This window comes from Nerophis ophidion, linkage group LG10 (assembly GCF_033978795.1).
Source record: "Nerophis ophidion isolate RoL-2023_Sa linkage group LG10, RoL_Noph_v1.0, whole genome shotgun sequence".
Lineage (NCBI taxonomy): Eukaryota > Metazoa > Chordata > Actinopteri > Syngnathiformes > Syngnathidae > Nerophis > Nerophis ophidion.
The window spans coordinates 13765465-13909643 of record NC_084620.1 but is presented as its reverse complement, the minus strand read 5'-3'; the positions used below and the strand labels follow the sequence as shown (position 1 = coordinate 13909643).

The 144179-nt window shown below is 41.5% G+C and overlaps 8 protein-coding genes and 1 non-coding gene across 26 annotated transcripts in view; 3 read left to right on the top strand and 6 right to left on the bottom strand.

Moving 5' to 3' along the window:
- Positions 1–27704, bottom strand: part of dennd4c (DENN/MADD domain containing 4C) — a 71727-nt gene extending 44023 nt beyond the window's left edge. For all 3 annotated transcript variants that reach the window (XM_061912541.1, XM_061912542.1, XM_061912543.1), the window contains exon 1: positions 27422–27704. The gene's annotated coding sequence lies outside the window, so the exon portion shown is untranslated. The remainder of the gene's footprint in view (positions 1–27421) is intronic.
- A 2980-nt stretch (positions 27705–30684) lies between these two features.
- On the bottom strand, positions 30685–47613 carry haus6 (HAUS augmin-like complex, subunit 6). Its single transcript, XM_061912540.1, has 16 exons — positions 47210–47613; positions 46978–47073; positions 46833–46911; positions 42730–42862; positions 42511–42655; positions 40482–40544; positions 40349–40406; positions 40106–40279; positions 35960–36153; positions 35563–35692; positions 35392–35494; positions 35263–35317; positions 34874–35009; positions 31757–31855; positions 31535–31670; positions 30685–31465 (listed from the first exon to the last, which is right to left on the bottom strand). The coding sequence occupies exons 1-16, from the start codon at positions 47344–47346 to the stop codon at positions 30864–30866; spliced, it is 2340 nt and encodes a 779-aa protein (XP_061768524.1). The 5' UTR covers positions 47347–47613; the 3' UTR covers positions 30685–30863.
- LOC133561326 (small Cajal body-specific RNA 8) lies at positions 35092–35222 on the bottom strand. The gene has a single exon (XR_009808634.1). It is a non-coding gene; the product is annotated as a small Cajal body-specific RNA 8 (non-coding RNA).
- A 10333-nt stretch (positions 47614–57946) lies between the features above and the next one.
- Positions 57947–65239, top strand: cct7 (chaperonin containing TCP1, subunit 7 (eta)). Its single transcript, XM_061912536.1, has 12 exons — positions 57947–58021; positions 58578–58661; positions 58725–58794; positions 58857–58963; positions 59044–59222; positions 62034–62205; positions 62283–62447; positions 62522–62710; positions 64003–64100; positions 64218–64350; positions 64426–64632; positions 64712–65239. The coding sequence occupies exons 1-12, from the start codon at positions 58016–58018 to the stop codon at positions 64940–64942; spliced, it is 1641 nt and encodes a 546-aa protein (XP_061768520.1). The 5' UTR covers positions 57947–58015; the 3' UTR covers positions 64943–65239.
- Positions 65073–104089, bottom strand: hspa12b (heat shock protein 12B). Of its 4 annotated transcripts, none has more exons than XM_061912532.1 (18): positions 103904–104089; positions 96050–96159; positions 90860–91244; positions 90432–90590; positions 90185–90356; positions 88908–88962; positions 88566–88648; positions 86227–86351; positions 85965–86151; positions 82595–82699; positions 82397–82513; positions 79107–79284; positions 74700–74786; positions 72824–72928; positions 71410–71668; positions 69933–70036; positions 66798–66988; positions 65073–66688 (listed from the first exon to the last, which is right to left on the bottom strand). In XM_061912532.1, the coding sequence occupies exons 5-18, from the start codon at positions 90323–90325 to the stop codon at positions 66221–66223; spliced, it is 2205 nt and encodes a 734-aa protein (XP_061768516.1). In that variant the 5' UTR covers positions 90326–90356; positions 90432–90590; positions 90860–91244; positions 96050–96159; positions 103904–104089; the 3' UTR covers positions 65073–66220. The 4 variants fall into 4 exon arrangements, with proteins under 4 accessions (XP_061768516.1, XP_061768518.1, XP_061768517.1 ...); XM_061912534.1 differs by having other exon boundaries at positions 90482–90590; XM_061912533.1 differs by lacking the exon at positions 96050–96159.
- Positions 94824–106078, top strand: paip2b (poly(A) binding protein interacting protein 2B). 2 transcript variants are annotated; one of them, XM_061912539.1, is made up of 4 exons: positions 94824–94988; positions 103936–104102; positions 104186–104368; positions 104468–106078. In XM_061912539.1, exons 2-4 carry the CDS (start codon positions 103947–103949, stop codon positions 104522–104524), a joined length of 396 nt encoding a protein of 131 aa, XP_061768523.1. In that variant the 5' UTR covers positions 94824–94988; positions 103936–103946; the 3' UTR covers positions 104525–106078. The 2 variants fall into 2 exon arrangements, with proteins under 2 accessions (XP_061768523.1, XP_061768522.1); XM_061912538.1 differs by lacking the exon at positions 94824–94988 and adding an exon at positions 99340–99568.
- Positions 106076–116001, bottom strand: nagk (N-acetylglucosamine kinase). The gene is made up of 10 exons (XM_061912537.1): positions 115935–116001; positions 112933–113017; positions 112760–112858; positions 112545–112686; positions 112262–112372; positions 108615–108727; positions 107428–107515; positions 107255–107352; positions 107105–107183; positions 106076–107029 (listed from the first exon to the last, which is right to left on the bottom strand). Exons 1-10 carry the CDS (start codon positions 115961–115963, stop codon positions 106827–106829), a joined length of 1047 nt encoding a protein of 348 aa, XP_061768521.1. The 5' UTR covers positions 115964–116001; the 3' UTR covers positions 106076–106826.
- A 4170-nt stretch (positions 116002–120171) lies between these two features.
- On the top strand, positions 120172–137103 carry dok1b (docking protein 1b). Its single transcript, XM_061912519.1, has 5 exons — positions 120172–120544; positions 132270–132587; positions 132691–132787; positions 133372–133544; positions 133787–137103. The coding sequence occupies exons 1-5, from the start codon at positions 120488–120490 to the stop codon at positions 135143–135145; spliced, it is 2004 nt and encodes a 667-aa protein (XP_061768503.1). The 5' UTR covers positions 120172–120487; the 3' UTR covers positions 135146–137103.
- Positions 137104–139019: 1916 nt separating this feature from the next.
- The window catches only part of m1ap (meiosis 1 associated protein), a 92399-nt gene continuing 87239 nt past the window's right edge, over positions 139020–144179 (bottom strand). For 11 of the 12 annotated variants that reach the window (XM_061912525.1, XM_061912523.1, XM_061912528.1 and 8 more), the window contains 5 exons: positions 143332–143395; positions 142885–143027; positions 142673–142788; positions 142515–142593; positions 139020–140952 (listed from right to left, as the gene is read on the bottom strand). In XM_061912525.1, the coding sequence (XP_061768509.1) occupies positions 140737–140952; positions 142515–142593; positions 142673–142788; positions 142885–143027; positions 143332–143395 (618 nt within the window). In that variant the 3' untranslated portion in view covers positions 139020–140736. The remainder of the gene's footprint in view (positions 140953–142514; positions 142594–142672; positions 142789–142884; positions 143028–143331; positions 143396–144179) is intronic. The other variant, XM_061912526.1, reaches the window with a different exon arrangement.

The window sequence follows — 144179 nt, the reverse complement described above, 5'->3', positions numbered from 1 at the left end:
GCCGGATGATCGAGTGTCACGTTCTTTGTCTGGTGGGTCAGCCTGAACCATTAACTGTGTAGTAGGCTCGAAAAACAAATAGGTGTTTCAAGTGAGTTTTTAATGGTGAATATAACAAAATATTACTATGTTTTGTAGTTGTACTTTTTTTTTTTTGTTTAATTCTTCTACTTACATAGGATACACTCTTTTACTTTAAAAAATTGCCTGAATTTGTATTTTGCTTCTGAGATTAGCAGTCACAGTCAGTGGACAAGAACTCTTGGCTATTAACTTGCTTTTCTTCAGATGTACAGTAGTTTACCCCGACATAAAAATGAATACATTTTAGCTCTGTCTCCGGTTCAATTAAACTGCACAATATTGCATGACAAAATGAGACATAAGTGTGAAAAGCATGATTATTATTTCGAAAAATACATTAAACAGTAAGAGGTGCTGGTGAACTACCAGATGAGCTAATTTATAAGCCTCAAACTTGGCTTTGCTACTATCTTAAAATAAACTGTCTTTCAAATATGCATCAATAAATGGGTCACAGTATGATTTTTTTCTACGTTTAAAACTTGTGGTCTACATAACATTTAATGGTGCATAGATTATGATTTACAGATTGTTTTTCAGACGCTTTCAGACCATCTTTTCAGGATGCGGCATTTTGAGGACGGTCTTGTTTACGTGGCTCCATTTCGACAGCGTCTTCTACCCGCCATTTATCTTGTCCATTTTAGCACTTCCATAGCGAGATTACTGACGGATTAAGTTAGAACTATACTCTACTTTGTATTACAAGTGGCAACAGTGGAGGATACATGTTAGGGCTGGGTGATACAACAAAAAAATGTATCAATATTTTTTTTCATTTTCGATCATTATCTTTTTTATCAAAGTTGGACAGTCCCGTGCAGGATTATACAGAGTACTTTTGCAGCCCTACTGTGTATCTTGCAACAGACACTTCCGCCATGTTTGATCAACTTTATGCACGCGAACAACAGATGTGCAAAAGTAGATGTAACCCACACTACGGCCCGTACCTCAGTTTTAAAGCCACAGATTTGCTTCTTTTACAGTACATTGTGGAGAGGTGTTAAAGAAAACAACTTTTTTTCCCCTCAGTTATTTTGCTTGTCATCACAAACTTCATTCTGCAGTAAACAAAGTGCCATTGGTCTACTGAATACTAAAATACTTTTATTACAAGGTAAAATTTACTTGACAAATTAATAAGTGTGTTTAATTTCTCAGTCAGGACCAATACAGTAGTTCAGTCACAAAGACATTCTGTGCCTGCCTGCAAGTCCGCATTCAGGTCAGGATTACCGCGCACCACAACGTGAAATCAAGTAGTCAGTGAGACTACAGTCTGTCACTTAAGTTGTTGCAACTTCTAAATGTTGTGGTTCAACTTCTATGCGAGTGTTGGGCAAGGGGAGAGGCACAACTGATAGGACATTACATACGTAGTGATGAGCCAGACTTTCGCGATGGCGGACAGGAATGGTCACAGAGACAAACATAGTCACACAAACACGCACACTTACACAAACACATTCAAATACACACAGGATCACGGTCAATAGAGGGTGTACGGTCCCGTGCAGGATGATACCATGCACCATTGCTTCTCTACTGTGGTATCTTCTAAAAAGACATTTCTGCCATGATTTATCGAGGAAATATGCTAATAGCTGATCACCGTGCTCGAACTAAATCGCAATTACTGATCACGATCATATAATCACCCAGCATTAATGAATGTGTATGTACAAGCCAGTCTGCCCCACAACAAGAGAATAGTGAAAAAGAAGGAACTTATTGACTCCAGCATTGGACTGAAATGGCGGACCCGCGCTAAGCACTTTGGGTATATTTATACCATATATGTATAAGCCGGTGATGTCATTGGTGCAAAAAACCTCACAGATGTGCAAATTCCAGACGGCTTATTCAGCGGAAGTATGAAGGAAGGCAAGATTGTTTTATAAATATCTCTGCAATGACTGCACAGCTTGATTTAATTTTTTCAGGACTTGTGCAGACCCCAAATACACAACAGTAGGTGCCAGCCAATAGGTAGGAAACGTTGGTTTTGCACAATAGGACCCATTTAAATTCCAGACATGGGAGCTGTATGTTTGATAATTTTCCATCCATCTATCCATGCATTTTCTACTGCTTGTCCCTTTGTGGGGTCACTGGGGATGCTGGAGCCTATCTCAGCTGCACATGGGCGGAATTCAGGGTACATCCTTGACCAGTCGCCACCTCATCGCAGGGCCAACACAGATAGACAACATAAAGTTGCTCTGAAGGAAAATAGCATCCGCTCACAGGTCTAAAGTCTTCATCTTGCATCACTCCATTGTGCTGCATTTGCATGGCATCAAAACACACCTTGCCTAAATGTACACCCATCTAACACACTAATTGATTGTATTGATTTCTATCATATATTCAATATGAAATATAATGTACACAGTGATGCATTTGATTGGTCCTTACACGTCATCACAGGGCCAACAAAGATAGACAAACAACATTCACGCACTAGGGCCAATTTAGTGTTGCCAATCAACTTATCTCCAGGTGCATTTAGGACTACTCAGGACCTTTGTATTGAGGCACATGCATTAACCCCAGCAACACCGTGCTGCCTTCTGATCGTTTCTTTTTCCTAAAAAAATAAGCTAAGCTGGCATTATCTTGTTGTTAAAATATGTTAGCTCTACAGCTCAGAAATCTATGCTCGGCAAAAAAAACTATTGAATTACAAACGGAGTTCATCTTAAAAAAGGGAAAACAATTCAGGTTTTTCCTCAATGCAATTGTTCATGGCGCGGTACCATGGCCAAATTAAGGCTGTCACACCTTAAAAATGATGATCTTTTTTGTGAAACCATCCATCCATCCATCCATCATCTTCCGCTTATCCGAGGTCGGGTCGCGGGGGCAGCAGCCTAAGCAGGGAAGCCCAGACTTCCCTCTCTCCAGCCACTTTTGGTTTTGTGAAACCAATTTAAATTAATACATTGTATAAAAGGATATAGATTATATAATCTAATATCCAAGCACTATCGATTAGTGACGCACAGACAATTCCTGCCACCGAATAACTTTGATCACGGACACAGGATGCTGTGATGGCGTAACCGACGCACGTCATTGTCTAAAGCGGAGGCAGCATGTTTTCTTTGTTTACCTACTTTAGTATATCCAAGATATACCCGCGGTAAGACCGAGGTCCCACCCGCACCTTCGCTCCAGGGGCTGCTGCCGGCGGCTACTGCTCCAGCCCGACCAACCCAGCCCTTGAAGCCAATCATTGTCCCGAAGTTACAGATCATCTGACTTGCCAACTTCCCTTACCCGCCTTGTTCTAAGAAGCTGTTCACTTTGGAGACTTGCAACTGACAGTGGTGATTGCTCTAAGACTGCAAGGGAAGCTTGGCTTCCCCTAAATTAATTCCCCTAAAAAACTAATTGTCAAATATGTACTTTGTGTTTACAATACATTGACTAAATATGCGCTAGAACGCGTTCAACTTTTGTTCAGAATCAGCTACTTTCTCAACAGCTGACGGGACTTTTTTCCACATTCATTCTTGTAGCGTCACAGTGTATTAAACAGTGTTGAAGCAGATCATCCTTTGACTTCAATGGGGGAGCATAGAGTGGGTTGTTACATCGCAGCTTCACAAGACAGTCATTGGATAAATTTTCGGCTCTGTCCCGCCATCGGACACTGAGTGTGCTGGATGTGAATGAGAAGTGGGCTTGGCCTCGGCTGGCCTGGAGGCCGGGCTTCCTTCCCTTGATGATTGGATGATTTGTCAGAGGCTGAATCCCTTTTTGATTGACAGCAAAATGAGCGAAACAGCAATCTTGAAATATAAATCACTGCCACAGCATTTTTCAACTCTCATTCAGTGTTATGGAGAACTTTACAATCTTGCAAGTGACGTTTATACTATCAGCATAATACAGTCATCACACAAGTTAATCATCACAATACATATATACACTAAATTATTTACAATACCAGGGGTGGGATGAGGAGCTTTGGTTGATATCAGTACTTCAGTCATCAACAATTGCATCAACAGAGAAATGGACATTGCAACAGTGTAGGTCTTACTTAGTAAGATATGTACAGCGAGCAGAGAACATAGTGAGTTCAGATAGCATAAAAACAAGAATATACATTAGAAATACATTTGATTATTTACATTAGGTTATTTACAATCCCGGGAGATGGGATGTGAATGGAGGAGAGTATTAGTAAAGGGTTGAAGATGCCTGGAGGTTTTGCCTGGAAGTGTTGTGGTGCATGTACAGTAGATGGCGGTATTGTCCTGTTTAAAGGTGTCACAACATTGCTGTTTACGGCACACAAACTGCTTTACACATGACTGCTGTTGTTGTGTGTGGTTACCGCGCTGGAAGGACGTTAATGAAACTGCCTAACAATAAACCCACATAAGAAAACAAGAACTACGCCTCGATCATTCTACAGTTATAATATCATTGGGCAGACACGCTGTGTATATTGTGAGAAAGCGGATGTGAAAACAGGCTGTCCTCACTCAGGTCCGCGTGGAGTTGGAGGGGGCGTGGCCTTCAGCTCCGAATGAATTTCGGGAGATTTTCAGGAGAAAATTTGTCCCGTGAGGTTTTCGGGAGAGGCGGTAAATTTCGGGAGTCTCCTGGAAAATCCGGGAGGGTTGGCAAGTATGCAAAACTTGGTCATCCGGCGCTCATTCGCCGTGAACCCTGACAACAGTGAGGACTCGACAAAGAAAGTAAGAATGTTACATTTTTTGTAGAGGCCTGAAATGGGCAGTGTTCAAAACACATTTCACTGTTTAATTAATGTTAGCCACTAATTTTTTTGTGCCGCAATATCTGTGATAATACCATGTTAAAACTGCTATTATCAGTCAGTCACATTTACCTTCACGATTCAACACGGTAATTACACAGAGGTGGCGGAGCATGACGGGCTCATCAAGGAGCTACACGGAGGCACTGCGGTTGCTGCGGAGTACAGGGTGGAGGACTTTGTCATCTTTCTGTTAGATCCGTGTTACTACCGCAGCAATCTGCGTTGGTGTTGTTCAAAACATGTTGAAAAAGGCTTTCCGGAATCGTTGGGTTTAGGACTGCAGTTATCAGTTATTTTAGTAATCAATTTAATTTTAAATTTTTCTGATAAATCGAGTAATAAATACATTTTAAAAAAGCAAGTAAAAAAATTGTGTAGCTAGATAAACATGAACCAGGTAACAGAATCAAACAAAAATATATACTCTGATAAAGTATAAGTGACTAAGTACTTAACAACTGAACACATACACATTTGAATAGGTCATGTTCGTTCGTCCTTCGTTTTCGAAAATGATCAGGTGACTTCACGTTGATTTGTGTGAGCGAAGATGGCTGATGAGGCCAATCCTTGCACGGAATGACCAGCTGCAGTGAGGGCTGGGGTTATGGCTGGGGGGTGGCTGGCTGAGAGGGAGGAACAGTCTCTGGGGGAACTGCACTTTTTGGGGAATTTTGTCTATCATTCACAATCCTTACATAAGACAAGTAGACATGTTTTTATTTTTTCAATGAATTCTAAATATTAAATAAATAATATCAAAAGTTTGCTTGCAATGGAGCATATGGGAGCAACTTCCAAGGAGCAAGTAATAATAAACACACATGCTTGTGATCACGGCGCCACTAGTTTGTCTGAGTTCAAGTTATAATAACAATATCGCTAATATTCAAGTCACAAAATGTAATTTAAGTATTGTTGGCGTTTTTTCAAGGGCGTGGGGGGATTTTATGGACAGGATAGAGGCTCTTCCATTGGTTCCGCTTTTATTCACGTTTATTTGCCGGATAGAATTTAAAAAAAAAAAAAATTAAACATCGTTCTTTCATAATGATTGTAAACCGATGGGCAAAATTCCAAAAAAGTGCAGTTCCCATGTAAGATACAAACTGTAGATGCTACATGTCCTTACATGCCCCACATGTATTTGAATAGCTCGGTGCACCATATCTAGTCTGACTGCACTGACAAAATAAAGATTTCAAAAAAGAACGTCACACAGGCATAATGTACTTAAGGCACTCATTTATTTATTCATACAATTATTATGCTTTGACGTAAAACACTGGTCAAAATTGTCCAAAGATATAATGTATCAATACACTTGAATATTTTTAGATTTAATTTAACACTTTAATGAATTTTGTCAAAACAAAAGCCCACAATAAGGTGGTAAAATAAATGTAAAACCTAAGAAACGGAATTAAAAACAATAAAAACGTTCAAAATAATTTTTGGGGTTTTAAATTGCTATTGTTATTGACCCTTTGTGGATCATTAAAGGGGAACATTAGCACCAGACCCATGTATGCGTCGATATACACCTTGATGTTGCAGAAAAAAGACCATATGTTTTTAACAGATTTCTGAACTCTAAAAGGGTGAATTTGGCGATTGAAACGCCTTTCAATTGTTCGCTGTCGGAGCAATGACCTTTCACCCCTGACGTCACAACAGGAAGCATTCCGCCATTTTCTCAAACACATTACACACACCAAGTCAAATCAGCTCTGTTATTTTCCGTTTTTTCGATAGCTTTCCGTACCTTGGAGACATCATGCCTCGTCGGTGTGTTGTCAGAGGGTGTAAAAACCCAAACAGAGACGGATTCAAGTTGACTTACGTGGAGTGTGCTAATCAGACATATCAATGGTCACGGCATGCTAATCGATGCTAACATGCTATTTAGAATAGCTGTATGTACATATTGCATCATTATGCCTCATTTGTAGCTATATTTGTATCCAGCCTTTCCCCTCCACCCACATTTAAATGCCAAACAAACACATACCAATCGATGGATTCAAGTTGCACCAGTGGTCAAAAGATGCGAAAGTGTCTCGTTTGTTCTGCACACTTTACCGACGATAGCGATGCTACGACAGAGATGGCACAGAGATGTGTGGATATCCTGCGACACTCAAAGCAGATGCATTTCCAACGATAAAGTCAACGAAATCACAAAGGTGAGTTTTGTTGATGTTATGGACTTATGTGCTAATCAGACATATTTGGTCACGGCATGACTGCAAGCTAATCGATGCTAAAATGCTATTCAGGCTAGCTGTATGTACATATTGCACCATTATGCCTTATTTGTAGCTATATTTGCATTCAGCCTTTCCCTCCACCCACATTTAATGCCAAACAAACACATACCAATCGATGGATTCAAGTTGCACCAGTGGTCAAAAGATGCTATCGTTGGTTAGAAGGCGATCGCCGAATTCGTCCTCGTTGCCGCTGTCTGTCGTGATATGGCTCAATAGCTTCAGTTTCTTCTTCAATTTCGTTTTCGCTATCTGCCTCCACACTCTAACCATCCGTTTCAATACATGCGTAATCTGTTGAATCGCTTAAGCAGCTGAAATCCGAGTCTGAATCCGAGCTAATGTCGGTGTATCTTTCTGTTCTATCCACCATGTTTGTTTGTATTGGCATCACGCAGTGACATCACAGGAAAATGGACGGGTGGATATAGCGATGGTGAAAATCAGGCACTTTGAAGACGTTTTTCGGGATATTGCATGATGGGTAAAATTTAAAAAAAACTTTGAAAAATAAAATAAGCCATTGGAACTGATTTTTATTGGTTTTAACCCTTCTAGAATTGTGATAATGTTCCCTTTTAAAGTTTGTCTAAGTCTAAGTCTAAATGTATTGTTATTACGATTATTATTTTACCTCTTGTGGTATATTCATTATGTGCGTTTTTTTTTTTTACTATATTTAAAGTTAAATTTTGGTGGTAAAATAAACACTCGTGTTGTAAAATTCATGAATAATTGTGTTATTAAACATGATTACAAAATCAATCAAAACAGTTTTGATTATTATTGTGGAGAGGGTCATGGTCCACGCGTTCCCTGCGGGCGGGGTGTGTGCCATGAACCGGCAGACAGGTGAGTAGATATCTCAGCTGGAACGAGTTATCTAATCACCTGTTCCCTTCATCAGCATCGGAAACCATGAGGGGGGGGCTGGCTGGAGGACGAGAGTGAGCCTGCCAGAGAGAGAGCTGAAAAGCCACGAGATTTTGCATGAAGAGAGTGATGAGCTGAAAAGCCAATAGACTTTGCACATTCATTGTTACATTAAAACAAATTGTAAACGGCTGCGCAAGGGTGTGGTGCGTTCCTTGGGTCACTACGAGGACCCGAACCAGAGACGTTCCACAGTGGCGCCCAACAAAAAGGTAATAAAAAGAAGTAAAAAAACACAGAAAGATGTCAGCACCAACCCCTCTGGAGGCACCGGGGCTGGTGCTGGCCGAAGTGTCAGCAGCAAGCCAGCAGCAAGCCAGCAACAGTCCCAACTACTGAAGACACTGATGGACAGAGCAGAGGCAGCGGGAGGGGTGTCCACCATGAAGCGCATGGTGGAGGGGGAGGATCCCCAGACATTCCTTGACGTCTTTGAGGCGACAGCGACATCGGGCAGATGGCCGGAGGAGGAATGGGGCGCAAAACTGCTGCCGCTCCTGGTGGGGAAGGCGCAGCGGGCGGCAAAGAATCTCCCGGCGACCGCCCGCATGCAGTATGTCAACCTACGCCACGCCATACTAGACCTGGTGGGCAGCATCCCCGAGGACGACCGCCGGAGGTTCCGAGCAATGAAGCTGGAACCAGAAGGCCGGCCTTTTGTCTTCGCATAGCAGTTGAGGGACGCAGCGACCCGGTGGCTCCAGCCCAACGGGCAGGATCCGAAGACGCTGGAAGCCATCATATTGGAGCAGTTTGTCGACGCCATCCCGACCAGGACCTCCGCATGGGTGCGATATAACAGCCCTCGAACGTCGAAACAGCAGTGAGACTGGCGGAGGAACACCTGGCTGTCCAGCGAGAGGCAACGCCAAAGACGGCTGTGGGACCCACCTCAGCACCCCGCCGTCGACTCGCCCCGCGATGGGGGATATGGTGGAAAGGACCAAGTCACCCGGACGCAACAAACAGGTTCCCCATGCGGGCACACAAGAAAATACACAAACACACCACAAAGGGGGGGACACAGGGTTATAACCACCATGTGCATTGTACTTTGCAGGGTGCCGACGCTGCGGAGAGGGGGCTTCCCTCGCAGATGGCACCTCAACTACCAGGGCCAGTGTGATGGATGTGCGGACAGCCCGGACCCGTGCGCCGGGAGTGCTCCATGATGGAGGTGGGGAAGGTGATGAGGGTTTTTGGACCTCCAGCACCCGCCCCCGATCTGGGGGGGGGCGGGTGCCTGGTAAAGGTCCAAGGGGGTACATACCGGGCGATGGTGGATTTGGGCTGCAAACAGTCCATGATCCACCAAAACCTGGTTCGACCCGGGGTTTTGAGGCAGGCAGGTGAAAATTAGGTGTATTCATGGGGATGTGCAGGAATACCCTATTGTGCCAGTGGAAATTGCATATGACAAACAAAAGCATAGGGTTAAAGTTGCCGTAAGCGCGCAACTTACGCACCCTGTAATTCTAGGGACGAATTGGCCGGGATTCAATCATTTGTTGACACAATGTATGGGGGTGCGTTCACGGACAGTAGGCGAGGGGAGTATCCGCGCTGTCCTCAGCAGCGACGCGGCTTCATCCGGGACTGGCAAGCAGGAACCGGTGGGGGCTTCGCGGGAGGCCCCCACCGGCCCCTCAGTGCCCCCCTACAGAGGACTTTTCCCTTGAGCAGTCCCGTAATGAAACCTTGTGCGAGGCCTGGGACCAGGTGGATTATATTGACGGTCAGCCGGTGCGCCCGGGGAAGGCACAGGTATTCCACCATTTTTCAATTATTAGGGATAGATTATATCGAGTGGGGCGTGACACGCAAACCAGGGAGGAACACACCCAGTTGTTGGTGCCAAAACGCCACCGGGAAATGGTTTTCCAGGCGGCGCATGTTAATCCAATGTGTGAACATTTAGGGTATGATAAGACACTTAATCAGGTCATGGTTCGATTCTATTGGCCAGGCCTCAGGGCGGACATAAGCCGTTGGTGCGCTGTCTGCCCGGAATGCCAGCTGGAGGTCCCGTTCGAGAAAATTGGGATGGACCTCATCAAACCATTTCACCCGAGCACACGGGGATACCGCTTTGTGTTAGTCCTGGTGGATTACGCGACGCGGTATCCCGAAGAAGTGCCCTTGCGCTCTATCTCTGCCAAGGGTGTTGCGCAAGCGCTATTTCAGGTCATCTCCCGAGTTGGAATCCCGAAAGATATTCTGACTAACCAGGGCACGTCCTTTATGTCGCGCACCATAAAAGAACTGTACGGGTTATTGGGAATCAAAGCAATCCCGGGAATCAGAGGTCCCGCGCTCTGGCCCACCCCCTCAGTTTTCCTGTGACGACCAGCTCACATTGGCACAGCGAGCGGAGGTAGCTGAATTACAGCGGCGCTACTATGATGTGTTTTCTCCTGGCGACCCGGCCGCACGAATCTCATCCGACATCATATTGAGACTAGCCCGGGGGTTAAGGTGCAGTCTCGGCCATATTGGCTTCCAGAACACAAGCGCAAAGTAGTGCGGGAGGAATTAAAAGCCATGCTGGAGATGGGGGTGATAGAAGAATCTCACAGCGCAAAGTAGTGCGGGAGGAATTAAAACCCATGCTTGAGATGGGGGTGATAGAAAAATCTCACAGCGCGTGGTGCAGTCCCATTGTTCTGGTGGGGAAGAAGGATGGAAGTGTGCGGTTCTGTGTGGATTACCGCAGGATGAATGAACATTCACGTTTTGACGCATACCCAATGCCCCGGGTTGACGAGCTCCTGGATCGGCTGGGCACTGCTAATTTTTTCACGACACTGGATTTAACCAAAGGCTACTGGCAGATTCCCTTGTCACCGGAGTCCTGAGAAAAAAAACGGCATTCTCCACTCCGGTTGGTTTGTACCAATTTGTGACACTTCCGTTCGGCTTGTTCGGTACGCCCGCCACGTTCCAGCGTCTCATGGACCGCGTACTGCGGCCCCATGCTGTATACATGGCTGCCTACCTGGATGATGTCATCATCCAGAGTAGCAACTGGAAACAACACATGCGGCGGGTGGGGTCGGTGCTCGAGTCCCTGAGGCGGGCACGGCTCACTGCCAACCCGGCAAACTGCGCGGTTGGCCGGAGGGAGGTACAGTGTCTGGGGTACCACTTGGGAGGGGGACAGGTACGGCCACAGGTAGACAAAACAGCGGCAATCGCGGCCTGTCCACCCCCCATGACAAAAAAAGAGGTGAGGCAGTTTTTGGGACTGGCGGGATATTACAGCCGGTTCATTCCTCGGTTTGCGGACTTGACCGGCCCATTGACTGACCTCAACCGAAAGGGTGCTCCAGAACTGGTCCAGTGGACGGAGCAGTGCCAGCGGGGATTTGAGAAGGTAAAAACAGCACTCTGCGAGGTTAGTGCACATGCCTGATTTTGACATCGCTTTTTGTCTGCAGGTGGACGCGTCAGGCCAGGCACTGGGGACGGTGCTGTCCCAGCGGGTGGAGGGCGCCGACCGTCCCGTGCTGTATCTCAGCTGGAAACTCTCGGACCGGGAGGCGAGATACAGCACGGTGGAGAGGGAGTGCCTTGCCATCCGGTGGGTGGTCGGGGCGCTTCGCTACTACCTGTTGGGGTGCACATTCAGTCTCTACTCGGACCACAAACCGCTCCAGTGGCTGCACCGCATGAGGGACACCAACGCACGGATCACCCAGTGCTACCTTGCATTGCAACCCTACAACTTCCGGGTGGTCCACCGGCCGGGTACGCAGATGGCCGTAGCAGACTTTCTCTCTCGCCCTCTGGGCGGTGGAGGCATGTGGAGAGGGGCGTCCTCAACGCGCTCCCTGCGGGCGGGGTGTGTGCAGGGGCCGGCAATGAAGCAGCAGAAAGGTGAGTAGATATCTCAGCTGGAACGAGTTATCTAATCACCTGTTCCCTTTATCAGCAGCGTCGGAAACCATGAGAGGGGGGCTGGCTGGAGGACGAGTGTGAGCCTGCCAGAGAGAGAGCTGAAAAGCCACGAGACTTTGCATGAGGAGAGTGATGAGCTGAAAAGCCAAGAGACTTTGCACATTCATTGTTACATTAAAACAAATTGTAAACGGCTGCGCAAGGGTGTGGTGCTTTCCTGGGGTCACAACGAGGAACCGAACCAGAGACGTTCCACAATTATTTAGCTCTACTAAATAGACTTTTACCACGTTGAAGCTGGTTTGCTGCTCTTATTATGAAGGATGCTTTCTGGTAATGTGTAGTGTCACTGTAAAATGGCAGCTCTGTTTGATAGTGCAAACATTTCCAGGGTTGCTGCAGGTTTCAACATGTCCAATTTAAGACTTTTTAAGACCATCTTGAAAATAATATAAGACCATTTCACATCCAAACAGACTAAAAACACAACCCCGAAGTAAAATCAGAGGTCCAGAATGAATTTAAAGTATATATATTCATAAACTGGTCTTTTACATTGGAAAACAAAATAAGTTAAACTAAGTAAATACACCAGGAGCTTTTCTAGTGTAAACTAAAAAATATTAGCAAACATCGTAACAGACAATTTTCAGTTTTGCCATAGAAGTGTTTTATGTCAAAAGATGCAGTGTGCTTCATATAAAGTGTTTTCATGCAACATCAACATCAGCAATAGTAGAGGAAAGCACAATAATATATTATCTGTGAAAGGGACAGTTAGCATCTCCACTAAAGCTAAATGGTTAACTTTGGGGGGGGGTCTTATTCAGATAAAACAAACCGAACAAAAACAAAACAGAAGTAATCGTCATGAGCCCACTAGCTGCAGAAGCTAGCTCTCCAGGCAGCTAAAGAGATTCAATAAGTCCACGGTGACGTCTTGGTGAAATTACTGAGGAATTTGTGAAACTGACACAATACAAAAAGAATGCCGTTGTAGGTTAATAATACTAACACAGCGCGTTAACATGAAACAATACAAAAAGAATGCCGTTGTAGGATAAAAATACTAACACAGCGTGTTAACATATCAGCTAATGCTAATGACGCTGGAGTCATTACATTCCGATGGCATGTACAAATTGGCATGAAAACACCCCTACAGACATCACACATGGTCGGTTTACTAAGTGTAAACGGTTTAAGTTATATTGTTGAGTCTACAAACGTTACTTGGAGTAATGAACAAAGATTCCATACGAGTAGTTATGCTATGGACAGCTAAAAGACTGAACGGAAAACAGGTTGAAAAAAAATGCACTGCCAGGAAATGGAAGGGCACTGCATCACCTGCAGTGAGCAAAATCGTCCAAAAGGTAGCACCACAGCACAAACAATGAAACACGCTCTGTGTTTTTGCTTGGGGTTTTTTTTTTTTTATAAAATGTTTTTATCATGGTCACTAGCGAACAAAAATTCATAAATTAGCCGCGTAGTCTGATAAACCACAGGGTTCCAAGTGTAGGAAAAAAGTACCGGTTTATAATTACAAAATTTACGGTAAATGATTGCATAATCTAATTTGTGGCACCCTCAGACAAGAATATGTTGATTGATAGTCTAAAAGTAACATTCCTCATTTTCCAAGTTGTATGCATTTTTTTTGTATACAATATAAAAATTGCAAATTGGATTGCAATTTCTAAGAAAAAAATTGCAATTACAGAACGTTTTTTCTCAAAATTGTGCAGCCCGAGTTGGGACAAACAGGCAATATGTGAACGACCCTAAAGATAGTCCATGACGAGTCAACTATCGAAATAGAGGATAGTTGCACTCCAAACTGGATGTGAATTCTCCCTGCCCACTGGGTGTGAGTTTTCCTTGCCCTTTTGTGGGTTCTTCCGAGGATGTTGTAGTCGTAATGATTTGTGCAGTCCTTTGAGACATTTGTGATTTGGGGCTATATAAATAAACATTGATTGATTGATTGATTGAAAGTGAATGAAGTGCGCAATAGCACTTATTAGGGCCATAAGCAGTTAAGCTACAGACACACAAAACGTATGTTTCCACTAGGGATGTAATGATAAACCGTATAATGATAAAACACTGTAAAAACTCCCCACGGTTACAGATTTAAATTAAAATGATCGCAAAACCGTGATTGAAAACAGTTTGATAAACTCACAAACAGGTGACACTGGTCATTTACTGGAGAAGCAAACAAGCTCACGCTATCTAGCTTAAAAGCTAACATGAATACAAGAGACATTAACCCAATCTAAACATGTATAATTACTCTCTGAACTACCAAGAGATTTAATTTTGTGCTTACAGGGTGATCGAGCTATACTAGAAAGAATATCCATCAAGCGTCCATCTTCTACCCTGTATGAGTTGTGGAATATGAGTAAGTGAATTTGTGTGACGTACATAAACCAGACGTGACGCGTCCAAAATCAGTTTTTTCTTTATTATGAAAGAAAACACTAAAACTTACACAAATTTAAACAGAAGAAGATAAATATTTAAACACTCAAATAAAAATAATATCACTTTTAAGTATCCAGAACACTCCATAGTTCCCAGGAGGGCTTACTAAAAGCCCCTTTAAACTGTCTAAATTCTAAAATCAAAACACGATTTTGGACAATATACTTTTGCACTATTGTGGGAACTTGGCGATTTAAACTTACTTTAAAAAGAGTATAATATTATTGAACCTTTAATATATTTTACATATGTGCTATCAATATTTGAGTGGATTCACCACTGAGTGATTGAGGTTTGAACCTGCAAACATAACAGACAACCATTCCTGTAAGCGCAGCCTCAGACGTTCCAGACGTCACCGAAAATTACTGCCAGGAAGAAGCCGGTCTTAACTTGCTTTGTGGCACAGAAGGAAACTTTGCTGTTGGCTGCTGTATTTAAAGCATGGTTTGGTACATTTACCTAAATTTGGCAACATGTCCAAGTCCACCCAGACAGAGATAAACAATAGGTACCGGTAATTGAATGTGTCCCTAACACACACAAACACATTAACTATGATGTAATTCCTTTAAGACAAAAGCAGCCAGTGTGTATATGTGTAAACCTCTCACAACAGCTGAGCGTGACATTCACCACTGTCATCCACTGATCCTAACAGGGAACACATCACATAGATGGAGCACATCACTAAGCACTAAGTGCCCCCTATTATTGAAGGTTTTTTTGTAAATCATTAAAAAAAAGAATAAAAAAAGATTGTTGTAAAAAAAAAAAAAAAAAATGCATTCTGCTGTATTTTGACCTAAAGAGGTTAAAAAGTTACAATGAGTCATACTCATAGTTGGACCACACAACATAGTGGGGCAGCATTGCTGCCTGTCATTGACATGGAGCTATGGGCTGGACAACAGGGTGCCAATGAGGTGGGGAAATCTTTATTTCTTTTACCTTCTTTTCCCGACTGTTAATGATTGGTGGGGTTTTTGTGAAAGTCAAAATCAAATTAAAGCCAGTCACTTTGACCTGAAGCTAAGCGGCGACGGCCACACGTGTTTGCCATAAAGTTGAATGCAGCACAGGTGTTGGTTGTTCACGGCCGATTGGTGCTAAGCCAGTGGTGTTATTGTGGCAGCAGCAACTGTGTTTGCCTGAGCATGCCATGTCATTTGCTTGTATTCTGTGTTAAGACACAAAATAAACTAAGAGTTAACAAGTTAAATTAAAAAAAGTTATGCAAATTATTTTACAGTTCCTTCATAGCTGAGCGAGCTTCAAACAGGACTTTCGATACAGCTGATGGCCACATGGAGGGTTGAAGTAAACAGAATGGGCAGAAATGCTACAAGACAAGACCAAGCCGTGCAAGGCATTCCTTCCACTGTGCAGAGGAGAAAGTAAACACATTGCCTTGCTAACTAGCTTTAGCCTTGCCCTGGGCCAATCCTAGCTAAGACACAGACGCTCAAGTCCAAGGGTTAAAAGTAAGAACATGAAAAGATGCAGATAGAACTCCTGATCTTCCACTGTGGTTTTACTGTATTTAATGTAAAAGAAAATAGTACAACATGAATTTTAAGCATTAGGGCATTTTAAACAGCCCAGGGGGAAAAACAAAATTAGGATAATTAGGACTTTTTTTTCTAATTTTACGACTGTCAAAAAGTTAAGATATTTTCTTTCAAAATAGCACAACTTTAGTTTCACAAAATGATTACTTTTTTTCATATAATATTTTACCTATGTTTTGGAAATTTCTGACTTTTTCAAAATATTAATTGAGACTTTTTCAAAAGATTAAAATTTTCAGCCTCAAAGAATTATGACTTTTTCCTCAGAAAAAAAAAACTACTTTTTTCATCATATTACTATTTTCATTCAATTATTGTCATAAAACCGACACTTAATTACAATATTGCATGAATAGAATAGAATAGAATAGAATAGAAAGTACTTTATTTATCCCTGGGGGGAATTCAGCACCACACTTGGCTCACAATAGACAATAAAGACTTTAAATAAATAAATAAATGGGTTGTACTTGTATAGCGCTTTTCTACCTTCAAGGTACTCAAAGCGCTTTGACACTTCTTCCACATTTACCCATTCACACACACATTCACACACTGATGGAGGGAGCTGCCATGCAAGGCGCCAACCAGCACCCATCAGGAGCAAGGGTGAAGTGTCTTGCTCAGGACACAACGGACGTGACGAGGTTGGTACTAGGTGGGATTTGAACCAGCGACCCTCGGGTTGCGCACGGCCACTCTTCCACTGCGCCACGCCGTCTATACAGCATTATTCATATGTGAATAATATAAATATATTATACTGTACATGTATTATACAATTAAGTGCATTAAAGAAGGAACATATGCATTATACAGTTACCATGAATTGACTAACGTGGACCCCGACTTACACAAGTTGAAAAACTTATTCGGGTGTTACCACTTAGTGGTCAATTGTACGGAATATGTACTGAACTTTGCAATCTACTAATAAAAGTATCAATCAATCAATCAATCAATCAATCAGTCTGGTGGCTGTCGGTATAAAGGACCTCCTGTGTCGTACCGTGTTGCATTTTGGGATGCTGAGCCTTCCACTGAACTTGCTCATTCTCTCCGCCAGGTCCGAGTGTAGTGGGTGGGAGGTGGTGTCCATAATGGCTAGGAGCTTTGCTAGACTTCTCCTCTCTGACATCACCGCCAGAGAGTCTAGCTCCACTCCCACCACGTTACTGGCCTTCTTTACCAGCTTGTCCAGCCTGTTTGCGTCCCTCGCTCTCAGTCCGCTGCCCCAGCAGGCCACGGCGTACAAGAAGGCACCCGCCACCACCGACTCAAAGAACATCTTCATCATCTTTGTACAGACGTTGAAGGATCCCAGCCTCCTGAGGAAGTAGAGGCGGCTCTGTCCCTTCTTGTAGAGGGCCTCAGCGTGTTGTACTCCAAGGTATTTATAATCCTCAACCATGTCCACATTGACCTCTCTGATGGAAACAGGGGTCACCGGAGTACTCCTCCTCCTCCTCCTCCTCCTCTTCCTCCCCAGGTTCACAACCAGCTCCTTGGTCTTCGTCACATTGAGCTGGAGGTTGTTCTTTCCACACCATGTGACAAAGTCCTTCACCAGTGCCCTGTATTCCTCATCACCATCCTCAAGACACCCCACTATCACAGAGTCATCAGAAAACATCTGAAGGTGGCATCATGTAACTGTACTAAATTGTATTAATTAAATTTCTAACTCTAAAATTACTTCTAAAAAATCTTCATGGAGCCGGTTATCTAAAACAGCTGTTTTACAGCAGATCTGTCATGTTCAACTCGTTAAAGTAAAAAATAACCTTCTGGTGTCAATTTATCTCTATTAGCCATGTGACATTAAACATGACAAAAATGGTGATTTCATTTAAAATTGTGATACATATAGACAACTGAAATTTAAAAAAAAATAACTATTGTGATTGGATTATTTTCCCCATATTGCCCAGCTAACTGCTTCTACTGTAATGCCCTCAAATATGTTAATATTTAAAAAAATACTATATTGAACCAGCTGAGTGCACTGATATGTGAAAAGTGGTTCATAAGTCAGCTGACTCTGTGGTCCATATACAAAATCTTTGGCAGGTGCAGCATTGGTCATCTTTTTCCCTACTTCTATTTCTTCTAGGTCACCTGACAATTGAGGTTTTTTGGAGATGATAAACCATGACCACAAAGACATGCTTTTGCTTGCACATGAGTGCTGATGCAACCCTACAGCAGTTACGGGAGATCCACTCTCTGCCCCATTTCTGCTGCCATTCCAGATCGTGACACACCTCATGCACAAGAGGAAGTGACACCGGGTAAACGAGCCGCTACTTTGATTGAGTGTTTGACTATATTGGTTTGTTTATGAAGTCAATAAACCCAGGCTAGATGTCTACACAACCCAAAGAGTTCCAGCAAAAAAACTATTTGAGGAATACAGTTCAAACCACAAGCACTTACATGGGTATATGTATACAAACTTGGCGAATCTTGTAAGCTAGCATTTAGTCGCTCTGAACAGTGCAAGTATTAGTAAAACTCACTTGACAGGAACAAAAAGCTGACAGGTAAAAGTAACTTCGCAATTTTTTTGTTCATAACGTTGGTTTGTAGCTCGGTTGTTTAACAGATCGTCTTTACTTTAGGTTTACTATGGAATGATTAATACGAGAAAAAAAACACATTTTGGCTATATATTACCCGTATAAGGTGTACATGTATTGTGCATTATTTTCTGTGAAAACATCTGTACATAAAGTCTATTGGAAATGGCATTCCACTACTTGCAACATGTATTACAGAGGTGACAATTATTAAATATTGTGTTATCATTTATTGGGCTTTTAGGCAGCAATGGTACATTTACAAAGAGAATATTAAATATAAATTCAGTTATTGTTTCCTATGACACGAAAATTTAATCCAGAGTTCTATCTTTAAGGACAGACACACTAGCAGTACGGTCCGCATCACCAATAGGTGCACCACTGTCATGTGCGCTCTATTGGAGCAGTCTTGCGGAAACAATGTTCACGCATTTTACTTGAATCATTGAAGCGACGAAATACAAATCAAAGCTTTTTTTTAATCACATTAAATTGTTGCAGCTCTACTAATTAGTGTGACCATTTTTGGATGATTGTGACTCTTTGGCACACATTTCAATGTAGGTGTGATTTTATGATAGAAAGATTGCGCAGCATGTTTTTGTTGATGTGATTTTAATTTTTCTTGCAGATTTGGGTTTGTGCTTACGCAATTTTTCGCTGGAATCCATGCACAGGTTTATAAATAAGGCCGCAAGAATCTCGGGCTTAGACAGGTTGGCTACCAGTGCTGTAACGTATACAGTAGGGATGTAATAATGTAGAAATTTAATACCACTGTTATTGTGACCAAAATTATCATGGTTGTCATTATTATCGCCGTATTGTTGAATGTGCTCAGAAACTACTTATACACACTAAAATCTTTTTATTTTAATTTAATTTAAACTAAAAATAATAGCCACACAAAATACTTTCTTTGTAGAGGAAACATGAAATATTATTCAGGCTTTAAAAGAGCCATATCATTTTTATTTGTGTGTTTAAATATGTTTATTTTATTTCGTTTTGATTTGTAAAAGGTATTCAATGTTTTTTTAAAGGCTCACTGAAATGAGATTTTCTGATTTAAACGGGGATAGCAGGTCCATTCTATGTTTAATACTTGATCATTTTGCGATATTGTCATATTTTTGCTGAAAGGATTTAGTAGAGAACATCGACGATAAAGTTCGCAACATTTGGTCGCTAATAAAAAGCCTTGCCTGTACCGGAAGTAGCAGACGATGTGCACATGACGTCACGGGTTGTGGAGCTCCTCACATCCTCACATTGTTTACAATCATGGCCACCAGCAGCGAGAGCGATTCGGACCGAGAAAGCGACAATTTCCCCATTAATTTGAGCGAGGATGAATGATTCGTGGAAGAGGAGAGTGATACTGAAGGACTAGAAAAAAAAAGAAAGACTAGAGGGCAGTGGGAGCGATTTAGATGTTATTAGACACATTTACTAGGATATTCTGGAAAATCCCTTATCTGCTTATTGTGTTAGCAGTGTTTTAGTGAGATTATATAGTCGTACCTGAAAGTCGGAGGGGTGTGGCGACCGCCAGTGTCTCTGAGGGAAGCCACGTTTCTCGACGAGGCGAAGTGAAGGCAGCCAGTCGGGCCAGGCTGAGCTTTTTTTTCCCCTCCTCCACGGTGGAAGCATCCCACATTCGGGGGCGGCCGGTCGGAGGAGGCAAGAGAGTCCGAAGCTGCCTCTTTGAGAGGTGCACGAGGAACGACGCAAGCTCCGCTCATGTCTACGGTAAGAGCCGACTTATTACCACAATTTTCTCACTGAAACCGGCCGGTTGACATGTGGTAGATACCAAGTTCGCTTGACCGCTCTGTTCCATAGTAAAGCTTCACCTTCGGGAATGTAAACAAGGAAACACCGGCTGTGTTTGTGTTGCTATAGGCAGGCGCAATACACCGCTTCCCACCTACATCTTTCTTCTTTGACATCTCCATTATTAATTGAACAAATTGCAAAAGATTCAGCAACACAGATGTCCAGAATACTGTGTAATTATGCGATTAAAGCAGACGACTTATAGCTGGGATCGGGTTGGAACAAAGTGTCCGCTACAATCCGTGACGTCACGCGCACGCGTCATCATACGCGCCATCATACCGTGACGTTTTCAACAGGATACTTCGCGCGAAATTTAAAATTGTAATTTAGAAAGGCCGTATTGGCATGTGTTGCAATGTTAAGATTTCATCAGTGATATATAAACTATCAGACTGCGTGGACGGTAGTAGTGAGTTTCAGTAGGCCTTTAATAAATGCAAACTGGATTCGATCGATGGATCAAAGTGAAGATCGAGGATGACTTTGTGGCTTGTGCAGCCCTTTGAGACACTTGTGATTTAGGGCTATATAAGTAACCATTGATTGATTGACTTCGCTTCACTCCCGGTTTATGTGACATCACGTGAGTTCACTTCCTGTTAAAGACACCTCTGTCTGTTTTAACTTGACACTGTCGAGTATAGGTTGATCACTTTGTGCTAAAACAGCACAACCTTTATATTCAATGTGAATATCTTAGTTGTTTAGGCAGTAATTTGTTCCTGCAAGTTTATATTTAGATACGTTTCTTAATGGGGAAAAGCTGTTAATGTTAATTGTTTTCATGTTAGCAATTTAGCTAGCAAGCAGAGGTGGGTAGTAATGCAAAACATTTACTCTGTTACGCTCATTTACTTAAGTAACTTTTGGGATAAATTGTACTAGTCAGTGCAGTTTTAATTCAACAAACTTCACTTTTACTTAAGTGTTTTTGTGAAGAGGAAATGCTACTTTTAGGCAGGTATATTGAGTTTTGTTCAGGTTGGTAGTTAGCAATGTTATTTATAGCATAGTTATAATCTATTGATTACCACTTGCAAAGACGTATTAAGTTGGGTTGTCAGCGGGCACTGTCACATGACTCTGTTTTACCAATCCAGCAAAAGCAGTAGTAGGGATTGACGCAATTACAACAATCAAACAAAGCCTTCATGGCAAAGAAGAACAAGCCGCTAATGGGAGGGACCTATACTGTTTATCCAAACAACCACAAAATACATATATATAGTTGAAATAAATAGGTCAATATGTATTAAGTATATTGGCAAGAAAAACACTTGTTTAAATAGAGTCTGAATGTTCTCAAACACACTTTAACTTACAAGACATGACGCCAGCACAACACGACAAGTGGACAGAAACCTAACAGACGTAACAAACTTTATATACACCGTTGAATTAATGCAGCGTAAAAATAATGTGTTAGTAGACAACAACAATAAATAATAGATCACAAGACTTAAAGATCGCATTGATCTTATTCATTCAAATCATCCACATCGTTATTCATACTTTACTTAGTTATGTAGGAATTAAACGTCCAAGTACAACAATTTATAGGTTATTGACATGCAAACCAAAAATTTTAAATAATCACCACACTGTTTGTATTCACATTAGAGAGTCAAACAATTCACCAAAATAGCAATATTTTAGTATGTCTCTGATTATCATAACCACAACTTAAGTAAGACCTCAACCGACTGTCATGGAATAGATATGGTAACGATAAAAAAGGTTATAGAAGACATTTCAGAACCTCTTACATATAAACCATAACGTATCATCTCTAACCGGCAAATTCCCTGACAAAATGAAAATGGCAAAAGTTGTACCAATTCATAAGAATAGAAACATACCCCAGTTCACTAACTACAGACCAGTTTCATTACTTCCACAATTCTCCAAAATCATGGAAAAACTATTCAATAGCCGATTAGGTAAATTTATCGACAAAAGTGGGACGTTCGTGGAGAACCAATTTGGATTCAGAGCAAATATCTCAACATCAATAGCATTAATCAAAATAACAGAGAAAATTACCAATGCAATGAAAGGTAAAGAATGTGCGGCCGCAGTATTCATGGCTTTAACAAAAGCATTTGACACAATTAATCATGATATTTTAATACAAAAACTAGAACTATATGGCAACAGAGGTTTGGTATTGAACTAGGTAAGAAGCTATTTAACCAACAGGAAGCAATATGTGAAGATGGGTAAAAATATGTCAACACAGTTGGATATATCTTGTGGTGTACCCCAGGGATCAATACTGGGACTAAGACCGTTTAATCTATATAAAAACGACATTTGTAATGTTACAAAGGACTTGAAGTTAGTTTTATTTGCAGACAACACCACTGCTTTCTATTCAGGAGAGACCACACAGAAGATAATACAAACAATAACGGAAGAAATTAACAAATTCAAAAAATGGTTTGATAAAAACAGACTATCTTTGAATCTCAGTAAAATTTAAATATTGCTATTTGGTATCAGTAAACAAAGAGCATCATACACAAATACAAATAGACGGAGTAGATATTGAAAGGGTAAAAGAAACCAGATTTTTGGGAGTATTAATAGATGATAAAATGAACTGGAAATTTCACATACAAAACATATAACAAGGTGGCAAAAAACATTTCAATAATTAATAAAGCAAAATAGGTCCTGGGCCAAAAATCACTTTATATTCTCTACTGCTCGCTAGTGTTACCATATCTGAGTTATTGTGCAGAAATATGAGGAAACTACAAATGTGCGCTACATTCGTTAACTGTGTTAAAAAAAAGATCAATTAGAATAATACATAATGTTGGATGTAGAGAACATACAAACCCCTTATTTATTGAGTCAAAAATATTAAAGTTCGATGATTTGGTAAAATTGCAAACAGCTAAAATAATGTACAAAGCAAATTATAACCTGCTACCAAAGAATGTACAACAATTCTTCTCAACTAAAGAGGAGAAATATAACCTTAAGAGGAAAATTTAATTTAAAACATTTGTATGCACGTACAACACTTAAAACCTTTAGCATATCAGTATGTGGAATTAAATTATGGAATGGGTTGAATAAAGAAGTTAATCATTGTACTGCTATGATCCAGTTTAAGAGGGTGTTCAAATTACTAGTGCTTACAATGTACAAAGAAGAATCATGAGAAACTCTTTCAACCTTATTGAAAATAAGATATTCTTCATCTCAGTATGTTAATAATGACTGAATTAATTAATTAAATATTACAAAACTGTTGTATTACTCACTTCTCTGTGAGCGCTTTGAGTATAAAACAATAGAAAAGCGCGATATAAATCTAACCCATTATTATTATTATTATTATTATTATAGATCCGAGGCTTAACAGTTACTAGCGCTACCTTATGAGCATGTAGCATTCTGTTCTTCTACTGTATTTACTTTCCCAAATAGCTAAACAACCATAAATGACCACAATTGCCTTTTGGTGTATACAAGCACACATGGCCAGCAGCCACATTAGAGATAGACCATTGAAACTAGAACCTTTACATGTAATAGTGAAAATAGAAAAAACTGAATTATTGGACAAATGGATGGAAACTTACTAACTTTAAAAATTAAAATTATGTCAGACAAGGCAGCACAACTGTTCAATGTTTACTTACAAACTATGAACAATTTTATTCATAACATGCGCTGTCATTTGTGTCAGTAGAAATGTTCACATTTCGGCCAACAGGAATTCTACTACCAACTACAGAAAACACAGATAATGTTTATGTTTTATACGCACACGTACACACACACACAATTGTAGTAGTATAAAAGCCATTAAAAAAACTACTAAATAAATCAGATTACTTAAAAGTTACTCAATACTTGAGTAGTTTTTTCAAAGAATACTTACTTACTACTCTTAGTCAAGTGATTATTCAGACGACGACGCTTTACTTTTACTTGAGTCATACTACTCTAAAGTAATGGTACTCTTACTTGAGTAAAATTGTTGGCTACTCTACCCACCTGACTAACACATGCAGATATATTCATATATCAGCTACTCCTTTTCAGACATATGAAAATGTGATGTGATGTACCATATTTTAACTGTTCGAAATGAACGAATGCCACAACCTTATAGGAAGCAATTTTCGTATTAAAATCGACATCTTTGATCTCAAATTTTATGTCAACAAAAACAGTGGACCATGTTTTCCAAATTGACTTAAGCAGGAACTTTTTAATAATATTAGCATCATCCACTGTGAATCGAAACACAAATTGATCACCATAGACAAATTATAGACCACAGGTGTCCTGACCTTTAGAGGGCCGTGTGTAATAGTGAATATATATGAATAAAAATGTATAATAGACTCGTTACACAATTTGCATAGGAAACTCCTTCATTAGTGTTTTTTTATTTTTTATTTCTACGAACAGATTGATGGACAACTTGCTTTGCTTGTTGCAGGATCCGATAATAAAAACATGAACAACGTATCGATTGGATGCAGAACATTTTTCTGTCAAAATGTAAAAAAAATAATACATGCATTGTGTCAGTGCTTTATCACATTGCAGCAGTGGTGTGCTGTCAGGGCCAGCAAGGCCTTCTCTGCTGGCCTAACATAACAAGAAATCCTGATCATAGTTAAAGATAAAAGTATTTTTTTATTTTTCGTTCCCTAAATATCTAAAAGTATTCATATTCTCTTCATGTCATATTATGCTCCTTCCAACACTGTTGTTTTTAGGTTATAGAGTTTTTATCCAATCAGAATTAAGCTAGCGTATTTTGCCATGCAGTACGAAATCTGCCGGAATCCTTCAGAATCAACGAAGCGGGCGTCGTATCAAACATCTGACAAACAGTTGCAATAGCCAATCAGATCACGAGTTGTTGGCCTTCCAGATGGCCTAAGGCAGATATATATTGTGATGTTATGAGCTAGGTGACATTAGAACTCCATTACCCAGGAAGCCACATTAGTTAAGAGCATGCGCAGTAGCCCCGTTTAGGTTGTTGAACGTAGACATGCCGGCAACCGGATGTTTTTGATGAGCGCGCTGTGGAGTAAACTTTAGGAACACGGTCAATACGCCTCATCTGCATCTTTTATCATTCGACAAGACAACACATATATTTGCAAGACCATTTTCAAGACGGTTATTTAAATAGAAACTACATCTTGAGAGACCATGTGGGCCAACCCCCGAAGCCAGCTCAGCTGTCCCGGCGATTAAATGTGAGTTCAGATATTTTATTTATTTTTTTTTTCAAATATAAAATGTTCCTTGCAATCTTTATTTTGACAGGACCACATAAGATATGATTTAATTGCTGATGCGAGTTTATTGATTTTTAAATGCGCCAGAAAATAACCCGTTTTGTACAATGCTCAGTGGTGCGTATCCATCTATCCGTCTAAATGTGTTTCTGTATAGTTTTTCAACAGCAATGGTCATGTGGTGACATAAATGATGGTATTTTGAGAGGTAATTATTGAAGTCGGACGTCACTGAAGTCCTAGGTGGGAAACGTATGGCCCGCCACTGCACTGCAGTGCACCTAAATGAATGCGGTAAATCACATAAACTTACGTGGGGGGCCACTAAAATGAAGTGGGATATCACATAAAATAATGCGGCCACTAAAATGAAGTGGGAAATCACATAAAATAATGCGGCAGGCTACTTCAAATCATGTGACAGACTAGATGTGGCCCGCGGGCCTTGAGTTTGACACCTGTGTTATTGACAGAAGCGGGACCGATTTAGGTTCTACTGTACTGTAGATTTGGCCTATGAGTGTAGATAGGGTCCAGCACCCCTGAAAGGGACACGTGGTAGAAATGGATGGATAGGTGTTGTATTAAATCAGTGTTTTTCAACCTTTTTTGAGCAATGGCACATTTTTTGTCATTGAAAAAATGCAGAGGCACACCACCAGCAGAAAAATGTAAAAATGAAACTCAGCAGCCGATATCCTTCTTTGTATGGACATTTTTGATTGTCATGTACGGATGTACTTTGTGGACGTCGTCTGCTCCGCATGCTGTACGTCTTTGCTGTCGTCCAGTTTTCTGTTTTTGTTTACTTTGTAGCCAGTTCAGTTTTGAATAGCCTTCCCTAAGCTTCAACGCCTTTTCTTAACAGCACTCACCTTTTGTTTATTTTTGGTTTAAGCTACAGATGCCTCTTTTACCTTCACGCTGCCTCCCGCTACGGTCTGCATATTGTGATCGCGACAAACCATGTTCACGACATCGACAACGCAATTATCTACCTGCTGATAAGGAAGAGAATACCTCAGTTACTCTGTCGAGCTCTAGACACCACCGACACTCAACAATGGCACATTATTTACGGATTATAATTACTGGTTTGCAGAAAAAAATGTCTAACCCAAATAGGTGAAATTTATTAAAATACTTATTTAATAATTAAATATGCAAAATGTAGCACAAACGCAACACACCCCCAAAATTGTAACGTAATCATCAACTCAATAACTGCTAATAGCATAAAAACACGTTTACACCTTTATATCCACACTTACCTCCCACATAATCACTTGTAATTGTACTTGCAGGACTGACAACACCTGCAAATATAGCCACAATCCGATTACCAAGCGTCAAGGTGGGCCGTAGAGAAAGGAAGGTAAAGGTATCATGGCGCGGAGTTTTCGGACTTTTACAATATATTATTTATTGTTTCCAGCTCTTGCTGCATCAGCGGGTATAAAAATGGAGTAAAGGACTTTGTAAGGAAATGCACAACATTGCTGATAGAGGGACAACAAATGAAACGTCCAATTGTGCGCATTGTTACCGTATTTTGGAAAAGAAGTCGAAGTAGCCTTACGCGTTTAAAAATGGTGCTGAGCTCACAAAGTTGTTAAATGTCTATATTGTTAACATTTTGGAACAGAAAAAAGTGAGTACTTACCGGCTGTTTACACCGCGGTGAGGGACAACGTTGACATGTAAGCAACTTGCAGTGTTTAGCCCGCCTTGCTAACTTGTGTTGGCGCACACGAGTAAAACAACTGTAAAACTTCACTGACTTTTAGTTTAGTTCGCCATATTGTTTTTAACCGTGTCTCTCGCTAAAGGCCGGCGCCATGTTTCGTCATGTTTGTTGGTTGGCGTGCTTTCTTCCTCTCAAGTTGAGCAAGTCAGGACGGAACCGCCCAGAGTCGACACAAACTAACAAGAAAGGACAGACCAGCGAACGAGTGTAATTACGGTAGGCCGTTTCCGGTTTGGTTTCAAAGTAAAGCGCGTTAAACGGAAATTGGGTTTTTCCTTCATTTTAAACATCCATCAATTTACTACCGCTTATTCCCTTTGGTGTCGCGGGGGGCGCTGGTGCCTATCTCAGCTACAATCGGGTGGAAGGCGGTGTACACCCTGGACAAGTGCCCACCTCATCGCAGGGCCAACACAGATAGACAGACAACATTCACACTCACATTCACACACTAGGGCCAATTTATTGTTGCCAATCAACCTATCCCCAGGGTGCATGCCTTTGGAAGTGGGAGGAAGCCGGAGTACCCGGAGGGAACCCACGCAGTCACGGGGAGGACATGCAAACTCCACACAGAAATATCCCGAGGCCGGGATTGAACTGACTACTCAGGACCTTCGAATTGTGAGGCAGACGCACTAACCCCTCTGCCACCGTGAAGCCCTTCATTTTAAACAATATATTCCAATATTAGTGTTGACATATTTGTTCAACACAATATCCTGAAACATTACATATTTTCTTCTAAATCTATGCAAGGGGTGTTCAAGGTCTGTCTGGTGGCGATTTATAGCCCAATATATTCCAAAAATGACCATGGCCTAAATCAAAACATTAGGCTACCAAGGGTTAGGTACTCGCTGAATAAGAAAAACGATTAAAGTTAAAGTTAAAGTACCAATGATTGTCACACACATACTAAATGTGGCAAAATTATTCTCTGCATTTGACCCATCACGCTTGATCACCCCCTGGGAGGTGAGGGGAACAGTGGGCAGCAGCGGTGCCGCGCCCGGGAATCATTTTTGGTGATTTAACCCCCAATTCCAACCCTTTTATGCTGAGTGCCAAGCAGGGAGGTAACAGGTCCCATTGTTATAGTCTTTGGTATGACTCGGCCGGGGTTTGAACTCACGACCTACCAATCTCAGGGCGGAAACTCTAACCACAAGGCCACTGAGTAGGTTACCATTGAATGTTGTTACAGTATGTCACTTGTATTACCAACGCTGTATGTTTACTTGCTTAAGGCTACAAGATAACCTGCAATGTTAATTTAAACTTCATATCAAAAGTGGCCCCTGCAGCCATCAGCTTTACTGCAGACAGCCCTTGTAGATATTATATGGACTACAATACTTTTGGGGACCATGACATAAAGAGTTTATGAAGGTAGATAGTCAGTGATCTGAAAGAGGACATTGTACTATTTCACCTGGTTATAATAAATTACTTGGAATTAAAGTTTATGAAGATAGATTGTCAGTGATCTGACACCTGGTTATTTGAAGAAATAGCTTGAAATTAAAACTAAATTTTGAAGCATGTTAGATTGCCTTTAACATGTCAACGCTGACACAAATCACTAAGAAATTTGTAGTACTCTTTCAGAAAAATACGGCAGCATTTTTATAGGCTTGTTAGAAGTGAGTTGTACAAACCCCGTTTTCATGAGTTGTGAAATTGTGTTAGATGTAAATATAAACGGAATACAATGATTTGCAAATCATTTTCAACCCATATTCAGTTGAAGGCACTACAAAGACAAGATATTTGATGTTCAAACTCATAAACCTTTTTTTTTTTTGCAAATAATAAACTTAGAATTTCATGGCTGCAACACGTGCCAAAGTAGTTGGGAAAGGGCATGTTCACCACTGTGTTACATCACCTTTTCTTTTAAAAACACTCAATAAATGTTTGGGAACTGAGGAAACTTATTGTTGAAGCTTTGAAAGTGGAATTATTTCCCATTCTTGTTTTATGCAGAGCTTTAGTCATTCAACAGTCCGGGGTCTCCGCTGTCGTAGTTTACGCTTCATAATGCGCCACACATTTTCGATGGGAGACAGGTCTGGACTGCAGGCGGGCCAGGAAAGTACCCGCACTCTTTTACTACGAAGCCACACTGTTGTAACACGTGGCTTGGCATTGTCTTGCTGAAATAAGCAGGGGCGTCCATGATAACGTTGCTTGGATGACAACATATGTTGCTCCAAAACCTGTATGGACCTTTCAGCATTAATGGTGCTTTCACAGATGTGTAAGTTACCCATGCCTTGAGCACTAATACACCTCCATACCATCACAGATGCTGGCTTTTGAACTTTGCGCCTATAAGAATCCGGATGGTTATTTTCCTCTTTGTTCCGGAGGACGCCACGTCCACAGTTTCCAAATATAATTGGATATGTGGACTCGTAGACCACAGGACACTTTCCCACTTTGCATCCGTCCATCTTAGATGAGCTCAGGCCCAGCGAAGCGGGCGGCGTTTCTGGGTGCCGTTGATAAATGGGTTTGGCTTTGCATAGTAGAGTTTTAACTTGCACTTACAGATGTAGCGACCAACTGTAGTTACTGACAGTGGTTTTATGAAGTGTTCCTGAACCCATGTGGTGATATCCTTGACACACTGATGTCAGTTTTTGATGCAGTACTGCCTGAGGGGTCAAAGGTCTGTAATATTGTTGACGTGCAGTGATTTCTCCAGATTCTCTGAACGTTTTGATGGTTTTATGGACCGTAGATGGTAAAATCCCGTTGAGAAATGTTGTTCTAAAACTGTTAGACAATTTGCTTACAAAGTGGTGTCCCTCGCCCCATCCTTGTTTGTGAATTACTGAGCATTTCATGGAAGCTGCTTTTATACCCAATCATGGCACCCACCTGTTCCCAATTTGCCTGCACACCTGTGGGATGTTCCAAAAAGGTGTTTCATGAGTATTCTTCAACTTTATCAGTGTTTATTGCCATCTTTCCCAACTTCTTTGTCACATGTTGCTGGCATCGAATTCTAAAGTTAATGATTTGCAAAAAATTTTTTTTTATGTTTTAACATCAAATAGGTTGTCTTTGTAGCATATTCAACTGAATATGGGTTGAAAATTATTTGCAAATCATTGTATTCCGTTTATATTTACATCTAACACAATTTCCCAACTCATATGGAAACAGGGTTTGTATTTGCAATGGTCAAAATGTATTTATTAAAATTCACAGGCAAGCCTATTCATTTTAATTCAAGACAGAAACAGACTGTACATGTGTATTACTGCAGGAAACACTAACGCATAATAATAATATGTACAAATAAAATTAAAAACAAAGCATACACAGAGAAAAAATAGCGAACACTTCATGTTGGGGAGAATGTTATGAGTGTGGGGAGGCAGTATTCCTGCTTCTTTGTGGGAGACTGTACATCCAGTCCATCTAGATCCAGAGAAAATACCTTCTTGCTAGCTTCTACTGAAATGTCATTAACTGGAAGAGCCTTCGGAGATCTTATGCTCTCTATGAAAGAGCCACTGCACATCTGCGGGATTCGACGATGACTGGAGTTCAACGGAGACAACAGCCCATCTTTTTTCAGACAGGGGATGAAGGGTTCATCTTCCTCTTCGTCGAAGCTGAGCAGACTGTCGCAGCTTGGCAGTTCAGGCAGAGTTTCCTGATGGAGGCTAAATTGTGGCACGCTGCTGCTGGTCGTGGTGCCGCTCGAGCTGTTGAGAGCGTTGAATGTGCCACAGAGCAGAGAAGAATTGATTACCGCCCCCTGTTGATTTCTTGCAGGGCTGCAGGTTTGGGAGGGCACACTGTGTCCATGGCCAAGTGAGCAAGGATTGCTGTCAGGCTCAGAGAGGGGAGATAGGCACCCAGCGATACCGTTGTTGCACTTTATCACCTCAGCACTATCTTCCTCTACCACTTTACGCCAGGAGCTCCTTATATCCAAAACTGGGAGAAAAATTAGCAGGCAATCACAGTGACTAACTGAGCATACACAAAAGTTAGCGTATAACTTACTCAAACTGTCAGGTGTGCGACGCAGCTGCTTTCTGGTGGAAAAAGGATCTCCGTGAAGAGTGCCAAGAACCCAGTCCAGATCCAAACCTGAGAGGTGGTCTGCTGCTGGACTGGTTGTTGCTACAGCATCTGCAAACTTGCACATGACAGACAAAAACATCCATTGGGAAACCTGCAACCACGTGCTCGTTATTGTTAATTGAGACAGAGTCATCTCTGTACCTGATCAGCAAGGTTATCACATTCCATGTCTAATACTGGAATCTTGGACCGGGTAGGTGTCTCCTTTGCATAAAGGTGAGCAGTCATGCTTACAGGGGCCTGGAATGGATCACAATGGACACAAGGATGGAAGTGAATCCAAAGATGACAGCATTTTAGTGATGTTATGAGTAATGTGTCGTGTGAATATGTCCTCTGACCAACCCATAGCTAGATGAAACCACCCTGTTTAAACAACTTATTTTCTTTTTTTGAATTAAAAAAGGGCTTCACTACACATCTTGCAATCATATTTTGTTTTTCTACAACGAATAAGCTAAACCAGCATGACATTGCTGTTAAAATTGACTAAGTGTTATCACTGTGGCTCATAAATCCATGCTAGTGTTACCTGCATTTATGTCCTCCTGTCCAACTACTTAAAGATGTGTAGTTGTACGTACTACCTCATTTCTATTACTTCAAAAATATGCAGAGTTAGTGTGTTCACAAGAAGTAAACAAAAGCACTGGTTGGAGACGCGCATACATGCCTTTTCATTAATGATTTTCCATGACTTCTTCAAAACCTTACATAATTTCCAGGACCAAATAATTATTTTATTTAAATGGTACAACCGACACCTAATTAACGTACCGTTGAATAAAATGTGGTTAATAACGGAAAGGTATGGTGCCTTCTTAAACAAAACAAAAACAGTAGACAGAGACACTTGGATAGCCTTTCTCATATTTCAGTTGCAACAGATTTACGCTTTACTTCTGCTCCATCCAATAACCCTGCATATAAATTAATTTGGAGGACCAATATTTGTTTAGTCTTTTGTCAAACAAATGCTTGTTGTTGAGACACTAAAGCCTTCTTCAGACTGCACGTCAGATTTTTTTTGCCCATATATGACCTGTATCAGATTTTTTATTAGAATGTGAATCGTACAATTCCAAATTTTTAGAAACTGACCAAGCCCTCTTATGTATGTGGATATACTAAATCAGATATGTATCGGATGCAACTTCAGTCTAATCGATTTGGTTGCATTCTTCTGACAAAAAGAGGCAAGTGTCATAATTAATAGCAAAAATAGACGGTTAAAAAAAATAAATGGTTGACAAATGAGCAGGAAACAGGCGAAAAGAATATGTTTAAAGAAGTCAGGTCAATGTTCTACCACTCCTGTTTCTAACTCCAAATCCTCACCCACACAGTCTTTGGAGCAGATGTTTAAGGATTCAAAGCAAATGTCCCAAAAACTGTGAGAGCCAAAATGCTTGACCTCTTCCTTTTTAATCTTCTATGTGCAATTCTTGTATTACATCCATTCATTTTCTACAGCTTATTCTGGTGCCTATCTCAGCTACAATCGGGCGGAAGGCGGGGTGCACCCTGGACAAGTCGCCACCTCATCGCAGGGCCAACACAGATAGATAGACAACATTCACACACTAGGGCCAATTTAGTGTTGCCAATCACTCTATCCCCAGGTGCATGCCTTTGGAAGTGGGAGGAAGCCGGAGTACCCGGAGGGAACCCACGCAATCACAGGGAGGACATGCAAACTCCACACAGAAAGATCCCGAGCCCAGGATTGAACCCAGGACTACTCAGGACCTTCGTATTGTGAGACAGAGGCACTAACCCCTCTTCCACCGTGAAGCCCTGTGCAATAACAAGTATCAGAAAATGTTAAATTTGATCGCAATTTTTTTTTTTTTTAATTGCCACAAAAGCCCCCATGACTGAAACCTACTAGAGTTAGAGGCATGTTTACGTAATGTCGGCACGCTTGTCAGAATGCGTTCACAATAGACATTGCATTTTTTGTAATGTGAATGACTACATATATAGATTGGGCTTGACAAAAACATCTGAATTGGAAATCCTACCCTGCAGTGTGAATGTAGCCTAAATGTGCCGTGAGATATTGTCTGGTGTGCCGTGCGAAATGATGACACTTCACCTAATTGTTCTAAAAAATACTTTTTTTAAACCAATAATTATAATCCGCAAATAACGTGCCGTTGTTGAGTGTCTGTGCTGTTGAGAGATTGGCAGAGTAACCATGAAAGACTCTTCCATATCAGTAGGTGGTAGCAGGTAGCTGATTACTTTGTAGGCCTACTTTGAGACAAGAGAATTAGTGATGCATATGGTTAGAATCCATATCGAACTATTCTGGCAGGTATTCGATGAAAACAACTTTAAATTGTCATTATAAGTCATTGAGTGTGTACTGTTAATAATGTGAGAAAAAAAAAGGTAAAAAAGGTTGAAAAACACTGGCCGAAATTACAAAAAGAGTCTTTAAAGTGCACAGCAAGCCCAAAATCCCAAAGTTGTCTGATTTGTTGCTGTGGAAATTGTAGTAGTGTTCTACCCGGCTGTCTTCACAGCAACAGTGTTCATAGACTCATCTATGACTATTGAACTGCAAGCAAATGTGGCTTCAGTTTCAAATGTTTTCCCTTCAAGTGGCTACCGAGGGTTGCATCGCCTTTATTCAAAATGCCAAATGTGCAGTACAGTTTGCATTTAGCATGTCTTGGGTCAGCATCTATGACATCCACAATTTGTATGTATCCTAAAAAAAGCCATGTATTATTGAAGCTGCACTTTGCAGGAAATTTTTCAGTTTCATCAGTGTAACTAGCCAATGGGCGTGCCTGCAGTTCGTAGGCGCTTGCATGTCACAAGCCCACACAAACTAGTCTTAATACATTTTTCATACCACCAAAATATCTTGATGGTCTGTAGCAATTTAAATTTCATTACAACACTTACGTTTTGTTGAAATCAATGAAACTTTTAAATATATTTCCATGAATTTTCCAAAACGTCTAAAAATGTACCATTTTTAAATTACTTTTCCTGGGTCAGGAAAACGAATTTTAAGATTTCATGACTTTTCTAGGGATTTCATGACTGTAGTAACTGTAATTAAAGCTGAAGATACAAAATGCTGTGATCCTAGTACGGTTTACTATGAGTTGTCTAAATTCAGGCATCAAGGCTAGATTTTGGACAACACATTTTTTGTACATTATTGTGGGGCCCGTGATTTCAAATAAGTGAAAAAACATAACATGGTACCATTAAAGTGAAATCTAATAACTACAGTACCTGCTGTGGTACAGATGGGGTCTTCTGAGGAGGAGATGGAGGCGTATCAAAAAAACAGTGCAGGGAGGTGTTGACGTGGGGCGATGTGGAGGCTGAAATATCCCCTAGTTGATGCTTTTCAACTGTGGAAAAAGAGCTATGTGCCAACAGAAAGCAAATTGTTATTCCCAGAGGCATTTCTACACTGCAAGATAAGCCTTCATGGACTAAAATTAGCGCAGTGTCTGCTCCGTATCTGTCTGTAGTGATTTCTCTCAATTCACCACAGTCATCAGAGAGCAGGGATTCTATAGGGAGGACCAGTGATGGACAGACCACTGCTCAGAACTGTCCAAGTATCTGCCTCCCGGTACATTACAATCAGGATTTAAAAGAAAGACAACATTCACCTTTTGAGGAATGAGCAAGTCGTGCCGTCACCCAATTTACACTCTTCAGACTTATCTGAAAGTTTGAACAAACGTAAGACATTGCAATCCAACACAAAATGTCCTGCAACCTCACTGGACTCAACTCACTAGGAAGCTTGGCAGGATACTGGGAGAAGACGCTAGGTCCATAGCTAGCATCATCTGCTGGTTCAAACGACAGGCGGGCCATTGGTGAAAGAAAGCCAGGAGCCTAAAAAGTCAGATGATGGCAGGCACTTTTAAAACCTATTGGCTAAGGTTGATTAAAAGAGCACTCACTTGATCGTCATTGAGAAAAGAGATCAAGGGTTTTTCTTTCAGTGTGTTTATCCACTTCCTGTCCCACTCGGCCTCCAAGTCTCTGATACTTCTTCTCACCTCAGGGATTTCCTCCTTGGAACTCTTCAATCTGAAGGCAATATTTCACTTAAGCCAGAGTCATGTAAATTAAAGTACCAATGATTGTCACACACACAGACACACACACACACTAGGTGTGGCAAAATTATTCTGTGCATTTGATCACCCCCTGGGAAGAGAGTAGAAACAGTGAGCAGCAGTGGTGGCCTCGCCCGGGAATCATTTAATTCCAACCCTTGATGTGGAGTGCAAAGCAGGGAGGTAATGGGTCCCGTTTTTTTATGGTTAAATTATGTCCTCCTCCATTACAGCTTACCTAAGGAACTGAAGGTCCTGCAGCTCACGAGCCATCTGTTGACATTTTTGCTCCAGGTGTATCAGTTCGACCTTCGGTTTGGGGGTCTTCTGGACTCTGCAATGTTCCTTCAGGAGGCGCAGAGCATGGTTTGCCAGCTCCAACACATAAAGCAGGTCCAGTTGCCGGGCCTGGTACACATTCCTAGAGCTTAACTGCAAAACATTATTTAATAACTGATGATGTTCTAGCTTTACAGTCATACAATTTGTTAATCACTCACATAGCTCTATACTAGTGTTGCTAACGTTGTGTCCTTTCCCATACCGTTATGTCTTTAGTTTAATTTTGTTTGCACCACAGAAAATGTTTCACTCTCAATGCAATAACGTTTTACATTGTTGTAAGTGGCCGAGGAGAGAGAGCAGAGGGTGTAAATAAAACCTTAGGTTGGGGGGTTGAACCCTGATCTCTCCAACCTTGGTACGCACAGCTGTTGTGAAGTGAATTATATTTATATAGCACTTTTTATCTAGTGACTCAAAGCGTTTTACATAGTGAAACCCAATATATAAGTTACATTTAAACCAGTGTGGGTGGCACTGGGAGCAGGTGAGTAAAGTGTCTTGCCCAAGGACACAACGGCAGTGACTAGGATGGCGGAAGCGGGGATCGAACCTGCAACCCTAAAGTTGCTGGCACGGCCGCTCTACCAACCGAGCAATACCCCCCCCCCACACACACACACGTGTCTTGAGCAAGACACTTGGTCCACCTTGACGTGGTCAAAGAGGCCGTTGGTGCAAATTGGCTGCCACATTTGGTCTGACCAAGGCAATACTTATTTTTTAAATTATTGCTATTATTATTATTATTGTATCCGACATCTATTATGTTGGGCAAGTGCGTATATACATGTAGTAATTGGTTTGCGACGCTGTGAGTTACGTTTTGTGGTTATGAATATTAAGTTCCCATAATTGAATTAAGAATAGAAATGTGGTCCTTTTACTGGATATTTTCTTGAGCGCTAGTTACAGCACATGTGGCATAAGGATACAGTAACCTCTGTGCGCTACGTGGTTGTGTGTACGTGAGGCAGACAGCTGCACTGTGTGTTCTACGAGTGAGACAACTACAGTTGGGTTAGAACAGTCATTTTTGCTTTTTAGTCAACATTTTGTACTTCCTTATGTTTCAAAGTGGCAATGAGTGAAAGAAACGTACTCACCATGGAAGCTAAAATGAAGACCATAAAAACCTCTAAAAGAGTTTAAACGTCCACTAATATTGGCAGCACATTTGTTACCAACTGCTTGACTGTCACACTCCTTATTCAAAATTAACATCATTAATGTTCATAAATTCTAGAGTGGTCACTGATTTCATGCTGTTACAATCAGATCTGGGATCCCAGAGTTTTCCCCCAACATGTAAATGATCATGGCGCCACAGCAAGATTAATGCCGCCACACCTTCAAAAGAAGTTATTTTTTTATTTAACATGAAAATTATTTTTTTAAACAAATTTAAGTGATAAATTGTATGAATAGCTATACCAACTATAGTTTCTTATTTAAAAAGCTCAAAAAGCTTATATTTAAAAGCTCAAATATCAACGTTCCTCATTGCTTTATTTTGAAAGAAAAAAAAGTGCTTTGAGATCGCCTGTTGGAAGCGAGTCAGCTGGTCGTGTGCACCTAAATGAGATGATACCTAGCAAAAGTAAGGAGATAAAGTTGAAAAGAAAGGGAATTTTAAATAATTAACGCAATTCTTGTTCAAGCCTGTGTAAAATACACTAAATCGTTTGACATTAACTAACGACAAGAACGTCTAACTACGTCACAGGGAGGGCATTATAAAGTGTAGCCCGTGTTACATTTTACAATAAACAACAATTGAAACTGCATTGAACAAAAAGAGCTCAGTCGACAAAGTCACATTCCTTGTGTTAAAACTGATCGTAATTCTGATGTAAGAAAAAAACTTTAATAATAATGGTAATATTAATAACTAATAACACTAATATTTGTTTTTAAATATACATAAAACATTTGTTTAGCCTTATTAAAGAAAATATATCCATCATTGCAAATCAAAATTACCATGTCATATATGAAGATGCCTTATTGGAGCGCTTTATGAAGATGCAACAGTGAGCCGCAACTGTATGTAAATAATGTCAAAGGTAGCTTACTTAAGGTATTTTCTGAGTTCCTAAAATAGTCATTTATAAAGTGAAGAGTTGTTAAAACCAACAAAAAACGCAGATAAAAGTTGTTACTCTACGTTGTTAGGCCTGTCAGCCTTCGAGTAGAGCAAAGCCAGAGACGCGATCGACTTTGCAGCAACCATTTTGAACTTGAAATGAAGTGTAAAAGCATGTTAATGGCTTCTGTTCCTCTCCATAACTTCCAAATTAACACTTTTCTTTACACAGAATGGATGCATACATTGTTGTTGTATATATACACAATGGACGCTAAAGCATCTATGGAGCTGTGTTTAACATCAGGAAAATATTGTTAATAGTATTAATACATCACTTATTAATGTCAACCAAATGTATTACTTATCAATGCATGAATAAGTCTAACATTGACTTTCACAAATGAATGCTTAATTCATACACTCCTTCAGATGTAAACACATGATGTGCCTTAAATCTTTTCTACTTTAGATCCTTGTGAGGGCATAAGGAAGTGCGGTTGAGCAGTAACTTGAGCAGTCGACTTGAATGAATGGTTTAAATCTTTCTAAAATAATTTTTCTGAAAGGGGAATTTAAGTTTTTTATGATTTTAACACAATCATTATAAAAGACATGACAGATGAACTTTTTTAAATGCATTCGAAATATCGAATAATTGTGATCAAAAGTCCGGAAGCAGTTTTATTCTGACTATAAAGCCCATAAAAAAACATCCAAATACCTCCATTGAAGTTTTATATACATGCTGTAAGTATATGTGTAATGTAGTAACGGGCACATTTATAACAACATTTAATATTTACGTATTCTGATCATTCTAAGCATACACAGCGCATCAATTTCAAACGATTCACGACGTCCGCTTTTATTTCTTTTAAAGAACATCACTGATTACAGCTCACTGCAGAATTTATGGGACAACATTACACATCACTTACTGTATAAGGTTTGCTGTCATTAGGATGCCTATTGCTAGGATGTTCATATATTCCTATTTAGAGGAATGACTCATAATTCTCACAAAGAAAAGAGAGGTGGAGCCAAGCGTCTTTTCATGACGTTCTTGCCATTTCTGAGTCTAATTTGGCTGCCCAAGTGTACCAACTTGTCAGAATAGGTCCTCAGACTTTTTATATTTAGGTGAGAGGCATTATTTATAATATATAACAAGCTGACCGCTCGATGATGTAAATACCGTATTTTTCGGACTAGAAGTCGCAGTTTTTTTCATAGTTTGGCCGGGGGTGCGACATATACTCCGGAGCGACTTATGTGTGAAATTATTAACACATTACCGTAAAATATCAAGTAATAATATTTATCTCATTCGCGGAAAAGACAAAGAAAATGTCAGCAATCGTCACATACACGTCAACCAATAAGAATCCGGCAGAGTAGGGTCATGGCAGAAGTGCATTGTGGGTCATGGAATGCTAACTGCTATATGCTATTGCTGTAGCTATTAAAATAGATAATTTAATTGTTGGCGGTAACTTATACAAACTGAAAAGGGCTGAACAAAAACGGCACCGAAAAGGAAATCATGTACTTCAGATTACACAATATCAAATAATATTATTTATCTCTAAACCTTTCAAAATATGGCCAAATCTGCACTGTTGCAGGTAAATAAGCAGTAGCTTAATGGGACTCCTGCCCATCATCTGAAACACAGAAATGCAAATACAAAGTAGGTGCCTTAAGAGTTAATCAATATAATTCAGAAAAAAAAAAAATCAGACATACGCTGTTACAACTTTTATAACGTACGTCTGATTTCTGACTGTCTCTAAACAAAACTTGTTCGTACGCCAAGCACCACCTGTAATAAACGACTGTTGGCAACAACTCTGTAAAAGAAAAACTTGGACAAAAACAGTTCATTAGCATTGAAGCTACAGATGTACAAAACAGTGCGTCGCCAGTAGAGCTTGCTAAAAGCAATCAAAGCACCTGTTGGGGGAGTTGTTCAATACTCTCAAGCAGGCAGCGAGGAATTTGTAGGCGGCGGTCTGTGCCGTCGAGAGTGTACTGGTCCACCACTCCTTTCAAGACGCTTCCCAACACATGTTGGCTCTCTTCTGTTTTCAACAGCATTTCATCAATGGTCGACCACAGGGATCGAACCTTAACAAACACAACCATTAATGATGACTTCTTGAGAAAATATGTACAACTTTCACATTTAGATAATACCATCACAGTTTTGTCGGTGAAAGGCACTTCTGGTTGGGGGGAATCCCCAACATGATGTCTTAAATAGGAGATCAAATTGATTAAAATTAGAAATAATGTCAACAAGAAATGAGGTAAAAACAAAGTCCCTTACTTGAGGAGGGCGTCATACTTCTTATTCTCATCTCGGAGGTGTCGGAGAGAATCCTCAATGCCCCTAAAAGACAAGAGATTCACTTAGGTGTTTTCAACAACCAAGCAAGCTCTGCAACTATAAAGCAGGTGCTTTACATATTTATCATTCTAATGGCAAATAGGTGTGCTTTTAATATAATCTTTCTAAAGCATAATAGGCAGGATATATTAATAGTACACTATACCAAATTATTTTTAACTGTTGGTGCTTTTTGTACAATGTACTTTGTTGAGATTTTTTCAAGTGTTTACAGACTTGATTACATTTTTAAATTAAAAACAACTAGCAACCAATCTTGTGTCTTCTTCTGGTGTTATTATATAATGTACTTGTGCTGACAGACTATGTGCCTCGGTGTCGCTGACGAAAGAAGAGAGCTGCAGCGAGCATGACGTCACACTTGCTTTGCGCTGTTGCTCTAACTGGACTATCCCTCCTTAAAAGCAGTCACTGTCTTCTTAATATTTGCACATTTTATAGATTGGTGTCCTGGGATACCTGCAATATATATAAAAATCATGTCTACATTGCAGACATGCTGACAAAGCTCCAAACTATTGTGTGCGCTTTGTTTGCTTCTGGTTTCGGTAGCGCGGTTCACGGTAATCAAAGTCTTTTTTTGGTGGTCAAGTTTTCTGTACCACTCTATAGTACACACAATAGGCAATACATCAATTCACAAATTAACGACCATCCATCCATCCATTTTCTACTGCTTGTCCCTTTCGGGATCGCGGGGGGTGCTGCAGCCAATCTTAGCTGCATTCAGGCAGAAAGTGGGGTAATGACCAGCTAATGTTAATATTTTATGTTTGTGCGGTTTGGAATTGATGTCCGTTTTTTCCATGTTTAAAAACACACTGTCCATGCCTGACAGGTGATTGGCGGAGAATGAGGAAGTGTTATGTGTCTGGGGAAGCACAGACTCACGAGACGAAAGTTTTCGCAAGGGAGGTAAAACCTGTTGAAGGTGTGCAGTTTGTAAGATTGGTGATAAAAGTCAAAAATAGCATCGGCCTTTGTGTGAATTCCCCTGGGGGCTACAATATATTAAATTACTTTAAATGTTAAGTTAAAAAAAAAAAAACTTTTTCAAGGCACGGCGGTAATAAAAATGCCATGTCGGCGCGCCACATTCAATTACATTAAGGAGAAACAAATTATACACACACACACACACACACACACACACACACACACACTCGTGTCACGTAGCTTGCTAATGCAACGTGTAATGCTCCTCCCTCTACGTACCCTCCCGCAGATCTTTACGTGCACATCCCAAAAAAATATAGCTTTGCATCAGCGTCCCAAAAGACATGTGTTCTTGTCTCTTATAAGAATTGTGAACGACAGGCAAAATACTGAAAAAAAGTGCAGTTCCCTTTTAAAAGTCACCGCTGTTTCAAAATATTAAGTAACAACTCCAACATTAATAGGGAGTTTCGTTACCACTACTACACAATGGAAAACGTGTGGACGAGAATTGAAAGTAAGTACCGAAACCAAGATTATGGATGACTGACAGGAGGTTCACTTTCATGTCATTCTACTGTCGAATAAACATGCTCAGGTGCTGAGCGCAATCCACATTGAGACCTCTTGTATCCAGTTTGAAAGCCAGGGATGAAGACGTAACAATTTATTAATGATGACAAAGTTATTGAGTTAACTTTAATTTATCATTCAATATATTGACTACTAGCCCAGATTAACAATTGAAATACATTTTTAATGCCTCTGGACATTGAATTTAAGGCTATTTATTATAATTTAAGGCCTTAAAAATCCATTAAATGACTTAATGATTAAACCCGGCAATTGGATTTAAAGCGCATTGTAACTGTGATGCATTACATATTTTATGAAGTATATAAGTTCTTACAGCTGCTCCCTCTAAAACATTTGCCGGCCCCTTACATTACAGGTAATGAGAACATGAATAATAGTTAAGCTAAAATTATGCAATAACAACCCAATGACTCACTTTGCTCGTTTCTGGTACTCCTGCAATACACGATCCTGGCAGACAGCCTCCTTTAAAAACCTTGTCTTAGCTAAGTGGAGTCTCTTCTTTGCCATGTCAAGAGAAGACGCTGGCATAGCTGCAGCCTCTGGTACAAGACCATCACCTAATCAAAGACGCATTAGATAAAATAGTTCAGTGCAAAGTTGATCATATCGTTCGGATGAGGGGGAGACTTACCTGTGTTGAAACTAGTCATTTCCAGAAGCATCACCTGTTTCGCTAAATGAAGCATCAAGCTTGTGAACTTGGGGCCTCCAGGTGAAAGTAGCAATGATGCAAGCATTTTGGAGCCTGTGTATCCAGTTTCATCCTAAGAAAGGGCACAAAAAGTCTTGAAATACAAAAAAATCTAAGAAAACAATTTCAATTATCAGGAGTCCATAACCTCACATGCGCAACCCTACAGTGGGACAAAAAAAGATTTGGCTGCCAACGACTGTGCAAGTTTACCCACTTTAAAAAATGAGGCGCCTGTCATTTTCAGTACAAACCCAGGAAATCACATTGTATGATTTTGAAAGAATTTATTTGTGTAAGGGTGCAGAAAATAAATGTGTTCAATAAGAAAGGTTAATCTCAATACATTTAATGTAACCTTGGTTGTCAATGACAGAGTTCAAACTCTTCCTGTAGGCACAACTGTAGGTGTATTACCGCTAACAGCTAGCTAGCGCTCCTGAATGTAAACAGATTAATGGATCAACACAAACATCGACTGTAACAATACCAAGCCTTCTATAGTTGATATTATAATGATTGCATTGATTTTGTTATCATAAAAAAATATAATATAATTTTTTTTTATTGTTTATAAACTCACGAAATAACTCTTTGGATACAGGAAGACTTCAAGTATGACCAATGTATGACTCTGTAACTACTTGGTATTGGATTGAGACCAAAATGTGCAGTATTACCTAAAACTAATGTAAAGTATCCAAACAGAATAATAAGTGGTTATTACATTTTAACAGAAGTGTAGCTAGAACGTGTTAACACAGAAAGTAACCAGAACCAGCCATCCATTCACCCACTTTCTACCGCTTGCCCCTCATAATCTTGACAAAATCAGAAAATACATAATAGGTTGCTGCATACGTCAACAGCCACATTAGGAGCATTTGCTGGCTCAGAGCATTTGTGTAATATTTTCACTATCCTATTAAATAGCAAAATTATTTTGATGTAATTAGAAACATTTTTAATGAATCATAAGGTATTTTGTTAAAATAAAGCCAAAAATGTAATTTTTGTGGTCCCCTTTATTTAAAAAAATATCTAAATACATTTTGGTACTGGTAGCTGTACCAAAATATTGGTACCGGGACAACCCTGTACTGTAGTGTTTATTTTACTACCCTGCACTATTGTTTTAAATATGTCCGGACTTGATTGTCAGTTAAATAATTTACAACTCTGCCGACATATTCAATATTGAAGGGCAACTTTGTCAACACTTTAACCATTATTTTGGTTGTGTATATTTGAGGTCTCCTACCCCTTCCTCAACATATTTTATTCCTTTTGATTATGTTTTTTATCCAAGTGCAACATTTTGCTGTCAGACAAAGAATATGTTTTATGTTTACTGTTTTTGGGTTGTTGTATTTTTGGAAGTGTCTTGCTCAAGGACACAACGGACGTGACTAGGATGGTAGAAGGTGGAGATTGAACCAGTAACCCTCAGATTGCTGGCACGGCCACTCTCCCAACTTCGCCACGTCGTCCTTCCTGTACGGCTTCCTCCCACCCCCAAAGACATGAACCTGGGGATAGGTTGATTGGCAACACTAAATTGGCCCTAGTGTGTGAATGTTGTCTATATGTGTTGGCCCTGTGATGAGGTGGTGACTTGTCCAGAGTGTACCCCGCCCTCCATCCAAATTCAGCTGAGATAGGCTCCGGCGACCCAAAAAGGGACAAGCGGTAGTAAATGGATGGATGGATTAGGGCTGTGCAATATATTGATACACTCGATATATCGCGGTTTTGTCTCTGTGTGATATAGAAAATGACTATATCGTGATATTCGAGTATACGTTCTCACGCAGTTGCTTTTAGCTGCGGGCATCACACTGCATACGTTTCTTCCTCTTTCTTCTCAGACACTTAAAACAAGCGCACCTTCTTACACACTTCACGCGTGCAACGTCACACGCCCTCCCCGAGCAGAGAGGTAGCGGCACGGTAACATTAGTTGTGATGCTAACGATGTGTTGCGAGTGGTAATACGAGAGAGAGAAGGTGCAAATCTGGTAACAAAAGGGAGTAATAATTCATTCCCAAGAAAAATAGCCGGGGGTCCATCGTCTGGTGGTGATTTGGGGAACATGTTGGAACATTTATACGGCAGAAGCGTTGCTACCAAAAGCAGCAGCACTGCTAATTCGTAGCATCATTTGAAAAGTCACCGGCTAGAGATTGAAGAGTGCTCGAAACGGCAGTTCAACATCTCCGTTCGGTGGCACACCCACAAAATGCCAAAGCAAAGATTTCCACATCAACTTGTAGGACATATACTATTTGATATGCAGCTCATTTTATGTGACACCTATTTAAATATGTTGTGTGACATCATGCACAAAAGTGCACTTTATTTGTTTTTAACTATTGTAGTGGCGTTCTGTACAAAAAGTGCATTTTAATTTAATGTTGTTTTGACATGTCATCTTAGTGACATCGTGCACAAAAGTGCACTAATAGCTTGTTTTAAAATGTCTGACAATTTTGCAATTTCTGTTTTGAAATGACATGAATTTTTGTGCCACTGCTTAATAACTGTTTAGTAAAATACAGTTTTGGTCAATTGACTTAGTGGCGATTTCCCTCTCTGCATGAAAGTTTTAAAAAAGCATATATTAATGCAGTATGAAGAAGAATATTTTAATGTAGACTAGGGCTGGGCGATATTTGCTTTTATTAATATCGCAATATTTTTATGCCATATTGCGATATACGATATATATTACGATATTTTGCCTTGGCCTTGAATGAACACTTGATGCAAATGATCACAGCAGTATGATGATTCTATGTGTCTACATTAAAACATTTTTCTTCATACTGCATTAATATATGCTTTTTTTAAACTTTCATGCAGAGAGGGAAATCACAACTAAGTCAATTCACCAAAACTGTATCCATTAAATATTCTTCATTCTCTCACAGGTGACTTTTTAAACGAAAAGAACAAATTAATATTGTTGCTACCTTTTCGTAGTTACACTTCTGCTGCATACTCTGCATTAATTGATTGATACTTGTATTAGTAGATTGCAGAGTACAGTACATATTCCGTACAATTGACCACTAAATGGTAACACCCGAATAAGTTTTTCAACTTGTTTAAGTCGGGGTCCACGTTAATCAATTCATGGTACAAATATATACTATCAGCATAATACAGTCATAGTATGTACATTGAACAGCATATTGCTGTTGTCTGCTGAATATCTTCCCACTTGGAGCCAAACCACCGCCAGATGATGGATCCCCTGCTCTTTATGTTGGGCATTTATTGTTCTTCCTCCATTTGTGGTAAGTTTCGCACCATCTCTCTCTTGTATTGTCACAAGGTACGCTCGCTCGCCCTGCCTCAGCTAACGTTAGCCATGCTGCTACCTCTCTGATCGGCGAGAGCTATGACGCTAGACTCGTGAGAGTATGTGACATATGTAAGAAGGCGGGCTTGTTTTACGTATCTGTCAGAATGAAAGACGAGGAGGAGTGAGAAACGGTTGTGTAATGCAGGCAGCTAAATGCAACTCGACCTGCCTCAGCTAACGTTATCCATGCTGTCTTATTTTAAGTGTCTGTGAGAAGGACAGACGAGAAGGAGTGAGACACGCCAGTAATGTAATGCACGCAGCTTAAAACAATGGTGTGAGAACATATAATCGAATATTACGATATAGTCACTTTCTATATCGCACAGAGACAAACCTGCGATATATCGCCCAGCCCTGATGTAGACACATAGAATCATCATACTGGTGTGATTATATGCATCAAGTGTTGATTAAAGGCTATGGCAAAATATTAAGATGTATATCGTGTATCACGATGTGGCATAAAAATATCAAGATATTAAAAAAAGGCTGTGTCGCCCAGCCCTAGGATGGATGTTAAGTCATTACATTAGTGGTTAATTTGGTTTAAAAAATTGGCAATAATATTGTTTATCTGTAATAATTAGTAGGTCAATATATCATCGAGCACTCCAGGCCTAACCTACCCATAAGATTAATACGCCAATGTAAATGGATAATTTTTAACCTCACCAACAATTCTCGCAGCCAAGTGCAGGTCACTTTCCGGAACTCGGCATCTTGTTTATTCCCAACCACAGGCAAGCAAAATCTAAAAAAAAAAAAAGATATATTTTTTAAAAGAAAAAAAAACATTTACGAGTTAGACATCCTCTACCTGTAAGTCTGTTGAAACCTTGTTGGATTGAGTTTTTCCAGCAGGAAAGTAATCACAAAGAAAAAAGCATCTTTGTTGGGTTTGTCAAACATATTCCTATCAAAACACATGGTAATTAGTAGGCATCATGATTTTTGCAGGTAAAAAAACATTTTAGTTTGTCAAAAGCACCTCCCGTGACATCGAACGGGACAAGCGGTAATAAATGGATGGATAGAAAAGGAAGACTTACGGTCCAAGTTTGATGTGTCTTGCGCTGCTCTTGCTGACATTCGACAAACGGTAATTGTCAGGTTGAAACCCCAGGGAGAGCAGAGCAAACCACAAATATTTACCGTTTTGTTTATCTAAAATTATTTGGCTCGCCATCTTCAGAATAAGCAGGTTTTGTATCCAGTAAGTTAGCTGATAAGCTAACTCGCCGTGCTAACACGAACTCTTTGTTTTTCGCTAGCTTCGAAACTTGTTCTAAAATGATCACCATACGTTTAAAAAAACAATAAATAAAGGAATTAAAACAAACAAACTGTCAGCTCTTGATAACGTTTCAGTCAAGACCGCAAATTACTTGCAGTGGGCAAAATAAAACAACCGCCAAAACTTCCTATAAATACCCGGACGTTGTCATTCCTTGTACTTCCGCTATGTTTATTTAACAACGCGCCCTCTATCGCTTGGGTGTATAACTGCAGTTACTTTTATAAAACATTAAAGTGGTGTACTGTTCTGTACTTTGTGTGTCATTAGAGTAGTTTTGCATGCAACATTTTAATAACGTGTGGTATCCAATTAAATACACTTTTAAAAAACGAAATACATGATGACAAACTCTTCAATCAGCAAGGTGTCTTGTAATTTACAAGGTTTCTCAAAAAGCATATCATCCATCCATCCATCCATCCATCCATCCATCCATCCATCTTCTTCCGCTTATCTGAGGTCAGGTCGCGGGGGCAGCAGCCTAAGCAGAGAAGCCCAGACTTCCCTCTCCCCAGCCACTTTGTCTAGCTCCTCCCGGGGGATCCCGAGGCGTTCCCAGGCCTGCCGGGAGACATAGTCTTCCCAACGCGTACCCTAAACACCTCCCTAGGGAGGCGTTCGGGTGGCATCCTGATCAGATGCCCGAACCACCTCATCTGGCTCCTCTCGATGTGGAGGAACAGCGGTTTTACTTTGAGTTCCGCCCGGATTACAGAGCTTGTCAGCCTATTTCTAAGGGAGACCCCTGCCACCCGGCGGAGGAAACTCATTTCGGTCGCTAGTACCCGTGATCTCATCCTTTCGGTCATGACCCAAAGCTCATGACCATAGGTGAGAATGGGAACGTAGATCGACCGGTAAATTGAGAGCTTTGCCTTCCGGCTCAGCTCCTTCTTCACCACAACGGATCAGTACAACGTCTGCATTACTGAAGACGCCGCACCGATCCGCCTGTCGATCTCACGATCCACTCTTCCCCCACTCGTGAACAAGACTCCTAGGTATTTGAACTCCTCCACTTGGGGCAGGGTCTCCTCCCCAAGCCGGAGATGGCACTCCACCCTTTTCCGGCCGAGAACCATGGACTCGGACTTGGAGGTGCTGATTCTCATTCCGGTCGCTTCACACTCAGCTGCGAACCGATCCAGTGAGCATATCATATGAAATTTAAATATATTAGTAACTACATGTGCTAGGCCAGGGGTCACCAATCTTTTTTGAAACCAAGAGCTACTTCTTGGGTACTGATTAAATATATATATATATATATATATATATATATATATATATATACACATATATATATATATATATATTCTTTTCTCCCAAGATGGCACTGCTGTAGTGGCTGCTGTTGGCAGGAGCTCTGTGCTCTTGTGTCATCATTTTGTGTTTCCCTCTTGTTTTCATGTGTTATTATATTTTTTGCCTTTTGGTCCGGTACCCTTAGGGACTGTGTGACAAGGGGTGGCACTCTCGTGACCTCTGCGGTGCTTTTTGTGGACTTCTGGATCTGCCTCCCGGGAGCCTTTTGGCCATGGAGACCAGTTGCTGGGTCTCTGCCACACCGGGGTCGGTTTGGAGGGACTGGAGGAGATGCGGATGAGGGGACAGGGCAGCGGAGCTAGCACTGAGCGCCGGGACGGAGAGGCTTCGCGGTGTCTTGGCTGGGTGAGCAGGTGTCGGACACCTCAGTCTCCTTGGACGTATCCTCGCTCATCCATGCAGACTGGACACTGGCCGAGAGTTTGTTGGCAGCCGAGAGTGGAGTCGGCTCTCTTGGTTGCTTTGTTGGGTCTGCTCCTGTCTCTGGCCATGCTCCCTCCACCCCAGCGGACGATGGAGTGGAACACGGCAGAGGTCACCACAGTGTATATGTTTCTTTTAGTTTTTATTAATAGCTGTGTGTAGAAGTGGCTGGTTGTATCCGCTGCTTTAATGTCTTTAATGTCCCTTGTCTTCCTCGATGTTTGATGTTTCCCTCTTACACACATGTAAGAGGGATGTGTACTATGGCTATGAGTTGTTGTTGTTTTTTTCTCTTGGCCTCAGTCTGGACCCCCTCTCCAGGGCCCAGGCTTAGAACGATTTTTTAAATTTTTTTTATTTTATTTTAATCTTGTATCATTTCCTCCCATCCCCCCCCCCCCCACACACACACTTGTTTACCTGTATCTCACCTATTTTGTACGGGGCGCTGGAAGCCGGCAGACCCGTCAGCGATCCTGTTCTGTCTCCCTGTAATGTTTGTCCAATCTTGAATGGGATTGTGCTGAAAATGTTAATTCTCCTGAAGGAACTCTCCTGAAGGAATAAATAAAGTACTATCTAATTTAATCTAATCTAATCTAATCTAATCTAATCTAATCTAATCTAATCTAATCTAATCTAATCTAATCTATCCATCCATCCCTTCCATCCATTTTCTACCGCTTATTCCCTTTCGGGGTCGCGGGGGGCGCTGGCGCCTATCTCAGCTACAATCGGGCGGAAGGCAGGGTACACCCTGGACAAGTCGCCACCTCATCGCAGGGCCAACACAGATAGATAGACAACATTCACACTCACATTCACACACTAGGGCCAATTTAGTGTTGCCAATTAACCTATCCCCAGGTGCATGTCTTTGGAAGTGGGAGGAAGCCGGAGTACTCGGAGGGAACCCACGCATTCACGGGGAGAACATGCAAACTCCACACAGAAAGATCCCGAGCCTGGATTTGAACCCAGGACTGCAGGAACTTCGTATGCGAAGGGCTACCAGTTTTATACACACTTAAATAAATTGCCAGAAATAGCCAATTTGCTCAATTTACCTTTAACTCTGTTATTATTAATAATTAATGATATTTATCCTTGTGGAAACACTGATCATTTTAATGATTCCTCACAATAAGTATATATAGAAACAGATATTTTTGTATTTTCTCTAAGTGCACATTTTTCAAATTTCACATTTTCAAATGGTCACTTCTAAGACAGTCTTGTGAAATCAGAATCAGAATCAGACAGAATCATCCATCTGTCATGATCTGTGGTCCTGATCATGTTTTTGTGGTATTTCTGTTTGTTTGGACTCGCTTTGTTGTTTGTGCACCTTGTGAGTTAGTTTCGTCACCATGGTTACTTGATTTTCACCTGCGCGCACGCACACCTGTTACTCATCAGAGACTCTATTTAAGCCTATCTTTGTTCTCACTCGTTCTGCCTTCATTGTGTTTGCTGCATGCAACCTGTCGACGTTAGTTTTCTGCATAGTCTCGAGTTTTTGCCAGTGTTTTGACTACGTTAGTCTTGTTAGTTTTCTGTGTTAAGTGTTTAGCCTTAGCTTCTACGTGCGACCGGCACGCATACGCTTTTTTTTGTCATATGAGTTTTATGAGTGACTGTAAATAAATCATTTCCTACCACACGTCTTGGTCCGGAGCCGTCCGTTCTGCATTCCGGGAGAACAATCCTGCATAAAGATGCGACCCCCACGTGACAGAATGAAGGCAGCAAGCGGATTTGGAAGAGATGGAAACGCACCGGCGAAGACGGAAGTCATCCAGGAACGCGTCGTTCCCCTAAACTCCTCCACCGAACAGCAGGACACCTCAAGCAGCCCACTCGTCCCCACAGTTGTTTGGTAATCCAGTTTCTCATTTTGCCAAACAATTTTCTGACTGGCCTGCGAGCCAAATGAACTCTAGAAAGAACTTTACTCCGCCCACTTCCGATGACGTCACTGAACCGGCGCGCCACAATGACATCAATCCGCCAGCGTCATCAAGGGAAATCACCGACCAGAATTTTGATTTTTTTGCCTTCTGTCTCCTTTTGTCAGCCACCTCCTAAAGACTTTATTCCAAAAGTAAAATATTATCAGGATATTTTCAATAACTGCAGGTCTAGTCATTCTCAGTCACCTGCATCTTCGACCCCGCCCCTAAGGCCTCTAGCCCCGCCCAAGTCTGTGGCTTTTTCCTCCCTTTCCAGAGGAAATTTTGGACATTCAAGAGGGGGGAGTCTACCCACCTCCTAACCTCCCTCCGCCCAGCCTTAGAGACATTTTCTGACCACAAGGAGCGCGCCTGGGAGTCGCGTCTTGAGAGGGGGGCTAACGCTGGCAACTGTGCTACAGAGGTAGCACAGCTGCGTCCCATCAAGCCACTTCCTCCTCCTAGGCCGCCTCCACCAGCTCCAAGACAAGTTCCATCTCCAGCTGCAAGTCCAAGTCCAAGACTAGCTTTCAAGTCCAAGTCCAGCACCACGCCAAGTACCAGTACCAGCACCACGCCAAGTACCAGTACCAGCACCACGCCAAATACAAGTACCAGCACCACGCCAAATACAAGTACCAGCACCACGCCAAATACAAGTACCAGCACCACGCCAAGAACCAGCACCACCACCACGCCAAGAACCAGCACCACCACCACGCCAAGAACCAGCACCACCACCACCACGCCAAGAACCAGCACCACCACCACCACGCCAAGAACCAGCACCACCACCACGCCAAGAACCAGCACCACCACCACGCCAAGTACAAGTACCAGCACCACGCCAAGTACAAGTACCAGCACCACGCCAAGTACAAGTACCAGCACCACGCCAAGTACCAGCACCGCCACCACGCCAAGTACCAGCACCGCCACCACGCCAAGTACCAGTACCAGCACCACGCCAAGTACGAGTACCAGCACCACGCCAAGTACGAGTACCAGCTCCACGCCCAGTACCAGCTCCACGCCAAGTACCAGCACCACGACAAATACCAGCACCAGCTCCACGACAAATACCAGTAACAGCTCCACGCCAAGAACCAACCCAAGTTTTGTCTTCTGCTGCATCCACGCCTGACTCGTCTTCTGCTGCGTCCACGCCTCACTCGTCTTCTGCTGCGTCCACGCCTCACTCGTCTTCTGCTACGTCCACGCCTCACTCGTCTTCTGCTGCGTCCACGCCTGACTCGTCTTCTGCTGCGTCCACGCCTGACTCGCCTTCTGCTGCGTCCGAGCCTATCTCGCCTTCTGCTGCGTCCGCGCCTGACTCGCCTTCTGCTGCGTCCGCGCCTGACTCGCCTTCTGCTGCGTCCGCGCCTGACTCGCCTTCTGCTGCGTCCGCGCCTGACTCGCCTTCTGCTGCGTCCGCGCCTGACTCGCCTTCTGCTGCGTCCGCGCCTGACTCGCCTTCTGCTGCGTCCGCGCCTGACTCGCCTTCTGCTGCGTCCGCGCCTGACTCGTCCTCTGCTGCGTCCGCGCCTGCCTCGTCCTCTGCTGCGTCCGCACCTGCCACGTCTTCTGCTACTTCCACGCCTGCCACGTCTTCTGCTACTTCCAAGCCTGCCACGACGGCGCCGACGTGCCGACCTCCACGTCAATCATGGATGTGGCCGCCCCCTGGTCATCCGCCTCGCCAAGTGCGTCCACCTCCTTGTCGGCCATGGATGTGGCCGCTCCCTGGTCACCCACCTCGCCTGCTGCAGCGCGTTCCACTCGCCGCCGCCACTTGACTTTGCCTCGGTGGATTCGGGGACACTTGGCCTGGCGACCCACCGCCAAGTCCTCCCTCCATCCTCCCGTGACTTTTGACCCTGCTTGTTTTTTTGTTTTTATGGACATCTAGTATCTGTCCTTGAGGAGGGGGTACTGTCATGATCCATGGTCCTGATCATGTTTTTGTGGTATTTCTGTTTGTTTGGACTCGCTTTGTTGTTTGTGCACCTTGTGAGTTAGTTTCGTCACCATGGTTACTTGATTTTCACCTGCTGTGCATGCACACCTGTTACTCATCAGAGACTCTATTTAAGCCTATCTTTGTTCTCACTCGTTCTGCCTTCATTGTGTTTGCTGCATGCAACCTGTCGAAGTTAGTTTTCTGCCTAGTCTTGAGTTTTTGCCAGTGTTTTGACCACGTTAGTCTTGTTAGTTTTCTGTGTTAAGTGTTTAGCCTTAGCTTCTACGTGCGACCGGCACGCATACGCTTTTTTTTGTCATATGAGTTTTATGAGTCAGTGTAAATAAATCATTTCCTACCACACGTCTTGGTCCGGAGCCGTCCGTTCTGCATTCCGGGAGAACAATCCTGCATAAAGATGCGACCCCCACGTGACACCATCCATCCAATTTCTACCGCTTATTTCCTTTTGGGGTAGCGGGAGGCGCTGGCGCCTATCTCAGCTACAATCGGGCAGAAGGCGGTGTACACCCTGGACAAGTCGCCACCTCATTGCAGGGCCAACACAGATAGAAAGACAACATTCACACTCACATTCACACACTGCCAATCAACCTATCCCCAGGTGCATGTCTTTGGAAGTGGGAGGAAGCCAGAGTACCCGGAGGAAACCCACGCAGTCACGGGGAGAACATGCAAACTCTACACAGAAAGATCCCCGAGCCTGGGATTGAACCCAGGACTGCTGGACCTTCGTATTGTGAGGCAGACGCACTAACCCCTCTCCCACCGTGAAGCCCCAGACAGAATCAGACATACTTTATTAATCTCCGAGGGGAAATTTAAATTTTCAGCACAATCCCATTCAAGATCAGACAAACATTACAGGGAGACAGAACAGGATCGCTGACAGGTCTGCCAACTTCCGGCGCCCTAAACAAAAAAGGTGAGATACAGGTAAACAAGTGGGGGGAATGGGAGAAAAAAATAAAAGATTACAATACAAAAAAAAATCTGTTTCAGCCTTGGCCCTGGAGAGGGGGTCCAGACTGAGGCCAAGGGAAAAAATACAACTCATAGACATAGTACACATCCCTCTTACATGTGTGTAAAAGGGATGTAAAATGTAAAATGGGATCAGAATATCCCATTTTAACTAGCTAGCCACTAACATTTTTTGACAAATCATGAATTACTTTGCATCATGTTTGTACAAATAATAACTCATGTAAAATACCAAAGTCAACTCTCAATTTTTTTACTAAATCATGTCACACTTTTAACTGGGACACCAAATCTGTTATCTGTTTCTTTGTCAGTTAGTGGGAAGTCTGGCATTGCATGCTGTTAACTAGTGTGTTGTACTCTGGTGTGTAACTTGACACTGCAACTCTGAGTGAATCTTGCAGATGTGCATCAGTGAGGCGTGTTCTGTGTTTGTTCTTGATGAAGTTCATGTCAGAAAAGGCGGATTCACAAAGATAAGTTGAACCAAACAGGCTTGCAACCCTCATAGCTGCTGCACATACACCACTGTACTTTTCTGTGTCAACAAGGCACCAAAAGTTTGGTGCAGCCTGGTGGGCTTTAAAATTTAAATTGTCAGGAAAAAAGAGGAAGGAATTTAAAAGGTAAAAAGGTATATGTGTTTAAAAATCCTAAAATCATTTTTAAGGTTGTATTTTTTCTCTAAAATTGTCTTTCTTAAAGTTACACAAAGCAAAGTAAAACAATTAATGAATTTATTTAAACAAGTGAAGACCAAGTCTTTGAAATATTTTCTTGGATTTTATATTCTATTTGAGTTTTGTCTCTCTTAGAATAAAAAATGTCGAGCAAAGCGAGACCAGCTTGCAAGTAAATAAATACAATTTGAAAAATAGAGGCAGCTCACTGGTAAGTGCTGCTATTTGAGCTATTTTTTAGAACAGGCCAGCGGGCGACTCATAAGGTCCTTACAGGCTACGCGTTGGTGACCCCTGTGCTAGGCTAATCCATTTTAGCAAAACATACGAACATCAGGGCCTCAACATACGTTACTGTCGTCATGAACGGCCTTCAGCTCATCAAAGCTCTGCTCCCCCCGACCATCACCCTCCCCACCAATGCCAGCACTCCATTAAAGGATTTAAAGGACTACAAGGACATCACAGGACTCCAAGAACATCACAGGACTTTAAAGGCCCTCTCCATCAACACACGGAAGGCCCCCTGGCCGGATGGTGTCTCCCCCTCCACCCTCAGACACTGCGCGGATCATCTGGCTCCTGTCTTTACTGACATTTTTAACACCTCTCTGGAGCTATGCCGCTTGCCGTCCTGCTTTAAGACCTCCATCATTGTCTCTGTGCCCAAGAAAGCACGGATCACAGGACTCAATGACTACAGGCCGGTTGCGCTGCCGTCTGTGGTCATGAAGTCCTTTGAGCGCTTGGTCTTGCCACGCCTCAAGGACATCACTGCCCCTCTCCTGGGCCCACTGCCGTTCGCCTACTGAGCCAAGAGGTCTGTGGATGATGCAGGGAACCTGGCCCTCCACTTCATCCTGGAGCATCTGGACTCCCCAGGAACTTACGCCAGGATCCTGTTTGTGGACTTCAGCTCTGCCTTCAACACCATCCTCCCTGGTCTGCTACGAGACAAGCACTACCAGCTCAGCGTGCCCGACTCCCTCTGCAGTTGGATCTATGACTTCCTGACAGACCGAAGACGGCACGTGCGGTGGGGGAAGATTATCTCGGACAGTTGAACCACTAACACTGGTACTCCTCAGGGCTGTGTACTTTCCCCCTAGCTCTTCTCACTTTATACAAACTGCTGCACCTCCAGTCACCAGTCGGTAAAGCTGCTGAAGTTTGCGGATGACACTACCCTCATCGGGCTTATCTCAGATGGCAATGAGTCCGCCTACAGGAGAGAGGTGGACCGGCTGGCGTCGTGGTGCAGCCTCAACAACCTGGAGCTGAAAGCCCAGAAAACAGTTGAGATGATCATGGACTTCAGGAAAGTCACAGCCCCACCATCCCCCCTCACCCTGATTGACTCTCCCACCCCTGTCTCCATTGTGCACCCCTTCCGTTTCTTGGGCACCACCATCACCCAAGACCTCAACTGGGTGCCGACCATCAGCTCCTTCATCAAGAAGGCCCAGCACAGGATGTAATTCCTGCGGCAGCTGAGGAAACTTAAGGTGCCGACCAAGATGCTGGTGCAGTTTTATTCAGTCATCATTGAGTCCATCCTCGCCTCCTCCATCACTGTGTGGTTCCCCGGCGCCACAGTCCAGGACAAGCATCGACTGCAGCGCATGGTACGTGTTGCTGAGAAGGTGATTGGCTCCAAGCTCCCATCCCTCCAGGACCTGTTCTCCTCCAGGACCAGCTGACTCTTCTCACCCTGGACACAAACTATTCTCCCCTCTCCCCTCAGGTAGGAGACTACGGTCCATCCAGATCCACACCTCCCGCCACCTGAACAGTTCTTTTTCCCTCGGCCATCAGACACATGAACAAGAACAAGATCTGATAGCTCATTTACAGCTCATCTTATTACCTTTTCTGTCTTTTATGTCTTCGATGTTGCACGATTGCACCAAGAAAAATTCCTAGTTTGTGAACCCGTTCTCAAATTATGGCAATAAAAACTATTCTGATTCCGATTCTGATCGTAAATTCCAACAAGCATATTCAATATATATTGTCAAAGGAAATTACCAAGGGAATACCACTTGGATATACAAAGTTTAAAGTAGTCAGTGTGGTTTGTAAAGTAGTGTATATAGATTTACTATCTACTGAAAAAAAATTCTACATGTATTGTGCTGTCGGGTGCTTCAGCCTGCTGGTCACTAAACACTGCATGAACGAATACAGCGGCGTGTTTGATTGATTGATTGATTGAGACTTTTATTAGTAGATTGCACAGTACTGTACATATTCCGTACAATTGACCACTAAATGGCAACACCTCAATAAGTTTTCAACTTGTTTAATCAATTCATGGTAACTGAATGGTAAGTGAAGCTAATATTACCGCAAAACCTAATGTTGATTAAATAAAAGCATGATTTATTGTTAATTTGGGAGCTGGAGTAAGTTTAAAACTATAATTAAAGATACTATTTTGCTTTATTTTTTCAGGAAAACTAAAGTCAGAATGACGCAATTCCTCCGGGCACAGAAGCACACGTCCTTGATCGCAAACACAGCGCCGGTTGATTAGTTGCCCATACTTTCCGAGAGGAGCTCAAAGTAAAGCCGCTGCTCCTCCTCATCGAGAGGAGCCAAATGAGGTGGCTCGGGCATCTGGTCAGGATGCCACCCGAACGCCTCCCTAGGGAGGTGTTTAGGGCATGTCCAACTGGTAGGAGGCCACAGGGAAGACCCAGGACACGTTGGGAAGACTATTTCTCTCGGCTGGCCTGGGAACGCCTCGGGATCCCCCGGGAAGAGCTGGACGAAGTGCCTGGGAAGAGGGAAGTCTGGGCTTTCCTGCTTAGGCTGCTGCCCCCGCGACCCGACCAAGGATAAGCGGAAGAAGATGGATGGACTGACTGTATACATGACTCTGAGTCAATTGACTGAGTAATGCATGTTTATTATTTATTTACTATTAATTTAATTTGAATGCATTTATTTGAGCTCCGCTTAAATGTATGTAACGTATTTGTTCTCAGATTTGATGAGTCCCCTTTTTTGTGGTGTACTAATCAGTTTGAATGGGAGTGCTCGAATTGAAATGCAGGCAACATCGTGTTATCAGCTAGTGGCAACAACTATTATTTTGACCCAGTTATTTTTTTTTTTTTACATTGGCGCATGCTCTTGAACGCAGCACTGAGCCGCAAAGCATTGTGGGATTGCATGCCGGTCCGACGTTTCTCGAAGGAACTGCAAAGATGATGGTGAGCGCGCTATTGTCCTCGCCTCCAATATAAAACACAATCCTTGGCCATCTATGTGTTTCCTTGCGTCGGACCGCACTTAAAGTAGTTTGCGACGAAACAGCCTTGCGTTTTCCGTGATGGGGAGCACTTATTTGTGGAACTTGCCTTTTAAATTAACCAAGATAGCGTTAGCATCCACTAGCTAACAACTGCCAATAGGCGTATACGATGCTACTAGCATGTTAGCCATCGATGACAGTGACGGTGTTAATTTGAAGTTGAATTCCAAACTGCAGTGGACTTCTTCAATAGTTCATGTTACGTCCATTTTTGCACGATAATTTAGTCAACAATTGGCTGCAGTGCATGGCAGTCTCGGATGAATGGTATCAGCAGCACAGTGACATAGCTAATTTAGCTGACTGGCTATTTGAAAGTGTCTTTTCACCCAACATTTTTTCATTTAATTAATAAATATGTTGGGATTTTAATGGTTGCCTTGCCTCTGGTGCTGTTGACGTGTGTCGTGAATATATAATTGTCCATCCTTCCACACTAACCTGTGTGTCCACAGCCCACACCGGTTATCCTGCTGAAGGAAGGGACAGACTCTTCCCAGGGAATCCCTCAGCTCATCAGCAACATCAATGCCTGCCAGGTTTGGAAAATAAACTCTACTTGTGGTCGTGCAAGTATGGAATAAAAAAATGTTCTCTGTCAGGTCATTTCTGAGTCAGTCAGGACCACCCTTGGACCCAGAGGGATGGACAAACTGATTGTGGACAACAGAGGTGAGAGGAAACGGCTTTGTGCTTTTTAGCATTCTTATTGAAGGGAGCGAAATGTCTTGTAGGTAAGGCCACCATCTCAAACGATGGAGCCACCATCCTGAAGCTGCTGGATGTGGTTCACCCTGCAGCCAAGACCCTAGTGGACATCGCTCGGTCACAGGACGCCGAGGTATTTGTCGGTGGCGAAGCTAAGTGGGTGTCTCCCACGTGGATTTAAAAGTCCCATCATTCCTCCATACTCAAATTTAGGTCGGAGATGGCACCACTTCAGTCACTCTCCTCGCTGCAGAGTTCCTGAAGCAGTTAAAACCCTACGTGGAAGACGGTCTCCACCCTCAGACCATCATCCGAGCATTCCGCACAGCCACCAGCCTGGCGGTCAACAAGATCAAGGAGATCGCTGTACCTGTGAAGAAAAACGACAAGCAGTGAGCGCTCTTTTCCTCTTGTCTCTTTCCATATTGCTGCCCCTGATTTTCTACGAGAGACGTAATGACCGACCGTCTTGCAGAACGACTACCGTATTTTCCGCACTATAAGGCGCACCTTCAATGAATGGCCTATTATAAAACTTTGTTCATATATAAGGCGCATAGAATAGAAGCTACAGTAAAATAAATGATAAATGGGTTGTACTTGTATAGCGCTTTTCTACCTTCAAGGTACTCAAAGCGCTTTGACACTACTTCCACATTTACCCATTCTCACACACATTCACACACTGATGGAGGGAGCTGCCATGCAAGGCGCCAACCAGCACCCATCAGGAGCAAGGGTGAAGTGTCTTGCTCAGGACACAACGGACGTGACGAGGTTGGTTCTAGGTGGGATTTGAACCAGTGACCCTCGGGTTGCGCACGGCCACTCTCCCACTGCGCCACGCCGTCCCTAGCCAGTAGAGGCTGGGGTTACGTTATGCATCCTTTAGATGGAGCTGCGCTAAAGGGAATGTCAACTAAACAGTCAGATAGGTCAGTAAAACTTTATTAATTGATTACAAACCAGCGTTCTGACAACTCCGTTCACTCCCAAAATGAATAAACAGCCGTTTTAATATTTTCACCGATTCAATAAATAAACATGTAAAAAACAGTCTAATACTGTTACGGTAAAACAAACGTTAGTGCAATTATAACATAGTAACACTCAAATAGTGCAAAGCAATAATATATCAATAACTCAACGTTGCTCAAACAATAATGTCACACAACACACAAAATAAACATGTAAAGCTCACTTTATTAGGTTATTCCTCATCCACGAATCCCTCAAATTCTTCTTCAGTGTTCGAATCAAACAGGTGGGCGAATATGGCATCCAACATGCCCGGCTCGTCTCGTCGAAGTCATTAAAAGAGTCAGTGTCGCTGCTGTTGATTTTAAATTCTCTCGCTGCTGCTAAAGTTAAATTCTCTCGCTGCTGCTAATGTTAAATTCTCTCGCTGCTGCTCTATTCCCGTGTTATACTGTGTGACTGATCGCCTTCTGCATCGTAAGCGTGTCTCTTAAAAGGAGCCATTTTGGGGTCTTTACATACAGAAACGGCACGCCTCCCGCAGTCATATCCCAGCATGCACCGCGCGCTTCTTCTACGGGGGAAAATATGGTCGGCGGCTGTAGTAGAAGAAGAAGGGCACTTCATCTACGGGGGAAAATAAGGTTGGCGGCCGTAGAAGAAGAAGAAGAAGCGCATTTCTTCTACGGGGGAAAATAAGGTCGGCGGCTGTAGAAGAAGAAGCGCACTTCTACGGGGGAAAATTAATTTGGCGGCTGCTTACCGTAGTTGCGAGACCTCCATCCATACATCCATTTCTACCGCTTACTGTGGCTCAATATTGGTCCATATATAAGGCGCCCCGGATTATAAGGAGCACTGTCAGCTTTTGAGAAAAATGTATGGTTTTTAGGTGCACCTTATAGTGCGGAAAATACGGTACTTTATTGTTGTATTTGTAGAAAGCAACAGCACAGCAGCAACAAACACTCTGGCACAAACCTTTTAAATCAACTACCACTAAAAATAAAAATTAGGGATGGACAATTAATTGAATTTTGATATCGATTATGGCTTCTCACTATCATGTAAATACAATAATCCAAAAGCAACGATTAATGGGCATTGCTCCGTGTAAATTCCGGAGCTTGTGATGGTGAGGAGTGAATGAATGAAAACAGAGCATGTCTGTTAAACCGTGTAACAAGTGTGCACGTCTTTTGGGTTAAGCCTTAACCCAGAAGTGATACATTTTCATTCTTATTTGACAATTATCAACGTGATGATTTATTTTTATCAATCATAAGCTTTAAGGTAATTTATTTTTATCAATCACATGCTTTAAGGTGTAACGTTGTGAGCCTTAATGTGTTTGTGCGTGCATATATTTTGTCAAGGCGGGAACCAATTATTCATGTTAACATTGATTCTGCTTAGTGGCCTTGTGGTTAGTGTCCGCCCTGAGATCGGTAGCACTGGCCTAAAATTATTGTAAGCATTATTTAAGACCAAGTAAATTACAAATGTAATTATAATTTTAATGCAATCTTGTAAACGCAACAAACTTTAATTTCTCTTTTTTTCATTGTAATTTGGAAGCTCAAGAACTTCTATCATAAAGAATACAAATAAATCAGATTTAAATATCCGTTAGCAAAAATTGTACTCAATAAATATTTAAAATCTGGATGGGGAAGTTTTTCCGTTTTTGGAAAAAAACATGTTTGGTTTTTCAGTTTTATTGCCGTCGCTTTCTAACAATTTTGGCATTCTTGCTCGTTTGTTCGTTAATGGGCTTGTCTTGCTCGTTTAACATATTCCAACACCGAACATTTGGCTTAGCAATCATCTTTTTCATCCTAATTTTTGTTACCTGGTGGTCATTCTCATTAGCGATGCTCTGTGTATAGAAACTAGGGGTCCCGCCTCCACCCAACGAGACAAAGATTGTGAATGACTGACGAGAGTAATAACTGTTCATTTAATCCTGCTATTTAATAAAAAGGCTCAGGTGTTGAGAGCGATGCACAGAGTGAACCCCCTTTCAACCTGTTTGAAAGCAAAAGACAAAGAAAACAAATCCACCGACCTAGCAATTTATCGAATTGCAGAGATATTGAGTTTATTTTTATTTATCGTTCAGTTGACTTATTGAGTATATTCCCAAGACTAAATGTACGACGATGGAACCATTATGCAGGAAATCCGCGTTTAGTCTGCCGCTGACGCCCAACTTATCTGTTCAGGGAGCAAAGGCAGCTTTTGGAAAAGTGCGCAGCCACGGCCCTCAACTCCAAGCTGATTGCCAGCCAAAAGGAATTTTTCTCCAAAATGGTGGTGGATGCTGTCATGTCTCTAGATGAGCTGCTGGCCCTCAAGATGATTGGCATCAAGAAAATCCAGGGAGGAGGCTTGGAGGTGCGGGTTTTTCTTTAACTCCTGTAAAGCAAAACAGAATTTGACTCTGATTCCTCCATCTTCTTACCCCCTTCCAGGATTCTCAGTTGATTTCTGGAGTTGCCTTCAAAAAGACTTTCTCTTATGCGGGCTTTGAGATGCAGCCCAAGCGTTATGAGAAGCCAAAGATTGCATTGCTTAATGTGGAGCTGGAGCTGAAGGCTGAGAAGGACAACGCTGAGGTTCGAGTGAAAACTGTGGAGGTACAAAGAGCCCAAAAAATTTTCTCATTCTTACCTGCCTTGCCTGAAGTAGTCTTTATTGTCCTTCGCCGCAGGAATACCAAGCCATCGTGAATGCAGAGTGGAACATCCTTTACGACAAGCTGGAGAAGATCTACCAATCAGGAGCTAAAGTGGTCCTGTCCAAATTACCCATTGGAGACGTGGCTACTCAGTACTTTGCTGACAGAGACTTGTTTTGTGCTGGAAGGGTCCAAGAGGAAGACCTGAAGAGGACCATGATGGTAAGACAGCATTTAGGGCTGGACAATTATGGCAAAAATAATCATCACAATTATTTAGATTTATACTGAAGTCACGATTAATGACACGACTAATTTAAAAGCATAAGTATTTATTGTACCACCAGAACTGAAATTAAAATATAATTTTAAAAAGAAAACTGGGATATACATTAACAAACAAACAAGTAAAATATTATTACCAATGATGCGTTTACATGTGAAGGAATGTAAAAAGAAATATTGGGGAATTCCAGTTTTTTACCTTTTACACTTACAGTATTTTACCACCATTGAGTTTTTGCTTTTTGTGTTGTAAACACAATTTAATAAAATGTTCAATTAAATAATAAACATGTATAGGCTTAGTACATCTTCAGATAATATTGACCAATATTTTAAGTAAAAAATAGATAGATAGATAGTACTTTATTTATTCCTTCAGGAGAGTTCCTTTGGGAAAATTAAAATTTTTCAGCACAATCCCATTCAAGATCAGACAAACATTACAGGGAGACAGAACAGGATCGCTGACGGGTCTGCCGACTTCCGGCGCCACTTACAAAAAAGGTGAGATACAGGTAAACAAGGGGGGGAATGGGAGGAAAAATTAAAGATTAAAATAAAATTTAAAAAAAATCGGTCTAAGCCTGGGCCTCTGGAAAGGGGGTCCAGACTGAGGCCAAGGGAAAAAAACAATTCATAGCCATAGTACACATCCCTCTTACATGTGTGTAAGAGGGAAACATCAAATGACATGAAAGACATTAAAGCAGCGGAGCTGATACAACCAGCCACTTCTACATACAGCTATGAATAAAAAGTAAAAGAAACATATACACTGTGGTGGCCTCTGCGGTGTTCCACACCATCGTCTGCTGGGGTGGAGAGAGTATGGCCAGAGACAGGAGCAGACCCAACAAAGCAACCAAGGGAGCCGACTCCAAGCATAATTGGTGTAATTTTATCAAGTCTTTTAAGTACATCATGCTTATGTAAGGCACTTTTTTTGAAACCTTTATTTTGTTAGTGCAGTCAGGACAGATTTTGTGCACATCGCTGTTATTGTGAAGGTGGGAAGTGTGCTGCTGTTCCGAGCTTCATGAGTTAAGAGACGACTTGAGGCTTTCATCCGTGTCGTTGTTACAAGCTCAGGAAACTGCATGCATGTTCCGCGGACCACGAATTGTTCTCTCCCCAAATTCGAAATTGCGATGAGGATTTGATTAATTGTCCGAACAGAATATATGTGATGAAGCTAATAAAGCAGCTCATTTGTGGAATGTGACCTGCAGGCTTGTGGGGGCTCCATCCAGACATCAGTAGGTAACATGACAGATGATGTCCTTGGTCTGTGTGAGGTCTTTGAGGAGATGCAAGTGGGAGGAGAAAGGTAAAGGAAGACCGGAACACACACACACACACACACACACACACACACACACACACACACTCCATTTAAGTATAAAGCTTACCTGCATCAAGAGGTGACAACTTTGGTGTTTTTTAGGTATAACTTCTTCAAGGGATGTCCCAAGACTACAACGTGCACAATCATCCTGAGGGGCGGAGCAGAACAGTTCACAGAAGAGACGGAGCGATCGCTGCATGACGCCATCATGATTGTGCGCAGAGCCCTCAAGGTGAGAACATGAATGATACTTTTAGAATGATAGTTGGTGTGGAGCTGGGTGCTGACTGTCAAACCTTTGTTCCAGAATGACTCTGTTGTGGCAGGAGGCGGGGCTGTGGAGATGGAACTATCCAAGTACCTGAGGGATTATTCCAGAACCATTCCAGGCAAGCAGCAGCTTTTGATTGGTGCCTACGCCAAGGCCCTGGAGATCATCCCACGTCAGCTGTGTGACAACGCCGGCTTCGACGCCACCAACATCCTCAACAAGCTGCGTGCTAAACATGCCCAGGTAAGAACTGTTCCCACATCGGGGCGCCGTGCAGGCCTCTTTCAATGTGCTCCGGAATTGAAGATAAGTTGTACTGCAGGGCGGCATGTGGTACGGCGTAGACATCAACAACGAGGACATTGCAGACAACTTTAACGCCAGCGTGTGGGAGCCGTCAGTTGTTCGCATCAACGCGCTGACCGCAGCCTCAGAGGCGGCTTGCCTCATCCTGTCAGTCGACGAGACCATCAAGAACCCACGCAGCAGTATGGATGGACCACCAGGCGGCGCTGGAAGAGGTAGAGGCCGCGGGAGACCCCATGCGCATTAAGACCCAGTTAAAAAGGAGCTTTGGGGTCCCAATGTAGTATTTGGATGTCTGAAGATGGAAGTAGTTACCCACACATAGCAAACTGCATTTTCTTTGACATTTCATGTTTGAATACTTTTTTCACCCTGAGTTTTGCCATCATGTTAGCACATCATCCTCTCCACCTCTGGAACTGTTCTGTAACGTTCATCTTTGACACAGGAAACATGCACTGAAAGGAGAAGTTCTTAACATGCATCAAGTGCTCTCATATTTATTGGAACAATCTTAACAATAAATGCACAGATTAAGAAGTTACTTTCCTGCTCCTTTTGTGTTCTTTTAGCATCACCCAGACTCAGTGGCCAGAGTGTCCGCCCTGAGATCGGTAGGTTGTGAGTTCAAATCGCGGCCAAGTCATACCAAAGACTATAAAAATGGGGCCCGTTACCTCCCTGCTTGCCCACTGCTCCCCTCACCTCCCAAGGGGATGGGTCAAATGCAGAGAATAATTTCGCCACACCTAGTGTGTGTGTGACAATTATTGGTACTTTAACTTTAACAACAGATTATGAACATGGAAAATATAAATCAAGTTCTTTGATTTATGCAAATCATAGCAATTGATTAGCCCAAACAAAAATGAAACACTATTGAAAGCGATGGCTGCCTATGAAATATTACTCCGCTGATGCATTCTAGTAGTTAATACTTTTTGCCACTGATTGGTTGAACAGCGGGCAGCTTGGTGGCAGAGGGTGATTGGTCGAACAGTGGGCAGCACAGTGGAAGATGGGTTAGTGTGTCTGCCTCACAATACGAAGGTCTTGTGTAGTCCTGGGTTCGTGATCTCTCTGTGTGGAGTTTGCATGTTGTCCCCGTGACTGCGTGGGTTCCCTCCGGGTACTCCGGCTTCCTCACACCTCCAAAGACATGCACCTGGGGATAGGTTGATTGGCAACACTAAATTGGCCCTAGTGTGTGAATGTTATCTGTCTGTGTTGGCCCTGCAATGAGGTGGCGACTTGTCCAGGATGTACCCCGCCTTCTGCCCGATTGTAGCTGAGATAGGCACCAGCGCCCCCCGTAACCCCAAAGGGAGTAAGCGGTAGAAAATGGATGGATGGATGGATGGTCGAACAGCAATGAGCATGCAGACTTGGAATAAAATGAGGTATGATGACATCGAGAAACACTCCAGGATGTACAGTATTTTGCTGTATTACTCTACAAATTATTTGATTCCATTTGGATTATTTTTTGAAAGTGTCAAGAGTTTGTAGAAAGTGTTTTGCTCCTTCAGTTAGACAGGAAGTCAATGGAAGCCTTGACTGAGCGTTTGGAGATGACGTCCATGGCTGTGACTTTGATTTCTGTGTCGCCAAACTGCATGCTGGCCCTGATCTCCCTGCGCACCTGTCCTCCTGCTGGCCCTGATGCCCCCGCTGGAGATGCCTGCTCAGGCAGGTCCAAAGTCATCATCCCGCATTTCCTGACCCCCAGGTCAGAGATGTACGTCACATCATCCGTGGTGCTGCAATAGATGTTGATGATGATCTTCTTTTGGCCACGGCGAGCCGGCGTGTAGCTCCTCCTCACCACCTCGCCCAGAGCCACCGACTGATCCACGGACACGAAGCGGTCCAGGATGTCGGTGCACCACTCACGCTCATCCTTGATGAGGAGCTTGTCCCGAGGGTGGCGACCCTCCACAAAGCGGTTCAAAACTCCAACGCCGTATGTCAGTGGGCATCGACGCACTCGCACCTGACAAAAATGTAGACAACCGTCATACATTCCCTAAATCCAATTATGGTAGATTGGGACGCTTTTTTGTCTTTAGAATTTTTTCTATTCTCTTCTCCTTCGTCCTCACCACTGTGGGGTCCAGCCCAAACAGCACAGCCCCCTTCAGGATGGTCAGACCCACATCATGGGGGATGATGATGCGACAGGTGCGGCCCAACGCTTTTTGGACCGCTCTCTGCAGCATGAGCGACTCTGCGAAACCGCCCACCAGGAAGAGGAAACGCACGCCAATCACCTCCGGTTTGCACATCAGCTCATCTAGGAGGCGACAAAGGCGCAAATGTGACGATTTACAGTCACTGGCATATGCTCGCTGGATTACTGGTTATCTGTAGCAGTGGTTCTCAAACTTTTTTTTATTCATTTATTTTTACTAAGAAAACAGAAAACACTTGCTCTCCAAGTACCACCAAAATGACCAACAATAAAATACAGTAGCGACGTAGGCCCAAATATACATTAAAAACAAGGCAGAAGTTTGACTCAGCAAGTATATTTTATAATTTTGGCCACTATAACATTACACACAGTTTGAACAGTAACACTGTTTGAATAAAGGAAAACCAAACACAAGTGACTTAAGTAACTTTTTGGTACCATTTGGGGTACCCGTACTACAGTTTGAGAATCACTCATCTACAGTGTACAAAAATGGATGAGGAGGACTTAAAAGGGCGTCTTGAGGGACGCCTCGGTTATGTAAATCCAAAGTTAGGACCCCAGTGTTCTATGTCTTCAAGCAAGGCTAAAACGTCAATGCAACTCTGCCAAAGTGTTTACAGGGATCACACTTCAACCAGGGGTTACCAACCTTTTTGACCTCGGGGCCCAACTTTTTCACTACAAATGTTAACACGGAATTAATAATCTTACTGCCGATTTTAATCGTATTCAATAATTATATCAAACCTTCTTACAGTTTAACGGGGAAAACCTTGCCAAAGGATATGAATGTGTCTGTTAAGGACAAAGGTTATCATCAATGATTTGGTCAGGCTGATTACAAAAATAAATACTAATTAAATTATACAGCAAACATAACGAAAAGTACATATACATACAATTACGCAGTGCTAAAATACAAACCCGTTTCCATGTGAGTTGGGAAATTGTGTTAGATGTAAATATAAACGGAATGCAATGATTTGCAAATCCTTTTCAACCCATATTCAGTTAAATATGCTACAAAGACAACATATTTGATGTTTAAACTAATTAAACTTTTTTTTTTTTGCAAATAACCATTAATTTTAGGATTTGATGCCAGCAACATGTGACAAAGAAGTTGGGAAAGGTGGCAATAAATACTGATAAAGTTGAGGAATGCTCATCAAACACTTATTTGGAACATCCCACAGGTGTGCAGGCTAAGTGGGAATAGGTGGGTGCCATGATTGGGTATAAAAACAGCTTCCCAAAAAATGCTCAGTCTTTCACAAGAAAGGATGGGGCGAGGTACACCCCTTTGTCCACAACTGCGTGAGCAAATAGTCAAACATTTTAAGAACAACATTTCTCAAAGTGAAATTGCAAGACATTAAGGGATTTCAACATCTACGGTCCATAATATCATCAAAAGGTTCAGAGAATCTGGAGAAGTCATTACACGTAAGCGGCATGGCCGGAAACCAACATTGAATGACCGTAACCTTCGATCCCTCAGACGGCACTGTATCAAAAACTGACATCAATCTCTAAATGATATCACCACATGGTCTCAGGAACACTTCAGAAAACCTCTGTCACTAAATACAGTTCGTCGCTACATCTGTAAGTGCAAGTTAAAGCTCTACTATACAAAGCGAAAGCCATTTATCAACAACATCCAGAAACGCCGCCAGCTTCTCTGGGCCCGAGATCATCAAATATGGACTGATGCAAAGTGGAAAAGTGTTCTGTGGTCTGACGAGTCCACATTTCAATTTTTTTTTTAAACTGGACGTCGTGTCCTCCGGACCAAAGAGGAAAAGAACCATCCGGATTGTCATATGCACAAAGTTCAAAAGCCAGCATCTGTGATGGTATGGGAGTGCATTAGTGCCCAAGGCATGGGTAACTTACACATCTGTGAAGGCACCATTAATGCTGAAAGGTACATACAGGTTTTGGAACAACATATGCTGCCATCCAAGCGCCGTCTTTTTCATGGACGCCCCTGCTTATTTCAGCAAAACAATGCCAAGCCACATTCAGCACGTGTTACAACAGCGTGGCTTCGTAAAAAAAGAGTGCGGGTACTTTCCTGGCCCGCCTGCAGTCCAGACCTGTCTCCCATTGAAAATGTGTGGCGCATTATGAAGCGTAAACTACGACAGCGGAGACCCCGGACTGTTGAACGACTGAAGGTCTACATAAAACAAGAATGGGAAAGAATTCCACTTTCAAAGCTTCAACAATTAGTTTCCTCAGTTCCCAAACGTTTATTGAGTGTTGTTAAAAGAAAAGGTGATGTAACACAGTGGTGAACATGCCCTTTCCCAACTACTTTGGCATGTGTTGCAGCCATGAAATTTAAGTTTATTATTATTTGCAAAAAACAAAGTTTATGAGTTTGAACATCAAATATGTTGTCTTTGTAGTGCATTCAATTGAATATGGGTTGAAAAGGATTTGCAAATCATTGTATTCCGTTTACATTTACATCTAACACAATTTCCCAACTCATATGGAAACGCGGTTTGTAAATTAATTCTAACTCAGAAATAAATAACAATAGATGTGTTTCTTTAATGAACTGTCAATTAAATTTAAGTACAAATTAAAATACAACATTCTTAATTAAGTCATAATTTTTGCGCTTAAGAAACTTCTCTATAAGTTTAGCTCCAGACTTCTTCTGTTAGTTTGATATTGTCCTACACTGCCACAAGTGATGGAAACGTGTATTACAACAGCCCATACAAACCACAGCTGAGAAACAGATATTTTTTGGCAGCCCACTAGGGGGCGCCCCCGACCAACCAATGGGCCCTATGGTAAAGACACACTGTTCTATAGAAAGGAGCAGTCAAGTGTTTTTTGCAAAAATTTTTGTCTCCCAGGTTTTGAACTGAACTCGTGGCATAACTCGTTTAGTGTCATATCCCCAGCTTGATTTGGCCCCCAGGTTTCCCAGTTGACTTGGCCTGCCCTACCTCTTCTATGTCTCACAGTCACCGAGAAAAGCATCATGCCGAACAGATGGCATGGGGCAGGACCTCACCGATGTGTCGGACAATGTTGGAGATGGTGGGCTGGAAGAGCTCGTTCATGGCCTCCTGGGTGAGTCGCAGCATTCCCTGGGATGACCACTTAACAATGTTCATGCTGGAACACACAGTTGGAGTAGTTCTACACGTGTATTCATGCAGTGTACACACACACACACACACACACACACACACACGCACACTCACACTCACACACAGTCTTGTTTTTGAGATCTCCGAAAAATGACTACCTCTTTAAGACCACCCTTTCTAGATATATACAAATTTGTATTTACATCATTAATAATACATACATACTATGCAGAGTTGGAATTTCACAAAAAAAAGGTCACGATTTCACAAGAAAAACTTAGAATTTCGGCGGTACTATAATAAAAGTCGTCATTTTAGTAAACGCAAGTCCAAATTGTACAAGAAAAACAGAACATTTGTGCAATAAGATAATAAAAGTTGGAATTTTACTCAATGACAGTCGCAATTTTACAAAAGAAAGCTTAACATTTTGGCAATTGTATGAAAAGAGTCGTAATTTTACTTGACAAAAGTTCAATTTTGTAAGAAAATTTTGACATTTTGACAATATTATAAAAATAATCGGTATCTTACTGGTCAAAATTATGACAAAAGTCATAATTTTACTAAAAAAAAATTCACTATTTTACAGGAACAACAAAAAAAATGGCAATATAGTGATAAACGTCAGAATTTTATATGACAAATGTCACCATTAGTTAATTTTATTTTTTTTATAATTGCTTTTTAATCTTCATTATTTACTCCAAGTTATTACAGTATGTATGCATATATATATATATATATATATATATATATATATATATATATACATATATATATATATATATACATCCATCCATTTTCTACCGCTTGTTCCCTTTTTTGGGGTCGCGGGGGGCGCTGGCGCCTATCTCAGCTACAATCGGGCGGAAGGCAGGGTACACCCTGGACAAGTCGCCACCTCATCGCAGGGCCAACACAGATAGACAGACAACATTCACACTCACATTCACACATTAGGGCCAATTTAGTGTTGCCAATCAACCTATCCCATATATATATATATATACATATATATATATATATATATATATATATATATATGTGTTTTTTAATTTTTGCCAAAGAGGGCGCATTTCAATTGCTTACACACACTTGTTATTTAATATGTTGGCCAGAGGGGAGAGCACTTTCAAAACCGACACAAAGTCAATTTGAAGAATCTCTCCTTTTTGGGACCACCCTCATTTTGATAGATTTCCCCATACAAATGAGACATTCTCTATTAGATGCAATGGTTTTCCGTACTGAGACCATGATTTATGTCCTAACTTGTTCACCGGTCCTCATATGGAAGGTACTTTTCCTTGTTGATATCTCAGAAAGGGTAGAAATACAAGAACACACACATACACACACACACACACACACACACACACACACACAGACACTAACTTGCTCCTCCTCAGGGCAGCCTCCACACTGTGCCCCCGGTGCCGCTTGTAGTAGTCGATGAAAGAGAAAGGCAGGGAGATGTTGAGGGCGTTGGTTCTGCCCGGGGCCGCCGTCCGCTTCCTGGCCTCAAATGCGATAGTGAGGTCCACCCAGGCGGCTGGCCGCTTGTCTTTGAAGCTCTGGATGAAGTCCTCACCAAAAATCTGGCAGAGCATGGCCTCAAAGGCCAAGTCCACGCCAACAGCTCCATATGAACCGCCTGAGAAACATTTAGAAAATCCCAGGGTAGGAGTGGGCGGATCGACCAAAATGGCAATAGTATCGAAACCAAGTGTGGTATATTTGTTTGGGAGTATAATAATGAGATTTATGTTTTTTATTTTTTTTAAGTATATTTCCACAAATATCTTTATATTTTTTTGTCCGTTGTGTGGTGTTTGGGTCTGTGAAACCCGTTTTCATTTTTTATTAAAAGAAAAATGATACATTTAATTAATTTTTCAAACTGAGACTCACTGACTTTGGCTCATTTTCTGTGAATAACATATATTAGAATACATATTTAATGACCACACATCATATACCCCCCTACACATTTCTATTACATATAGGATGTTCAAGTCCACTGGACCCAGAGCTAATAGAAGTGTGGAAAATGATGTTCTGTGTACCACACAAACACACACACACACACACACACACACACACACACACACACACACACACACACACACACACACACACACACACACACACACACACACACACACACAGCAGGCCTAGACAAGAGGTGGACAGAATCTAGGTACACAGAACATCAGTAGGTCAAATGTGCGATAAAAGGAGAGCAGACAGTGTTGACAAACAATGTTGCAACCTTGTGTGGGAACCGCAGGTGAAGAAACACAAAAGAAGAAACTGGCAGGGAAATTTTTCGTGCAACATTCATATTGTTGTTACTCAGCCAGCGTCTGTGGGTCTGATGGACCCGTTGCATTTTGTGGCTTTTAATGCCTCACAATCAAACCCTTAAATGTTAAAATACTGAACAAATGTTTACCTTAACATCTGTTTAGTATTTTAACATTAAAGTGTTAAAGTGCTGGCTGAGTAACAACAATATGAACATTACACAAGGGTTAATGCAGCTGAGATAGGCTCCAGCACACCCCGCAGTTCAGAAAGGGACAAGCGGTAGAAAATGGATGGATGGAGGATATTTTTTACAGCGCATCCATCCAGTTTACCCATTCTTTTTTGCAGCACCTGTCACGCTCCATCAGATTGGATGAAAAGTATTGGTTTTCATCCAGGATGTCTCTGTACATTGCTATATTTGACTAATAATACCAATATTTGCAGTATCGTCCACAATTAATGGAGGAACCCTTTTGACTATTTTATCAAAGAGTACCTGAGGCCTTATAGAGTTCTTTAAGTGTCCCCTGAGGCTGCTCAATTTGATGCACTGTCAGGTCGACGGTTCCTCCGCCGCAGTCTGCTACGATGTACTTGTCACCTGCACCAGAGAAGCGTGAAAAGAGCCTTTAATTCAGTGGTTCTCAAACTTTTTTCCCCAAGCACCACCTCAGAAAACACTTGGCTCTCCAATTACCACCACAGTAGCGCTGTAGGCCTAAATATTCATTAAAAACAAGGCAGAGGTTTTATTTAACAGATATATTTAATATTTTTGGATACTGTAACATAAAGGCCTACTGAAACCCACTACTACCGACCACGCAGTCTGATAGTTTATACATAAATGATGAAATCTTAACATTGCAACACATGCCAATACGGCCGGTTTAGTTTACTAAATTGCCATTTTAAATTTCCCGCGACGTTTTCAACAGGAAACTTTGCGTAATTATGGCGCTTGTGTTGACGCATGCTTGTGACGTTATTGGTTGTAGCAGACATTTTATCCCAGCACCAGTGACCATTCACGGCTAAAAGTCGTCCGATTTAATCGCATAATTACACAGTATTCTGGACATCTGTGTTGCTGAATCTTTTGCATTTTTTTCAATTAATAATGGATACTACAAAGAAGAATGCATTTGGTGGAAAGCGGTGTATTTCGGCCGGCTGTAGCAACACAAACACAGCCGGTGTTCATTTGTTTGTTGTTAAGTTTTAATATGGAACAGAGCGGTCAAGCGAACATGTTTCTCTACCACATGTGAACCGGCAGGTTTTGGTGAGAAAATTGTGGTAATAAGTTGGCTCTTACCGTAAACATGAGCGGAACTTGTGTCGTTCTTCCTGCAGTCGATGTCAAAGAGGCAGCTGCGACTTTCTTGGCTCCTCCATGGCTTCACTCAGAGACACTGGCGGTCACTACACCCCTCAGACTTTCATGTATGACTTTATAATCTCATTAAAACACTAGTAACACAATAATCAGATAAGGGATTTTTCAGAGTTATCCTAGTAAATGTGTCTAATAACATCTGAATCGCTCCTGCCGTCGTCTTTTTTTTTCTTCTTCTTCTAGTCCTTCACTCTCACTATCCTCATCCACGAATGTTTCATACTCGCTCCAATTAATGGGGAAATTGTCGCTTTCTCGGTCAGAATCGCTCGCGCTGCTGCTGTCTATGATTGTAATCAATGTGCGGATGAGAGGAGTCCTCACACCGGTGACATCACACGCACATCGGCTTCTACTTCCGGTACAGGCAAGGCTTTTTTATTAGCGACCAAAAGTTGCAAACTTTATCGTCGATGTTCTCTACTAAATCCTTTCAGCAATATCGAAAATGATCAAGTGTGACATAAAATGGACCTGCTATTCCCGTTTAAATAAGAAAATCTCATTTCAGTAGGCCTTTATTCACTGTTTGAACAGTAACACTGTGTTTGAATATTTAATTAAGTGATTGGAGTGGAGCCTGTACCACAGTTAAAGAATCCCTGCTTTATTACTGCTAACAAGAACACCATTTTCAGTGCGAGCACCGATTTCTCCACAGTTTTCATGATAAAAGCAGCGATGAAGGTCTGGTTTTGGCTCAGGTAGTGCAGCAGAAAAGGAGAGCATTGCAAGTGTGTGTGTGTGTGTGCATGCAGACAGGAAAAAGAGTCGTGAGGGTGGGCTTTAATTGTCGTCGTGACTCAACAGGCGTTTGAGAGCAGCAGAGTGAGTCAGCTCCTCTGATGAGTCCCCAGTTGCCATTTTACTAAACAAGAGTAGCACTCGTGAAGCATGGTGAGGAAATGGATGGTGTTTCAGCACGGGTCAGCAAGGGTTAAAGGTGAAACTCATCAGAAAATCCCAACCTTACCCGTCTGGAGCTCGGACCACAGTTCTCCGGTTCCACTCTCCACCATGAAGGTCCTGCTGTGTCTGGACCGCCGCAGCTGCTCCCTGGCTGCCACACACACACAACATAAAAGGTGACTCTTTGAGGCATAAAAGAATACAAATGCATGAGGAGACGTGCAAAATAAGGGGAAATGATGCCAGTATACCAATGTGGCAGAAGAAGAACACAGCTCAGCTAAAAGGCAGCGCGCACGATTGCTGAGGTTGAATGGCAAGTAGATGATAAATAGTCCACTACGCAAAGAGGAAGAAGTTGGATGGCAAAAATAAACAAAAAGGGCGGCACTTATTGATGTGTGTGTGGGGGTGGGTGTCCATTCAGTACTGTTCGGCCTGCAGAGTTTCTAAAGACTAACAAAGTGGTGTGTGCGTGTGTGTGCGTGTTCCCCTCTAACTTTAAGCTGAACACACAATGCAAATGGTGCTGAACAACAAAAACCAAAAAAAGCACAATCATACATGCCTTGACACAAGCGTATGGAACGCAAGTCTGCAAACTATTGACATAACAAACAGTGTACAAAGGACTCCCCAGTGCTACCTTTGAAGTGTGTGTGTGTGTGTGTGTGTGTGTGTGTTTCCAGTGTGTGAGTAACGTAGAGAGTGAAATTGAAAAAGAGGACACGCCAGGAGGGGTGAGATCATAGCGTGGCTGCACCTTGTTCCAATTACAATATCCTGTGTTTAGTGTACGGCTCGGTGTGTGTTTCAGTGTTCCTTGGGTGACTTGGAAGTGGGAGTCGTGCCGATGAGGGGGTTTTTGTGGGGGTGGGTGAAATATTCTTTTGCTGGCTTTTTTCCCCCCTGTTTTAAATCCCCCTCACCCTGAACCTGAGCCATGTTTCCAGCTGCAGCGCTGCTTTGTGCTGCTGATCTGTCACAAAGTCATCGAAGGCTAAACCACATAAGTCACATTTTTATTGGGGCCAAACTTATCTCCATCTACTCAGGCCTCACATTCAGCAAACATTTTATCACACTGTGGGCCTGATTTACTAAAGGTTTGCGTGTATTAAAACATGTGCAAATGTACAAGCACACTCGAAGCTGTGCAAAGTGGATTGTGTCTGTTAAGTGAGCAAAATAAGGTGTGCAATCCATTTTGAGTCTGTCTTCATCAATCACATCCATTTTCTACCACTTGTCCCTCTAGGGGTCGCGGGGGTGCCGCATTCGGGCGGAAGGCGGGGTACACCCTTAATATGCAAAATACATGCTGATCATCCAAACGCCCACAATAATGGGAGTAAAAAATGCAACTATATCAACACCCATCACTGTTTTGGGAGCACTATTTTGCGTTTTAATTAGTACATTTGAAGAGGATGTGCAAACTGACAGTTCCACACACGACTGTGAAACAGGAGCGCTCGCAATGGAAAGACACACAAATGTGTTTACGTCCCAACATATTTGGACGATCAGAAATAAAAAATATCACACATAACGTCTGTTCAGCAATATGCTTTTATAATTTTATAGCTGCAAGATGAGTAAGGGGGCTGATTAAAACAAATTCAATTGATGCCTTTTGGTGTGATTTTTTTTACATTTGTTTTTTCACGTAGAAGATATATTACTAACATACAGTATATCCTATATGATAAAAACTTCCTGAAGTTTGCCTTTTTTGCATCTTGAGCAAATAGTGGTAAAAAAAATGAAAAAAATGGTGTATCAATGAAGATGCACTCCACGATTGCTGCTAAAATGTCCATAAAAAGTGTCAGATGTCTTCTGCATGTTTGAAAGCATAGCAAATGTGTGTCATGTCTTTGTGATCATGTTTTGTTTTGTTATGTTCTGTTGGTTTTTGGACTGTTTGTGCACTCTTGTTTTGTCACCATGACAACCATTAGTTTCACCTGTCATATGTTCGGACTCACGCACCCGTCACTAATCATGTCTGTATTATTTAAGCTTGTAGTTGCCACGCAGTCAGTCTGGCGTCATTGTTCGTTTCATGCTCTGTTCCTGCCACAGTACGTCTTGCTTGTTTCATGCAATGCCTCTGTTCTTTTCATGCCATGCCAAATAAGTTTTTGTTTATTCATGCCACAGTTAGCTACTTTTGTTTCATGTCCATAGTTCAGTCTAAGTGTTAGTTTTGTTTCCTACGTCAAGTTGTGCTTTTGCCTTGTGCGCATTTTTTGTTTTCACATTTTTGAGATTCAAGATTAAATCATGTTTTTACCTGCACGCCATGTCCCGAGTAGTCCGTCTGCCTTCCTGGGAGAACAACCCCGCAGCAGGCTGCAACCCCAATATCTTTGACAATGTGCAGTAAATGAGAGTGTCTGCCTGGCGATACCCCATATAGTAAACACTAAATTCTCATTTAAATAAGGCGGTGTGCACCATTTTTCAATCACACATGTTGTCTTATTAAACCCCACGCAACACGCCCACTAATAGTACCGTACACGGTATTTTAGAGATTGCACAAGCTGTTTAGCACGAGGTACTTGGATCTTAGTAAATCCGGCTGTAAATCTTCTGCTATATTTTACCATTACAGAAAATCAATCTGGATATAGTTTAAAGTAGTGTACAGCTTGTCTCGCAGTATTAATGTCTGAAAGTCACTAGCAACTATTGTCAGTCTTGGGGATTTCATTGAAGTACAAAATGACCACATGATACCTTCTTTTTCTGCGTTTTGAAATGACACACTTTCTTTATGAAGCATTTTCCTCCAAGGTACCGGTAGGAAATATAACATCAAATCAGGCCAGCTGTGTCTTTATTATTAGTGATGGCGGCGCACGTGGACACACAGTACATGGGTGAGAGAGAAACGGTATCTCCATTCTTCCGTAAGTCTTACATGTATGGCAAAATGGACGGTAAAGTATTTTTGAAGTCTTTAAAATGAGTCAACACACAGCCATTGTTGTATTGTAAGGAACACAAGTGAGTAGCAACATAATTGTGTCTTGTCTATAGCCAAGCGTGGTGGCGCTCATGTCTGGGGCTGCACGAATGCTGGGGAACTACGGTTCACCGAGGGGAAATATTTAATGTGACATTGTGAAGCAGAAACTGGGCCGCAGGGCAGTTGTCCAACATGACAAGGAGTCCAAACACACTTCCAAGATGACCAAGTGGAGGAAGCTGGGCGTGAAGGAGGGTCCAAGAATGTCTCCTTCACACCAACTGTGGGGCATCTTCAGCCAGAAGGAACATCGAGGAGCACAAAATGGCAAACATTCACCAGCTCTGCCAGTGATGTCATCATGGAGGACTGCTAATTACAGTGGGGCAAAATAGTCTTTATCAGCCACAGATTGTGCAAGTTCTCCCACTTAAAATGATGACAGAGGTCTGTAATTTTCATCATAGGTACACTTCAACTGTGAGAGACAGAATGTGGAAAAAAATCCAGGAATTCACATTGTAGGAATTTTAAAGAATTTATTTGTAAATTATGGTGGAAAATAAGTATTTGGTCAACCATTCAAAGTTCTCACTGATGGAAGAAGGTTTTGGCTCAAAATCTCATGATACATGGCCCCATTCATTCTTTCCTTAACACGGATCAATCGTCCTGTCCCCTTAGCAGAAAAACAGCCCCAAAGCATGATGTTTCCACCCCCATGCTTCAAAGTAGGTATGGTGTTCTTGGGATGCAACTCAGTATTCTTCTTCCTCCAAACACGACAAGTTGAGTTTATACCAAAAAGTTCTATTTTGGTTTCATCTGACCACATGACATTCTCCCAATCCTCTGCTGCATCATCCATGTATCCATTTTGGTATAAACTCAACTCGTCGTGTTTGGAGGAAGAAGAATACTGAGTTGCATCCCAAGAACACCATATCTACTTTGAAGCATGGGGGTGGAAACATCATGCTTTGGGGCTGTCTTTCTGCTAAGAGGACAGGACGATTGATCCGTGTTAAGGAAAGAATGAATGGGGCCATGTATCGTGAGATTTTGAGCCAAAACCTCCTTCCATCAGTGAGAGCTTTGAATGGTTGACCCAATACTTATTTTCCACCATAATTTACAAATAAATTCTTTAAAATTCCTACAATGTGAATTCCCGGATTTTTTTTTCACATTCTGTCTCTCGCAGTTGAAGTGTACCTATGATAAAAATTACAGACCTCTGCCATCATTTTAAGTGGGAGAACTTGCACAATCGGTGGCTGACTAAATACTTTTTTGCCCCACTGTATTTACGACCTTTACTTTATTTACTTTTATTTTATCACAATGGAATGAACTGCAGCTCTCCAGTGTCGGCTGCACTCTTGCAGCCAGACTGTATGCGAGACACAATTCTCTCACCAGTCTTGGCAGATGTTTGACAATCATGGCTGTGTGCCAATTCATTTTCCAAGGACCCGCTCGTCACACTACCTCGTCTGAAGCTGGAGTCCAAGGGCCGCGATCCATTGGCGTCCATCCCATTTGTGATTGGCTGCTGGCTGAGGTCGGTTACCTGGTGGAGGCGGAGCTTGCGACAGTAAATGGAGGCCGCCTCTGGTTCCAGAGCGATGAGGAGCTGCTCGGGACAGTCGGGGGACACCAGACCGGCCTGGGAATAGCAATTTGAGTCACGTCACAATGTTCACGTATGATGAGGTAGGGGGAGGTCAATAAGAAGGCATTGCACACACACGCATAGAGGCACAAAATAAACATACAAGAGGGATGATAAACGGAGTGTGAAAGGTGTAAGAGGAGGAGAACGTGACATGAGGGATAAGCAGGGTGGAAGGAATTGGGAGTATAGTACAGGAGTGAATACTGTATGTACTGCAACATAGGGCGGGGTCTATGCACAACTTCCTGTGTTTGTGTGCTGGTCTCGCTCATTGTTCACTGCTGATGACATCATGACTAGCAGGAAGTACACACACACACACACACACACGAATCAGCTCATATACGCTCACACGTGTGTGTGTGGACAGTAAGGTTTTTACGACCAGCACGAGTGCTGCTCAGGAGATGATGACGCATAAATAACTTCAAGCAGGAATGCAAACAGAGCTTCCAATATCTGGTACCAGGAGTGTAGTGTGCCAAATGGAACAATTCCGTCATTTTTTTCCAGCTGATATATTTTAAATATTTAGCTCACTTACGTCACATAAATATGATGATAACGTGAAATATACAAAGTTTAGATCTAGATATAAATTCCAAATATACATTTTAACAGTATATCTAAAATGTAAATATTAAATCCATCAATAAATCGATCAAAGTTGACTTAATCACAAATGTCTCAAAGGGCTGCACAAGCCACAATGACATCGGTGCAAGAAAAAGCTCAACCCAATGGGAACAACGAAAAACCTTGGACGGTGGGATCCCACGCAGATGTGGGATCAAATCAAATGTCTCGCCAAATGTAACGCTAAGCATTTAGAAAATATGCAAATTTCAGATGATTACTGATTGATGAATGTCAATAACTGTGCGTGTCGTTGAAATGTTTGGCTTCACATGTGTAAATGTGCGTGGTGTGTTGCATTAAGACAAGGGTCGGGAACCTTTTTGGCTGAGAGAGCCATGAAAGCCAAATATTTCAAAATGTATTTCCATGAGAGCCATATAATATTTTTTAACACTGAATACAACGAAATGCGTGCATTTTTAAGTAAGACCAACATTTTAAGTGCATAAGTATCTTATTCTTTTTAATAACATTGTTATTCTAAAAGTTAACAAATAATAAATATAATACTTCTTTCCATTAATGCGACATCTTGAACAGGTGCGATAGAAAACGGAGGGTTGGATTAAAATGCATGAGAATGTTTTATAATTTTAACGTTATTTTTAACACTGTGATTACCAGCAGAAATATTAATTACTTATCGTGTTAAGCAATGTCATCTTAAATTTATCTGAGAGCCAGATGCAGTCATCAAAAGAGCCGCATCTGGCTCTAGAGCCATAGGTTCCCTACCACTGCATTAAGACATCAACAAGTTGAAAAAACGAGGCAATCACACAGCTGTGAGAGCTTTACTTGCACGTCAGATATTCTGAATGAAGTTGTTAATAACCAAAAAAGAAGAGAAAATACTCTAATCAACATACAACAAAAAAAGGAGTAATGAAAAGAAAAGAAATAACACTATAGTGATGTGTTTCCAACATGTATACAATTATGATGTTTACAACACATGTTTACAGTTACCTAATCGAACATGTCTGGAAAAGATAAAAACAACTATTACATTTCTCTCGAGGTTCTTACACCGAGTCAGTGCGCATGAATACATATCAACATGTGTTGTGCTTTATTTCGCTACACTGTTACTTAATGATTGTGTCACATATGAACATTAATTTGCTGAAAACAACGTGATGGATGTAATATTTAGATTTAATATTGAGCTATGACATTCACATTTATAGCAAGCATTTATAATTAACAATTATATTTATAGTTGATATTCATATTTTTACTTTAAATTTAACATTTAGATTCAACATTGAATTTCCACCCCATGAAGAATAAAATTAGCTAAATATGAAAAAGGTGAGCTAAATGTGGGAAAAGTGCACAAACATTCAAAATATATTTGTCATGACGTCTGGTTTTGTGTTTATCATTCTTCTTAGTTTTGTGTTATGTTCTGTTCCCAGTGCTCTAATCCTCATTTGTTTACCTTTCTGTATTGCCAGGTGTACTAAGTGGACACACCGACCTACAGTTGTTGATTATGACATACCTCCGCGCGGCTGCGCAAAATCTATAATCAACACACCTGACACTAATGAAAGCTCCCCTGCCTTTTTAAGCCAGCGTGTCCTGCGTTCCAGTGCCAGAACATAGCTACTTGTACCTGTACAGTAAGCCTCACATACTGTATCTCGAACTTTCCTTGCCTATGCGTTTCCTCTCCTTTGTGCTCATTGTGTCTTGTCCTGTGTCGTCATCCAGCAGCTCTGTGTCATTCCCTTGTTTCGAGATGTGTGTCTCGTCTCCAGGTATCCCCTCTGGAATTCCTGCTGCCTTCCCGGATCTCGACCTTTCGCCTGCTACCGGACAACGACGCCTCGCTCCAGCCCCTGACCACTTGTCTGTCCCCGGACATTCGAGCATGTCTTGCCCTTTCTGGACTTCCGTACCTGCCTCAACACGCACCTCCAACGCCTCTTGGTAACACTCAACATATAAGCGCTTCACATAGTCTCACTATACATATTTGGAGTAATTACACACGTCACACATTTGTGCAAATAAACACGCTGCACGCTAAACGACGTCCCTGTCTTAGTGCGTCTACTACCCCGCTGTACCGTTACAGTCGTCTCGTGATTCATTCGGCGCGGGATTCTTGCTCGCGTTACGCAGCTTTTTAGGTTTGTCTTCACGCTACGCCCCAGTTTTTGCCTTTAAAATTCAATGTTAAGTTAGCTTCGCGGGAGTTTCCCAACAGCACGCTGTTTGTAATTTGGCCTTGTTTATTGGATCAAAATACTTTTTTACCTGATGTCCTCCACATCTTGGAATCACAAGCAGCAATACAATCTCAGCTATAAAAGTGTGATTAATATTTTACATTCAGCACCCCATGTGGGAGGTCTTTCTAATATTTTGACATAAAATAAAGCAATTAAAAGGGTTATCACCTTTGATAAAGCTCTTTCGATTGACACTTAGTTGCGTTAACGTGAGCTCCTACCAGGTATGCAGCCTCTCTCATAAATTGCTTGGCAGGTTGTCGCCACACGGCGGGAACTGTGATCACCCATCGGATCTCTTCCACCTCTATCATGCGCGAGGACTGCTCCTTAACCTCCTACAACAGCAGCATACGAGTAAAAAGGCGCGTTGATTGACAGCAAAGCCTATCTTGAAGAAGTATATTGTGGGACAGCACCTTCACAGCATGCTCCCTGAAGAAGCGCAGAGCGTGAGCGAACACTTCGATGGCTCGGACTCTCCGACCGTTGACGGCCTCCAGCTCAGTCTCCATGGTGAGATCCTGCAGGAAACGTAGACCTTTATATCAGTACACCTGCATACAGCTTAGTGCCAGAACTTGGGCATGAGGAAATTGTACATGGATTTGTCACTACCACACATACATTTTAACACCCAGTACACATGAAACAAAAACTGCACTTTTTGGGAATGTTACCAATCATCTACAATCCTCATGTGAGACAAAAACACAGGTCTTTGCCTTATCTGTGCGTACCAAATAGTAAAAAACTGTTACCACGAGGCGGCTAACAATGCAGGTAATATGGATTCTAAGAAAAACATCTAAAAAGCACCAACAACGCTCCCTTTACATCAGGGGTCTCAAACTCAATTTGCCTGGGGGCCACCGGATGCACACACAAGGTGAGGCTGGGCCGCGAGAAAAGATTATTAAAAAACTAACATGCATGTTTTAAGGAATTTACCTTCTTTGAACGACTTTCCCACCCTAGCCACGTACTTGCCGACCCTTCTCCCGGATTTAAGTGCATCTCCCAACAATTTCCCGAGGCAAGCGTTGTCCAGAGATTTGTCCTAATTTTCGAATTTAAGTGCATCTCCCAAGGCAAGCGTTGTCCAGAGATTTGCCCTAATTTACATCCTCATCGGGGGGGGGGGAGGTTCGGCAGTTTGGGAAGCAGGGTTTGGTGGTAGGGGGTGTGTATTGTAGCCCGGAAGAGTCAGGGCTGCATGGGATTCTGGGTACATGTTCTGTTGTGTTTATGTTGTTTTACAGTGCGGATGTTCTCCCCAAATGTGTTTGTCATTCTTGTTTTGTGTGGGTTCACAGTGTGGCGCAACTTGTTTATACAGCCACCGTCAGTGTGACCTGTAAGTATGCCTTGCAGTCACTGACACGTGTTTCCAGAAACCTTACAGAACATGTGGCTGAGGCTGTATGCTGTATGTTTGAGGAAAAGGTGGATGCTATATGACTTGTGTTCATAAAAGCCAAACACAGAAATGTCTGGAATGGTACGGTGTTAGTACAAGTTGTAGAGGGCGTCAAAGGCAGTGTCAACACGGCACCCATTGAACATTGTTGTTTGGGTGAAAACTGACAGATTTTCGCGGGAATGATTACCCTTGAATGATTGCCTTGAAATTCCGGAGTCTCCCGGAAAATTCCGTAGGGTTGGTAATTATAGCAAATATGACAAAAAGGGAATAAGCGGTAGATAATGGATAGATGGATGACAAATAAGACGCTGTCAAGTGCCATTCATATAAAACTCATGGGCCACACTAACACTAAATTTACAAATCAAGGTGTGGGCCGCAAAATAACGTCTCGCGTGCTGCAATTGGCCCGCGGGCTGCAAGTCCGAGACCCCTGCTTTACATGATCTGCATATTTACCAACTATAGCCACATTGTTATTGTATGAGCTAACACAGAGGAACTACTTTTCAACCGCTTTTCAGTCTCATAACATATTCCACACGCTACGAGCTAAAAATCTGGACAGCCAAAGTAAGTGGATATGAGCAAGTCGCTTGAAAAACACAGTAAGATACTTGTTCCCTACTATCTGAGGAGTGAGAATTGTGCAGAATTTACCAGCTAAACAGTGAGCACAAGTATGTGCCGAAAGATATAAACATCCCATTAGTCTGCATCCCAGTGAAAGCAGACACTGTAAGTGACTGTTTTTATGTTCCAACTTCTTCTTGTTTTGTCAATGAAACAATTAGCACCAAGGCTACATGAAGCTTCGACTTTAACTATAGCTGGATCTGCTTAGCATAAGCTAGTAAAATGTGTAGCTCATCCTCCTTATATTCAGCCTCAAAAAAAGTAGTCACTGTTGGCGCTAACAAAGTCTGCCATGATTAGTGGTAGTTGTTGTTGACGGAAGTGGTAGTTGTTGTTTCTATGCGCTCTGTGAAATCAGTGCACCCAAAAAGGAAGTTACGGCAACGCTTAAAATGATGAAAATATGCTAAACATTACGTGTTATCACTAATGTGCCTGTTATTACTTGGTTACAACATGTATTTGAGGTATAGTTGGATGTTTTTTTAGAAGATTTTATTGGTGGAATAGTAGAATGTCTATTACCTGCTCCCATATGCTAGCTATTTTTACTATATGAAATGCAAGGAACAGTGAAAGACACATGTGTTCTTGTCTCACATAGGAATTGTGACTGATAGGCAAAAAAAGAAAAACGTGGACTTGTTTTAGAGTGACGGGAAGTGTAACAGCCAAAAGGCTCGAGTCGACTCCAGAAAATAAATCCATTGCAGCCCAGCCTTTGCATTGTTTGGAGTTTGAAAAGCCTCTTCCATGGTTAGTGTTCCCTGTTTCAGGACAAAATGGGGTGAAATACCGAAAGACAAAAACATGAATAGTTAAGATGAAAGCCATAGAGAGATGGGAATGGAGTTACAAGTTAAATCTATTGGTACTTCAGTACTTTCATTGAATATAAATAATATAATAATTCAAACTGTTGCACTGTCTGCACCATTCCTGAAAATAAATATTTTTAATTATCATACATAATTTCATATTTATTATTTCCTTTATATGGTAATCATTATTATATTTATCGTAGGATTGCTACATCGTACTTAAAATTTACAACATTTTTTGTCGTTTTCTAAAGCATATTTTACAAGATATTTGCCCTAAATGAAGCCCTGTGATGAGGTGGCGACTTGTCCAGGGTGTACATGCCTTCCGCCCGATTGTAGCTGAGATAGGCACCAGCGCCCCCCACGACCCCAAAGGTTAATAAGCGGTAGAAAATGGATGAATGGATGGATGGAAGCATCTTTAAGCATAAAACATAAAAACTACAGTACTTTTGGCCACTAGAGGAAACCAAACCAATCAGCGCGCGCGCCAATGATCGGCTCAGCCTTTCAAAGCATTAATATATTGCAATAAAAGAGTGTTAAGGTAACTAGAGGGTGTTATTTTTTTCTAGAAGGCTTTCATAATGTTGAAAAAATATTTAGAAGGTAGTAAACAGTTGTTTTAATGCTCTAGCTGTGAAAAAATATTTGATTTATAGTTAATAAATAGCCAAAATTAACAGCCATGAACTAGGGATTACTGAACCTTATAGCAGTTTGCAGTTTTTTTTTATACGGAAATGTATAAACTTGGTTTGTATAAAAGCTAAGCAGTGTTATGTTCAGTTCCTTTGGCGTACCCAACATGACCCAAACTGAGGAATGTCCCAGACTGTGATTCTGTAAGTATGCACCTTTTTTAACATGATGTATTGTTGGTGTTCCCTTAAGTAAGCTTACACAAGTACTGTGGATCTTCATCTTGAATTTATCAAAGTACAGCCAATGCCGGACTTCGTCTGGATCCAGGTCATGGTAAAAGTCCCTCGCCACAAACCCGAAACTATGGAAGCGCAATTCGGGAGTCAGCAGCAGACATGTTGGGCTCTTCTGATTGGCTACACCGGGGTCCCCGCCCTCCCAACGCCTGCACACACAGAGAGATCAATTACTGGTGGAAAGCAGTGCAACCGACTAGAAGTACAGTAAGAAGGGCTCTGACTTCATCATGTGGATGGCTTCAGAGTCCTGCGTGAAGCTGAAAGCATAACCGCTAGAGGTTGTCCCAAAGTCTATCGCCACAACAACCAGGAAGGGACAAGTCATCCTGGGTCTGACCTCCGCCCTCTGGACACAAACAAGACATGAGACAACTGATGATGATTTTTTTGGTCAATTTCACCAGATGTTGAATGCTGATTTACAAAACCCTAAATCAGTGAAGTTGGCACGTTGTGTAAATCGTAAATAAAAAACTGAATACAATGATTTGCAAACCCTTTTCAAGCTATGTTCAATTGAATAGATTGCAAAGACATTCAAACTGAGAAACTTTGTTTTTTTTTGCATATAATTCTTAATTTAGAACTTAATGCCCTTTCCTTTTGACAACACTCAGTAAATGTTTGCTAGTTTAGTACCAGCACTATTTTACTACAAAGCCATGCTGTTGTAATATGTACAATATGTGGCAGGGCATTGTGTTGCCGAAATAAGCACGGGCGTCCATGAAAAAGATGCTGCTAGGATGGCAACATACAGTATGTTGCCCCAAAACCTGTATGTACCGTTCAGCATTAATGGTGCATTCACAGATGTGAAAGTTGTGTAAGTGTAAGTGAATTGGGCACTAATACACCCCCGTACCATCACAGATGCTGGCTTTTGAACTTTGTGCATATGACAATCCGGATGGTTCTTTTCCTCTTTGGTCCGGAGGACACGACGTCCAGTTTCAAAAAAAAATTTGAAATGTGGACTCGTCAGACCACAGAACACTTTTCCACTTTGCATCAGTCCATCTTAGATGAGCACGGGCCCGGCGAAGCCGACAGCATTTCTGGGTGTTGTTGATAAATGGCTTTCGCTTTGCATAGTCGACTTATAACTTGCACTTACAGATGTAGCTACAAACTGTAGTTACTGACAGTGGTTTTCTGTAGTGTTCCTGAGCCCATGACGTGATATCCTTTACACACTGATTTCAGTTTTTGATACAGAGATCGAAGGTCACAGGCATTCAACGTTGGTTTTCGGCCTTGTCGCTTACGTGCAGTGATTTCTCCAGATTCTCTGAACCTTTTGTTGACTGTAGATGGTGAAGTCCCTAAATTCCTTGCAATAGCTCGCTGAGAAATTTTGTTCTTAAACTGTTGGACAATTTGCTCACGCACTTGTTCATAAAGTGGCTACCCACGCTCCATCCTTGTTGGAAGCTCTTTTATACCCAATCATGGCACCCACTTGTTCCCAATTAGCCCGTTCACCTGTGGGAAGTTCCAAATAAATGGTGATGAGCATTCCTCCAATTTCTGTCTTTTTTGTCACCTGTGCCAGCTTTTTGAAACAAATTAGCTTATGTTTACAAAAAAATAACAATGTTTGCCAGTTTGTATGTTAAGTATCTTGTCTTTTCATTCTATTCAATTGAATATAGGTTAAAAAGGATTCGCAAATCATTGTATTCTGTTTTTATTTACAATTTACACAATGTGCCAACTTCACTGGTTTGGGGTTTTGTATGTTAATTCTGAGCAGTATTGCGCTACTCAACGCATTCACATTTTATTGAAGACATTTTTCTTCAGTTCTTTAGTGATTAACACAAGGGTGCCCAAACGGTGTTCCATTAAAAAATATTAATTTACACATACAACATAACATCCTCAATTATTAGCAGTCAAAAGTCAGTCCTGTGAAGGCCTGGCTCAACTTTTCCCCCAATCCCACTGCAACGAAAACGCTGTTCATGCTTTGATGGATTGATGACAGGCTTCTTCCACCAATAGGAAGGTTGTTTCACTGCCCTGGGATGAGGTGGCGACTTGTCCAGGGTGTACACCGCCTTCCGCCAGATCGTAGCTGAGATAGGCACCAGCGCCCCCCGCGACCCCAAAGGGAATAAACGGTAGGAAATGGATGGATGGATGTTTCACTGCCTGTTTACTTTTCTTCCATGACTACACAATGACAAAATCAAAAGGAATAATATTGACCGATTTTCACCCTTTAAAGCCTTGTATGCAGTTTGAAGGCTGCACTTTGGACCTTAGTTGAAAGGCAGCATCTTTGTGGTCGAAGTCAATTACTTCATTTAATTTTCAAAATACAGAATGCAATTAAAATTACAAGCTGCAGGTAAAAAATTGCCTCTGGGCTTTATTTTGGACACCCTTGGATTAACACAGGAATTATACGGCAGGCCTCGGGGAACGTACAGTATTATAACAAACCACTAATAACATTGTAGAAGTGGATGTGGGCTAAATGGCCTGTTCATGGGCGCTATAAGTAGCAAAGGAAAGGGTGGGTGGGAATGTCTGTGTGTGGGTAAGTGTTTACCGGCGAGGGTGACGGTGTGAGTGGCGTGATGCTGCAGTCATTCCTCGATGTGGCCGGAGAACAGGGCACTGATAAGCTGGGACCTATTGATGATAGAGGTAACGTCGAGAAAAGTGCAACTGTCATGCAACAGGATGGATCACCAGAGGAAAACATGGACAAATACAACACTGGAACATGAGCGGGGCCTTGAACGTCGGCTGACATGCAAATAAAAGTATAGGCTCAGCAGGTAGCCATAGTCTTCTTTGTTTGGAGAAAGCTGTGGAGTGTGAAGCCACGACTCTAAGCTTGTCTTTGTCAGCCAATGTGATCACACAGCAATGGATAATTGAGTCTTACTTGTTAATCTTAGGCCGCTGTGGTCCGAGTCAGCCATCTTTACAGAGGCCAGGTTCTACTAAGGGAGAACAACGAAACATTACTGTATGATACATGATGTAACTTTTATATGGTTTCTTAGTTTTGGATGAGATACATTAAGGAATATCACGGTTTCACTTGGACTACTCAACAAGTTGGTCCAGAGAAAACCAAAATGCAGATGTTACTGTGATCCTACCCCTTTTCCCTAGCTATTACTGATAGTTCACTTACACCATAACTATTATATGTTGACACTTTTGACACAATTCAATGTGTTTGTATTTCCAAAGTTTGATTACTTCTTGTGTCACCAGAAGAGAAAAAAACATAGACTGTGCATTGATAGACGGACGGACACACAGAGAGACAGACAGACAGTGATAAAAAGTGTTGAAAGAATAAGAAAAAAATAATAATAATAATCAAATGGGAGTAAACAATGTTCTGCTTGTGCTGTGATAATGGAACTGAAGAATTTACATTTTTAAAAACTGCACAAATGTATCCATCCTTTTTCTACCGCTTGTCCCCTCAAAGTAAAATAAATACATGTAATAAATAATTACAAATAAAAGTAACCGCGTAAATAAAATAATTAAAAAAAAAAGTTTGATACAATGATGAATAGAAACCGAAATCAGAGTAAATATGTCAAATGTAAATAAAGCAATGACCTAATAATTATGATCCATGAATGAAGTACTTTGCTTAATTACATGCATAATTCCGTGGTTGAAGCGCATCAGTTACTTGTAAAACTGAGTGTTGTTGCTGTATTGTGTCTGCATGTAATTCAATATAAGAAATCAAATCTCTAAAATAAAAAAATAATCTTAAATTTGTTAAACAACACCTTTTAAAAATGTGCCATGTTACAAACAGTAGAGTAGATAAAGTGTGACTTAAAACTGTTGTTAAACACACATTATTGTGAGCGTGTGTTTGTGTGTGTTGTGTGTGTGTGTGTGCGTGTGTGCACGCGTGTGTGTGTGTGTTTGTGTGTAAGTGTGTGTGTGTGCGTGCGTGTGGTCATATTTAATGATGGTCGCCTCCATTACATTAAATTAATTTGAAAAACATTCTCCTTTAACAATGAACACATTTACTTTAAGAGACACGATGCTTGCAAGTTGCAACCAGGATGACTTTAGGATGAAACACGTTTGCTGATTTTGCATTTAATTTGATTCAAAAGCAGACAACTTTATGATTAATACATGTCAATGTGTTGTTTGTTGATAATGCTAACTCACCCTGTGGAGTGCTGCGCTATTCTCTGTGCCTCTTTCTTCTCTCCTCCTGGATGGATGCGAAGGTACGCCCAAAAATGCCAAATTGTTCCGAGGCTGATCGAAGACTTTTCCCCTCCTCTCACAAAAAGGTCCAGTTTGCATTGAGCCTCAGAATGGAAGCCTCTCTGCATCGCTGGAAGGGAAAAGCGGCAAAGTTTTAGCAAGAGAGGGAGGACTCTGACAGGACATAGGAGGGGGAGTTACTTACTAACAGTGCATGTGTGATGGAGACTGAGTGGGAGAAGAGGGGTGGCGTACCTTTCTGACCTCCCACTTGGCATTTTCTGACCTTCGGTTTGATTACTTCTTCCTCTCTGCTCTTCTTCTTCAGTACAACACATCAAGCGTCCTCATTTGTGTGCTTTATCTTTGTAAATGGACATGCAACACAGTCATGGTATTTACCGGAGTTGTGCTTGCAGGGCTATTTTGTGTTCTCTCTCTCTCTCTCTCTCTTTCTCTCTCTCACACACACATGCACACACACACACACACACACACACACACACACACACACACACACACACACACACACACACACACACACACATGCACACGTACACACACACGCACATGCACACGCACACGAAAACAGTAATTGAATTTAGAAATCAGAGTGTGTCTGGAAGCCATTACCTGGCACGTATCCCCTCACTGCTCTCAATCCAAGGGGCCCAATGCCATCATGTCGCTTTTCATCCTTCTTTTAGTTTCTTTCCCACAGCATTTTCAAATCTTCTCACGTGTGCCTTCCTTCAATATGTTCGACTTGAGCCCTGGCGACATGCCTTTGGGGAAGATTCGGTGGGAGTCATTTTCCAAGTTTTGCGGAGCCTGCAGCTGTTACTCCAAAACTATTAAACAGATGGCGAATGATTCTCAAGGTCCGCGTCTCTCCTTCGAGGTCGACGCAGGAAACCAAACATGGGAAATGATGGAGTCAGGTGACAGGAAGGAACCCAGGCACTGCAATCCTCTCATGAATTCCAACATTATCTTTGGGACCCTGGCCTGGAGCAAACTGAGGCACACCCATAACACACACAGACACACACACACACACACACACACACACACACAGACACACACACACACACACACACACAGACACACACACACACACACACACACACACAGGCATTGTGATTATTTTTTTAGCAGGAGCTGCATGCACAGACAAACTACACACTGCACCTGTTCCAGAGACTAATCAACTTAAGGCAGTAGCGTCAAACTCATTTTTATTAAGGTCCACAATTATAGCTGCTCTCAGAGGGCCCTGTAACAGTGAATATATATGAGTATAAACATAGTACAACCTTTTTAAAGAAAAAGCAAAAGCAACTGTTTCCGATTATTATAGTTTTTAGTTTTTGACAGATAACTTGCTTTAAATCTAGATGACAAGCAGACAGTTAAGTGTTTTCTTTTGATAACCCCAACAAATTATTAGGACAAACAAATGTAATTGAAAGAACAAACACATTTAGCCAGAAAGTTTTTTTTTATATCCAGCATATTGCAGAGTACATCAAATTTAGTGGTGTGCCACATTAAAGTGATGGGACGACCCACTTTTTAAATGACGAAGGGTACATTAAATGATGACGCCTGTGACTTATGGTTATGGTTTTAAAAGGTCTTTAAAAATATATTTGTTTCCATTAGGGCTGTCAAATGATTATTGTTTATTCAGATTAATCACATTTTGGAATCTGGTTTAATTAGGATTATTTACAGGAGATTATTCATGTGCATAATTGACATTTGCTTAAGAAAATACCCCAATATTCCTACACAAATGGAATTTTATTATCAGAATGTCATCCAGAAACTTTTTTAAACATTTTACTTGGGCATCTGCCCCCACGAGCCGACCTCGGATAATCATAAGAAGATGAATGGATGGATAGATGGCATGTGATGTATTTGCACAAATCTTGGTACCAGTTTTTTCTAGAGTATTTTGCAGTGAAAATACCTTTTTTTTTTTACTGGCGGGTCCATTCATCTGATCACTGACCATATCGTGGTTAAGGTCAAAGAGCTTGTACGGTCAAAAATAAATTGCATGATAGATCTAAGCGTGTTCATGATTATTGTGATTTTTTTGGGGTGATTAATCATATTTTGACAGCCCTAGTTTTTACAATATTTGTGAAAGGCTTCTGCAGTTGAACTTGTACACTTGTCATCTAGAAAGCCAGTGTTTAAGGTGTTTGGGGCTATGTGCATACTTAATAATTTGCGCACTTAACATATTGACTGCGTCGGTGAGTTCATACTAATAAGTATGGCAACGTATCCGGATGTTGCACTCAACAGTTACCACCATAGACATCTTATAAGTAGACCGGCTGATGTGACGTGAGAAATTCGGTCACCATCTTGAAGTGGTGATGAAGACCCGGCGAACAGCCTAAACTGACAGTTGACAGGTAGAAAACAAAGATGCCGGGCTCAAATGAGCGAACTGTTGAAAATAGGAATCAGGGGATTACGTTTCACAAGTAAGATTTAACATTAATGTACTTACTATTAGTTGTATTTTGTGAAAAAATATTACCACTGAGTTGAGAAGGAGCAAAGATCTTCAATAGTAATGAAATCGTAGCCGCTAGCAAAACAGAGTATGACCATAAGAGAATTGCTTGTCAATGAAATTGATTACATTTAAAAATGTATAAGTCTTCAAGTAACAATATTCAAATACTAACATTGTTTGGTAACACAGAATTTGGTTTTATTTAGAATATAGTGAAACAGATTGGTGGTTTTAGCTGATATAAAGACTTTAAGGTGTTTATATATGTTTATGTTTAAGTATTTGGCAGACGCTTTTATCCAAAGCGACATACATAAAAAATGCATATAAAACAATCACTGTAAACATTATCACTTAAGGGAAGAATGTAATACTAAATACCAATACAAAGTGTCAAGACAGAAAAAACTCTCTGCTGCTGCAGCAACAGAGATACAGTCTATAGGTCCCTAAGATATATAGATATCTAATGTATTCATGTTGTTTATGTAGGATATATGCGTGTATATATAACCTAATCATATTGTTTCTTGAATTTAAAAATATCTGACCGTTCCCCCCCCTTCTCTGGGATTATATTCCAGTTTGGATCTCGGACGTCTGGTCACGTATACATCTATCCATCCATTTCTACCGCTTATTCCCTTTGGGGTCGCGGGGGGTGCTGGTGCCTATCTCAGCTTTTTTTGATTGATTGATTGATACTTTTATTAGTAGATTGCACAGTTCAGTACATATTCCGTACAATTGACCACTAAATGGTAACACCCGAATACGTTTTTCAACTTGTTTAAGTCGGGGGTCCACGTTAATCAATTCATGGTAAAATCGGGTGGAAGGCAGAGTACACCCTGGACAAGTTTCCACCTCATCGCAGGGCCAGCATAGATAGACGGACGACATTCACACTCACATTCACACACTAGGGACCATTTAGTGTTGCCAATCAACCTATCCCCAGGTGCATGTCTTTGGAAGTGGGAGAAAACCGGAGTACCCGGAGGCAACCCACGCATTCACGGGGAGAACATGCAAACTCCACACAGAAAGATCCCGATCCCGGGATTGAACCCTGACTACTCAGGACCTTCGTATTGTGAGGCAGACGCACTAACCCCTCTGCCACCGTGAAGCCTGTACGTATACGACATAAGAATATTCTATTACTGTTAAGCAAACTATAAATAATAAAACAAGCCAAAACATGTGTCGTTTATCATAGCTACACGTATGACAAAAAAATGCGTGAAAATCAGTGGTATTCAGTGAGGTAAGATGAATTAAATGCGCTGACAGTTCATTGCTCCAGCCAAATGAATTGCGCTGTGTGGAGCTTATGACCGCTCCAAGATGGCGACCCTGCGTCTCGTCAGCGCCAGTAAGCAGTAGTGATGATGCAGTGTCTACTTATAAGATGTCTATGGTTACCACGCCAACGGAGCCTTCTGGCCCCCGTCGTCATTTCCGGTAAGTATGCAACGAAGGCCATCCATTACCATGCACTGTACAAAGAGTCTCCCTCTACTGTAGAGGCAAAGTACTGCATCCTCCTATTAAAGGCAGATGTTTCCTGTTGCATTCTTGTATGGATGCAAGTATGAGCGTGTGTGTGTGCGTGCATGCACGTATGTACGTGTGTGTGAGTGTATATGTGTGTATGTATGTATGTATGCAATGTGTTGACAATATCTGTCTGTGTTCACAGGCCGATCCTTGCATCAATATTGCTTCTTTATAGTTCCAAAGGGTTATCTAAAAACCCCTGAAATATTTTCTGGAACTTTTAAAGGAAGATAGTCTCTATCCACCTTTAACTCTGTATACTATTTTAATGAAACTTAACTCAAACGTTACAATCTGTGTAATTAAAAGGAGCGACAAAGCATCCAGTTCATATTAACAAGCCGTATTGATTATGGGGGCAATAAGAATATGAGGTACATTTTGTTTACGGGCTTACGTTTGTCACGACTGGCCAATCGTCTCGCTCAAACGATTTGATTGACGTGGCCGTCAACCAATGATCGAAGGTTACTGCTGGACAACCCCCTCCCCCCCGGACGCTGCAGTGGTGTTGTCCCCTTTAACGCCAACAAACTGTCAAAGAAGACAAGTGTTTGTAAAAAAAACATTGAGAATTTAACAGAGTCTTGAGCTTCGGGACCAGAGAAGATCGATTCTTCAGCGGACTCCCGTCTTGTTTACAGCTGAAGTAGTTTGGTGAGTGTCTTTTTGGCTGCACGTGAAGAGTCCGCTTTGCTACCGAAAGGGAAATGTGGGAGCTTCAAGTACATTTTCTCTGTGAAATGAGCGATCTTTCGTGGTTTACTCTTCATCTTCGTGTTCTTTGAGACGAATTAAAGTCAAGCGGGATGTTTTTTCGTGGCTGGCTAGTGAGTAGTTGACACAAACGCTTATGGTTCGTAAAGCCACGCAGGCATTTGTTTTTGCTGTGAGTAATGCTGCGTTGCATGTACCTCGGGATTTTGAGTTTCCGTGACGTCACACTAATGTAGTTGACAGCGGGAGTTCTATATAAAAGTCACACTTATGCACCGCCACATACATTAAAATGTCCCAAATAAGGGCGTATTAGCCACAGGAACAGACTCACGTTGCAAATACACAATTGTGTTTTCTTGGCCGCTTAGCCAATAGGAGGTTTTGTACAAGTGTGAAGAGTGTATGACTGAGTTGCAAAACATCTGTTTATTTTGAAGCAAAAAACAAACCAAATGCACAAAACATATGCTTAATTGTTCTTACGAGGAATTGTCTTTGAAATTGGTGTTCTTTGAACAGTCTCTGTAACTTTTCAATTGATAAAAAAGTCATAGTCCAACTAGGCCCTGCGATGAGGTGGCAACCTGTCCAGAGTGTACCCCGCCTACCGCCCGTATGCAGCTGAGATAGGCTCCAGCAGCCCCGCAAACCCACAAGAGACAAGCGGTAGGAAATCGATGGATGGATGGATATAGTCGAACTTTGAAATGAGATGTAGCGCAACATAATGAGAAAGGACAGGATATTGTATGTGACATTTAACAATAATTCTGATCATAGATGGGTCAGGAAGTTATGCAAATGTTTTAATTATGTGAAATGTGTTATTTTTTTCGCAGACAATAGTGATTCTTTCCCATAAACAAAACATGCTTCCAATTAAATTCAAGTTTGAATAAACAGAGTATAAAACCCTTTCACAGAAATAGTATACTATGAAAAATGTTGTAATACGGGGGTAGCCTCAAAATAAAATAATGCTTAGGATTGTAATTTACCGCACTGTGGAAGTGGTTAGTGCTCAGCGAGAAGCTCCTGGGTTCGATTTCCGGCCTTAGGGTCTTTCTGTTTTCATGTTCTCCCCATGACTGTGTGGCTTCCTTCCACCCTTAAAGACATGCACATGGGGATTGGTGGATTGGCAACCCTAAATGGTCCCTATTGTGTGAATGTGAGTGTGAATGTTGTCTGTCTATTTGTGTTGGCCCTGGGATGAGGTGGTGACTTGTCCAGGGTGTACCACCGCCTTCAGCCTGAGTAGGAAATGGATGGAAATGGCCGCAATTTAGCAAGAGGTGACGCTGAGTGTAGGTGACATTATGAAAGCAGAGGTGCTCAATGATAGAGGTTTCAAGGGGACCTATGATGATTTTAATCTACCTTTTAAAATGGTGGTGCGGGCTTCATCTAGTGGTACATCAACTAATCAATTAAATATTCAACCACATTGTTACAGTTCAAACTATGTGTAATGTTACAGTGGCGTAAAATATCAAATTAAAACTCTGCCATGTTTTAATGAATAGTTGGGCCTGCTATGCTACTGTATAGGGGCGGTATAGCTCGGTTGGTAGAGTGCCCGTGCCAGCAACCTGAGGGTTGCAGGTTCGATCCCCGCTCGGTCATCCTAGTCACTGCCCTTGTGTCCTTGGGAAAGACACTTAACCCGCCTGCTCCCAGTGTCACCCACACTGGTTTAAATGTAACTTAGATATTGGGTTTTCACTATGTAAAGCACTTTGAGTCACTTGAGAAACGCGCTATATAAATATAATTCACTTCACTTATTATAATGATGATCAATATAGTGGTACTTTGGTAGGAAAGTGTATTTTGAGGTGGTACATGGGGAAAACAGTTTGAGAACCACTGGTCTAGATAATAGGTATTGGATATGCTCTAGTGTAAATTGTGCTTCACAGTCACTGTGTTAAGCTGTTTTCTGATGAGGAAATAAAAATGAAGCCACGCCCAACGCTCCCCAAAAGTGTATATATATATATATATATATATATATACATACATACATATATTTATACATATACATATATATACGTACATATATATATGTGTATATACATACGTATATATGTATATATATACATACATATATTTATACATATACATATATATGTGTATATATATATATATATACGTATATATGTATATATGTATGTATATATATATATGTGTGTGTATATATATATATATATATATATATATATATATATGTATATATATATATATATATATATATATATATATATATATATACACAAGCATTCTGCTTTTTTTCTATCCCAATGTGACTCACAAGTCAAAAAGTTTGGACATCCTCGGTGTAAACCAGGGGTCTCAAACACGCGGCCCGCGGGCCAATTGCAGCCTGCAAAACGTTATTATGCGACCCGCGCTTTGATATGACAATTTAATGTTGGTGCGGCCTGCGAGTTTAATATGAAGGGCGTTTGATTGGTCATGCTTGTCAACGTCCCCAATTTTCCTGGGAGAACCCTGAATTTCAGGGCACCAATTCTCTCGAGGCCCCTGTCAATTTTTACCAGATCAACAATATTAAGGGACTGCCATAATGGCACTGCCTATAGCGCCCCCTACATCCTGAACTAACAGCGTGCAACCCCAGTTCTATGTTGCATCTGGCCATGTGACACACACGTGTGTTATTGCAAGATATATTTGATCAACAGTTACACACGTCACACTAAGGGTGGCCGTAAAAAAACTTTTAACACTGTTACAAATATGTGCCAGACTGTGAACCCAGACCAAACAACAATGACAAACACATTTCGGGAGAACATCCGGGCTACAATATACACACCCCTGCTACCACCAACCCCCCACACCCCCACCCTCCCTACTTGCGTTTGTTGAAGTGTTGTATATTGTAGCCCTACAAGGTGTTCTGGGTATTTGTTCTCTTGTGTTTAAGTTGTGTTAGGGTGCGGAAATTCTCCCAAAAAGGGTTTGTCATTCTGGTTTGGTGTGGGTTCACAGTGTGCCGCATATTTGTAACAGTGTTAAAGTTGTTTATACGGCCACCGTCAGTGTGACCTGTGTGGCTGTTGAACAAGTACGTTTTGCAGCCAGTGACGTTGTCCTGCCTAAGTCTCACACAACATGTTACAGAGCTGGCACATTGGTTGTGTTATATAAAAGCGTGCACAATGACATGTAGTGGAGCAGTAGTCTTCTATTGGGGGTGCGCGGACCCATGGAGGTATTCGAAGGTATGCCAAGGGACAAATGAGATTTATTAAAAACATTCTAAAAAAGAGCAGCAATTCATACATCCTTTATAAATATGTTTATTGAATAATACTTCAATGAAGTATGAATATAAGTTCATAAACTGTGGAAAAATAATACAACAATCCAACAATCAGTGTTGACAGCTAGACTTTTCGTGGACATGTTCCATAAATATTGATGTTAAAGATTTTTTTTTTTTTGTGAAGAACTGTTTAGAATTACGTTAATGAATCCAGATGGATCTCTATTACAATCCCCAAAGAGGGCACTTTAAGTTGATGATTACTTCTATGTGTATAAATCTTTATTTATAATTGAATCACTTGTTTATTTTTCAACAAGTTTTTTTTAGTTATTTGTATATCTTTTTTTCCAAATAGTTCAAGAAAGACCACTACAAATGAGCAATATTTTGCACTGTTTTACAATTTAATAAATCAGAAACTGATGACATAGTGATGTATTTAACTTCTTTATCTCTTTTTTTCAATCAAAAATGCTTTGCTCTTATTAGGGGGTACTTGAATTAAAACATTTTTCACAGGGGGTACATCACTGAAAAAAGGTTGAGAACCACTGTTGTAGAGGACGTTTTAGGCGGTGCAGTCACGGCAGCCCTTAATAATGTCGGCCGGGTGAAAATTGGGAAAAATTCGGGAGAATGGTTGCACCGGTAGACTGTCGGGGGGTGCACTGAAATGCACGAGTCTCCCGGAAAAATCGTGACGATTGGCAAGTATGTTGCTAGAGCGGGGAAGCCATTCATAGAAGGTGAATTCATTAAAAAGTGCATGTTAGATTTTTTAAGAAATATTTTCTTGCGGCCCAGCCTCACCCATTCTCTGCATCCAATGGCCCCCAGGTCAATTGAGTTTGAGACCCCTGGTGTAAACCAATAAGAGGTCGTTCACAACCGGAGGGTGGCGGTGGTGCACGAACACTGGTTGCATCTGCCGTTAAAACATATAAGAAGAAGTTCTCGCCCGTTCAGTTTAGAAGGACACCAGATGGCGCAAAACCCTGAACAGTATGCGAATTTACGGAGCTATTGAACGTAACGCGAATCACGTGACCAGGCCAGTTCTCCGCCGTTAGCAAGGTGGCTAACAAGATTTAGCTCCCTGGCGCACCATTGCGTTGCTACACGAAAACCCGACGGAAGCAAGGTAGACTCCGCTCGGCGAGAGAACAAACTTTGTTTGCCACGTCACGCTGTCAGCAGGATACAGAGAGCACGATGCCAGGTAACGTGGGGCCGGAAAAGGTCTCCGTCGCGTGTTTTGTTCTGGAATGGAGTGTGCAGAACACGGGGACGTTGGCTTGTTTTGTTGACCTGTCTGAGTGATGCTGCCATGCCGTTAGCATCGGGGCTAACACAACCGGGCTGTGGCACACACGCACACGGCCGGGAGTGGGTGCCTTTTGATGCGTTTCATCCGCAGCGTCGTCCGAACCGCGAGCGGCGTGTGCTCGAGCCCGCCTTGAACGAACGCAAACGGCAACTAATCGCGGAAGGATCTGTCCAACCCTTTGTTGTTGATGGGGTCGCTGTCGTCGCACGGCCTGCTGCTCACTGACAGCACAGCACGGCGTCTGTTTGCCAGCTAGCCTCTCCTTAGCGTCACCTCCGCTAAAACCGTGCAATCCTCGGACTAACTTTCCAGGTAGGCCCGGGTGGACACCTGCGTTAGCCCGCGAGCTAGCATCCGGCTAAGAGCCACGGCTAGGTTACATAACCTGTTACGAAGCCGAAGATGCTACGCGGGGCCAAATGCGTCTGTTACGCATCACTTGTAACTTAAGTCTCAGTTGTATCTGGCATGGTGTTTTTTTTGTTTCGGCTGACTCTGTTTTTGATCCCAGCACATTACGGCCACTTCCACGGTCAACAACTGTTATCAAAGCTTGTGGCTTTCATCCAGAGTGGATTTATGTCTTCCACTAACTTACTAAGATAAGGCATTTTATATCCAGGCATTTACTGGATGTCCCGGGTTTTAAACAGCAATAGAGAAAACCTGCGTTCCGAATGGCGCTATACATCTATTCACATGAACATGACATGTTTTAATATTACCTAACAAGCTGCACTGTTAGCATGATTGCACTTAATCGCTCTTCCTGTCCTCCATCATGCCTTACTGGCCAGGGCAGCTGGGCTAACTCGCCCTGACTGGCAAGGCTTGCTGGTGAGGCGAGCTGGCTATCATTCATCAGAAGTCGGGAAAAATGATCCACTAAAATGGGGGTACTTTAAGGCAGTGGTTCTCAACCTTTTTTCAGTGATGTACCCCCTGCGAATTTTTTTAATTCAAGTACCCCCTAATCAGAGCAAAGCACTTTTGTTTGGGGAAAAAAAAAGAGACAAAGAAGTAAGATACAGCACTATGTCATCAGTTTCTGATTTATTAAATTGTATAACAGTGCAAAATATTGCTCATTTGTAGTGGTCTTTCTTGAAGACATAAAAATAACTAGTGATTCAATTATAAATACAGATTTCTACACATAGGAGTAATCATCAACTTAAAGTGCCCTCTTTGGGGATTGTAATAGAGATCCACTTGGATTCATGAACTTAATTTTAACATTTCTTCACAAAAAAAGAAATCTTTAACGTCAGTATTTATGGAACATGTCCACAAAAAATCTAACTGTCAACACTGAATATTGCATTGTTGCATTTCTTTTCACAGTTTATGAACTTACATTTATATTTTGTTGAAGTATTATTCAATGAATATATTTATAAAGGATTTTTGAATTGTTGCTATTTTTAGAATATTTTTGAAAAATCTCAAGTACCCCCTGTCATACCTTCAAGTACCCCCAGGAGTACTCGTACCCCCATTTGAGAACCACTGCTTTAAGGTATGCCAAGGGGTACGTGAGATATTTTTTAAAATATTCTAAAAATAGTAAACATTCAAAAATCCTTTATAAATATATTTCTTGGATAATTCTTCAACAAAATACGAATTTAAGTTCATAAACTGTGAAAAGAAATGCAACAATGCAATATTCAGTGTTGACAGAAAGATTTTTTGTGGACATGTTCCATAAATATTGATGTTCAAGATTTCTTTTTTTGTGAAGAAATGTTAAGAATTAAGTTAATGAATTCAGATGGATCTCTATTACAATCCCCAAAGAGGGCACTTTAATTTGATGATTACTTCTTTATGTAGAAATCTTTATTTATAATTGAATCACTTGTTTATTTTTCAACAAGTTTTTAGTTATTTTTATGTCTATTTTTCCAAATAGTTCAAGAAAGACCACTACAAATGAGCAATATTTTGCACGGTTATACAATTTAATAAATCAGCAACTGATGACATAGTGCTGTATTTTACTTCTTTATCTCTTTTTTTTCAACCAAAAATGCTTTGCTCTGATCAGGGGGTACTTCAATTAAAACAATTGTTCACACGGGGTACATCACTGGAAGAAATTTGACAACCACTGGGTTCAAATCCAGGCTCGGGATCTTTCTGTGTGGAGTTTGCATGTTCTCCCCGTGAATGCGTGGGTTCCCTCCGGGTACTCCGGCTTCCTCCCACTTCCAAAGACATGCACCTGGGGATAGGTTGATTGGCAACACTAAATTGGCCCTAGTGTGTGAATGTGAGTGTAAATGTTGTCTGTCTATCTGTGTTGGCCCTGCGATGAGGTGGCGACTTGTCCAGGGTGTACCCTGCCTTCCGCCCGATTGTAGCTGAGATAGGCGCCAGCGCCCCCCGCGACCCCAAAAGGGAATAAGCGGTAGAAAATGGATGGATGGATGGATGCACTACTGACTTGGTTTTATCATTTTAAAGTTAAAGTACCAATGATTGTCACACACATACTAGATGTGGCGAAATTATTCTCTACATTTGACCCATCACCCTTGATCACCCCCTGGGAGGTGAGGGGAGCAGTGGGCAGCAGCGGGAATCATTTATGGTGATTTAACCCCCTATTCCAACACTTAATGCTTAATCAGGGAGGTAATGGGTCCAATTTTTATAGTCTTTGGTATGACTCGGCCGGGATTTGAACTCACGACCTACCAATCTCAGGGCGGACCACCAGGCCACTGAGTAGGTCATTCATTTGCATGAATGTGCGTGTGGTATGTTTTTGATTTGAGGTGTTGTCTTTATTTCTGTTAAAATGTCATGTTGATGTAATGGTACACACCGCTGCCTTTTCATATAGACAATGTGGGTTTGATTCCCTCGACCCGCCATTAGATATCCAGTGGACTCCCCTCACCCGTGCAAAAACTTATTAAGATACCTAAATGTATAACAATATAACCATGAATCTGATAATGACAATAAATAACACATATTCCTTTAAATTAAAAGCACAAATGTGCCCAGAGAATCATAATTCTTCAAAAATAAAATATAGATATTTTTTTAATCCTTTTTGTATAACCACGCAGCCTTACAGGGTGTTTTTTTGTTGTGTTTTTTTTTTCACTACCTAAACTTACTCTGAAGCAATGTACACAGACCACCGCAGTTAAAGAATCACTGATATAGAAGAGCTTTGATAAGGGTAGACATAGTGTCTGACTTTGTTGGTTTATTCGGGACATAACAACACCTCATCCCCCATGTTTTGTATACATGTTGTAAATATATACAACTGGCACATTCATAATAACTAGGGCTGTCAAATGAAATATTTATTTCAGATTGATATTTTTAAATTTGCATTAATCATGATTAATCACAGGCGATTACATGCTTTCATGATTAAATTTGCTTTAAAAAAAGACCGCAATAATTGTACACAAATGCTATATTATTGTCAGTGTCATCCAGGAACGTTTTAAACGTTTTACTTGACAATGTGTCATTTATTTGCACACAACTTGGTAACCGTTTTATTTAAAGCTGTTTCAGGCTGTATTTCGGATAGAAAATTTGCCAACGAGCACACCAGTCAGTCTCCTCATTCATTTTTTACTGACATGCATCGATCTAATCTATGACCACATAGCGGTTAAGGTAAAAGAGCTTGTACAGTCAACATAAATTGCATGATTCATGTTACTTAAGTTTGTTTTCTGTCTTTCCCGTGATGTCTTTTGGATCTAAATTGAATTTCACAGTTGGCCAATCTTATCTGAATATGGCCACAACTTTCCACTATAAAAGTTAGAGGAATGATTTATAATCTAGCATTAACTTTTACCAACTCAGAGGCGATGCAACAACTCAGTATATCAATAGCTGCATGAGCTAATTACCTCTCTGATCAAGGCGCCGTTAAAAGTAGTTCCTCTGTGTTAGCGCTTAAAATAACAATGACTCTAATACTTGGTTAATATGTTAATAGAGTATTGTTACCGGTTTTTGGATATGTTTTTAGAAGGCTGTGTTGGCAAAATGATGATCTCCACCATCTACGTTGTTAGTCATCTAGGATGAGTCGTATAAATTAGAAAACTCTGTTCCTGTCTCGCATAAAAAAATTAAAAAGTGCAGTTTCTATTTAAAGACACTGCAGCATCCTTTGTAGCAACTCTGTATAGTGCACAGAAGCACATAGTCATATATGCAAAAAGAATAAAACCATACATTCCCTGACTGTGTCTGTCCTGATCGCGCAGAGCCGGCTGAGATGAGCGGTCCTGAAGTGGCCAAGACACCGGGAGGTGGCGCTCCAGGGAAGGAGGGCAAGGAACCGGTGGCAAATGGGCATGCGGGCGATGCAAACGACGCCAACCCCTTTGCCGAATACATGTGGATGGAGAATGAGGAAGAGTACAATAGACAGGTTTGTATTAGCCTGTGCGGCTGGGTGAATACACACCTGTCTGCCTTTATTTGCTTCTTCATCACTGTTGTGGTCCTTCTCAGGTGGAAGAGGAGCTGTTGGAGCAGGAGTTCCTGGAGCGCTGCTTCCAGGAAATGCTAGAGGAGGAGGACCAGCATTGGTTCATCCCATCACGTGACCTCAACAACCAGGGGGTGGAGCAACTGCAGCAGCAGCTCAACGGCCTGTCTGTCAGCGAACACAACAGCAACCTGGAGGAAGTGGCGGTGAGCGGATGAAGACAAAAGAGAAGCACACACACCTGGAGGCCACTCCAGAAAAGAAGATGATGTTGAATTGTTTTCTCCCTTTGTGTGTTTCTGCAGAGGAAGAGTGTTTTGAATCCCGAAGCGAAGGAGTTTGTCCCGGGGAAGAAATACTAGGAGTCCCCCTCACCCCCATGGAGCCTCCGCACACACACACACCAGTCACCACGTATTCTCAGAGACTTTGGCGACCATGAGTGCGCACACTGATTCTCATTTACACACACACACACATACACACACACACACACACACACACACACACACTTACAGTACCATTGTGTGGGCAGGCCCAGCTGGGGTGTGGGGGGATTTGTTTTTCTGTTTTTTTTTTCCTTTTTATTTCCTGTTTGTTTCTTGTAAACTGAGGGACATTTGGGAATGGGGTGGGGGAGGGGTGTAGCACCAGTCCGGCCCAGTGGGCGCCAAGCGCATCACTGCATCATTTCAGACATGACAAGGCTTCACAGAGCAGGCGGAAACCCACTGACAACCCCTGGAAACCGAGGCAGCTATCATAGAGCGATGCTTGACGTGACAAACTTAAAACCTCCTCGCCTCCCAAAAATGTAAAAAAAAAAAAAAAAAAACTAAGTAAAAATCATGTTTCGTCAAATTGGGAAAAACAAAAGCCAAGAGGTTTGACGGCTTTCCATACCAGCAAGGTTCCAGAGGGGACTTGGTGGTGACCTCGCTGCTCTGTCCAGCTATTACAGTCCGATCCGTTAACGCCTGTGATGTCATCACAGCTCCTGTGCATCCATATTTGTAGGATGTTCATATATCGCAATAGCTCAGTTCCAAACCAAATAGTTCATGATTCTTTTGACAGGTCAACTCAAATGTTGCCAATTGTGGAAATATATATATTGTGTCCTCCCAGGAGAGGGGGGAGTGTTTGGTGTGGAACACAGCCATTGCCAAATTGTCCAGCATTACAACCAAGCGTCCATACTCATCAGCTTTTAAATAGCCTCTCCTGTTTTCTTTGTTTATCTTTTCATGTTTTGAGGATGTTCTGTGTCTACTGGGTTCAAGTAGCCTGTAAATTAGGGAGGAAATGTGTCGGGGGCCATATTGTCAATTTGCCAGCGTTTATCTGGTTTAACAGCAGTATGTGGTGAACCTCTGTGCTCCTGTCTGATGGTTGATTTGTAAGAGGAAGTTCTCTTGAGCCATTGTCGATTTCTGTCTTTGAGTCATAGGAAAACGTTGGATGCAGGTGAGGACATCCGATCAGTTACATTGATTAGTTACCGTTAACATTTACCTTGATGGTGTCAAGTTCATATTAATGCAGGTAAGGACATCCAATCCGTTACATTGATTAGTTACCGTTAACATCTACTTTGAGGGCGTCAAGTTCATATTTGAGCACTTTAGGAGAAGAGCTTAATCCAATCTAGTTTGCGCAACTCGTCTGTTCGTATTTTTTTATTCCCCGGCAACAGACTCGGCTCACTGTAGAACTTCCTTGTGAGCCCCCCTCCCTCGGTGAAGCTAATGGATTGTCCGCCAGGTGGATTGTGTAACATCAGTCTTGGTGATTTTTGTTTTGAGTTAGATGACAGAAGCAGTAAAAAAAATAATAATAAAGAGGTCCAGAAGACACAGAGTATGCATTATCAACAAAAGTCCTGAAAAAAGATGAATAAAGATGCTAAAGACAAATGTGTATGGACTTTTCTTACGCAAAAACTTTGCATTTGAGTGCTGTATGCAAAAATATATCTTTTCAACGTGTACAAATTTCAGAACGGTCAGAATATCAGATTTGCCTTCATCGGACATTTGTTGGTAGCAAAAGGATCTCTCAACCACGCTGTTGGCAACACATGCCAGGAGTACAGTAGATTCCCACTTTTTGTGGACATAAACTTACAGGACCAAATGCAAATGAGGAAAATGGACGCAGCCTTTAAATAACCCCGCTAAATGCCTATTTTGATAACCACAAAGTCCCCCAAAATTAGAAGTCACTGTTTTGGGTAAGTCATTAAACTAGTTTTAAATGCAGCAACTATAGGTATAGATTGTTCTAATTTACAATATGCATCTTCAAAGCTTATTCCTGATGGAAAATGTTGAATGTGTAAATATGTGAGACAGTGCCCTCTGCAGGATTTATAGCTGCAGCACGTTTTACAGTATTATCCTACAGATAGGGCCATCAAAACACTTTCTATTTCCATTAACATAAAAAATATGATTTAAAGCAGAAGAAAAATTAACATATAGGCAGAAAAGCAAATGCTGACATGCAAAACGTGAGGATCTACAGGAGCACTGTGGACTATATCTCAGAATAAGGAGCCATTAAATAGAACCATTAATGGTAGCTCAGTGTCATTAGACAAACTAAATAAACTTAGGACTGTAAATAAAGACTATGTAAACAAGATGTGGTAGTTCTGTACTCTTACTCCTTGCTACAGAAAGAGTGATTGTAGAAAATGATGGCATTAGCTGCGTAATCCATTGTTAAAATACCACCCAAACTCTGAGCTCCAAGACATGCGCCTCCAAGAGCTGATGACTGCTGCAACTTCATGAGGCTGTAGCCAAGGAAACGACCCTTGAACTCATCCAATGACGCCACCTCATCCAGCACCTGGATGAAGCCTGGGAAAACACAATGAAGGGGACGTTTCAGGTGACAGTACAGAAGTGATGGATGAGTGGATGTTGGACACTGACCTGCTTTCAGAAGCTCCCAACTCTTCCACACGGAGCCAACGCACAGGATGGGCAGGCCAAGGTCACCGGTCAGTAGAGCCTGCCATGGCAGCATGAAAATGTTGATAAAGAAAATCTTTTGAGTGCAAACACAATGTGTGCGCGCTTCACCTCCTGTGCAGCAGGTAAGACCGCTCGCACGTGTTTGGCGAGCACTCGCCCCGCCTGGGTGAACACATGTCGACACAGCGCATCATCAGCCTCTGCACCTTTAAGACACACACACAACAAAATGGTATTTACAGTTTTTGGGACCATCTTTTGCGAATGCAGCTCTGCCTTACCCTCAGCCAGCTTTTTACAGAATCCAGCAAAGTGGGACTTCTGGAAGTTTCTGTAGAGGTGTGGCAGCATGCCCATTAGGTTAGACACCTGGGAAGAAGCACCCTTTTTAAAAAGTGTCTTTATACAGTGGAGCCTGTGTGTAAAGTCAACGTCACTTGGACTGTCCCGCTGACATGGACATAAGCAGTTGTCACACAGTTTTCATATTCTCATACTCTTCTGTAACAGAGATGCTACGTCTTGGATCTTTAAGAATCTAAAGCAGGGGTCTCAAACATGCGGCCCGCGAGACGTTATTATGCGGACTGCGCTTTGATATGACAATTTAGTGTTGGTGCGGCCCGCGAATGCGCTTGATAGGTCATGCTTGCCAACGTCCCCAATTTTCCCGGGAGACCCCTGAATTTCAGGGCATCAATTCTCTCACAGCCTCTGTCAATTTATACCAGATCAACAATATTCAGAGAGTGCCATAACGGCACTGCCTTTAGCGCCCCCTACAGCCTGAACTGACAGCGTGCTAGCCCAATTGTAAGTTGCATCTGGTCAAGTGATACGCACGTGTGTTATTGCAAGACATATTTCATCAACAGCTACACAGGTCACACTAAGGGTGGCTGTAAAAAAACTTTTAACACTGTTACAAATATGTGCCAGACTTTGAACCCACACCAAACAAGAATGACAAACACATTTTGGGAGAACATCCGCATCGTAACACAACATAAACACACCAGAAAAATTACCCAGAATCCCATGCAGACCTAACTCTTCCGGGCTACAATATACACACCCCTGCTACTACCAACCCCCCACGCCCCCACCCTCCCTACTTGCGTCGGTTTAGGTGTTGTATATTGTAGCCCTGCAAGGCCCAGCCTCACCCAGTTTCTGTATCCATTGGCCCCCAGGTAAATTGAGTTTGAGACCCCTGATCTAAAGCAAAAAGAAATGGGCTCTTTTGTTAGTTGCTGCGTTAGAAAACATGCTAACATCGCCATGCTTACTTTGCACCTGACAGGAAGTCATTCTGTTTTAAGACAGTAGCTGTGTTGCTGGTGTCTTTATAAACGGACTACATTTCCATATATATTACACTGAGAAGTTTAAATTTCTTATGTCGACACACGCGGTCCAGCATGTATGCGGACGTTGACTTGATGCAGTGGTAGAGTTGCCATCTCACCTGGAAATACTCCTGCATGGCTTTAGTCACATACGTGACATCATGGGGTGGAGCGGCCAGCTTGTCTTTGGCGTCGAACACAGTCTTTACAGCCAAATGAGAAATCCAGAATGCTGAGGGGAAAAAATGTGTAATTAATAACAGTCATGTCACTGTAACTGATAATCACTGCAATCGTTCTCTTTTTTCTGCCATATTTGAATGTGCAAATGTTCACAATAACAAAAATGAGCACGCATACTTTAAGTGTTGCTTGACCTAAAAAGACATGTACAGTACATCCCTGCTCGGTCTTTTGTGTAAACCCACCTCTGCTTTAAATTGTAAATAACAACTTAGTAACTTAAATAGAAAGTGGTTTAAGGGCACCATCAGGAAAAAGAGTGTTGAAAATATGGATCGACATTTCCAAGCATGAAGATTCTTTGACAAGACATGATGCACAATTAAGTACAAAACCGCATACTGTGTGCTTGGGATTGTTTCTAAAGGTATAAAACTCAAAATCTATGTCTACTAAGTGGTAAATTTATATCATAGGATTTGGAGACAGGGTGTTGAAAGTGTGGCACATGGACCATTTTCGAGCGTTTTTTCTGCAGCCTTCTGTGGATATAGTCTGGAGACTTTAGGTTTAGAGCAGATGTCTTCAAAAAGGGTCTGTGACCCCCAGGGGCTCCAAAGAGGTACTGCAGGGGGCTGTGAAATTTCTCAAATATATATTTTGATATTTTGCATTTTTTCCATAAATGTAATTGTCTTTAAATACACATGAAGAATTGAGCCAACACACGGTCATGTATTTGGATGCAAAAAATTAACATTATTAAAAAAATTAAAAATAAAGCTATATATATATATATATATATATATATATATATATGTATGTATGTGTGTATGTGTGGGGAAAAATCACAAGACTACTTCATCTCTACAGAACTGTTCCATGAGGCGTTCCCTCAATCATCAGGAGATTTTAAATATATGTATATGTATATCCATCCATCCATTTTCTACCGCTTATTCCCTTTTGGGGTCGCGGGGGGCGCTATCTCAGCTACAATCGGGCGGAAGGCGGGGTACACCCTGGACACCTCATCGCAGGGCCAACACAGATAGACAGACAACATTCACACTCACATTCACACACTAGGGCCAATTTAGTGTTGCCAATCAACCTATGCCCAGGTGCATGTCTTTGGAAGTGGGAGGAAGCCGGAGTACTCGGAGGGAACCCACGCATTCACGGGGAGAACATGCAAACTCCACACAGAAAGATCCCGAGCCTGGATTTGAACCCAGGACTGCAGGAACTTCGTATTGTGAGGCAGACGCACTAACCCCTCTTCCACCGTGAAGCCCAAATATATATATATATATATATATATATATATATGTATATATATATATATATATAGATCACTAGCAGTTGTCATGGCATCGATATATATATATGTATATATATATATATATATATATATATATATGTATATATATATATATATATATATATATATATGTATATATATATATATATATATATATATATATGTATATATATATATATATATATATGTATATATATATATATATATATATATGTATATATATATATATATATATATGTATATATATATATATATATATATATATATATATGTATATATATATATATATATATATATGTATATATATATATATATATATATGTATATATATATATATATATATATATATATATATATATATATATATATATATATATATATATATATATATATATATATATATATATGTAGGTGTGGGAAAAAATCACAAGACTACTTCATCTCTACAGATCTGTTTCATGAGGGGTTCCCTCAATCATCCTGATGATTGAGGGAACCCCCCATGAAACAGATCTGTAGAGATGAAGTAGTCTTGTGATTTTTTCCCACACCTACATATTGCGCTCTACCACGGTATCGAGCACTATTCTCCGGATAATCCAATCAAGACATATATATATATATATATATATATATAACATTTGTGTTAGCATTCAAGATAGTTAGTTATTCGATCTCTAATTGTCAGCTAGCCTGGCATATTTATAAATGATAGTAACATACAAATGTTTGTCAACATTAATATGCTGCAATCAAAATATTTTATACATAAATGTCAATTTCTGAAAGTAAAACGTATATTTTCTAATTGGCTTAATGGTTTCAAATGATCAATTAAATCTTGGAAAATGGTTAAAAGTACAAAAGCCCTTAAATTGATATCTTTACTGAAACAATTAAAAGTGATTTAGATTAGTCCTTTTTTTTGTCTTTTTATATTTTGTACTGTATGTTATTATATTTCTATTATTATTTTTAATAATCTATTTGTATTTGCTTTTATTTTCTTTCCTTGACATGGTTTGTTAGTCATAATTTAGTTAACTTGATGATGTGTAAAATTGTTGACTATGTTTGAAAAAATATATATATATATTTTTTCCCAGCTAGTGAGCGTTAATTGATGGTTAAGGAATAACGCACCATTTGTCAGCAAGTGATTAGTGCGTTAGCTCTCAGCTGTCGATTAGAGCACTAGCTGTCAGCTAGCTATTATTGGCATAATACTGTTGTTATTTGAATATCGTATTGCACAATAAAAATATACCTTTAGGACCAGTTAAAAGTAAAATACACTCATAATTGCATACAAGATATATAAGTAGAGGGTGTCCGCACCATCTCATCATCAGTTTGAGGTTCCTTGGCCTGGAAGACGTTGATGACCTCTGGTGTAGAGTATCAAAAATTGTTATTTTTAAGAGCTTTCATGGCTATAAGCATTATTTGCAGTTTTTTGCCATTCACTGGGAGTGTCTTGGAAAAGAAAAGTGCGGATCTCTACTGTAGTATGAGTGGCCTGCCTTAAAAATACAATACAATACAAGTGTGTCAGGAGAAATGAACACAGCTGTACTTCAAATTATGATAACTTAACTCACAAGTAATTTGAGATAGTGCTGTCTCTTGGCTTTTTTGTTATGTTTTAAAATGTGAGCATACCGGTAATTGAAATTTATAAGTACGTTGCGTGCCCCAGCCCCACGGTTAGCTGGCTACGCAAATGCCAAAACGAACGCCACAAGATACGCTCCAAAACCACCCGTGTTAAAAGCGGAAGATACTCACCAAACTGAAAAAAAAACCACAATCAACTGTGCAGCCAACACGCAAAGCAGCCAGCTGACATTATCCAACACAATCTAAATAGATTATTTCATAAAACCCCACTTTTCGCCCGAGTTCAGCTGGGAAAGGCTTCAGCGCCCCCCGCCCCCACCCCACCCCCCGCAAACACGGGAGAGACAAGAAGTAGAAAATGGATGGATAGATTATTCATAAAACTACTGTATTTTGTAGTACATTCTAATTGTATTAATTTTCTTACATCACATGTTATCTAAAAGTATGCTTTACTTTTTGTGTTTTTGTGAAGTGGGGGTGGAGGAGGGATTTCAATGTGCAGGGAAAGTATTTATCCAAAAATCCGAAATATAAATTTTGGAATATAGTTGAAAGGTAAGAACATGTGGAAGAAGTGAAGCACTGTGAATACTTTCTGGTTGCACTGTATATTGTTACTTCGTTTGGCCTTCTCACCAGATCCTTCGTCACCCATCATGTGACCCCAGCCTCCACAGCCCACCTGGGAGCCATCCGGATTAATCAACTTGCAGTTGGAGCCAGTTCCTGATATCAACACCAAGCCTCCTGTAAATGTATGACACACTTTTACAACACGCATTGTCTGAAATCGTAAAGTTGGAGAGATTAAGAGCGGACACACCTCCCAGGGTAAAGTATCAAGCCTGGTTCTGCTTTGACTTACATACCAACGCAGAAAAAAGTCCTACGAAAGTGCAGGAAAAGGATATCTTCTCACCGCGATCACTAGCAGTTGCCATGGCACCGATAGCATCATTTGCGATTAAATAATGTTGGCTCAGGCTTGGGAAGTGGTCCTTCATGTGAGCAATGAGTTTGTCGATGGCATCTTTCTGGTCTCCCCCGCTCAGAGACATGCCCTGCACACACACACAAAAGCGGGACGTCGCCGTTGTAAAACACAGACATAGAAAATAACATCTTGTTACTGACCAGTGAGCAAAGTGGTGTGTTTGGATCCAGCCCTGCCTCCATTTTGGCTCTACGGATCATTTCATTGATGGTTTGGATACACGAGTCCACGCCAACCAACTATTCGGACATATACAAAAGCGAACTGAGTAAAACTGTAATGAATTCATGCATGATTAGAACAACTACTTCACCCAGTGGTTAGTGGAGGGCCCCTCAGTCTCTGCCAAGATTTTCCCATCTCCAGCCACAAGAACCGCCTTGGAGTGGGTACCGCCACTACCCAAACATATATAAGATATTAAATCCTTCCATCAATTCTTATGCAGTTCCCAAAGCTTTGTCAGAAAAGGGAAGCAGTGACACGTAAGATTTTTGTCTTACGGGAAATACAAATTATATGACAGCTGTGTTGCTTCTCAGGACGGTTTTGGTCAAAAGACTCATTCTCAAAGAGTGGAAAACCCCATCTGCACCGAACTTCAGGAACTGGTTAAATGAATTTTTTAAAGTAATGGTTCTTGAAAAAATAAGGTTTGTAAACTCTACAAATATGAATAAATGGGAACTAACCTGGAAGTCTTTACTTACATATATTGAATCATAAATTAAAAACATTTTTTGGGAAAGGGAGGGGAAGAAAGGAAAAGGTTAAAGAAAGGAAAAAAGAAGGGAAGAAAAGGAGAAATTACATTTTTTTTTAAATGTATCTTTTTTGTAGTTTTATTCCTGTTTTATTATTGTTACTGATTGTTGTATTGTTCCCACACTACCATAGCTTTTTGTTTCACTTGTAATATGGTTTTGTCACGGTTTACCTGCTTTTTTAGGTGACTTTTTAAAATTTAAATTTTTGCATCGGATCAAGCCACAAAAATGTGACTTTGTTCTTCTTTTTTTAAGTGTGAACGGTGGAAAGGTCCCCGGGGGTGTGGGGGTGATCCAGTAATCACATCCTGAGGATCCTTGATGCCGAAGGAATATTCATCCATCTCGCTATGGTCTGGATCGTCTGCTGATCGTGAGCCAAAGCAGGATGGATGGATATATACAATATCTGGGTACTTTTTCTAATGATGTCTATACTGTAAACCTTAAGTTGTTAGAGCGTGCATGTGAGAGTGGATGAGTGGATGTGTGCATGTATGAAGGGTCTGAGTGAGCAAAGTATGATTGTCGAATGTGATTTTAACTAAAACAAATTCTATAAAATATATTTGCAAAAAAATAAAACAACTGTGCTCTTTTAGTATCGTTGATGTAATGTTTCCCTCTTGTTTTCATACCTTATTTTGTGTGGACTTTTTGTATGTGCATTGCAACCACACAATTTCACCTTTTTGGGATGAATAAAGCATATCATATCATTAATAATGAAACAGCCCCATTTTGGTTACTAACTTTTGTTTTAACACGTGTACGTGTGATATACAGGACTGTCTCAGAAAATTAGAATATTGTGATAAAGTCCTTTATTTTCTGTAATGAAACTAAAAACATGGAAATGTCATGCATTCTGGATGCACAACACATCAACTGAAATATTGCAAGCCTTTTATTATTTTAATATTGCTGATTATGGCATACAGCTTAAGAAAACTCAAAAATCCTATCTCAAAAAATTTGAATATTTCCTCAGACCAAGTAAAAAAAAAAAGATTTATAACAGCAAAACAAAATCAGACATTTTAAAATGTCAATTAATACACCAATTACTTGGTTAGGAATCCTTTCGCATGGATTACTGCATCAATGCGGCGTGGCATGGAGGCAATCGGCCAGTGGCATTGCTGGGTTGTTATGGATGCCCAGGATGCTTCACTAAAGGCCTTTAGCTCATTTGCATTATTGGGTCTGGTGTCTTTCAGCTTCTTCTTCACAATACCCCACACATTTTCTATAGGGTTCAGGTCAGGGGAGTTGGCAGGTCAATCGCGGACAGTAATGCCATGGTCAATACACCAGTTACTGGTGGTTTTGGCAATTTGGGCAGGAGCCAGATCATGCTGGAAAATGAAATCATCATCTCCATAGAGCTTTACAACAGATGGAAGCATGGAGTGCTCTTGGTACACAGCTGCATTGACTCTGGACTTGATGAAACACAGTGGACCAAAACCAGCAGCTAACATGGCTCGCAAACCATTGCTGACTGTGGGAACACACTGGATTTCAAGCAACTTGGATTTTGCTCCTCTCCAGCCTTCCTCCAGACTATAGTGCCTTGACTTCCAAATGAAATACAAAATTTGCTTTTGTCTGAAAACAGGACTCTGGACCACTCTGCAACTGTCCGTCAGTCAGACGCTTCTTGCCTTGTATTGAGTTCAGGAGTGGCTTGACGACGGGAATACGGCTATTGTAGCTGTATCTGTTGAAAAGCTCTATGGAGATGATGATTTCATTTTCCAGCATGATCTGGCACCTGCCCAAAGTGCCAAAACCACCAGTAACTGGTGTATTGACCATGGCATTACTGTCCGCGATTGGCCTGCCAACTCCCCTGACCTGAACCCTATAGAGAATTTGTGGGGTATTGTGAAGAAGAAGCTAAAATATACCAGACCCAATAATGCAAATGAGCTAAAGGCCGCTATTGAAGTATCCTGGGCATCCATAACAACCCAGCAATGCCACAGGCCGATTGCCTCCATGCCATGCTGCATTGATGCAGTAATCCATGCGAAAAGATTCCTAACCAAGTAATTAGTGTATTAACTGACATTTTCAAATGTTTGATTTTGTCTTGCTGTTATAAATATTTTTTTTTACTTGGTCTGAGGAAATATTCTAATTTTTTAAGATAGGATTTTTGAGTTTTCTTAAGCTGTATGCCATAATCAGCTATATTAAAATAATAAAAGGCTTGCAATATTTCAGTTGATGTGCAATGAATTCAGAATGTATGACATTTTCATGTTTTTGGTTGCATTACAGAAAATAAAGGACTTTATCACAATATTCTAATTTTCCGAGACAGTCCTGTATATGAAGTCATTGACAACCTCAGAAAACATAGCTATACTTTTGTCCAGTAGATGGCTTAGTAGAGTAAATGAAGCCTTTAACACGAACGATAGAAGACTTTCATGAAACTTTATCGACACTATGCTAAACGTCTACAATTCATAGCAAAATATTGAAAAATATAATAAAACCATGAGAAGACATATTTTAAAGTTTAATTCATTCTCACCCTTCGACGCCGCCGAACACTGACGCCATGTTTCACTTCCTGTTTTGCTCAGATGACTCTGCTGATGATATCGCGAGAGTACGGTTCCGCGTTTGGACTGTGCAGTGCTAACAAACAACCACTAGATGGGAGCATTGTGTCTCTATGGCTACATTACGCCTCATAGTGGGGGGCGATGGGGCAAATTTTGGTATCGATCTAATTTTTGGTCTTTTATGTCCAAGTTAGACAATACAACTACATATAAATATGTCAATTTAAACAATGTAACAATACAAACAACACAATAACAAAAACAGATATTTGTGCAAAAATCCTTACTGTATTTGAATCTCTCCGCCCATAAACTGCATTCAATTTTATGAACACACTTTATAATATACCATCATTCAGTAATGGCCACATAGATTAATATCCATCCATCCAGCCGTCTTCTTCCGCTTATCCGAGGTCGGGTCGCGGGGGCAGCAGCCTAAGCAGGGAAGCTCAGACTTCCCTCTCCCCAGCTACTTCGTCCTGCTCTTCCCGGGGGATCCCGAGGCATTCCCAGGCCAGCTGGGAGACATAGTCTTCCCAACGTGTCCTGGGTCTTCCCCGTGGCCTCCTACAAGTTGGACGTGCCCTAAAGACCTCCCTAGGGAGGCGTTCGGGTGGCATCCTGACCAGATGCCTGAGCCACCTCATCTGGCTCCTCTCGATGTGGAGGAGCAGCGGCTTTACTTTGAGCTCCTCACCCTATCGCTAAGGGAGAGCCCCACCACCCAGCGGAGAAAACTCATTTTGGCAGCTTGTACCCGTGATCTTATCCTTTCGGTCATGACCCAAACATCATGACCATAGGTGAGGATGGGAACGTAGATCGACCGGTAATAAATAAATAAAATATTTCGTTATGTTGTTAGGCCAAAGTATATCGTGACCCATTCCCTCCCTGCTTGGCACTCAGCATCAAGTGTTGGAATTGGGGGTTAAATCACCAAAAAGATTCCCGAGCGCGGCCATCGCTGCTGCTCACTGCTTTCCTCACCTCCCAGAGGGTGGAAAAAACGCAAGGAGTAATTTCACCACACCCAGCGTGTGTGTGACTATCAGTGGTACTTTAACTTTGGCTTAGCTTTATATTGGTGCAGCTGACCTCATAAAATGACACAAAAAGTGTAACAAATTCACAGTAAAGAGGCAAAGATGCATTTCAAAGCCATCGATGGAACCTGCTCCGTTTCAAGTCGGGATTAATAACAGCGCGTTCACTATGCTTGTTTTGGGACGCAATCAGGGACCAACACTGAGCGCCAGGAGGCATCTGCAGCCCATTAAAAAGTTATTCTAGCTTCTCCTGCCAGAGCATGCAGAGTATTGAATGCTTCTATTTTCTAAATCATAACACCAGTTTTACTTTGCATTTTAAATATCCAAACTTGGTACTTCAATCCATGAAAAATGATGGATTCACCAGACTTGGAGGATGTTCATTTAGTTTTAATTTTTTTTAATTTTTAGAAAAACAAACAACAGACAGCCATAACAAAAAACTATAATAATTCCTGATGGCAACTGTAACTTTATAAAAAATTAATTGTGGTAGTCAGTAACAGTTTCATTTCTGGATCAAGCAGAGTGAAACTATTATGGAATCACTCAATTCTGAAGAAAATATGGAATCACACTGTCAATATTATTTCCCAAAGCTAACACCTAATGTCACAGCTTGCAAATAGTTTGGATCTCAAGCCAATAGAAAATCTGAGGGGAAGAGGGAATTCAAGAAAATGGTCCATGACAAGACCTGCAAAGCTAAACTGACAACAGCAGGCAGTGAAAGTTGGAGCAAAATTGACGATGAGTCCTGTTTGTCGCTCGTTAAGTCCATGTCTCACAAACTGCCAGCTCTTTTAAAAGCCAGAGGTGGTGCAACAAAGTTATAGTTGTGTTGTGAAGTTTTTTTCACCTATGATTCCGTAACTATGTAATCAGAATTAAGCGATTCGATAATTTACCGAATTCACCAGAATTTTACTGTTAAAAACAGTGGTACCGTCTTTCAATTTACAATAATTTGCTGTAAAAAACTAAACAAAAATACCCAAAGTAAATTCCATCCACCCATCCATTTTCTACCGCTTGTCCCGTTCGGGGTCGCTGGAGCCTATCCCAGCTGCATTCGGCCGAAAGGCTGGGTACACCCTGGACAAGTCGCCACCTCATTGCAGGGCCAACACAGACAAACAGACAACATTCACACTCACATTCACACACTAGGGCCAATTTAGTGTTGCCAATCAAACTATCCCCAGGTGCATGTTTTTGGAGGTGGGAAGAAGCCGGAGTACTCAGAGGGAACCCACGCAGTCACGGGGAAACATGTAAACCCAGGATTGAACCCAGGACAACTCAGGACCTTCGTATTGTGAGGCACATGCACCCACCCCTGTCCACCGTGCTGCCCCAAATTCCTAGTTTTAATTATGGCAACTTAAATTCTACAGATAGGTATATCCATCCATCCATTTCTACCGCTTGTCCTTATCAGAGTTGCAGGGGGTACTGGAGCCTGTCTCAGAATGTATCTAAAAAAAACCCCGTAAAAAGCAAATTCAAAGGCAATTGTGTAATGCCATCATGAAGTGAATCCCTATGCATTTATTTTAATATATTAACCTCTGTGACAAGCAGCCGTCTTAGGGCAGCCATAACTGTGATGTGGCCCCCAATGAAAACAAGTTAGAAATCCCTGCTCTAAGGTAAATTCTGTACATTCTTACACTACTTCATACAACTGCTATAGTTGTTAGTACAGTACACTATATTGCATTTTTTTATACAATATTTATTATCTAAACGTTTGTTTTTTCTTTAAATGTTACATTCTAAAATAGTGCGGGCAATCACCAATTAAATAGATTTCAATAGGTGACGGTGGTTTGAGATACAAATGTTTTGAGTTAAGAGCTCTGTCACAGAACCAATTATCCTTGTAAGTCAAAAGTAGCGAACCTATGGCTCTAGAGCCAGATGTGGCTCTTTTGATGGATACATCTGGCTCTCAGATTAATCTTAGCTGACATTGCTTAACACGATAAGAAATTAATATTTCCACTGGTAATCGGAGTTAAAAATAATGTTCAAATTACAAAACATTCTCCTGCATTTTAATCCATCCATTCGTTTTCTGACGCATCTGTTCAAGAAGGCGCATTAATGGTAAGAATTATTCTGTTTATTATTGGTTAGCTTCAGAAAAAAATGTTATTAAAAAGAATATGAGACTTATTATACTCAAAAAATGTTGACGTTACTTAAAAATCCACGCATTTAGGTGTATTCAGTGTTAAGAAAATAATACAAGGCTCTCATGGAAATACATTTTAAAATATTTGGCTTTCATTCCAAAAAGGTTCCCGACCCCGGTTGTAATAAAATAATAAGCAAAGGTGTAATAAAATGGTGACCAACATCTTTGTCCTGTGTTTTATTCTGATTATAATAATGATCACAAAATCCATCCATTTTCTACCGCTTATTCCCTTTTGGGGTCGCTGGCGCCTATCTCAGCTACAGTCGGGCGGAAGGCGGGGTACATCCTGGACAAGTCGCCACCTCATTGCCGGGCCAATACAGATAGACAGACAACATTCACACTCACATTCACACACTAGGGCCAATGTTTAGTGTTGCCAATCAACTTATCCCCAGGTGCATGTCTTTGGAGGTGGGAGGAAGCCGGAGTACCCGCAGAGAACCCACGCATTCACGGGGAGAACATGCAAACTCCACACAGAAAAATCCCGAGCCTGGATTTGAACCCAGGTCTGCAGGACTTTCGTATTGTGAGGCAGACGCACTAACCCCTCTGCCACCGTGAAGCCATGATCACAAAATCAAATACAAAATCACAAAATAATTCAATGATCAGTAACATTTTTCAAGTCAGGAAAGTACGACTGTCAAAAAAAAAATACAGCTTTAGCCTATTGAGGAGGTGAGGAAGAAGGAGCGTCGATAAAGCGAAACAGGATGTGAAGCAACTTACCTTCAAAATAAAATGTAGATTTTTTTTTCTGCCCAATCCACACAGTCTCTTTTACTCTGGCACGTTTGAAATGTAATTAAAAGCTACATAAACAAATATGCCTACAAACATATGATACATTATTCAGAACAAATCATTTCAGGTATATAGAATGAGGCTTTTATGCCGAAAAGTCGCAAAAGAAGATACGTGTTTTTATTAGAGCCCCCCGCCTTCCTTTTCCCCCGCCCAAGCTCAGACGTGACATGCGTCAAAAGTCGACAAGTCACCCTCAACTTCGTGGATTTTATTGATTACTTCTTCGATTATTGATCACCCTGTGATCCGTTGGTCCTTTTAATCACCGGAGCCATGTTGCTCGTCACAGATACCGTTATCGCCTCTTGACGGCCGGGCAGCGGAAGTGAGAGAAGTGGGGAAGTTGTTCATGGATGCTGAGTAACTGAAGAGCAACCTGAAGACTGCTCTTCCTTCTCTCAAGTTCAAGTTTGGGGCCACTTGGAGACAATAGTCCCCGCAGGACATGGACACCCACGTCAAGGAGGGACAACTTTACGTGCAGCATCAAAAGTTTGGCAAGGTAAACCTTATAATATTATTACTGTTACAACCAAGTGCTAATAAACTTGTAGTAAACGATCAAACCAGAAGATATTGATCAACAGTAAGTTTCACATTGTTATCGTTCGATAAATACTAGAAATGAATAAAGGCTGCCAAGGGAGATGCAAATTATATGCGTTTGACAAATTAAACCGATAAAGCACCCAAACTACAGCCAGTGTTCTGGAAATTTGTTACCCGTAAATTATTTGTTGCCCAACGCTACTGAGCATGCGCACTCATGCGCATCAACGAAGGTTTCCTTGAACAACATATCCACCGCAATTAAGGTGAAAAACGTTAATATGTTGTGGTTATTTCAGCATTTTTTTTTACATACCAGGAAACAAACCAAATCAAAAACGGCATAAACCTTGATTAACCTAAAATGCATGGCAGGTAGTTTGTCTCGACCAGTGGTTCTCAAACCTTTTTTCACCAAACACCACCACAGAACACACCTGAAGTACCACCATACTGACCAACATTAAAACACAGTAGCATAGTAGGACTAATTATTAATTAAAAGCAAGGCAGATGTTTTATTTAACAAGCATATTTAATATTTTTGGCCACTGTAACAATACACAGTTTGGACAGTATCAGTGTTTATAGGAAAATAAAACAGTATTTTTTAATCAAGTGATTCTTTTGCGCAGTGGTACCCAAATTACGGCCCGCGGGCCGTATACGTCCTATTTCTGGCCCGCGAAAAGTCCCAAGTAAAAAAAAAGCATATATATATATATATATATATATATAAAAATACAAATATATATATATCTATTTTTTATTTTTATTATTATTATTTTTTAATCTGTCCTTTCTCGCCCATTCATCAATCAATTTTCTACCACTTGTTACTATTGGGGTCTCCTAGCCGCTCAGGCAAATCATATTGTCTAAAAATGCATTTTCCCATTGATAATGTGACGTCAAGTGTGTGCTCTTTCAGTCAATTGGTGCACTAGGGAAAAAAATGGCGAAATCGTTTGGGAAACGTGTGTCCGGACAAGAAAGTACAATTACCATATACAGTTTATATATATATATATATATATATATATATATATATATATATATACACACACACACACACACACACACACACACACACACACACACACACACACATACATACATACACACACATATATTATATATTATATATATATATATATATATATATATATATATATATATATTACTTGCTTATGGTAGTCCATCGTATCCGATGATGACTTCCACTTCTTTTATTGGTGGGTTTTGAGGTGACTAAAAAGTCCAATACGAGAGCCACATGGTCTATTGGAATGGGGGCATATGAAGATAGTGTTTGTTGTGGTCTTGGCTGCAAGGCCCATCTTCCTCCTCTGGCGTTTTCCTTCCCTTGCTGCTCTTCTCTCCTCTTCAAAATGTTGAAGTCCTTCATGACAAAGTTGCCTCCAGAGAGGGGGATCTGAGGCAGAGCTTTTCAGCTGTGTGTGTTGTATTCCACACCTCTTGAGAGTTATTTTCAAATGGTCCTTATATCTCCGCTTTTGGCCTCCTGCAGATCTCTGGCCATGATGAAGTTGACCATACAGTAGTTGTCGCGGAAGTCTATCAACAGGCATTCTGATGGTGTGGCCGGTCCATCGCAATTGGTACTTGAGTAAAGTGGCCTCCATGCTCTTGGTACCAGTTTTGCTAAGGACTTCCGTGTGTGGCACACGATCACGCCATGTCAGCCCAAGGATCCGCTGGAGACACTTGATGTGAAAGTTCTCTAGCTGTTGGATGTGGCGGTGATACAGGGTCCAAGCTTCACAGCCATATAATAGTGTGGAGACACAGATGGCTTGGTAGACTGCCACCTTGGTACGTATGCTGAGGTCTTTGTTCAGATACACCCTCTTACGCAGTCTACCAAAAGAGGCTGAGGCAGACCTTATTCGGTTTTGAACGTCATTGTCCATGCTGCAGTTTTCGGAGAGGATGCTCCCAAGATATTTGAAGTCAGGGACTATTGCTAGGGGCTTGTCATCGATGTTAAAGACAGGTGATGGTGGTCGAGTTGGCGGAGGGGAGTTCCACTGGCAGAGTACTTCCGTCTTTACAGTGTTCACAGTGAGACCCAGTCTACTATAGGCCTTCACAGCAGTTGTTAGCGTCGCCTGCAGAGCCTCTGATGTATGTGCCACGAAGGCACAATCATCAGCATACTTTAACTCCACAATGTTCGCAGTTTTAACCTTGGTAGCGGCCTGCAGTCTTCTGATGTTAAATAAGCTTCCATCCAACCTGTAATCCACCAACACACCACTGCTTCCCTCAACTTCTTTGTGCAGTAGCCAGGTGACACTCATAAGGAAGATGTTGAATAGCACAGGTGCAAGTACACAACCCTGTCTGACACCTGTGGATACCATGAAAGGCCTAGACTGCAGTCCTCCTGTTGTTACCTAAGCCATCATTCCCTCGTGGAAACTTTGCAGGATGTTTACAAACTTCCGCGGGCAACCAACCCTGAGAAGGACCGCCCAGAGCAAGTCTCTGTTGACCGTATCAAAGGCCTTTGATAGGTCCACAAACGCCATGTACAGATCTTGATGATGCTCCCGACACTTCTCTTGTAGCTGGCGTGTAGTGAAAATCATGTCCACAGTGCTGCGATTTTTCCTGAAGCCACATTGAGACTCAGGCAACAGGTGTTCTGTTATGCTTCGTATGAGTCTTGACAGCATCACTTTGGCAAGAACCTTGCCAGCAGCAGATAGGAGGAATATTCCTCTACTATTGCCACAGACAGACTTCTCACCCTTCCCTTTATATATGGTTACGACATTTGCATCCCGCCATTGTTGGGGGACTGCTCCGCGGTTCCATATATCAGCAATGTAATGGAAAATTGCTCTGGTACAGAGATAGCCTCCCTGTTTAAGGATCTCTGCAGGGATGCCATCCGGGCCAGGGGTCTTGTTGTTCTTAAGTGACCTAATTGCAGCCCAGACTTCAGTGAAGGTTGGCGGAAGATCCAGTTCTTCAATAGTTGGGTAGCGGGGCAGCTCATCCAGCAATGCCAGATCAGAGGTGGCAGGTTGGTTTAAAAGTGTCTGGAAGTGTTCCGCCCATCTGTCCACAACTTCTTTCTGGTCCTTTATGAGGGTTAAACCATCAGCCGACTTCACAGGTGAGAGAGAGGAGTTCCTGGGGCCGTGGATGGTTTTCACAGCATTATAGAAGTTGTGCATGTTGTTCTTCACTGCAAAATGTTCGATTTCTTGAGCCTTGTCAGTCCACCAGTCATTTTTCAGTTTTCGTAGGACATGCTGTACCTCCTTCTTTGATGTTCTCCAGTGCTGCTTTAGCCGGACAGATGTAGGGTTGTTCAGGGCTGCGTTATGGGCCTTGTGCATGGTGTTCAGTATGGTTCTGATGGATTCTGAGTTTTCGTCAAACCAATCCTGATGCCTCCTACGGCGGTAGCCAATAGTCTCGGCTGCAGCCTCATAGAGCTTTGAGCTAAGCTTGGTCCAATTGTCATCAACACTGCCTTCAGGGCTCAGGAAGGGGTCGAGTTCCTGCAGCTTTCCTGCAATGGAGGATCGGAGGCTGTTCTGGGCCTCGTCTGCTTCAAGTCTGGCACAGTCCAATCGCTTCTTGCCAGTTTTTCGGAGACGAACAGGGGGACGTACTGACGCTCGCAACTTGGAGAAAATCATGCGGTGGTCAGTCCAGCAATCAGCACCTCGCATTGCGCGGGTGATATGTACGTCCTTGGTGTCCTTGCGTCTCACGATGATGTAATCCAGCAGATGCCATTGCTTGGATTGTGGGTGCATCCAGGAAGCCTTGTGTTTATTTTTCTGTTGGAAGATTGTGTTGGTGATTGTCAGGTCATGCTCAGCACAGAGACTGAGTAGCCTCATGCCATTGCTGTTGACCTTCCCGATACCATGCTTCCCAATCACTCCTTTCCATATGAGGTGGTTTTTCCCCACCCTGGCATTAAAATCATCAAGCAGGAAGATTTTGTCACTGCTAGGGATGCGCTGTAGAGCCTCATCTAGTTCTTGGTAGAAATGGTCCTTTGCCCCATTCTCGGATGGTAGAGTTGGCGCATAGGCACTGAGAAGAGTTGCGTAGCAGTGTTTTGCCAGGGGGATAGGGACAGACATGAGTCTTTCACTTATGCCGGTAGGTGTTTCAGTGAAACTGGGTAGCAGGCTATTTTTTATTGCCAAACCAACACCATGGTGATGCGGTCCTTCTGTAGGGTAACCCTTCCAGAAAAAGGTATAACCCTGGCCTTCTTCTTTTAGGGATCCCTCATCCAGAAGTCCGGTCTCACTCAAGGTGGCGATGTCAATTCCATAACGTCTGAGCTCAGCATCAACAAGCGCAGTTCTTCATTGCGGCCGGTCCGGATTGTTGTCCAGGAGGGTTCTAATGTTCCATGTAGCCAATTTCAGGGGAACTTGTTTACTTTTTGTTTTTCGACCGCAGTAGTGGAATGTCCCAGTAGGTGCGGTTCCTACCCAGGGTGTGAAGAGTGGGCAATGTTCAGGCCACCTTTTCTAGGCCTTTCCCCAACTTTGGGGTGAGCAGTGTGGCTCCTAAATAGGGCTGCTCAGTCATACAGGGGTCTGCCGAAATCAGCTGCCACTCAATTCCCAGCTGATAGCGACCATTATAGCCCTGAATCGCTGACGTGCAGGGATCTAACTAGAGGCTCCCAGTTCATTCTAACCTGCCCCCGTTATCAGACATCCTGACGCCGTCAGACTTTTTGCTTTAGAATCCAATTGCAGTTCTGGATCCACCAAGGTCAGAAGCAGAGACCTTTCCGGTGATACTTTTTATGTGCCTCAGGGGGTGCACAGTTCCCAGCCGCACTATCTTCGCCACAAAGAGATGGAGCCTAGTGGCAAGGGGGAAACCCAGGACAACCAGCACCTCTTCACAGCTGCAGGAGGCCGCCGGCACCATCAGTCTGTCGTGGCCCGCCTACGTGTGCCTCCATCACGGTGCTTTTCTCTCAGGGTGTGCTCTCCTAGCCTTTGTCTTCCTGGACTTACCCGCAAGGCAGCGGATCGATCCCCTACCTTTTAGACTGAAGTCGCAAGACTCCAGTTACCGTGTGTTGCCACGAGGTGGCAAGGTTAGGGGTCTTGGTGAAGGAGAGGCTTTGTACTGACCTCGGAAGGCTTACGCACTCGGCTTCCTTTACCCAGCTGGGTTGGTCAGCGGCAGGAGCTTTGCATCACATGCATCCCTACATGCAACGTCTCTCTAGCATGCTGCACTAGACGCATCACTACACCCTGCGAGCCAGGCCCGCTAACACACATATATATATACACACACACACACAGATACATACATACACACATATATATATATATATATATATATATATATATATATATATATATATATATATATATATATATATATATATATATATATATATATATATATATATATATATATATGTCTTGATTGGATTATCCAGAGAATAGTGCTCGATACCGTGGTAGAGCGCAATATGTAGGTGTGGGAAAAATCACAAGACTACTTAATCTCTACAGAACTGTTTCATGAGGGGTTCCCTCAATCATCAGGAGATTTAATGGAAGCATTCACATACAATGGTTTATATATGGCACAGATTGGGTGGGTACAGGCAGGGGCGTGGACATTTGGAACCTCAAAGACAATAATGTTGAATATTCAATAACATGGCAAATTCTTGCATCCAGCACACCTTACAACAGTGGTAATAAAAGATGCAACCTATGCTTAAAAGAGAAACTGTTTATTATATATCATTCAGATCTATCATCCCTCAACAAGCGCAGTGAAATCATTTCAACATGCCGCCACAGACGGAAACACCTCCTAGGTAACACATAAGCCAATCACCACGCCCCTACGCCTGCCTGTACCCACCCACTGTGTGCCCTATATGTGAATGTTTCCATTAAATCTCCTGATGATTGAGGGAACCCCTCATGAAACAGTTCTGTAGAGATGAAGTAGTCTTGTGGTTTTTCCCACACCTATATATATATATATATATATATATATATATATATATATATATATATATATATATATATATATATATATATATATATACACACATATATATATATATAGAAAACATGAGGCGGCGACTTGTCCAGGGTGTACCCTGCCTTCCGCCCGATTGTAGCTGAGATAGGCGCCAGCGCCCCCCGCGACCCCGAAAGGGAATAAGCGGTAGGAAATGGATGGATGGATGGATATATTATATATTTTATATATATTGTACTGGACAGGAGGCTACGCCGGATAGTTGAACCTCGGATTCAGGAGGAACAGAGTGTGGTTTTCGTCCTGGTCGTGCAACTGTGGACCAGCTCTATACTCTCGGCAGGGTCCTTGAGGGTGCATGGGATTTCGCCCAACCAGTCTACATGTACGTTGTGGACTTGGAGAAGGCATTCGACAGGAAGTCCTGTGGGGAGTGCTCAGAGAGTATGGGGTATCGGACTGTCTTATTGTGGCGGTCCGCTCCCTGTATAATCAGTGTCAGAGCTTGGTCCGCATTGCCGGCAGTAAGTCGGACCCATTTCCAGTGAGGGTTGGACTCCGCCAAGGCTGTCCTTTGTCACCGATTCTGTTCATAACTTTTATGGACAGAATTTCTAGGCGTAGTCAGGGCGTTGAGTGTATCTGGTTTGGTGGCTGCAGGATTAGGTCTCTGCTATTTGCAGATGATGTGGTACTGATGGCTTCATCTGGCCAAGATCTTCAGCTCTCACTGGATCGGTTCGCAGCCGAGTGTGAAGCAACTGGGATGAGAATCAGCACCTCCAAGTCCGAGTCCATGGTTCTCGCCCGGAAATGAGTGCCATCTCCGGGTTGGGGCGGAGTTCAAGTACTTCGGAATCTTGTTCACGAGTGAGGGAAGAGTGGATCGTGAGATCGACAGTGCAACTTCTTCAGTAATGCGGACGCTATATCGATCCGTTGTGGTGAAGAAGGAGCTGAGCCGTAAGGCGAAGCTCTCAATTTACCGGCCGTTCTACGTTCCCATCGTCACCTATGCTCATAAGCTTTGGGTCATGACCAAAAGGATAAGATCGCGGGTACAAGCGGCCGAAATGAGTTTCCTCCGCTGGGTGGCGGGGCTCTCCCTTAGAGATAGGGTGAGAAGCTCTGCCATCCGGGAGGAGCTCAAAGTAAAGCCGCTGCTCCTCCACATCGAGAGGAGCCAGATGAGGTGGTTCGGGCAACTGGACAGGATGCCACCCGAACGCCTCCCGAGGGAGATGTTTCGGGCACGTCCGACCTGTAGAAGGCTACGGGGAAGACCCAGGACACGTTGGGAAGACTATCTCTCCCGGCTGGCCTGGGAACGCCTCGGAATCCCCCGGGAGGAGCTGGACGAATTGGCTGGGGAGAGGGAAGTCTCGGCTTCGGCGATGACCAAGAAGAACGCGGAGTTGGAATATAATTACAACACTTTATGTACATATTTATATACATATTTATATAATATTTACATATTTATATAATATGTAACTACAAGCTCCATTCACAGACAGAGTCCCATCGCTTTTATGAGCGGTCAAGCGAGTCAAAAGACGGAAAAAAACCCCGAAAACATTATTTTTTTTATTTATTTGAAAAAAAAATTTTTTTTGGGGGCGGCCGTAATTCTTTCGTGGCGGGCCGCCACAAATAAATGAATGTGTGGGAAACCCTGCATATATATATATATATATATATATACACACATATATATATATATATCTATATATATATATCTATATATATCTATAGATATAGATATATATATATATATATATATATATATACATATATATATATATATATATAATCAACTGTGGACACTGCTGCACGAACAGGAATTTTAATTTTCCTGAAGGAATCTATCTATCTATCTATCCATCTATCTCTGTCTCTCTCTCTCTCTCTCTCTCTCTATATATATATATCTATATATACATAGCCACCAAAAAGAAAAAAAGAAAATATATATATATACACATATATATGTGTGTATATATATATATATATATATCCTGATGATTGAGGGAACCCCTCATGAAACAGTTCTGTAGAGATGAAGTAGTCTTGTGATTTTTCCCACACCTACATATTGCGCTCTACCACGGTATCGAGCACTATTCTCTGGATAATCCAATCAAGACATATATACATATATATGTATATAGAGCCCGGCCACATTTTTGTAACCCAATGTGGCCCCCAGGTCAAAAAGTTTGCGACCCCTGCTTTAGCACGTCACTAGAAGGGCTATATAGATAAACATCGATTGAATGATAAATGGAGTTTGAGAAGCACTGGTCCTTACTGTATGGTGACAAAATGAATGTCAACAATAAGTGTTTTGACAAGCTTTTATATGAATAATAATACAAACTGGAAAAGTACTTATTTCAGCACCTATAGCACACTTTTTTAGAACACCGACCTTGTGATGAGCTGCAAACAGTCATACACAATTACATTTTTTTTAGGAACCACTGAGACAGCATGGGGCATACAGCGCAAAACAATATATATAAAAAAAGTGATGTAATATTTAGTTACCATTTTACACAGTGATTCACTATGTTATCTTGTCCTTAACTCTCCTCGTTCCCAAGTGAGCCTGGCTAACCACGGCGAGTTGGCTTCAGTGCCCTGGCCAGCGAGGCACATTGTCTTTGACTTAATGGAATATTTTGTCTTTCTATTCTATTGTCTTTCCAGGACCTCCTATTTTCTTTCTGAAGATGACATCTAAGAAAATTAATAATGATAAAAAAACTAGTATGACTTATTTAGAACAAAACCAAATGGGCCAGAAAGTGGTGTCTGTGCGATCTTCTAAGCAATAAAAAAGTGATTAACATATTTTGTGGAATTGTATATGCTAAATAAGAACACAGCCACTCTAAGAAGGTCTTTGTCTCTGTGCGTGCCGCGTTGTGGTCATATGACATGGACGGACAAAACATTTTGGTCCGGTTTCCTGCCCTGATATCACCACTCTATGATTCAGTGCTGTTCAAGTGAAAAGTACGCTGTACTTCAAACGTAGTCTGTGTAAAATAGCATTGTTGTGTTTTTGATGCATTAGTGGTCATTTGTAGCACACTCTCCTGAAATAGCCTTTAAAGCCTCATATGTGGTTCCTGAATCTTCTGCCCTCGCTGAACAGCACAGATGTGTGTGGCAACATTTTTGGTTTCTGTTTAGCCTCTTTCCTGTTGCCCGTTTCCTGTATTCGCGCCCATCTTTCTCAGTGGCTGATGAAACAGAGAAATCCTGCTTTTAGCTCACAAACGTAAAGTTTTCGTCCAAGCAAAAGCAAAACACAGTGGAACTCGCTTATGTTACCACAACGTAACCACTGTCTACTTACACAGCATTGACACATACACACAGTGGTTTTTAATTGTAATTCTTTTTTTGTGCATGTATTAATTGTCATTGTAGTCAAGACACATGACAAAGTTAACGCAGTTCTCTGTTAATTTCTGAAAAGTATGCTAATACTTTTGTATCGATACTGTGTAAAATTCTGTGCAAATATACCTAACTTGTCTGGTAAAATTAAAACAAATATTTTTCAAGTGTTGCTGCTCTTGAGGAATCGTTTCGATTAGGGTTTTATGATGCCGATACCGATCATATATATTAATGCTACAATTTTCAATTAATGCAACACAATATTGAAACATGTTCCTTACACTCTTTAATTACATACAATATTAGCCAAATAAAGTCAATAGTAGAATAAATATTGACCTTGGTATCTACACCACCATTTTATGGATCAATCCGCTCTCCTTTTACATGTGTACAGGCTGCAACAATGCTGACACACCAACTGTTGTTGTTTTATCATCATATGTCTAACTATTGTTAATCTACTTGTTAATTTCCTCTTAACATCAGCTTACTTTCTTCTGTAATGTGGTTCCATCAACATTTTTTTTTTTAAAGTTTACTAAGCAAGTATTAACTTAGCAATTTAGCATGTCTGCTCCTGGCTTGTTCTCGCTGTGTAAGATGTTTAGCCTCGTCCTCCAGTGATAATGTACTTAATAATGATACTTAAGATATTAAGAAATGCAATTTATTTTCCTGAACGGAGGTGAATATTATTAGCTGCGAGCCGCTTGTCAGCCAGTGGACTAAAAACGAATACAGTGTTTTCCGGTGGAGATCGGCAATTGTGGCTGGCAATCAAGAAGAACTGAACTATTTTTGGAATTTTGCCTATCTTTTAGACTTAGACTTAGACAAACTTTAATGATCCACAAGGGAAATTTTACAATCCTTATGTGAGACAAGCACACATCTGTTTTTCTTTTTAATGCACTCTAACTCTTAAATAAAATCTAGCAAAACTCAGCTAACAATTGAGCTCATGGGAGTCGCTCTATTTCGCCTATAAAGCACTCTAAAAAATATTCAGAAGCCTCCATCATTGTTTTATATGCACACTCTAAGTATATATAGTAATGTAGTGGCAGGTACGTTCACAATAAGATGTAAGATTTATGTATTTTGCTCATTTTAAGCATTCGTCGGTGTAATTATTTCACAAACGCATCGCAACATTTAATTTTTCCTTCAACAACAACAACAACACTAGTGTGCATCATGAATAAGCAGCGTTATTGCTAATTGTTAAGCAAAAAATAAAAACTTTGAACATAATAAAACAATCACTCACTGTACAATGTCTCCTCTCACTGGGATGCCAACTGATGAGACGTTAATATAGTCCCCTTTAAATGAATAATCAATCATAATCCTCTAGCAAGCAAAAAAAAAGTGCCGGGAACAAACATTTTTTTTGTGTCTCTATGGCCATCTCCGGGGGTAACTTGAATGTCAAAGTTGACCAACTTCCCAGTTTATGGTCACATCCTTCTACTTTCCAGGTAAAAGGCATGATTATAATCTAGAATTAACTTTGACCAACTCAGAGGCGATGCAGCAGAGGCTCAGTATGTCGACATATAGTAGCAGCATAAGCTAGCTACCTCTCTGTGATCACAGCGCCGCTAAAAATTGTTTGTCATTGTTAGCACTTGAAATAACAAAATTGCTAATACTTGGTTAATATGCTTGTCATGAGATGTAAATAAAGTACTGTTGGCAGTATTTTTGTGGGCATTATGAGTTGAATAGTGTGCTCTTATTAGCTGCATTGTTAGCCACCTCATACTTGCCATATTTTATGAATTAAGAATGCATAGAAAAAAGAAAAACATTAGTTTTTGTCTTACATGGGGATTGTGGATGATACACAAAATTGCCCAAAAAGTGCAGTTCCTTTTTGAAGACATTATTCTGCAATCGCGATAATGTACTTTTTCATGAAAATCGTCCGGTATTGATCGGTGGCCGATTAATCGGCACATTGATCGTAAAAGCCCTTCTGGAAAATTCACTTTACACTTCAAGGCTCCCTAGGCAGTTAGGCAACTTTTCTTCTCTCTTGGTTTGGCTTTATCTATCAGGCAAACGCTACCATACACAATACTTCCATTACTCCAATATCATATAACATCACAAGAATCCGAATAAAAGTATTCACAAATAGAGGGTGCTGAGGTAAGCTGGTTCCACTATAGAAGCACATTATTAATTATATTTACTGACACAATTGCTGTGCCCATCAGAAATGGAAGAAGAACTGGTTCGTCCTCTTCCCGGCCAGCCAAAATGGCATCGCCCGCCTTGAATTCTTCGACACGCACGGGTCAGGAGGAGCAGCCGTCGCTTCAGGCAGCAGCTCCAATGAGAAGACCAAAAAGCTGGACAAGAAGATAATCCGCTTGTCGGAGTGTATCTCCATCTTGCCAGCACTGACAGAGAGCTGTCCCAAAGACAACATGGCAGCGTTCTGTGTGGAAACCAACGATAAGACCCATGTGTTCGCTGCCGAGAAGAACGCCGCCAAGGAGTGGATGGATACCATGTGCGACATTGCATTTCAGGTATACTTTCTGCTTAGGCCCCTCTATGATCTCCAATTGCTAAATAAGTGCCATGTAGTCAATGAAAAAGACATTTGGTGAAGACATCTTTCTGTCTCCTCAGGGTGGAAGTGGCAGCGGCAGTGTTTCTGGAGAATCTGATGGGGGATCCCAGGACTTGAAAATGTCAGAGAACCTTATCTACTACTCCAGAGAAGAGGGTGAGGATGTTATAGCACAAACTAGTGGTAGGCTAGATTGATCCAAATATCATTAGTATCGATACCATTGGTACTATCATTATCAAATCAATACTAGCCGGATGGGATTGAGATTTTTCAGTTCTTTGTATGAATATTTTTCCAAATATCGGTGTTTTTATAAAAACGCAAAGGAATTAAATGAGAGCCAATAGTGATTTTTGCACTATTGACTTAATTTTCATCAAAACTTTTTATGTACTAACAGCAGAAAAGCGAATAATTGTATTAGTTTGTTAATTGTTATATTGCCTTACAATATTGTATGCATATTATTTTTCCCCCCACAAATTATTTGTTGTTGTTTCTGATTATAATCACGATCAACAAATTAAAGGCAAAAATAACAAAATCTTTGTATAATTTAGAAAAATTACAAGTAAGAAGTATCCGTATACTGTATTTACTCAGTGTTAGATCGATGCCAACATTTGCACAAACAATCAATGTTGCGTGCAATGTTTTTTACGCAACGTATGTGATCTATACATGTCCTAACTGTGCTAAACATAGCTTTTATGTTATTTTCTTCATTTTCTCTTCAGTAAACAAGTTCTGGGTGGGCATTCAGCCGACCGAGGCTTCGGATCGCTGCGGGCTGGCAGGCTACTACTGGCTTAAAGCCGAAAGCAACGTCTTGATCTTGAAAGATCCCAAAACAAAAAGGAACGTCTTTGTCTGGCCGTACAAGCTGCTGAGAAGATACGGGCGTGATCGGGTGGGTTTAAGAACGCGACCTGCATGTGGTCAGAGCATCTTCTGCTTTAGGCTCTGTGGTTATGTTGTTTTTTTTGCCACTCAGCAAATTGCAAAGTAACGTTTAAAAATGACTCTGCAAAGCGACAAGAAGGGATGATTAAATTAAGTGAAGTAGTACATTAGATGAGACTGAAAAGCAAAACAAGCATACTATTTTTCTTCTCACACATTGAATCAAATTGATTGATATTATTTCTCCAGGTGATGTTTTCCTTCGAGGCCGGCCGCCGCTGTGACTCAGGTCCAGGTAACTTCACCTTCGACACCAAGCAAGGCAACGAGATCTTCACCCTCGTAGACCAGGCCATCAAGTCACAAAAAGCTCTGGCAGAGGAGCGTCCGCTGAGCTGTCCCATCAACTTTGAGTCGGAGTGTCCGCCATCGCTGCAACACATACGCAACACTGGCACCACTGCAACCGGCAGCGGAGACAGTAGCAGCTGTAGCAGCTGGGAGACCGATGGTGATTCGGGTGGCAGCAAGCCGGGTTCTGCAGACGGTGTGCTTGAGAAGAGAGAGGGAGGAGATTCAGCAGGAAAAGGGCAAGGAAGCAATGGAGCTGACAGACACAAAGGGAGGAGTTTACCAGAATTACCAGTCATACTGGGGGTTGTGAGTGATGGAAACACACCTCCACGGTCACCAAGAGGCCAGCGGGCGCTAAAGGGTTGTTCCTCTGCTGATGAACAGGCCGCGCTTTATTCAGAGCCGGCTGATGCAGTCCGCCTGCCTTTGCACACTGCTGACAGTCTCTACTCAGACCCAGTGGACAGCATCAAGAACCAGAAACATCCGAGCAGCACATCCACACAGGTGCCGGTGCCTCGACTGCGACCAGCGGGTGGTGAGTCCTGCGGAGGCGGGGCTCCAGCAGAGCACCACCACGTTGGGAGCAACCAAAGAAATGCCCCTGACCTGTATTCACATGTGTATGACCACATCAGCCTGGAGCTGAGCCACAAGACTAGCACGATCGGTCTGAACGGGCCAGCCAATGCAGGGGGGCGTGGGAGAGGTGGAAGCAGAGGAGTGAACAGAAACGTCGGTCAAGCAGAGGGCGCATCCCCTGTTCCAGCTCTGGAGCATATTTATGATGAGCCAGAGGGTTGTGCACCACATCGAGGGACAAGTGTTTATGACGAAGCCCGTCTGGAGCCTCATGGCCAGAAGAGGCCAGAGGAAGTGGCGCCTCTGACAGGACCGGAGGGAAATTACAGCACAGTCACCCATCGAGAGTTCCACAAACACTCCCCAACGAACCAAAGAGCGCAGAACGCTCCAGCTGCAAGATGGCCCAAACCTGTCACGGCCCCCAAACCCAGCCGGGGCACTTTTGGTCGTAAAGAGCCTGTACCGTTGCCTCGGGGGAAAAATGGCGCATCAGTCAGTAACTTAAACAACAACAACAACATTTGGGACATAAGTAGAGAAGGGGACCAGGAGCTGTACAGCAAAGTATCAAAACAGAAAGCTATACCTTCTACATCCTGGTTGAACCAGCCCAAAGCGACACCACTGAGGTCACCTGACATTATCTACGACAACTTGGGAGATATTTGATAATCGCAATAAACTTGTCAAGCACAACAAGACAGCTTTACTTTTTATAGCATATTTTCCAGGTGTGTCCACTGCAGACTCTAAATAATTGAGATCAAGTCTTTCTTGTCAGCTCTCGGCTAAAAGAGAGCCACCTCCTTTTTTGAGGTGGTTTGGCAAATTGAGGGAGTGAGTCTTTGTCTTTAAGAGACATGTGAGAGAGTTTGGATTCTGGAACCAGCTGAGCTCTGTTTTTAGAAAATGTCTTTTGCCCATACGAAATGACAACATCGCTGCATTTTTGTCTTGGTGAAATCTGAGACCAGTCTGGACAGCCAGAATTTATTTGGAAGGTTCAGAAGGATCCATAAGAACTAGTATTTCCTGCACCGATTCTTCTCTTTCCTTGGCAGCAGTGCAGAGAGATTTAAATGGGCTCTAGTACAGGAGCTGTTTCAGCCTAGGGCTCCACGTGGTGGAAAAACATACTGTTATGCTTTTGCAGGAAGCATGCGATAGGAACCCAATCCCCTATTTGGCTCAAGGAAACAGACAAAACGATGTCACGTGACTTTAACTGCAGAGGAAGGTTGACAGAAACTACTTCAATCTCTCGTTGTTGTTCATCTAAATATGAATCATGCAATTAGCTGAAAATGTGTAAAGGTGCATCTCAATAAATTATAATATCTTTGAAAAGTTAATCTATTTCAGTAGTTCACTTGAAAAAGGGAAACTAATATATTCTATGGACTCACTAAACAAGATGTGTCCAAACTATTTCAAAATACTACAAAATTTGTGAGAAAGTCAAAACAATTAGGGCTGTCAATAATACTGAGTTAAAGCATGTAATTAATCGCAAAAAATACTGCATTAAACATGTATACGCGCAGATTAATCACACAATATTTTGTGACTATTCATGCTCTTTTACCTTAACCACGGATGGTTACCTGAAAGGCGGCGCAAGTTGCTGTTTGGTCAGTGATCAGGCCAATGCATACGTTAGTGCAAAAATGAGCGAGGAAACTCTGACTGGTGTGCGGCTGGCAAATTTCACTAAAACTGTTACCAGGTTTTGAGCAAATAAATGATGTGCATTCAAGTAAACCATTTACAATTTTTCCTGGATGACATTATGACAATAAAATTGTATATGTCTAATTTTTTGGAGTATTTCTTTAAGTCAATGTAAGTTATACAAGCTGGTAATAACCTGTGATCAATCACAGTCAATCCAAATTTCAAAGCTTTTGTATCAATTTTAGTTATAGCAGACTTCTAACATTTTAGCTTTTTCTCCTTGAAAGAAAGAGCTGCAGGGCGCAAATGATAAATAAAAACAACAAAATTCAGTAGCTTTGAATAATTGGAAAAATGGTCAAAACATAAATATTGTAAACTGTTGAGTCGTGCTATGATCAGCCTTTAATTGCTCTAAACCTTGGCTTCTGCTTTTGTGACTATAAGTGCCAACCTACACTATGCTAGCTTGCTCGTCGCCCTCCAAACTATCCTGCAGTGTGACCTGCTCCCCCCATGAAAGCTATGATTGGGCACCTTGTACTATGTACTTGTACTATACCATGTGTTAAAAAGGAACAAACCCCACCTTGGCAGACACCCTATTTTTTGATTCTGGATCAAAATTTGCAATGGAAGTGACTGATGCGACACATTTTTTGCATCTCCAATAAATGGTTCACAAGGAATGAATCTAACAAGCTCATAAAGAGTTTCTATAGTTGCTTACAGAGATGACCCGCTTGGACCCACCATTAAGAAGGCATTGGCCAAGATAATGTAAAAATTATGCATTAGTATTATCCATCTGTGCTTTAGTCTGAATTGAACGCTTCAAATAGAATAACTTTTGCAGGATATTCTTATTGATTGCAATGTACCTCTATATGTAAAAAACAGCTGTGCTGCCTGTAAATAGAACTAACAATAAACATGTCGAAGAAAAGTCCAAAGAGTTCTCCAAAAGTGTCAACATAAGTATTTTGCTACCAAGGTCAGTCATTTTCGCCAAACAGATGTTCTGTCCTGAGCTAAAAACAAGTATGACCTCATCTTTCGCTCCTCGTCTTCTGCCACACTTTGTTTTTATTGTTTCACTCCATTTCCAGCCACTTCTTTGCACCGTTAAAACATGAAACAACGGGCTTTCATTCGGACTTTGTTGTTGTTCTGCTCTCTCTGCCTCACCGTGTCCGTTGTGTTTTGAGAGTTGCCATGGCACTGGTGAAACTGGGGCAGGATTGTGTTGTGCATTTCAAGTGCAGACAGAGGTAGATTTAACACAAGATGGCTTAGGACAGAAGCCCAAATCAGCCATTTAGCTGCATGAATAATATAAAAGAGTTTCTTCAGAGCTTACAAAAGAGAAGATGAGAAAGACGTTCACACGATAAATGTTGGCAAGAAAGAGCTGCATCTGTCATTTGGCTTGAAAAACAGGGACAGTCTGTTCCCTTTCGAGGCTCCAGTTCTCCTTCGTCCCTCTGCTTTTTATTCCCCCAATTGCTACCGGAGTGCTTTGTGAAAGATACACACGTTACATTTGGAGCTTCCCAATTCTGCCAATCCCCACCTGTGTGTTTCTTCAGGCCAAGCAGGAAAGAAATGAGAAGCCAAAACGGGGTCAGACAAACTCCTGTGTTTCTCATTAAACTCTAATCGAACTTAAGACAAACAGAGCCAGACACATGTGGCGCATGGTAGGTTTGTCTGATTCTTCTGCTTCTTGAAATGACTCAACACTTCCTCACTGATATCCAAAACTAGCTGCATAGTTGCAGTCTGTCAGAGGGAGTATAAACTCTTACTGTCTGTTTTTTTTTTATTCCGTCCCTCACGTGGCAACAGCGGTTCGGCCTGTTTGGAGCTTTAATTGCTCAAGACCCGTTTAGGAGACAGTTTTCTGTAACCTAGCAGATCATTCCGAAATGACTAATAACCACATTTAACACAGGTTGGTTTATCAAAAACAACAACATTCCATCTTTAGAGCTAGTGCACAGATCTATGTGAGTGCACTCAAGGTTAACGGTACGCTGGCTCATATCTTTAAAGACGGAGATGTCTGGCCAACTTCCATGTTGTTCCATGAACTTGCAGCAACTCTTAATTGCATACTTGTTTGATGTTGTTTTTGTGTTTTAGGGATTAAATAATATATATGTTTGGAGGCCAAATTGCTGCACATTTGCCTCTGTCGGCCATTGTATGGTGGCCTCATTACATGGTTTCACGTCAACTTCAGCTGGTGCATTTCACTTTAGAAGAGGAGGCCACGCCGGCTATAACGCAACTAGTAAAAAGTCCTCTTGCATACTTTGCCCAAGCTTGAGTATTAGGAAACAGTGTGTGGGTGTAGGCGTGTGTAAGCATGTTCCTTTTCAGGCAGCGTGACGATATGCATCTTCTGCCGCACATTTTATCTACCTCATGTCTCATGTTGTTTTTCCGCTATTAGGGTTTTAGCTGGGCCTGAAAACACGCCTGAGAAGTTCTCACTTTAACCACCAATTTTTATTTTTAGTGTTGTGTGGTCTACCAATTGAGTTATGCGCCTCTGAAGCTGCATACGTTTGCCACACTCAAGAGGAAATTATTGTACCGTACTTTCATTCACCGGTTTCCTACCTTTGTGTACGTTTACACATTATTATATCCTACTTCATATTGGCCAGTGAATGTGCAGACTCTACTTTTCAGACAGCGTAGGAGTGGATTTGCCTCACAGCAGATAAACTTCCTTCTTCTGTTCACACTCAGGGCTGCTGGGATGCACTTAAATTAAATTATTCTCAGTCTATGACCTGTGTAGAAAGTGCATTGTGTTCTATTATCACTCTAGCCAGAACTGCAGGAAAGACAAAGCATGTCAGAGTGCGCAAGATATTTTTTATTTTATTGAGGTGCCAATTCGATTGCTTCAAAATGAAACACAAAGAACAAAGCAGGAAGTTGCAGCATTCATATCATGCTGAGTTGTTTAAAACTATAGCCCTTAACCTCTGACATAGAGCAATATCCCTTATGTTTTGTTGTTTTCAACATTTAAATGAAGCAAGAAGATGGCAGTTCTAACCATGTAGACACATTTAAAATCTTCCCACCAAAATATCAAAACACACCATGGTGTCACTGACACAACTGTATACTGTATAATCATCAATGAACAAAATACAAAAGCCAAACAGTAACACAACACTCCAACTTCTTAAAATCTGACATTTCTGTCATATGGCAAAATTTGAAAAGTCTCTGAAACTAATGAAATATAAGTGCACACACCCACACCAAAATAGCCCTTTTGCTATCTCGCTTCTCCTTACACGGTTTGCAGGCTGAAAGAGGAACTGCTTCTTGTTTTTATATTTAAACCACCTTATGAAATTTACACACAGTGACAGAAAAGATGTGAGGGAAAACAAAGAACCAGGGAAACAACCAAGTAATGTCAGTATGAGGACTTAGTGGTTTGCACAAATTCTCTGTGCAGACAAAAGAGTCGTTGTGGTTGTCATTTTTGAATGCGGAAGTCCTGTGACATCACAACGCTATGAGGTAATTTCTCACTGGTCGTCGCTTGATGTGACAAGGTTCAACATGGGGGTGGAATGGCGGGAGACTGATTAAAGCCTGGTTATACGTGTGTGTATGTAAAAGAGATGATGCTCTTATGTGAGGAATATATAATTAGTAATAATGGGAGGAGGCAACACACTAATATGAGTTTGAATCAATTGCATTGTGTGGGCAAATTCTTGCGGAACGGGTCAGATGTGTACATGCATGAACTTGTATTGACCCCATTTCGAACATCACACAGACACACACACACACACACACACACACACACACACACACACACACACACACACACACACACACACACACACACACACACACACACACACGCACTAATACGTAGAAACGTTTAATCATATTTACAATTTCCAAAATGAAACTAAAACATGTTGTCTCTTATCTTCATTCATCTCGTCCTACGGCACCTTTCAACTCCCGCAGAGAGATCCCTGAACTGCGGTTACGGAAAGCAGAGAGGCCTTCTTGTGTGTTGCTTTTGTCTGGCTTTCATTACAACGGAAAAGCTGTGTTAAGACCAGGATGCAGCAACAAGAGCAATGTCCAGGTCTACATGCTGGAAATGTTTTTCCCCATATAAGACTTGTGGGCTGCACACACTTAAATCCTCTTTAATATCTAATTTGTTTTTAACGTACACACTTTCATTGTGTTGTTTCCCTTCTTATTATGTTTGTCTTATTTACAGGGGGATTGGGTGACTGTCATAATGTCAAACACACACACATACGCACACCCACCACACATACACTCTTTCTAACTGAGCCAGCGTGATGTTTACTAGCGATGAGTGCAATAAATAAGTCAGCTGACCCAGACATAAGTGACTTTTGCTTCTTTAGTCAGACTTGAAATCAGCAAACCTCAAAATGGAAATGACTATGTCAAAGAAACAATTATTTTGGCTAAATAGTAGCCAGAAGTTGTACACAATGTATTCCACCAACTCCCTGTATTTCTCTCAATTTGAACTTTCCTCCACTCACCCATCAGTCCTCGTCCAGGGTTATTATGGAGCTGTCGTCGAACTGTTCCTGATGAGCAGAGACGAAGGCCTGATGGCTGCCACTGCTTTGGAAGGTCAAAACGGGACGAGAGGCCTTAGCAAGTGGGAGTCCCAGGGAAGACGAACAAGAGAAGGGCATGGGGGACACGGTCGCCTTGATCTTGCTCTTCATTCCTAGCTGACGAGCCTGGTTTGGTTGCTGAAGGGAAGCAACACACTTTTAAAATCTAACACAAAGTTTATATCATGTCCAATTTGCTAAACTATGCACAAAGCGAACAACTATAGGCAATCTTGGTAAACAAGGTAGGAAATACAATGAAAAACTACTGTACATCTAAAGCATTTGTACTGAACACTGAAAACATTCAGTAAAGCTGTATGTGGAAATACTTGATTAAATAAACTAGTTTACATAAAGATCTTTAACTAAATTAATCAGTCAGAAAAATAGTATAATCAGACACTTATAATGGGACAGGTGAATGATCAAATAATCTCTGTCTCGGCCTATTTCTTTTAAACATGTTAAGCTATTGAAGAGCAAGTTGTGCAGTGTTTATTTTTATTCAAGATTTTATTGTGGATGTGAACATTTTAACAAAAAACATTGCATACAAATGTTTAATCCAATGGCGGTAAACATAGACAGACTGTGTATTTCTTTTTAAAGAATAGGAAGAAACAACTACACAGTGCTTGGATATTTGTTTTGCCACTCAAACAATTTGCATGGCAGCGGCCTTATCGAGCACAGTGAGTCACACTGCCAACAACTACACACTTTTAGGCCATGCCGCTAATACAACAAAAGAACGCAAACCGACACAAAGTTCATAGCAATTAGTTTACAAACAATGGCTGGTGAAACATTAACATCTACCCTTGTGCTACTACTATCAAGAAGAAGTGTAAAATATATCATGGTCAGTAGAGATCATGGCTGACATTTACATGTTCCACTGAAAAAACTGTGTTTTATGATAAGACGAAAATATTCAAACTACATGTTAAACTCTAAAAAAACCACCTCCTGTATACATGCTGAGTCACTTCCCCAATCTCTCAAAAATTAAACACACTGACTATGAAAACTGACTGAATTCACACTTTTATACATGATAGTGAACCATAAAGAGTTATTGAAAATGTTTTAATTTGTTTCTAAAAAACAGCAGCAGCTCATGAACTATCAAAGGAACTTATTTACCAACCTGCCCATCTCAGTGCGATTATTGGACAGAAGTTTTTCAAACTTTATCATTGGTAACCAAATCCTCTAAGTGGATTATTTGGGGTAGCCTTCAGTCATATTCTGGTAGCATTGTACTTTGTTCACTAGTGTACTTTTTGTGCTTAACTGGAAGGCTGCAACGCTTCCCTACCACACCCGCTGTATCAGAGATATTTTAAATTTCCTTAACTTGGAGAAAAATAGGCTGACATTGAATGGTTGTTCTGTAAAATTTCAAGACATATAGGGTGCTTTCTTAAAACATGTAAAGGAGACTAATCTACAGTATCGCACTGTTTGAGAAATGGTTAAATTGTGAATGACTGATTAGCATTTTGTTTGCTTTTGTGTATTGCTGCACCATGTTAGGGCCATTCAGAAGTGCAGCTGTCTTTGGCTTCATATCAATATCTGCCTGCATTTATTCGCCTATTTTTTTGGAAAAGAACATTTGATTTGTATTGTATTGGATTTCAGTTAACTGTGTGTTAAAATTTTATTTTATTTTTTTAAAATAACTGGCTTACCTGACGCGGTTGTCTGCTGGCTGTGGCTTTAGCTCCCTCTGGTGGTTGAGACTGCTGTCTATGTGTAGCTGGCTGCAGCCTTGAAGCACAAATCAGTGTCAGATGTTCTGGATTATAAACCTAGATGACAAATGTCGAACCATTGAGCAGGTGCTGACCTGTAGGGATATCGCGGCTGAGAAAGCAGGCCTCGGCTTCTGAGGTGAGGGTAAAGGTTGCTGCTCAGAGAGTGGGGATTGAACACACATTCCTCGTCCATCTGGGTGAAGCAGCCCTGGCAGAAAGGCATGAAGTATGACCCAAATGTGCAACGATAGCACAAATCTGCTTCTGGGCTTCTTTGTAATTGTCTAGGCAGCGTACAGGTCACCTGTATGACCTGCATGGCTTCAGGTGTGGGATCTTGCACTGGCAATGATGGGGTGCAAGGCAACAACAATTCTCTTGAGACCACCGGCTTCAGGAGGAAGGAGAGCGATGCCGAGGGTTGGAGGACATAGTGAGAAAACACAGCTGTGTTGCATACAAAGACACACAGGGCACAAATAATGAGTGTGTGTTGCATAATGTGGTTTCCTTTTTATTAAAACTAAATAAGATTACACTGTTGGCATGTTAAGTTAAAGTACCAATGATTGTCACACACACTGGGTGTGGCAAAATTATTCTCTGCATTTGACCCATCACCCTTGATCACCACCTGGGAGGTGAGGGGAGCAGTGAGCAGCAGCAGTGGCCGCGCCCAGGAATAATGTTTGTGCCCGCAATGACACAAAGATCAGTTAAACCCCCGCCCCAAGTGTTGTAACTCATGCACCTGGGCCTCCAGTTGCCGACCTCTGAGTGGATTCTACCTGCAGCAGGAGGAACATGTCACGACTCTGAAAAACAACATCAAGAAAAAAGGATGCTAACATTTCCTATTTTTCTGTAAGGCCTCAGAGAGTGTTGCCGTTTTACTAATGGTACAGTGAAACCCGGAAATAATTCCCAATTTCCCTGTACGGTATTTAGTTTTTGCACATTTTATTGAAGCCTTATTCCAAAATTAAACACAGTCTTCCCTCGTTTATAGCTGTTAATTGGTTCTGAACATGAAAACTATAAATACATTTCCACTAAGTAGGAATTATTAATTATAAAACAAATATTTTCGGAGCTAATGCAAACATTTTTTTTTAATATTTTGCAAAATTGTAAGAGCCCCCTGAAATAACACCCTTTAGTTACCTTTACACCCTTTTAATCCAATAAAGCAATGCTGCCTGAAGCTGAGCTAATCAGTGGCCACGACACTGAAAACTCCACTCTAATTTAATTGTAAATATGATTGAAAACAATTAATTGGAGACCAGTATTTTTTAGAATTTGCCTTAAAAAAAAATATACTCCAAAGAATCTGTGATCTGGCGAAACATGATGTGGCGAGGGTCAACTACAAATCATTTTTACCTCAAAACTTTTACACACAACACCCAATAATGACAACATGAAATATAGTTTTTGAAACATTTGCCAAGGCATTACAAAAAAATGAAAAAAATAAGTCACGCGGAAAAAAATTCACAGCCTTTGCTCAACACTTTGTTAATGCACCGTTGGCAGCAATTACACTTTGGGCAGTTTCACCCATTCCTCTTTGCATTACCTTTCAAGCTCCATCAG

Bases quoted from the DNA above. Each gene is read 5' to 3' on its own strand.
- haus6 (XM_061912540.1), bottom strand. From the start codon at position 47,346: ATGGCGAGCCAAATAATTTTAGATAAACAAAACGGTAAATATTTGTGG. The intron at 42,656-42,729 runs GTAAGTCTCCCC...GTCTTTGATTAG, and splicing joins AATGACTAGTTTCAACACAG to GTGATGGTCTTGTACCAGAG. The intron at 35,010-35,262 runs GTGAATGTTGTC...GTTGGCACATAG, and splicing joins ACTTGCTCATTCCTCAAAAG to CTCTTTTTCCACAGTTGAAA.
- cct7 (XM_061912536.1), top strand. The intron at 58,964-59,043 runs GTATTTGTCGGT...ACTCAAATTTAG, and splicing joins CTCGGTCACAGGACGCCGAG to GTCGGAGATGGCACCACTTC. The intron at 64,101-64,217 runs GTAAAGGAAGAC...GGTGTTTTTTAG, and splicing joins ATGCAAGTGGGAGGAGAAAG to GTATAACTTCTTCAAGGGAT.
- hspa12b (XM_061912532.1), bottom strand. From the start codon at position 90,325: ATGCAAACTGGACCTTTTTGTGAGAGGAGGGGAAAAGTCTTCGATCAG. The intron at 82,700-85,964 runs GTAAGCTTACTT...CGTTTCCTGCAG, and splicing joins TGAAGATCCACAGTACTTGT to GATCTCACCATGGAGACTGA. The intron at 66,689-66,797 runs GTGAGGACGAAG...CATTTTTGTCAG, and splicing joins TTGGGCTGGACCCCACAGTG to GTGCGAGTGCGTCGATGCCC.
- paip2b (XM_061912538.1), top strand. The intron at 104,103-104,185 runs GTTTGTATTAGC...GGTCCTTCTCAG, and splicing joins AGGAAGAGTACAATAGACAG to GTGGAAGAGGAGCTGTTGGA. The intron at 104,369-104,467 runs GTGAGCGGATGA...GTGTTTCTGCAG, and splicing joins GCAACCTGGAGGAAGTGGCG to AGGAAGAGTGTTTTGAATCC.
- nagk (XM_061912537.1), bottom strand. From the start codon at position 115,963: ATGGCGTCAGTGTTCGGCGGCGTCGAAGG. The intron at 113,018-115,934 runs GTGAGAATGAAT...ATGTTTGGGTAG, and splicing joins GTGTTCGGCGGCGTCGAAGG to TGGCGGTACCCACTCCAAGG. The intron at 107,353-107,427 runs GTAAGGCAGAGC...TGTGTCTTAAAG, and splicing joins CTGTAAAAAGCTGGCTGAGG to GTGCAGAGGCTGATGATGCG.
- dok1b (XM_061912519.1), top strand. From the start codon at position 120,488: ATGGACACCCACGTCAAGGAGGGACAACTTTACGTGCAGCATCAAAAG. The intron at 120,545-132,269 runs GTAAACCTTATA...TGTGCCCATCAG, and splicing joins AGCATCAAAAGTTTGGCAAG to AAATGGAAGAAGAACTGGTT. The intron at 133,545-133,786 runs GTGGGTTTAAGA...TTATTTCTCCAG, and splicing joins GAAGATACGGGCGTGATCGG to GTGATGTTTTCCTTCGAGGC.